This window comes from Salminus brasiliensis, chromosome 18, assembly GCF_030463535.1.
Source record: "Salminus brasiliensis chromosome 18, fSalBra1.hap2, whole genome shotgun sequence".
Taxonomy (NCBI): Eukaryota; Metazoa; Chordata; class Actinopteri; order Characiformes; family Bryconidae; genus Salminus; species Salminus brasiliensis.
Window position 1 is genome coordinate 34,143,385 of NC_132895.1, and position 144,179 is coordinate 34,287,563.

At 40.0% G+C, this 144,179-nt stretch overlaps 6 protein-coding genes and 1 pseudogene across 12 annotated transcripts in view; 4 read left to right on the forward strand and 3 right to left on the reverse strand.

Moving 5' to 3' along the window:
- Nucleotides 1-969: 969 nt before the first annotated feature.
- LOC140539125 (proteinase-activated receptor 2-like) lies at nucleotides 970-6,657 on the reverse strand. The gene is made up of 2 exons (XM_072661749.1): nucleotides 6,489-6,657; nucleotides 970-4,084 (listed from the first exon to the last, which is right to left on the reverse strand). The coding sequence occupies exons 1-2, from the start codon at nucleotides 6,553-6,555 to the stop codon at nucleotides 2,979-2,981; spliced, it is 1,173 nt and encodes a 390-aa protein (XP_072517850.1). The 5' UTR covers nucleotides 6,556-6,657; the 3' UTR covers nucleotides 970-2,978.
- A 1,466-nt stretch (nucleotides 6,658-8,123) lies between these two features.
- On the reverse strand, nucleotides 8,124-16,051 carry LOC140539395 (SUN domain-containing protein 2-like). Its single transcript, XM_072662102.1, has 17 exons — nucleotides 16,021-16,051; nucleotides 14,964-15,093; nucleotides 14,606-14,652; nucleotides 14,345-14,524; nucleotides 12,786-12,879; nucleotides 12,573-12,637; nucleotides 12,390-12,469; nucleotides 11,934-12,035; nucleotides 11,792-11,845; nucleotides 11,474-11,517; nucleotides 11,231-11,378; nucleotides 10,981-11,160; nucleotides 10,265-10,349; nucleotides 9,609-9,724; nucleotides 9,326-9,493; nucleotides 9,054-9,143; nucleotides 8,124-8,919 (listed from the first exon to the last, which is right to left on the reverse strand). The coding sequence occupies exons 2-17, from the start codon at nucleotides 15,089-15,091 to the stop codon at nucleotides 8,803-8,805; spliced, it is 1,698 nt and encodes a 565-aa protein (XP_072518203.1). The 5' UTR covers nucleotides 15,092-15,093; nucleotides 16,021-16,051; the 3' UTR covers nucleotides 8,124-8,802.
- Nucleotides 16,052-17,127: 1,076 nt separating this feature from the next.
- Nucleotides 17,128-22,343, reverse strand: LOC140538984 (proteinase-activated receptor 1-like). Its single transcript, XM_072661564.1, has 3 exons — nucleotides 22,156-22,343; nucleotides 20,390-21,084; nucleotides 17,128-19,532 (listed from the first exon to the last, which is right to left on the reverse strand). Exons 1-3 carry the CDS (start codon nucleotides 22,217-22,219, stop codon nucleotides 18,963-18,965), a joined length of 1,329 nt encoding a protein of 442 aa, XP_072517665.1. The 5' UTR covers nucleotides 22,220-22,343; the 3' UTR covers nucleotides 17,128-18,962.
- A 475-nt stretch (nucleotides 22,344-22,818) lies between these two features.
- LOC140538823 (proteinase-activated receptor 2 pseudogene) lies at nucleotides 22,819-25,660 on the forward strand (annotated as a pseudogene).
- Nucleotides 25,661-30,997: 5,337 nt separating this feature from the next.
- On the forward strand, nucleotides 30,998-34,111 carry LOC140538942 (proteinase-activated receptor 2-like). The gene is made up of 2 exons (XM_072661502.1): nucleotides 30,998-31,256; nucleotides 32,339-34,111. Exons 1-2 carry the CDS (start codon nucleotides 31,226-31,228, stop codon nucleotides 33,448-33,450), a joined length of 1,143 nt encoding a protein of 380 aa, XP_072517603.1. The 5' UTR covers nucleotides 30,998-31,225; the 3' UTR covers nucleotides 33,451-34,111.
- A 1,909-nt stretch (nucleotides 34,112-36,020) lies between these two features.
- LOC140538943 (uncharacterized) lies at nucleotides 36,021-101,081 on the forward strand. The gene is made up of 33 exons (XM_072661503.1): nucleotides 36,021-36,145; nucleotides 36,970-37,052; nucleotides 74,688-74,786; nucleotides 75,296-75,394; nucleotides 75,904-76,002; nucleotides 76,388-76,477; nucleotides 76,676-76,792; nucleotides 77,736-77,814; nucleotides 79,010-79,202; nucleotides 79,339-81,088; nucleotides 81,736-81,909; nucleotides 82,555-82,728; nucleotides 83,390-83,566; nucleotides 83,906-84,079; nucleotides 84,639-84,812; nucleotides 84,944-85,120; nucleotides 85,309-85,482; nucleotides 85,627-85,800; nucleotides 86,183-86,359; nucleotides 89,017-89,190; nucleotides 89,320-89,493; nucleotides 91,619-91,792; nucleotides 92,891-93,064; nucleotides 94,642-94,812; nucleotides 95,319-95,495; nucleotides 96,333-96,515; nucleotides 97,265-97,432; nucleotides 97,550-97,714; nucleotides 98,440-98,613; nucleotides 99,040-99,216; nucleotides 99,414-99,584; nucleotides 99,860-100,021; nucleotides 100,550-101,081. Exons 2-33 carry the CDS (start codon nucleotides 37,015-37,017, stop codon nucleotides 100,719-100,721), a joined length of 6,555 nt encoding a protein of 2,184 aa, XP_072517604.1. The 5' UTR covers nucleotides 36,021-36,145; nucleotides 36,970-37,014; the 3' UTR covers nucleotides 100,722-101,081.
- Nucleotides 101,082-124,294: 23,213 nt separating this feature from the next.
- LOC140538936 (uncharacterized) overlaps nucleotides 124,295-144,179 on the forward strand; it is an 81,615-nt gene continuing 61,730 nt past the window's right edge. For 4 of the 7 annotated variants that reach the window (XM_072661488.1, XM_072661493.1, XM_072661492.1 and 1 more), the window contains exons 1-9: nucleotides 124,295-124,422; nucleotides 126,434-126,577; nucleotides 127,075-127,185; nucleotides 129,399-129,509; nucleotides 130,424-130,534; nucleotides 131,413-131,479; nucleotides 134,488-134,680; nucleotides 136,075-137,845; nucleotides 138,217-138,390. In XM_072661488.1, the coding sequence (XP_072517589.1) occupies nucleotides 126,471-126,577; nucleotides 127,075-127,185; nucleotides 129,399-129,509; nucleotides 130,424-130,534; nucleotides 131,413-131,479; nucleotides 134,488-134,680; nucleotides 136,075-137,845; nucleotides 138,217-138,390 (2,645 nt within the window). In that variant the 5' untranslated portion in view covers nucleotides 124,295-124,422; nucleotides 126,434-126,470. Of the gene's footprint in view, nucleotides 124,423-126,009; nucleotides 126,093-126,433; nucleotides 126,578-127,074; nucleotides 127,186-129,398; nucleotides 129,510-130,423; nucleotides 130,535-131,412; nucleotides 131,480-134,487; nucleotides 134,681-136,074; nucleotides 137,846-138,216; nucleotides 138,391-144,179 lie in introns of all 7 variants that reach the window. The other 3 variants (XM_072661489.1, XM_072661490.1, XM_072661491.1) reach the window with 3 other exon arrangements.

Below are 144,179 nucleotides of genomic sequence, written 5' to 3' on the forward strand. Positions count from 1 at the left end.
CTGGCGGCAGAACAGCAGAAGAGTGACAGCCCTGTGGTTGAGTCACTTTAATTACAGGTAAATTAAAGATGTGGGTGTGTTTTGTCATTGGTTTAAATCTGCAGTCAGAGGGGTTGCAGTTCTTCAGTGTAGTGTAGCGGTGTAGATCTATGTGCTACAGCTGCTCCAGGCTTTCGTTCTTGTTGGATGCGCAGTGTTTTTTCCCACGAGTTAAGAGCACAGTTTGGGTTGGATTAGCTTTTGCTCATTGGATATCTGGCAACATCATTTCTCATGCTGTGAACCTCTGCTGAAAGAAACGTACCCAACAACCCAACCGCCACACCAGAACACGTAGAAATAAATGTAATTAATCAGTATACGTTTCTTTTAGGTTACATCGATTGAGATGCAGGAATGAAACTTTATAATAAAAAAGATCAAAAATCTTCATGTTCTAAACGTGGTACGTGGCCTTGCCTTCCTTGCCACCCTGATGTTTTGAAGATGTTCTGACCCAGTCATCTACTGACCCTTGCCAAAATATCTCAAAGCCTTACATTTAGGTGTTAATGTTATGGCGGATTGGTGTAAGCATCATTCGGATTCAAGCTAGACGCAGAATCCGGGTGTTGCTGCTCCCACCTCCCACATTTAATTAATGAATTCTTTATTATTTGGAAACTCTTTGATGAAGTGAGGATGTGTCACTAATGTACTAATATATATGTACATAAATCTTTACTCTTTCATTGACATTATTTATTTATTTATTTATTTATTTATTGATTTATTTATACGTATTGTAAGGGTAAGCCTCGTTGGCTTGCTTCTTGATTTCGTTGTACACTGTGCAATGACAATAAAAGTATCTTATCTTACCCAACTGACCCGCTGTACTCTGCGCCGAGAAATGAGAGACAGCTGACAAGTAGAAAATTCAGTTTTATTGTAAAAAATAAAATAAAATACAAAAATAAACAGTGCACGATTAAAAGAGTACAGTATGGATAGTGCTTACTGTGTGCTGTAATCAGTACAGGCCACGTATTGAGACAGTGTTGTTCATCAGTTCTTCAGCAGAAAAGTGCATTTTCTAAAGAGTGAGGAAAACTCCTCTACATGGGCTCTTTAAGAGGGTGGAGGCCCACGGACTGGTTTCCTGAGCAGTTAGAAACAAACATGTGCTATAAGAACAGTAATACTCAGAGATATGATCTGGAAGTTCACAGCAAAAGAGGCCAGAGCCAAAATAATAATAATAATTATAATAATAACCTTTCAGCCAATCACAACCATCTCTAGGTGCTTCATTCAGTAGCACTGTTAGACTAAGAGAGGTAAAAAGATCTTACTCATCTAATTTAACTCAAATGCATGAATTCATGTGTGGAAGACAAGTTAGCAGTACTTGCTAATGCTAATTTTAATGAGCCCAGTTTGTGAGTTAGGTAACTTTAGGGTGACCATACGTCCTCTTTTCCCCAGACAATAAAAACATCTAAGTTTTTTAAATTGAAGTCCCGCCCTCTCGCCTCCACTAGTGGTCTAAATTTACATTAATCCACACCAACCATTAGTCAGACTGTTTCCCCCATATATCCTATTTGACCAAGCAAACCAAATATTCTGAAAGATTTAAATATCACACACAGTTATAGCCTCTATACAGACCGTGAAACAGTGATGTTTGTATGGTGACGGCCTTTATTTAAGTACTGGATTGTTTTTGATATATAAAATATTCTGTAACAGGGTGGTAAAAGTAAAGTAAAAGTAAAGTAAAAGTATTTTTATACTTTTATAAAGTTTTTGGATGTGAGTTGAAATGAAAGGAGACTTTTTGTTTACATAGTTTTTTTATTATTATTAGTTTTAGTTAGTTCCATATACCGTCTATAATGTTTTAATCTCTATTAATGTATTAATGTGTATTAATACAGCTGCATTGCTTTAGAGAGATGGTTATCCTAGTTAACTTGTACTCACTAATAGTTAGCCTGAGAAATTACTCGGTTTAAAGGGGACTGTATAACACTTGCATTTCCATCAAAGCACTAATCAGAGGTGGCAAATCCAGTTAAAATCCAAAACAAAAGCAGATCCTGGGGTGGATTTGAACTTTCTGGACCTACATTGGTTCCCTCTGGTATTCAGTGTAAGCAGTGTAAGCACTCATGCATTTCATCATTCTGTAGTTTCTCTAAAGTTTCCTCAAAAACCTTCAGCTCAGGTCTTCCGTCGCTCTTCCACAGTTTCTCTGGCTAGCTCCAATGTTAGCTTAAGCATCGTCTCAGCTGTGGCTGGCGCAAAAACTTGCTGCTCTGACACCCAGTCACCTAAACTCACCAACCTTTACATTATTCTGCTATGAACTTCCTGTCGGAGCAGCTGTTTCTGAATAATTATGAGATTTTTCCTAATTCAGCATGATTCTGTTTGTTGAATTTGTTCCCTTTCCTCCCAATCTGCTTCTGCCAATTAACTCACGGGTTTATAGCTCCCCCTAGCACTAGCAATGTTCCTGACACTAGGAGGGTCTCCTGCGACTCTTATCTAACTGGCACCAATGCGGTATCGCCGGGCAGCTCTCAGACACTGTCGGAGGAAGGCGCAGATAGAGTCCCCAGCTCCACCCCACCAGCTCCCTTGGCAGATGCCTGCGCTGACCAACATTGCTTACGAGTGATGAGGGGAGAAAGAGAGCACGGCCAATGGCTGGGGAGTCAAACTGGCGACCAGCCAGCCATAGAGGCAACGCATTAGACCTTAGACGCTGACCTACTCGGAGCTTAACGTTTCACAAACTGGGAAAGGCAGGGAGTTATGCAAAAGGTCAACTGCCTGGTCCACATATAGGTGGCGCTGGCCCCTGAGAGCATCTGCCTCTGAATAAATAAAGAGACGTCCTTCACTAGACTAAAACCCAATCTCTGGTTCCCACTTGCTCTTTTGGGGAACCCATCTCCTCCAAACTCCTCCTAGACGATGTACTGCTTTTAGCAGGTGCTGCTCTGAGTGTGGGAGGAGTCAGAGGTGTAGGTGGTGCTCTGAGTGGGGGCGGAGTCAGACGTGGTGCTCTTCTTTGAGTATTTCAGAGCACTGAAGGAAACCTTCTTCCTCTCAGCAGATCGTTCACTGCGACACTTCAGCATGTTCTTCACATGCTCTCTGAACTCCTCAGAGATAAAGTAGTACACTAACGGGTCAAGACAGCTGTTCAGACTGCCCAGACACAGCGTGACGAGGTAGAAGCCGTAGCCGTTGTTCTGAATGTTGGCAGCCTGGAGAGAGTAGTGCAGCATCAGCATGATGTTACTGGGAGTGAAACACACCAGGAACATCACCAGCACAGTGACGATGAGGACAACAGCCTTCCTCCTCTTCTTGCTGACGCTGGCATCTGTCATGGAGCTCTTGAGAGAGTGAAACGTCCGCACGTAAGCTACCGTACACACCACACATGGGACTACATATCCCACAATGCCCATGGTGAAGAAATATCCGATAGGAAGACGAGACTGGCTTTTCTGGACGACATCGTGGCAGGTGGTGATGCCGAGATTGGTGACTTTGACAGTCTGGTCGTACAGATACAGAGGGATGGTGAGGAGCCAGACCACGAACCACACAGCCACCGATACGCCCACTGCCGCCCGGTTATTCCTTTTCTGCTGGGAAAGTGGGTGTGCGACTGCCCAGTAGCGCTGCAAGCTGATGCAGGCTATGAAGATGCTGGAGCAGTACATGTTCCCATAGAAAAAGCCCACCAGAACTTTACACAGCGGCTCCCCGAAGGTCCAGTGGTTGCCCTTGAAGTGGTAGGCGATCTTCAGCGGGAGCCAGATGATGAAGAGCAGGTCAGCCAGGGCGAGGTTGGCCAGCAGGATGGACGCTGGATGCTTCTTCTTCGTCCTGAAGAGGAACACCCAGACAGCCATGGCGTTGGTGGGCAGTCCGAGGATGAAGACGAGGATGTAGACGACGGGGAGGAAGACTGTGGTGAGACTGCTGGTCAAGACATCTTGGGCAGCAGCGTACACCTTCACGCCCTCTGGAGTCTCTTCACCAACGATCACTCTGGTTTCTATGGAAGCTTTGGGTGCTGGAGTGAAAAAGCAGAGGAACTCAGTCAGACAGAGTCTTATGCAAAAGTCTGTGCACCCTTCACCAGAATAGCAGAACAGCTTTAGTAAAGGCCAAAACCTGCAGAAGCCGTTCACAACAACAGTCTGTAATGTAATATGGACTAAAGTATTGGGACCACATGAACCACTTCTTCTGAAATCAAGGGTAATGTTGAAGTCTCTACTTTCCAGGGAAGAAGAGGAGGATTGCTGTGAGGATTTGATGCATTTTGCAACAGGAGCATTGATCACCACCCTACCTCATACCCATTGTATACCATTGGACCTACAGCCCTGAAGGTCACTATCATGAGCAGTCCAGAGCTGTTATCTATAACAGATCAAAGTGCTGTTACTTCACAGGCGTTCTACATCTACTGAGCTTCAGAAGTACTGTGCTTTGTCCACCCAGACCCTTTGAACTGTTCCGAAAACAAAGCCAAAATCAAAAGCAAAGTCTGGCCCCTTTGATTGGTGTGGTCCTGAAATCCGGAACGCCCTTCCTTTGAAAGCCAGACGGTTGGGCTCTCTGCATGTTTTAACAAGCATCTGAAACCAGGAGCGGGCACTTCCTGTCCTGGAGGGCCAGATTCCTGCAGAGTGTTGTGCTGGTAGTCCAGCTCACCTGATCCAGCTCACCTGTTCGTCTGTCGGTGGACTCAGACGGTGGACTCAGCAACAAGAGGGTTAGTGAGGTCAGGATGTAGGATGGTCACCACTCCCACCCCACCTCAAGATGCTCAGGGTCTGTCTGTGACTGTACTTGTAAGTCATGCCTGTGGGGTTTACGTATTGTTGGGGTACCCTTCCCATCCAACCGGTAAAGGACAGTGCCAACTGCGCTGGACTGCAGTGGAATGAGATACCAAAATACCACAAATTTACCAAAATCCGTCATATGAAGGCAGAGCTTCCTGTGAAGCAAGCTGACCGGACCCAGATGCTCTGGAATGTCGTAAATGTTCCATGAAGGTCAGAGACACTTGAGGACACACCCCCTGAGGCAGAACCTTGACATTCCTCTGTAAAAGTGTGTGTCGGGTTTCACACACCAGGCTCAGCTCTCACAGTCTCCTACCACGCCTCTCACGTACAGGTACACTGCATGTCCAAATGTTTGTGGACGCTCCTTTTAACAAATGCAGTAAGCTGCACCCTTTGCTGACACAGATGTGCAAATACACACACACACACACACACACACAGCTTGTCTAGTCTCTGTAGAGAAGAAGTACTGCCAATAGAATAGGACTCTCTGGAACAGATAAACCAGCCTATGACCCTATTGGCTCCATGCTGCCTAATAATGCCAGGCGTGGGATAGAGAGGGGGTGTAAAGCCCCCCAGCATTGAGCTGTGCAGCAGTGGAAGAGCTGTGTTCTATGGAATGATGAATGGTGGAGCTCCATCCAGTACTTGAGGTGGGGTGGTAATCAACGCTCTTATCGCCGAATGCAATCAAATCCTCACAGCAATGCTCCTCCAAAATCTAGCAGAAAGCCACCTTCCCTGAACAGTAGACAGTTTTTTTTATTCCCTTGTGGTGTCCTAATACTTTTGTACTTTTGTCCATACAAGACATAGTGTTTTGTTTAGTATACAGTCAGCCCGTGTTATGAGGGACCCCTCGTGGTCATTTGCTGTGTATACGATGCAGTGGACGTCCTGACGCTCTCGTCAGCTGTACGGAAGGCTGGAATGACTGACATGAGGGTTATGGAAATGATGAAAGCCGTTTGAGGCGGATGACTGAGGACGGACTGTTCCTGTGTCAGTTTCACTGACCTGGTGACTCAGTTAGAGGGAAATTCCACTGCTTCTCCAGATTTTCAGCATAACTCGGCTACTGGGTTTCTTCTTTACGGTGTTCAAACCAGCATTGGGTTATGACAGCCTTTTTGAGGCCTTATTATAATGAAGGTGTTATAAACATATGTTTCAGCACAGATCTATGAAAAAAGCATGTATCATCAGAATCCAGGCAGCGTATTGGTCCCCATGTAGTTCGAGTTAGAGTGGGAATCTATTTGATTCAGCCCTTGGTACGATCTGCTACACCTTTCTGCCTTTCTTCCTGTCATGATTTATATGCTGGCGGCTAAAGAACACCGTAGGACGGGTTCATCTTCAAATAAGAAAATAGAAAAATTGAGCAAACTGAGCTCAGGGCTTCTGAAATCAGCCGAACATCTTGTTATGTGGAAGAATTTGAGATAGAAAGATAATATGACATAAATTTAACAATGCTTTCCAGGTGTCTGAGGTTCCCAGTCCAGCTTCTCCACTTTAAACAACTGATTACATCTTGGCCATTTCATGAGCAGAAGGAGATACAGCTGGAAAAGCAGAGAGAGAGAGAGAGAATAGGGCGTGTACACTCACCTTGTAAAGACACATTAACCCCCAGTAACACAATGAGAGCGTGACTCCAGAGTGACCTGTGCTTCATTGTAGCCTAAACACCCTCCAGACCCGACGAGCAGCGAGTTCCTCGGCCTTTAGACCGTACCTGGTGGCGAGCTCTTTGCCGTAGCCTCTCTTGATGTCGCTAAGCCTCTGCTGCTGCACTGGAACAATTGGCTGTAAATAGCATCACCACACTCCCCAGGTGTCCTGCCGTCATCGTCACATGACCTCCCCCCACCCACCTGCCTGGGAGCCTGTCTGGATGTGCTTATGTAAACCGGCGGTCTGGAGGCATTGCTCTGAATTGCTCAATTGTTGAGTTTTTTATGACTCACTGGAGGAGAGGCCTGAAGGAGGTCCCCGGTGTTGATGAGGCTTCATTACAGAACATCTGAAAAACACCTGAATACTACCTGTACAGTACCTGCGTGAAACCTGGTGGAGGTAGAGTATGGAAGGAAATATCAGAGCGAGGGGCAGAGGAGCCCAGAGAAGCTCCAACCCCCCCTCTAGGATTCTATCTGCTGGGAGTTCTCGCTCACATCCTTTATCTACACCAGATTGTTATCTTATAGAGAAGCACTGGTCTAACCAGCCAATCCAAAGAGCCTATATGTTAACACCCCCCTCTACTCAAGCACCGCCCCACCCCCCACCATGCGCTATGCTGTAACCTGGTGGTTAAACTGAGGCAGAACGCAGAAGTCTATTAATGCATTATTCAGTAAAAATGACGAATGTGGTGTTCCTCTCTGCCTGGGTCTTTGGTGTAAAGTAGAGTAAAGTAAAGCAGCTCCTGGAGCGCCACCAATCAACCCAAACCCAGAAGAGCGAGCTCAGAACTGAACCTGTGGGACTAAAACACAGCTAAGGAAAAGCTAAAGTGTCGCTCCAAAAGCTCGAATCGCTCTCAGACCAATTTCATCCACAAGGGGGCGTCCTCCTAATTCTGCGGTATGGTGTTTTTTAACCTGTACCTATTAAACGAAGCTGCACACCACAGCACTGACCCTGCTATCAGGACTAAAACAGGTGCAAACAGATGTTTCCCATTATTATTATTATTCTATTTCAATGGGTCCTGTTGGTGAGACCCTGTATCGACACTCCCTGCTCTGGCTCCCTTGTCGGGGAAGTCTCTGAGGTCAGAGCCGTGTCTTGACCCTTTGTCTCATCGTGTAGTTAATGAGTACAGGCACGCTAGTGTTGCACCTGCCTACCTGTGCTTTGACTCCGGCCTGGTCTGTGGACTCCTCTCCTCTGACATTATATTAATGTTTATTTTGTCCTCACAAAAATAATCCATAACTGATCCATAACTGATCTCGCTTCAGTCCGACTTTGTAATGGTGGCAAAATTAGTCTGATTAGCCTGTTTACCACAGGGTCTGATAGCAGCCATTTTAGCCATTTCGAAGTCCCACAGCTGTAGAGGTCAACTGTCTGACCTTTTTTTATGACAAGTGGAAACAGTCGGCAGTTCTCGGAAATCAATACAATTTAATAAGCAGAAGTGATTTACAGAACTCTGAAATTATACATTATATATATATATATATATATATATATATATATATATATATATATATATATATAGCATATTTCCCACAGCACTTTAGATACGTTGCATAATCACACACATTTAACATCCACAGTTTATGACCAAAAGTATGTGGACACTCCACGGTCAAGGTCAGATGTTGCAGCCACACCTACGCCTTACATGTGTGAATAAAAAAAAAAAAAAGAAATCGAGCCAACAGCCCTGCAAACTTCATAGACAAACATCGGTGGTTTATGGATGCCACAGTCATTGAGCCCTCCCAGACGAGTGAAGTGGTGTTAGAGCTGCAAGAGGATCCATGGTTTTGGAACAGCATGTCCAGAAAGCTCATGTCCCGTAGGCGGGATGGTCAATATGGTGTCCACATACTTTTGGCCGTTTAGTATAACACAAGCTTTTGGCAGTGCTCGCTGCTCGCTATTGGTTTGTAAGCGATCCATCTCAGCTGCACACGTCATGTCACACTCCAGCAAGCACACAGCAGACAGACTTTTACTCCCTCCACAGCAGCACTTTCTTTAAGCCTCCCATGTTCTAGATCCTGACCAGCTCGCATGCGTGAGAGTACTAAATGAATGATTGTGAGGAATCCGACAGTCAGACCACATTATGCTGAACTACTCAAATGTCACCCTAAATCAAGTAATTGGTCATTTGTTCTGGCTCTGTATCTAGAACTTAAGAGCCTGGGCCTGGGAGGCGCTACCCTGCTTCACTCTGGTGCTCTCAGGTTGTCCAGGGCTGGCCATGAACCCTGAATCTGTACACACATGTGTACTCTGGGTTCCCCCAGTTACTCAGGATCCGCAACTCCACCAGCCGGTGCTCCTGGTTCGGAGGGTCCTGCAACACAACAGCCCACATCTTAATATCTCACCATGGTCTGGGGGAATATAGCGATAATGTTTGAATATTTTTACTATGTTCTAGTTACACACATGAGCTGCAGAGCTGTAATGGGAGGTAAATCCTCTCACCTGAATCTTGAAGATCTGGATAGGTTCTCCCTCTTGGTTGTAAGAGAACCTTCCAAGCAGTTTTCCTTCCTCACTCTCGTTGGTCATTCCCTGAAGGAACAGGTGAGCATTACAGAGTGACCAGGTGATGACCTGAGTACAGCGGGTCTGGAGTTTACAGATTGTTTACGAAGTTTTTATTTGACTATGCACAGAGTGTTTTTACGGATTGTTTACAGAGTGTTTACGGATTCTTTATGGAGCGTTTACAGAGTGTGTTTGTGTCAACTCACGTAAACAGCGAAGTCTTTGGGAGCGCTCTGGATGTGCCCTGTTGGTGAGAGGACTCTGGGCAGGTGCTCCAGGGTCACATGGGTTATTTTCACCAGGTCAGACAGGGAGATTGTCAGGAACCCTTCAGAACCACGGAAGGCCCAACACCTCCCAGGGTACAGCTCAGGCTAAAAGCACACACACACACACACACACACACACACACACATACAAACACACTTCATAAAGAATATAAGCTATATATTGTGTGTGTGTGTGTGTGTGTGTGTGTGTGTGTGTTACCTGTATAACAGTACGAGGGCTATTGGTGTAGTAATACAGGGGAATTCCAAAGAGACTAAAGCAGGCAGTCTGGACACTGTACGACTCCGAGCAACGGCTGTAGATCACACAGGCACCTACACACACACACACACAGACACACTCTCTCTTTCTAAATCGTAATACACTTTTTGGAGAAAAAAAGTATTGGGACACCTGCTCAGGGTATTAAAAGAGCTGATCCTGCTTCTGTTGGAGTAACTGTTTCTACTGTCCAGAGAAGAAGACTTTCTACTAGATTCTGGAGGAGCATTGCTGTGAGGATTTGATTGCTTTTAGCAACAAGAGTGTTAGTGAGGTCAGAATGTTGAATAGCTCCCCAACTCAGCTCCACCATCATTTCAGAGATCACAGCTCCTCCACTGCTGGGGGGCTTTATACCCTTCTAGCCCACGCCTGGCACTAGGCAGCATGGTGCCAATAGGTTCATGTGTATTATCTGCTGCAGAGAGTCCTATTCTATTGGCAATACTTCTCTACAGGGACTAGACAAGCTGTGTGTGTGTCAATAAAAGGGGTGTCCACAAACATTTGACTCAAAGTGGTGCAGGAGGATTCCTTTAGCCTGCACTGAATCACCCCCCCCCCCAAATATCCATCTGCTGACCACACTTTACCTGAAGACTCCAGTGCATAGTCCGGCATGCCAATCCCATCAGCCCTGAACACACTCAGAGCCTTGTGGACGATCTGCTCCACGTCCTGCAACAGAAAGCAGCAGAACCCCCCGTTACACCCTCGGCACGTACACCACACAGCTGAGGAGAGGCCCGTAAACACGACTCCGAGAGGGCCTGGGAACAACACACACTCATAAACATTGCATACGAGCAAGCGCGTCATTTACTGCACACACACACACACACACACACTCCCTGTACATATAAACACACTGCAGTGTTTTTATTAAGAGCTTTTTGGGTCAGGGTTGACAGGTCCATGAAAAATCCCTAGGCCCAACTTTTCTTTTTCTAACACTACAGGATTAGTGTTATCACTAATATGACTCTATGGGTTCTGCAGCATTACACAGCAGTTCTGGAGAGAGGTTCTCCTCCTGCAGTTCCACCACCAAAGCACCATAGTGCAGTAGCAGCAGCAGCCCGGAGTGGGAATGACGAAGACGCCCTTCTCCCTGTTACAGCCAGTGGAGCAACAGCATCAGATCCTGAAGCTGCTTGATTAAGATGGAGCACTTGTGGCGTGTGTTGGCCAGACGTCCACATACTTCTGGCTGCAAAGTGTATCCATCAGTACAGCTGAGAGAATGATTTATGACCGTTTGATAAGTCATAAGCTCAGTATGTCAGAACACACACACACACACACACACCTGTACAGTGAGTACTCCAGCTCCTTCATCCTTCTCTCTGTGTGTGTCCAGTCTCTCCAGGATCCTCTTTTCCAGGGTCTCTAGCTCCATCTGCAGCTCAGGCTGCATCACCACACCCTTCCCAGAGCTTGCTGACCCCGGCAGGTGCCGGCGCAGCCAATCAGAGAGCTCCGTCTTCAGCTACAGCAGAAAAGAGGCCGGTGTTATAATTACTCCAAGGCCCTACGTGTATGATGGGTGCAGGTCCTACCCTGGCACTGGGAGTGTTCTGGGCGTCCAGTCTGCCACTGAGGTGTTTGGAGGATGAGCGGAGGTCCGACACGTCTGATCTCAGGTCAGAAATCTGATGCTGGATTCCACGCAGGTCTTTATCCACGTCGCCATGCTGCGAGTGAACACTAGAGGGCGACAGAGACAGTGCTAATTACACTAGACTATAACTAAAAGTCCCGGGGTGGATTTTTACTTTCCGGACCACTGAAGACCCACTTACGCCCTCGCCCTCACTCGCAGCTCCGCCAGATCCGCTTTCAGCATCTACAAACAAACACACTTTAGCAGGTTAGAGGATTCAGCCATAACATTAGAACCACTGGTGATCTGGGTCCAGCGGCTCCTGGCTGTCGAGGGGTGGATCTACATATTAGGCAGCGAGTGAACAGTCAGGTCTTGAAGGTGATGAAGGTGATGAAGCAGGAAAGATGGACAAGTGTAAGAACCCGACACCAGACTGTGATGTTCTAGTTGATGACTGGGTCAGAACATCTCCAGAACATCAGCCGGCAGGTCAAGGAAGAGACAGCGTTCTCACCTCGTGCGTGAACTTCTGCTTCTGGCCTTCTTGTTTAAGCAGCCTGATCTCCATCTGAGGAGAGGAATGAAGAAAGATGGAGGAAACGCATTGAGACACTTCAGTACAGTCTCTCTCTCCCAGCCTCCACCCTCTCTCTCACCAGCACGTCCTCCATGCCCTGAGTCCACCTGGCCTGATGTCTGTAAAGATCAGCGTGCATCTCTGCCTTCAAATCCAGCAGAGTAGCAAAGGCTGTCCTGTCCTGTAGGGGGCGCCAAAGCAGCAGCTGAATTAATAAAAGTATGTGGACACCTGCTCATTAACCACTTCCTCTGAAATCAGGTGCCTTTTCTGTCCAGAGAAAAAGGCTTTCTACTAGATTTCGGAGAAGGAGCATTGCTGTGAGGATTTAATGGCATTCAGCGACAAAACTGCTAGGGAGGTCACCACCCCAACTCATCCCACCAAAAGTACTGGATGGAGCACCTCCACCACCATCATTCCAGAGAACACAGCTCTTCCACTGCTCCACAGCTCAATGCTGGGGGGCTTTACACTCCTCTAGCCCACACCTGGCGTTAGGTGCTGCTTACGGATCACGGTTGGTGATACTCACATCCAGGTGGGGTTGAACAAAGGCCTGTGTGTCGGTGACCAGAACCGGAGCAGTAACAGACGGGTAGCAGTGGAGTAGACCTGCACACAGCAGAAACACACACCTGTAATCTTTCCACAGATGAAACCAAAACTACAGACTGTGATGCGGCACAGAGAACCGGGACTGTCTCCGTAGACTCACCCAAAACCAGCAGCAGGAAGAGGAGGAAGAGGAGGAGGATTGCCTTCCTCACACCCACAGAGCAGCTACAGACCAAACAGAAGGAGAGCGAGGTCATACAACACCTACACGTTTCATTGAGCGCACACACACACACACACACGCACAGGACAGGTCCCAATGAAGTCATAAACACACAGTGCCCTCATTTACTGCACACACTGGTTTAGTTACCTGCTCAGCAGAGAAACATTGACCCAAGACAGACCAGCGGTCAGACTGTACCACGCTGGCCCCAGCCACCAATACAACACCAGAAGAGCACCTCCTAAACAAACACACACAGACACACACACACACACATATATATATATACATTACACACATAAATACACCCTACACCCCATAGCAACATATACACACGTGGACAAAATTGTTGGTACCCCTCGGTTAATGAAAGAAATCCCTCAATGGTCACAGAAATAACTTAATGATTAATAAATATTCTATGAAAATTAACAAATGAAAATCCAACACTGATTTTGAACCATTGCTTCAACAGAATTATTTAAAAATAAACTCATTAAACAGGCCTGGACAGAAATGATGGTACCCCTGAAGATAATGTGTCCAAACGGACATGTTAAATCAAGGTGTGTCCACTAATTAGCATCACAGGTGTCTACAATCTTGTAATCAGTCAGTGGGTCTATATATAGAGCTACAGGTAGTCACTGTGCTGTTTGGTGACATGGTGTGTACCACCCTCAACATGGACCAGAGGAAGCGAAGGAAAGAGTTGTCTCAGGAGATTAGAAAGAAAATTATAGACAAGCATGTTAAATTTGCCAAACTACATGTTGACAAGCCCCAAAGCTTCTGGGAGAATGTCCTATGGACAGATGAGACAAAAATGGAACCTTTTGCCAAGGCACATCAGCTCTATGTTCACAGATAGAAAAATTAAGCATATCAAGAAAAGAACACTGTCCCTACTGTGAAACATGGAGGAGGCTCTGTTATGTTCTGGGGCTGCTTTGCTGCATCTGACACAGGGTGTCTTAAATCAGTGCAGGGTACAATGAAATTTCAAGACTATCAAGGGATTCTAGAGAGAAATGTCTTGCCCACTGTCAGAAAGCTTGGTCTCAGTGGCAGGTCATGGGTCTTGCAACAGGATAATGACCCACAACACACAGCTAAAACACCCAAGAATGGATAAGGGGAAAACATTGGACTATTCTGAAGTGGCCTTCTATGAGCCCTGACCTTAATCCTATTGAGCATCTTTGGAAGGAGCTGAAACATGCTGTCTGGAAAAAGGCTCCCTTCAAACCTGAGACTGGAGCAGTTTGCTCATGAGGAGTGGGCCAAAATACCTGCTGAGAGGTGCAGAAGTCTCATTGACAGTTACAGGAATCGTTTGATTGCAGTGATCGCCTCAAAAGGTTGTGCAACAAAATATGAAGTTATGGGTACCATCATTTCTGTCCAGGCCTGTTTCATGAGTTTATTTTTTAAATAATTCTGTTGGAGCATGGTTGAAAAGACTTTCATTGGTTAACTTTCATAGCATTTTTATTTATTACGAAGGTGGTACCAACAATTTTGTCCACATGTGTACACTACACCCTACATCCCATAACAACCTATAAACTACTCCCTAATCCCCATAGCAACATATACACTACACCCTACACCCCATAGCAACATACACCATGCACCCCATAGCAATATAAACACTCCCTATGTTTGGACAAATCATCCACCCACTCCCACACATGTATACTCACGAGAGCTGGAGTTGGGGCGGGTCCTGTTGTGGTAGCCCTCCTCTGAGGAATATCCTGAGGAGAGCTTCAGCTCCCTCAGCAGATTAAAGGTGGAGGGGGTCAAAGGGGCCACTATGCTGCTTGGAGGCGACATAGCAACACTCACCTTCTGGCTAAGGCTGTGTAGGTCTGAGGTCACCCCTGGAAATCAGAACACCCAATGCTAATGTAATTAAGTGTAATTTGTCATTTGTGGGTGACAGTGATGTCATCAGCACCTACCCATGACATCAGCCACTCTGCGGGTTCGGCTCTTCCTCTTGAAGATCCTGGAGAGAGGGGGGGGGGTGAAATAGTTTCTAAGTGGTTTCTATGGTGTTGCTAAGTTGTTGCTATGAATTCTCAGGTGGCTGCTATGGTGTTTGTAAGGGGTGTCTATTGTGTTGCTAAGCAGTTCCTGTGGTATCTCAGGTGCTTGCTATGATGCTCCCATGGTGTTGCTATGTGGTTACTGTTGTGTTGTTAGGTGATTTGCTATGGTATCCTAACTGGCTGTAAGAGTTGTTGCTAGGTGGTTGCTATTGTATCCCATAATTAGTAATACATATTACCAGGTATTTTCAGAAACACACACACACACCGGACGGGGCTCTCCCTGTAGGATATCTTTGCAGGTGATCTGGTAGGGCTGGTGCTGTCAGTGCTGTCGGAGCCGTCGCTGGGGCTGTAGTAGCCCCTCAGTGTTAATCTGGGGCTGCGTCTCGACATTTCTGCAGGAGGAGACGGACGGACAGATGGACGGACAGACAGATGGACGGACAGACAGGCTATACTTTAAATAACGGACCCCAAAAAGAGCAGTTTAACCAGTTTATTAATTTATCTTCATCCTTATTCTTTTATTATTGTTAATAAATGCTTTCATTTCAATAATTATCCAGTTATTTGGTCAGACTTTTCTACCGTATTTAATAATAATTCATAATAATTAGTGAATAATAATCTAATAATATTTTGTCTTTCATACTCTCCACTCACTGCTCAGCACTAATTATTATACACGCATTATTCATATGAATATTCATATTCTGAATAATGAATCAATAATGACTGTTTATTAAAATAATGATTCATTATTATTATGACACCTAATGAGCAGTTAATAATTAATTTATCATTTAAACCAATTCATTAATCATATAAATGCAAATGTACAAACCCAGTCTCAGGCAAAAGTTTGGACACCTCTGTCCACACACACACACACACACACACACACACACACACACACTGCAGCATAGAGATACGAACAGATAAAGACAGTGGAAAGAGAGATAGAGAGAGAGAGTGTGCAAAATATGAGGCCCACACACACACACACACACACACACACACACCCAACTGATAAGCCCAAACACACCAAACCCATAACTGCTACTGTTCACTGTACACTCTCCACCCTCCCCCCTCTCTCTCTCTCTCACACACACACACACAGTTATTAAAGGCTATAGTGTAGCTCCAGACCCTCAGCTCGGGCTCTGTTCGGGCTCTGTTCGGGCTCTGTTCGGGCTCTGGTGTGTCTCTTACCCCCTGCTCTCCTCCTGAGTGAGGCTTTAGGACTGCCAGCTGTTGGAGAACCACAGAGACAGGAGCCCCAACTCCCTCCACACCTCCTCCCCCAGGAGCATACTAACCAGCGCTGCCCAGTAACAGCCCAGGATCACTCCCAGTATCACTCCCAGTAACAGCCCAGTATCACTCCCAGTAACAGCCCAGGATCACTCCCAGTAACAGCCCAGTATAGCTGTATAGCAGTATCACTGCAGTGCGGGTGTGGGAAGGTCAGTGACGGCTGGGCGCGGACTGCTCCTCTCCAACTGTTTGCGCTTGCTTTTAAACTCAGCAGCGGGACCCCATCGCGCCCCTCTGGCGGCGGACCGAGGGAACTACAGCAGCACACAGTGATCTCCCCCATACGCTCCTAATAGCAGCCAAACCCACAGTGTTTCATCAGAGAGTCAGAATTATGATCATACTAACACACTAACTATTATTATTATTATTATTATTATTATTATTATTATTATTATTATATTTAAGCATTTAAATGGAATGGTATATATAACGTGTATCATAAGGCAGTGGAGCTTCAATTTGCAACAGGCACACTGGGGGTTAATACACATACTGGGCACCCTGGGCAAAGTGATATATGTATCATGTGACCAGGATGATGAAAGTGGCTATTATTATCTTTCATCATCCAAAAAATAGTTATTATTATCTTTATTATCACTTCATTTATTCATTCATGAGATATCAGCACAGGAACCCAGGTGTGCTGGGTTCTATTCTCTGGACCTCGGGTCAATCTGGCGTAAAAGAAAAGGCTGCGGCTCCTAAGTGAAAGTGAGTGCGAGGGGTGTGAGCTACAGCCAATCAGAACAGCAGCTCAGACAACTCGCCACAATCCAACTAAAACAGGAAGAGGAAACAGGGAAGGACTGAAGAGCAAGTGAGGATCAAACACAAGTTAATGTGTTACTGGAAAATCCTAAAACCTCCTGTGATCAGACAGGCCTTCATTGCTTCATCCACACGGGGGCGATAACGAGGCATTCAGGTTTGTGGAACCAGTCCAGCAGTGTAGAGCTGAATAAAGCTTTAACTTAAATTCTGTCGTTTTGCTGTGCAGGTTCCAGCAGTAAATGTCCACTAGGTGGCAGTAATTATAATGTACCCACACCATTAATCTGCTGTCTGCACCTGTTCCTTCACCTCCCTCTAAACTGAAACAACCCTTTAATAACTGCAGTTTATTGAATATAGACATATACATACACAACAACAACAACAATAATAATAATCATTCTATTCTGTGGTATTTATGGCTATGTAGAGGTTCTGACATAGTGACTCAGGTTGCACTGGAGGTCACATTTACATTTACATTTACGGCATTTAGCAGACGCTCTTATCCAGAGCGACTTACAAAGTGCTTTGCTATTTACCCAAGAAAAAGCCTTAGCTAGTTAGAATAGACTAATAATACAAAAGATACCTCCAAGCTTAGACATTACTAAACACAATACAATAAGGCGACCATAGAACTATTCGTCCAAGAACTCTCTGAAGAGGTGGGTCTTCAGTCTGCGTTTGAAGACAGCGAGCGACTCGGCCGTTCTGACATCCAGGGGCAGCTCGTTCCACCACTTTGGTGCCAGGACAGAAAAAAGCCTGGACGCTTGTCGTCCGCGGATTTTGAGGGATGGTGGGTCGAGCCGAGCCGTACTTGAAGCTCGAAGGGCTCTTGGTGCGAATCGGCTTTTGACCATTGCCATCAGATACGGAGGGGCTGGTCCGTTCTTGGCTTTGTAGGCCAGCGTCAGGGTTTTAAATCTGATGCGGGCAGCAGCTACAGGAAGCCAGTGGAGAGAACGCAGCAGTGGAGTGACATTGCTAAATTTTGGAACAAAGAAGATGACCCGTGCCACTGCATTCTGGATGAGTTGCAGGGGCCTGATGGTGCGCAGAGGGAGACCAGCCAGAAGAGGTCACAGACTTCCTTTAACACTGAAGCTCTCCGCTGTCGCCGTATGCGGAGGCCTTGGCCTCGAACCTGTGCTGAAAGAATATTTACAAACAGAAAAAACAGGAAAGCCGAGTTTCAGCTTAAAGGGGAGGAGCTTAATGAGTTCTTCTTACACTGATTCTCTAAAAGGAGAAGTCCACCTTCAAACGTTCTTCATGATTTCATGGCTAGGAGGTGAAGAAAGTTCTCAGAGCGGACTAACACAAAAGTCCAGAGAGTCTGGATGGATGAAAGTGGTGGTGATGGTGTCTGGAACCAGACGTCTGAAGAGCTGAAGGCCTCTAAAAGCTCCCTGACTGAAAGTGGGACACCGTTTAGGGACGTGGTGGAGAACCAGGGACGACCAGTTTGAACCTATGACCTGATAATTAGATTAAAAAGGGGAAATTGGATTTCTGTGAAAGCTAGTTATTTGTTTAATTCTTAAACAACCCAAACTACGGAAATTATATTTGTAAAAAATGTTTGTTTAATCAGCAGTAAAATCTTTACATTTTATTAGTTTTTCATATACAGCTGCATTTTTATTTTTAAATTTAAAAAGAAATAAACTTAATTTTACTGTAAAAATGAAAGTGAAGTGTGCAGAATTTTATAAAAGCTCAGATTGGACTAATTTTGGTCAAAAAGGTGTTTCAATCAGCGGTGCTATAATTTTACTGATGTGAGTCAAAACATCCATCAAAAAACATTAGAAGCTTTAGACTACATTAGAAGTTTCAGATCAGGCGAATTTATAGCTGTAGTTCATCCTTATGACCAGTGGGTGTCAGTAATGTGCAAAGATTTATATAAGCGCAACGAGCCCTGTTCTGATAAAGTTCGTTAAAGGAAAGCATCACCTCTTAAGAGAGCTTCGTTTTGTCATAAGTCAATAAAATATGGACTATATCTGTGTTGTTGTCATGGTGACCGACGCCTGGTTCCATTTACCACCACTGTGAAGAAATCAGAGTGGGTAATATTCTCGACAGTGAAGAACAGTAAACTCTTCTCACGCACTGAGTAATAAGAACATTTTTAAAAATGAATGGAATCCCCTTCTCAGGACCCCACGACACCAGCCATTCTTCCCCACCGTGAGACGGCGCTGCACGACGAGCTGTACTGGCAGGTCTCCTGTGTTGAGCAGGAGTGAAAAGCCCCAGCTGCTTGCTTTCCCCTCCTCCACCACAGGGCAGCGCTGATCTGCAGTCGGCACTGCGACGAGCCGAAGTAGTAGAGCAGTGGGTCCAGGCAGGTGCTGATGCTGCCCAGGCACAGTGCCACCATGTATGCGGCGTACATTCCGTCCCCACCCGCGCTTTTCCCGTCCATCCCGAGCAGCAGGCAGTGCACCAGGAGGATGGCGTTGGTCGGCGCGAAGCACACCACGAACTCCACCATTACGGCGAACACCATGACCGTGGCTCTCCTCCTCCTCTTCCTCGATAACGATGACGACGCCAGCGCTTCTTGGAAGGAATTCTGGGGCCTGAGGGCACGGAGGATGACCACGTAGCAGACCATTGTGACGATGAGAGGCAGGAAGAAAAACAGGCAGCTGATGGAGGAGAAGAGGTCCAGGTAGCGCGAGTCCTCCGGGTCCAGCACATCATGGCAGGTAACTCCCACCTGGAAGAACAGCAGCAGGATAACGTCACGATCCCTGAAAACACTTTCAAGATACGCAAATAAAAAAGCCCATAGAAAAGTATGAAAACTAATCTCTTGGACTCTTGAAGGTCTCTTGAACCATCTAGGCATTCAAATGGTCCTTAGAGTTATTATGGTTCTATATAGAACCATTACCTGTAGAAAAGAGACCTTGCAGAACCCCTTTTATAGTACTGAACATCTTTGTATATAAAACGTTTTTTACGTTTTTGACTCTCCACCAATCCGAAGAACCTTTCAGCCATTTTAGCATCCGAATGGTTCTTTGAGGTCTCCAGGTTCTATATAGAACCATTAACTTACTAAAGAACCCTAGGGTAATCATTTTAATTATGTAGGGCTGCAGGAAATTACCTACAGCATAATTTATCATACCAGTTACATCCCTGCTGAAAAAAACAGCCTGGAAAGCTCCAACTGGTCAAGCTGGTTGACCAGTTTAGATTTTGACCAGCATAGCGTATGTTCCTATTTGAGTTTGATGGACCAACGCAACAGTTAGTCAAGGAGTACAGCCAGGCTTGTTGATGAGCATGACCAACAAGTCCACCAGTTTGATCAGTGTGGCGAGGGTGTGGTCAAGTTGTGGTCAAGTGTGGTCAAGTTGGTCATGCTGGTGAACCAGCTTAACCATCCAAATAAAAACATATGGCCATGCTGGACATAAGCAGGTTGACCACTACAGGCTGTGTTTTTATCTGAAAGAACTTTTCAACCACTTCCACCCTCAAAGACGAGCTCAGACCATCTGACGGCAGCTACCTTGATCTGGATTTTCCAGCAGGGATGTTTTCATATTGCATGCTTGCACCCACCTGGCTGATCTGCATAGTCTGCTGCATGGTCAGCAAGGGCATCGTGCCCACCAGTGCCAAGATCCAGGCCCCCGCACACACCAGCGCTGCGATCCACGGTTTTCGCCAATACAAGGACGCAAAAGGGTAAGCCACGGCCAGCATGCGGTCCACGCTCATGCACATTACCAGCAGCACGGAGCAGTTCACGTAGGCGTAAAAGGCTGTGGTGAGCACGCGGCACGCCGCCTCTCCGAACACCCAGTCAGAACCGCGGGCGTAGTAGTGCACCTTCAGTGGCAGGAGCAGGCCAAACAGCAGGTCGGCCAGGGCCAGCTGAGACATGTACACCACCACCGACTTCTTCTGCCGGACCCGGCAGGTGAACACCACGAGTGCCATGGCGTTGAGCGGCACACTGATGAGGAAAACGAGGGAATAGATGATGGGGAAGAAGCGTGTGGCCAGCGGCCCCGTGAGGAAGGTGTGCGCCAAATCCGAGACGTGGAGGGTCTCTACGGGTGCAGTTCTGTTGCAGTTCTGGGTGGAGCTGTTGCACGAAGGACCGGGTCGAGTCCGGCGGGTGCTGCTGTTCGCTTTGTCTGGGTGTTTGAGGCGGCTTGACCAGGTGTTCACCTCAGGAAGCGGGAAGTCGATAGGTTCGTAGGTGATGGCCTCTGTCTGCCTGAACACTGCAAAACTGCGAGGGTCGCTGCCTACAGAGAAAAGTAAAGAGACCTATGCATTAGTGAGCATGTAGGCGTGCAGTCTTTCCCTTTCCCCGCACCTTCATGCACATTGTGTAGGTAGTTTTCACTCCTAGTACACTTGTTAAAAAGGCTGACGTCCACCAAATCCCATGCATACATATGAGAGGATAAACGGGCATGTCTGAAAATGCTGAGCGGACCGATCGGATTTGGATTGTTGGATTGGGAAAACTGCTGTTAACTGCGTAGAAATACTTTTTGTTAAGTTCAGGCGCAGAAGGGACTTTTTCAGTGTACAGTACGGATGGGTGAGACTTCCTGGAGCTTCAGGAATTTTGCTGACCGCAAAACAACACTGCGTCCCACTGGCAGCCATTCGAAATCCACCAAAACAGATCTGAGATCAGGCCTTTTCTTAAAATAACTTTTGCTGAACCTCTGAACTCCTGGCATCTGACAGGATAAAAGCAATCTGACTGGATTAAACATTAATAACTAGGACTAGGTGCTTCACAACTTTAGGCAGACATCTTAAAAACTTGTCATATAAAACAACAGGATGGTTCTCATCCCACCTCAATTCAAGCTGGACTGAAGGACTGAGGACACATTTTGTACCAAATTGACCTGAGTTCTATAAAATGATGCCAGGCTTGGGCTATAGAGGGGTATAAAGCCCCCCATCATTGAGCTGTGGAGCAGTGGAGGAACTGTGTTCTCTGGAATGATGGTGGTGGAGCTCCATCCAATAATGTTTGGTTGGGGAGTTGGGGTTGGATGGTGATCATCCTTACAACGTCCTGACCTCACTGAATTACAATCAATCAAATCCTCACAGCAAAGCGAAAACGAATGAGCAGGTGTCCCAATACTTTTGTCCAAATAATCTGGATGAGTCTCATAAAAATGTCTCATGGGAAAATCTGTGAGATCATTTTGTTCCTTAATCTGATTGTCCAGAGATTCAAAGCTTTGGAAAACCTCTGACCTCCCTACAGCTCCAGTCCTCCCACTTTAACACCTTCTGTAATCGCTGCTGGTTCTGAGACTGAGACCAATACTCAAAGGCGCACGTACCGTTAGAGGAGGCAGCGACGACGTGAGCAGCAGTCATCAGAAGCAGGGCGGCTCGGACCTCCATGGTTGCGGATTGCTGGACAGAGCTGTAGCTCTCCTGTGAGGACACTGTACTGTACGAAGCTCAAAATAGAAGCTATTAAAGATGTGAGAGTGTGCGAGTGTGGTTATGGCTGAGGGTCGTGTGGTCCCGTCCAGTCTGTGGGAGTCGTGCACTAAAGGAAGTGCATTCCATTCCAATGATGTCAGACGGGGACCACTTAGCAGACTGGGCATTAACCCTTTCTGTGGTCAAGCTGAAGAAATCACTGGGATTATACTATCTAGACAAAAGTATTGGGACACCTGCTCAGTCACTGCTTCTTCTGAAATTATTGGTGTTAAAAAGAGCTTATCATGCTTTTGTTGGATTAACTGTCTCTACAGTCCAGAGAAGAAGACCTTCTACTAGATTTTGGATGAGAAGCATTGCTGTGAGGATTTTGACTGATTTCAGCAATAAGAGTGTTATGGAGCTCACAGCACTGCCAGGTCTGAGGCATTCAACAGGAAGTCGTGTTATGGAACTGAAGGAAATGCTAAGAATTCGGAGGGGCAGGAAGCAGAGATAATACTCTCCAGCCTAACCCCTTTGACCTGTCAGTGGGTCCAGACTTCCACATCATGCCGGACCATTCGAAGCAGTCCTCTGACAAAACGGCTGAACCGTCAGCCTGGCGTCTAGTGCTCCTTCTACAGCTCAGCTCAGCCTACCCAGCATCCCTCCTATCGTCTGCCCAGTATAAACATGCCTGGTCACAGAGAGAGAGACAGTTCCCAGAACTCCAGGACTACTGGCTACAGGGCTGTGTTGTGTTTGACGATGGGAGCCAGCTGCTGTTCAGGACTGCGAGCAGCGGACAGGCTGTTCATACTCCGGTTCCGTTCGGCTTCCACGTGAAAGGCCAGGTACCGATAAGCACTGCAGTTAAAACCACTGCAACTGAGCATCACGGCCTTCGCTGGGTTTAAGTTCAAGTTCACCAGTCCATCCATCCAATCTGCTTTTGCTGTTTAGGGTCTTGGTGGGTCCGAAGCCTACCCAGAGTAATTCCGTGCAGGGGGTGAATACGCCCTGAACAGGGCGCCAGTCCATTGCAGGGCACCACACAACTCAGCATAGACAGGTCACCTACAGCAGGAACCCGGAGTACCTGGAAAAAAAACACAGGTTCTTTTATCTACAACCCCCACACGTTCTCCTCATACAAACCTTGGCTTGTGCGCCTCTAGTGGTTAAAAGTTCAGTTCTGCTGCGTCTGTAACTCCGCCTTAAATGATATTGTTGGGCAAAGTTGGGCAGCAACCCGTTCTGAATGTTAACGCCCTCTGCTCGCCGCAGTGACATCTAAAGCAGAAAAAGCTTCTGATTGGCTGCCTTCTATCCTTCTCGCTCCTCACTAAGCCCCGCCCCACAGTTCTTTCAGTTTCAGTGTTCATCAGAACTAGATCAAAAGAACCATTTTCTGAACTGCAGAACTGAGAGGGTTCAGGAGCTGCCATGAAGGAATCAGTAGCATAGACAGGATTTCACTTTAGGGTGGGTTCTAGATTCGAATTTAAGGGAACATCTAGGAATAACTTGCTGTTCTTACCCACCAGCGAACTTCCTCCTGCCTTGTGCTCTCTCACTTTACTACAACTTGTCTAGTGCAGAGTCTGGTCTCCCAGAACCAGCAGGTTTCAACAGCCTTCAGCAGGGGGTCTGGCCAGCACAGTGGTAAAGCGGGTGGATCTGGATTAAAGACCTTCAGGTCCCAGAATCCCCAGTGGTAATCAGCTCTGACAGCCAACCTGTGTGGCAGATTTTATATATATATATTAATATATATATATTAATATATATATTTATGTTACCAGCGGTGACACACTGGACTGCCATCAGCAGGGTTGGGGGGTTATATATATATATATATACAAATGGTGATCCAACACTGGTAAAGCATACACAACCCTGGTCACATGACTCAGATTTAAGATGTAGATTAAGATCTTCTAACTGATAATACAGGAAACCTTAGTGGGGGTGGATGGAAGGCAGGGGGGTTGGTCTGACCGTACTGATATCAGAATGAACAGGAGCACGAGGCTCAGACAGCACGAATACTACGACAGCCTGTTATATAAGCAACCTTCTTCAATCTTACTTTCACCTGGATCACTATGGATCAGATAAATTCATCCGACTGTTTACAGGGTAGGTGATTTTGTTCTTTATAAACCTAATAAACCTAAAGTGTCCCAGATCCTGGACTGAGACTGGGCCTGATCCTACACTTAACTTAATGACTGTTAATCCATCAAGCAGAAGCAGTTGCTTGCTAATAGTTAATTAATAATAAAGGAGCCCACCTTAAAATTACATGCTCCCTAAAGGTTCTCTCCTTATTAAAATATGCACTGAGCTGAAATCTGCTCCCTCCCCCTCTCTGATCCAGGGCTGCTTTTTGGATTCAATGTATTGGAGGAGACTGAAGAGGGTGTGGTCATCACAGAAACTTCAATGAGTGTTCTGACCAGCAGTCTCACCACAGTCTTCCTCCCGGTCGTCTATATCCTCGTCTTCATCCTGGGACTGCCCACCAACACCATGGCCATCTGGGTGTTCCTCTTCAGGAAGCAAAAGAAAAATCCAACGTCCATCCTACTGGCCAATCTCGCCCTGGCTGACCTGCTCTTCATCGTCTGGCTCCCGCTGAAGATCACCTACCACTTCAAGGGCAACCACTGGACCTTCGGGGAGCCGCTGTGTAAAGTTCTGGTGGGCTTTTTCTATGGGAACATGTACTGCTCCAGTATCTTCATAGCCTGCATCAGCGTGCAGCGCTACTGGGCAGTCGCACACCCACTCTCTCACAGACTGGACAACCGGGTAGCGGTGTGTGTATCTGTGTGTGTGTGGCTCGTGGTCTGGCTCCTCACCACACCTCTCTACCTGTATGACCAGACTGTCAGAGTGACCAACCTCAACATCACCACCTGCCATGATGTCACTCTCCTCAACCAGTCCCACATCTCTGTTGGCTATTTCTTGACCATGGGCATTGTGGGATATGTAGTCCCCTGTGTGGTGTGTGTAGTAGCGTATCTGCTGACGTTCCGCTCTCTCAGGAGGTCTGTAAAAGATTCCAGCAGCAATAAAAAGAAGAAGGCGATCATCTTCATGGTGATTGTTCTGGTGATGTTCCTGGTGTGTTTCACTCCCAGTAACGTCATGCTGATGCTGCACTACTCTCTCCAGACTGCCAACATTCAGAATGACGGCTACGGCTTCTACATCGTCGCTCTGTGTCTGGGCAGTCTGAACAGCTGTCTGGACCCGTCAGTGTACTGCTTCATCTCTAAGGGGTTCAGAGATCAGGTGAAGAACACGCTGAAGTGTCGTAGTGAACGATCTGCTGAGAGGAAGAAGATTTCCTTCAGCTCTGGCAGAAGTACCTAAACCTCTGATTCTGCCCCACACCTCTAACACCTTCTACCTTGTTGGCTGTGCTGTTTGAAGCAAAATAATATTTTGCTCTATGTATAATATTTTACATCCTGATGCCCTGAGCTGTTGTTAGCATAGCTACACACATGGACAAAATTGTTAATGAAAGAAAAACCCACAATGGTCACAGAAATAACTTGAATCTGTCAAAAGTAATAATAAATAAAATGAAAATGAACAAATGAAAATCTGACATTGATTTTGAACCATGCTTCAACAGAATTATTTTTAAAAATAAACTCATTAAACAGGCCTGGACAGAAATGATGGTGCCCTTAACTTAATATTTTGTTGCACAACCTTTTGAGGTAATGACCTCTCAGCAGGTATTTTTTGCCCACTCCTCATGAGCAAACTGCTCCAGTTGTCTCAGGTTTGAAGGGAGCCTTTTCCAGATGACATGTTTCAGTTCCTTCCAAAGATGCTCAATAGGATTTAGGTCAAGGCTCAGAACAGTCCAATGTTTTCCTCTTAGCCATTCTTGGGTGTTTTTAACTGTGTTTTGGGTTATTATCCTGTTGCGACTGAGACCAAGCTTTCTGACACTGGGCAGCACATTTCTCTTTAGAATCTCTTGATAGTCTTGAGATTTCATTGTACCCTGCACGGATTCAAGACACCATGTGCCAGATGCAGCAAAGCAGCCCCAGAACATAACAGAGCCTCCTCCATGTTTCACAGTAGAGACAGTGTTCTTTTCTTGATATGCTTCATTTTTCTGTAAACATAGAGCTGATGTGCCTTGGCAAAAAGTTCCATTTTGTCTCATCTGTCCATAGGACATTCTCCCAGAAGCTTTGGGGCTTGTCAGCATGTAGTGGTCGTCTCCCATGAAGTCCACTTTGGCTCAAACAACGGCGGATGGTGCGATCTAATCTGTTTTTATGGGCTCTTTTGTTATCATTCGTATTATCCGTCTCTTTGATTTGTCATCAATTTTCCTCCTGCAGCCACATCCAGGGAGGTTGGCTACAGTCCCATAGATCTTAATAGTCACAGGAACATCAAGCTGCTTGGAGATGGTCTTATAACCTTTACCTTTAACATGCTTGTCTATAATTTTCTTTCTAATCTCCTGAGACAACTCTTTCCTTCGCTTCCTCTGGTCCATGTTAAGTGTGGTACACACCATGTCACCAAACAGCACAGTGACCACCTGTAGCCCTATATACAGACCCACTGATTGATTACAAGATTGTAGACACATTATTTTCAGGGGTGCCATCATTTTAGTCCAGGCCTGTTTAATGAGTTTACTCTAAAATAATTCTGTTCAAGCATGGTTCAAAATAAATGTCAGATTCTCATTTGTTCATTTTCATATTTCGAATTTTTATTTATTATTACTTTTGTCAGGTTCAAGTTATTTCTGTGACCAGTCTGGGTTTGTCTTTCATTAACTGAGGGGTACCAACAATTTTGTCCATGAGTGTATATGAGAAGCTGGTGAGGTATGCATGAATGCTTTACTATATATGATGCAGGGTTCTGTAAAGTCACTTCAACAGGAGAGGTTAATGTTCAGGAGGAAGGTGGAGAGCAGAGATCTCTGACTGTGTGACATGCACTAAAGAGCCAGAACAGCGCCCTCTACAGGCCTCTGAAGGTGGTATCTGTGGTATTTGGCAGTAAGATGTTCCAACAGATCCTGTAAATCTATAAATCGTGGTGTAGATGGAGGCTGGCCGATTCATGTCAAAGATAACGGGACTTATCAAACCAGGCCGTCACCTTCTATCACTTCTTTTTCATGCCCATCCAGACCATCCGAATCCATGTCATCCTAAATCACACCATCCTAATCCCAAAACATCCTTATCTTTAATGCCATGGTACGCTGTTTTACGAAATTAGCGGACGGGCCATGCTAACATTAACTTAAGGCCTGTAGACGACTCAGGTATGCTAATCTTTATGATGCTACAGTGCACTAAAGCGTACTCGTCTTCACGCCGGAGAACCGGACCAGCTACTCTTGTACTTATTAAAAACAGCTCATATAAAGACCCGGATGTTTGGGCACAAAGGTGATGCAATCAGCGGATCTCTTCGCAATTAAGGCCTCAGGTATGGTTAGCTTGAGAAAACTGGACCCAGCCAAACTGTGTCCGTGTGGAAAAGCCACCAGAACAACTCAGAACTGTTCAGCCCTGCCTTGGAACAGAGGCCCATGGAAGCCCATTGGGTTAATACAGGCCCGAGAGCATGCACTGGTTTACAGGACTGGGTAAGTGAGTCAGTGCTAAACAGGAGACAGAGGTATTGCTCTGCTCCATTTGGTTTCGTTGCGGATATGTTCTGAGGCATGTCTTGCTGAACAGGAAGCCATGCTGTGCTAAGACTTCTGAGGACAGGAAGTCGTTAAAACTTTCACCTTACAGTGCTGTTCTGAGAGAAACGGTTCTCGGCTTTCAAACACACTATCTGGACAAAAGTATTGGGACACCTGCTCATTCACTGTTTCTTCTGAAATCAAGGGTATTAAAAGAGCTGATCCTGCTTTTGTTGGAGTAACTGTCTCTACTGTCCAGAGAAGAAGACTTTCTACTAGACTTAGGAGGAGCATTGCTGTGAGGATTTGATTGCATTCAGGGACAAAAGTGTTAGCGAGTTCACCTCATCATCCCCAACTCATTATCTCTACAGCTCAATGCTGGGGGGCCTTATACCCCTCTAGCCCACGCCTGGCATTAGGCAGTATGGTGCCAATAGCTTCATGATGTTGATCTGCTCCAGAGAGTCCTATTCAATTGGCATTACTTATCTAGACAAGTTGTGTGTGTGTGCATTTGCACATCTGTGTCAGCAATGGGTGCAACTTAAAGCAGCTGAATGCATTCATTAGAAGGGGTGTCCACAAACATTTGGACTCACAGTGTGCTACCTTTGTGCCTCTACTGATGTTAGTAGGTTGAGAAGGTCTGTGGTAAATGCATCTTCTTGGACCCTGAAGAATGAGCAGCCATGGAACCAGACCTCAGGTCCCTGGTCTGGTTCTTCCTGGTCTGTCTCAAAACTAAGTTCATAACCAGTCTGAAGGACACAAAGGAAACCTGGAGATCCTACCTGGCCTTGACCTGACCTCTAGGGCTGTTAGATGGTATAGATGGCTACAGACCCCTGCTAGAACTAAGAACCTGCATCTACATCATCCTTTTTAATAAGTGAAACATTAACTACAGTAAAATATGAAATACTGCCATCTGGTGGCGAACGTAAAACGTGGCATGCAGGCACTGCTGTTCTTATTAATGAGGTGCTTTTAAACACAATAAACATGAAGGAATAAATGAGTGGAACATATCTGAATGATTATGGAAACCATTGTGTAAATATTTGGAAACCTCCTAGGACAAGAACGTCAACATAGAGAAATTAATTTTAAGGCAAAGGCTCTATATAGAACCACTCTCTAAGCAGAAATGGTTCTGTAGCACTAAAAATGGTTCCATTTGTTGCTATGCAGAACAATTTCAACATTCAGTGTGGAATCATCTGCAAAAGCTCTTCCACCAAGACATTTAACCAGGCAAGAAACCATTGTAAGCATCTTATTGGCTGTTTGGGTTGCAATGGTTCTATTTAGAACAGCACCATTTGAAGAACCCTTCTCAAAACCTGCCTAGTTAAATGATTCTACATGGACAAAGAAACATTATGATTCTTCAAAGAACCATTAAAGCCCCAAAAAGGGCTCCACTACTGCTATGAGTCAAATGTTTGTGGACACCCCTACTAAGGAATGCATTTAGCTACTTTAAGTTGCACCCATTAATGACACAACTTATCTAGTCTACTTCTAGAGAAGTATTGCCAAAAAAATAAGACTCTCTGGAGCACACAGAGACTGCCATTCTACCAGCGAAGCCAATGCTGATGTAAATAAGCACTCGGGACCCCAGTGCCCGTGTTAGTGCTGCACTAGTGCTGCATTTCTATCCCAGTTCTACAGACAACTTCAAGGCCTAGCATGAAGTCACATGGTCCCTGAGTGATGTGAGTATTGATGGCAGTGTAACTGACTCACCTTACCGGCAAGTGCTGACGCTGAAGCACCGTGAACTCTTCTTGATAGTTCTGAGCCATCGCTGAACTGTGTTACACAACCCCTCAGCATGCTGACTAGCCTGCGGTCTCCTCTCCCTGCAATGTCACAACAAATCCTACAACTGAAAATAGCCATTCTTCTGTTCATCAGACCAACCTGCGAGACACATCTACTTCTTCAAACCAGCCCCGGTCCACCTTCTACAGAACGCAACTGTCCCAAAAGGACTCTCTACTATTTTCCCTTCATCTTCATCATCATCATCAACATCATCATTATCCTCATTCCATATACAACGCAGAAGACTATAGAAGGTTATATCTGTGTTGTAGTCATGGTGACCGGCGCCTTGTTTCATTATTAACCGCTGAACTACGTGGAAAATGTGAGAATAACTGAGGAAATTCCCTTTTTAAGGCTTGTACAGCATTTCTGAACACCTTTAGAAGCACGGTCATCAGTGCAGTATGCGTAGAACAATGGGATGTGGTTTAACCCCATGACCACATGATCACATGACCACATGTTTTAAGCTGTGGTCCAGTTAGAGGGAGATTTTGACTCATTGGAGATTTTCTTTATTAAAGTTTATTCATGAATAAAGTCATACACACACACACACATGAATACCATGTTATTATCTTCATATTTACACAGATTTACTGTAAAGGTAAAGGTGCACGTATTTGTCACTGTACAGTGTACAGCGAAATGTGTCCTCCGCATTTAACCCATCTGGTAGTGAACACACACTCACACACACACACACACGTGTTAGGGGCAGTGAGTACACACACACACCCAGAGCGGTGGGCAGCCAACTCCAGCGCCCGGGGAGCAGATAAACGGAAGGTTTATTGTGTCCGGTGCAGCAGCTCCACCGCATCTAAACGGAAGGTCCTCCAGCAGGTGGTGGAAACTGTCCAGTTCATCACAGGTGGCCAACTTCTAAGAACCCGAGGAAGTGCTGAATAAAGAATAGAGGTTCCTGCCCCAACCATGGACCACTCTCACTTCTGCCTTCAGGGAAGAAGGTCATCCTCCCCCCAGATCCACTGCTGGTCTGCACTGTGAGGTCTGATCTAGGGACTAGATCAGATCCAGATTCTACACTGTATACAACGCTTTAAAGAACCCTGGTTCTACTATAGATATAGACTATATAATGAAACTGGTTCTAAGCCCTGATCTCACCAGCAGCTCTACTGAAGCTCACAGCAGAGGAACTCGGAGGAGCTCCTGAAGGCAGCATCGCAGCGTAGCAGTACAACCATGTCTTAACAGGACAGGTACCTAGAATAAGGAACGCGACACGAGGGGGGTGTGCGCCCGCGCGCCTAAACCACTGAGTAATGGGGCCATGAGACGAGAACCAGGAAATCCCGTCAGACAGGGCTCTTCTACTCGACTCGACAATGTAGAGCAGGTACAGAATCAGCTGCCGTGGGAACCCTCTCGCCTCGCTCCGCAGGACGCCCTGGACTCCGAGGCTAATGGATTCCAGCCGCAGCAGCAGGTCTGAAGGTATGTCACCTTAGCTCTTTAACCCTACCTAACGCGTGTTCCTCAGCCAGGTCCGGAACCTGAAACCGAGCCAACAGTCCAGACTGCGGCGCTGGAGGATGTTCCTCCTGCCTGCAAAGCCGGTTTCATGCTCGCGTGTTTTCCCTCCAGAGCTTTTCCAGCTGCTGGAAACTTGATTTTCGTCAGAAATCGATGCTTGTTAACGTGTTTACGAGGCAAGACTCAGGCTCAGTCTCAAACGACCCATGTCCCCTACATAGTGTAGTGTCCTATATAGTGTCCTAGGAGTTCATGATATAAGGGCTATGTATGTATGTTTACTTCAGTTTACTAATATATATATATATAAATATTATATATTAGGTCACCCCCCCCCCCCAGATCCACTGCTGGTCTGCACTGTGAGGTCTGATCTAGGGACTAGATCAGATCCAGATTCTACACATTTAAAGGTAAATATTATTAAAGTGAGGTAAATATTATTAAAGTGAAGGAACGGATTAGTAAACTGAGGTAAATATTATTAAACTGAAGGAAAGGATTAGTAAACTGAAGTAAATATTATTAAAGTGAAGGAACGGATTAGTAAACTGAGGAAAATATTATTAAAGTGAAGGAACGGATTAGTAAACTGAGGTAAATATTATTAAACTGAAGGAACGGATTAGTAAACTGAAGTAAGATTATTAAACTGAAGGAACGGATTAGTAAACTGAGGTAAATATTATTAAACTGAAGGAAAGGATTAGTAAACTGAGGTAAATATTATTAAACTGAAGGAACGGATTAGTAAACTGAGGCAAATATTATTAAACTGAAGGAACGGATTAGTAAACTGAAGTAAATATTATTAAACTGAAGGAACGGATTAGTAAACTGAAGTAAAAGATTATTAAAGTGAAGGAACGGATTATGAAGGAATGGATTCATGCAAAGTAGGGCTGAGCGATATGTTAAAAAAATACTAGATCACAATATTTGAAGGTAGTTATGAACTTCTGTGTTATCTGGGTTTACTGTTCTGAAGGACAGTGGATATGTTTGTATTGCTGTGTGAAACCTGTTTCTGCTCTCTGATCCAGGCCTGTTCTTTGGATTTAACGTAGAGGAGGAGAATGAACAGGGTGTGAATGTGACCAACGCTTCAGTGACCGCTCTGAAATGTGATCTCACCAATGTCTTCCTCCCGGTCGTCTACATCATCGTCTTCATCCTCGGACTGCCCACCAACGCCATGGCTGTCTGGGTGTTCCTCTTCAGGACGAAGAAGAAGCATCCAGGGTCCATCCTACTGACCAACCTCGCCCTGGCTGACCTGCTCTTCATCATCTGGCTCCCGCTGAAGATCGCCTACCACTTCAAGGGCAACCACTGGACCTTCGGGGAACCGCTGTGTAAAGTTCTGGTGGGCTTTTTCTATGGGAACATGTACTGCTCCAGCATCTTCATAGCCTGCATCAGCGTGCAGCGCTACTGGGCAGTCGCACACCCACTCTCTCACAGACTGGACAACCGGGTAGCGGTGTGTGTATCGGTGTGTGTGTGGCTCGTGGTCTGGGTCCTCACCACACCTCTCTACCTGTATGAGCAGACTGTGGAAGTGACCAACCTCAACATCACCACCTGCCATGATGTCACGCGTCCCACCCAATTACGCTTGCCTGTTGGCTATTTCTTGACCATGGGCACTGTGGGATATGTAGTCCCCTGTGTGGTGTGTGTAATAGCGTATCTGCTGACGTTCCGCTCTCTCAGGAGGTCTGTAAAAGATTCCAGCAGCAATAATAAGAAGAAAAAGGCGATGATCTTCATGGTGATTGTTCTGGTGATGTTCCTGGTGTGTTTCACTCCGAGTAACATCATGCTGATGCTGCACTACTCTCATGTGTCAACACCAGTTCTGAGTAATGGTTATTATATCTACATCATCACACTGTGTCTGGGCAGTCTGAACAGCTGTCTGGACCCATTAGTGTACTACTTTATCTCAGACGAGTTCAGAGAGCACGTGAAGAACACGCTGAAGTGCCGCAGTGAACGCTCCGCTAAAAGGATGAAGGTTTCCTTCAGTGCACTGAAATACTCAAAGAAGAGCACCATGTCTGACTCTGCCCCCACTCAGAGCACCACCTACACCTCTGACTCCTCCCACACTCAGAGCACCACCTACACCTCTGACTCTGCCCACACCTAGAATGCTAAGAGCATTTTGGCATATCATGTAACCATTACGTACTGAACTCTATATGGACAAAAGTATTGGGACATCTCCAACCAATTCCACCTACCTTCCTGACCTCCTATTTCTTTAGAACCTCCTGTTCTTTCACTGATGTGTGGAAGAAAGGCAGACTGCAGGGCTAGGGACTTTATCTTACACACCTGTGGTGGCAATGGACTGAATCAAATAGTGATTAAGATAGTGATTATTTGCATCACATGTGCTACTTGGGGTGGAGCGAAATTGTGATCTCAAGGTCCCAGTTACACTCATACACACGTGGACAAAATTGTTGGTACCCCTCAGTTAATGAAAGAAACAACCCACAATGGTCACAGAAATAACTTGAATCTGACAAAAGTAATAATAAATAAAAATTCTATGAAAATGAACAAATGAAAATTTGACATTGATTTTGAACCATGTTTCAACAGAATTATTTCAAAGACTAAACTCATTAAACAGGCCTGGACAGAAATGATGGTACCCTTAACTTAATATTTTCTTGCACAACCTTTTGAGGCAATCACTGCAATCAAATGATTCCTGTAACTGTCAATGAGACTTCTGCTCCTCTCAGCAGGTATGAGGCCCACTCCTCATGAGCAAACTGCTCCAGTTGTCTCAGGTTTGAAGGGAGCCTTTTCCAGATGGCATGTTTCAGCTCCTTCCAAGGATGCTTAATAGGATTTAGGTCAGGGCTCATAGAAGGCTACTTCAGAATAGTCCAATCTTTTCCTCTTATCCATTCTTGGGTGGTTTTAGCTGTGTGTTTTGGGTCATTATCCTGTTGCGAGACTGCGACTGAGACCAAGCTTTCTGACACTGGGCAGCATATTTCTCTCTAGAATCCCTTGATAGTCTTGAGATTTCATTGTACCCTGCACAGATTCAAGACACCCTGTGCCAGATGCAGCAAAGCAGCCCCAGAACATAACAGAGCCTCCTCCATGTTTCACGGTAGTGACAGTGTTCTTTTCTTGATATGCTTCATTTTTCCGTCTGGGAACATAGAGATGATGTGCCTTGGCAAAAGGTTCCATTTTCATCTCATCTGTCCATAGGACATTCTCCCAGAAGCTTTGGGGCTTGTCAACATGTAGTTCATGATGTAATTTCAGTCTGGCTTTTTTATGATTTATTTTCAACAATGGTGTCCTCCTTGGTCATCTCCCATGAAGTCCACTTTGGCTCAAACAACGACAGATGGTGCGATCTAATCTGTTTTTCTGGGCTCTTTTGTTACCATTCGTATTATTCATCTCTTTAATTTGTCATCCATTTTCCTCCTGTGGCCACGTCCAGGGAGGTTGGCTAAAGTCATATGGATCTTACATTTCTGAATAATATGTGTAACTGTAGTCACAGGAACATCAAGCTGCTTGGAGATGGTCTTATAACCTTTACCTTTAACATGCTTGTCTATAATTTTCTTTCTAATCTCCTGAGACAACTCTTTCCTTCACTTCCTCTGGTCCATGTTGAGTGTGGTACACACCACGTCACCAAACAGCACAGTGACTATGTGTGTAGAGCAGTTAATAAATGAATAAATAAAATAATAGAATAGAAAAGGGAAAACATAAATCTACAGTGGGAAAAGTTGGCCTGTCCCACTAATTATCGACTTATTGTACGATCATTTTTTTGCTGACCTCAGTGTCTGTGCCCGTTGTGTTTCCTTAGCGAGGTCATTAGCGTGAGTGAGACGACTTTGTTTAAAAACAATGTTTTTTCTAAAAATAATTACTTATGTAACTGTTTCTTTATAATCCAATGTTTAATAAATTATTAATGATTTTATTGTAATAATCTTAATAAATGTGCAGCACACTAAACAACTTCACTCTGAGAGCCCTTTCTAAACACTAAACTGTAACTCAGTGAAGTGGTGATGTGACTTTACTGTGCACTTTACTGGGTCCACAGTTCAGGCTTTATCTGTGCTCTTCAGTATCAGACGTAGTTACTGTATATCTCGGGGGATTTCCCCTACAACAGCCGTCGTTTCCTTTCGTCTTTCATTTTAACGGTTTTTAGTTAGTAGTTTGTCATTATTTTTAAACCTCATATTTGATCTGTCTAATATTCAAGGCTTAATGGTGGTGTGTTTTTTTACAGTCTGATTTGATGTGGCTTGTTTCCTTTACAGATCGCAGAAGAAGATGTTTTTGATTTTTGATTACTGATCTCACATTTATCAGACTATTATTATTATTATTATTATTATTATTATTATTGTTATTATTATTATTGATAAACCTAACCTTAATGTTCACCTCATATGAAATAAAAACCCTTTTTTTCTCAGAGTGAAGCCTGTTTCAGCTAGTATATAAAGAGTTCGGTGTCCAGATACTTTTAGCCTTATCCACACTTCATGTACAGCATTGCTTGGTCCTTCTGATAAGCCCAAATTTAAGTAGATAACGAGACCCCCCCCACCACCACCACCACTAAAAAAGAAATCACTCTCAAACAACGCAGACCACCTCAGTAGCGCCCCTCCCCTCCCTCTAAGCTCTGCAGCTGCTGGAGAGAAAGCGAAAGTAAAGGAGCTTCAGCCAGCGTTTAGAGGACACGATCCAGAAGAGCTTCAGAAGAGCTTCGGACAGCATGTAGCCTTCAGAAGACCTCCAGAACAGATTCCAGCCCATAGCAACAGAAGGTAAGACTGCTGATAAAGCTGCGGGTGCCTTCATCACGCCTGCGCTGTCATTAGAAAGCTGAAGCTGTCCATGTTCCTGTGCTTAGAGGCCGGGTACCACCTCCGCCTCCATCACTCCATCACTGCAGACCACGCTTCACCTTAGGGGTACGAATGTGGCCCGTTTGCCCATTAGAGCCCAGTTTTAATAACAGCACTGTTCTGCAGTATGGAAGTTCAGGGTATATACATCCCCAGGATGAGCTCCGGGTTAGAAATCAGAGTAGCTATTTGTAGCTCAGAAAGAAGGCCGAAGTCCACCGTTTTAACCGATGAAGGGTGAGGAACTTCCAGTCTGAGAGCGCCATCTAGCGGCAGCTTGGCAGAACTGGCAGCATCAGGGCTTTCGGGGCTGAGAGACAGGGTGGGGTTGCATCAGGACGTGCTGGAACTACTGTGGTTGGTTTATTTGGTGGAGGCTGAGTTACGTCTGTGTGATTTGGGTAGGAGATGTGACGGAGATCATGTATATGTATCTCCGTTTTCTCCATCAGTTGAACCTTGCGGCTGCTTCTGTACACAGTGTAAACAATTCTGGACCAGTGGACCAATAGAAATCTTTTCTTTTGACCTTTATTAAAAGCTAAGAAGATATTTTGTCTTCTCCTGTACAGCTCACATTTTGGAGATGCATGTTTTTCATTTGGCAGCGATGATATGTGCTAAATCAAACCCACCAGGCTTTGAAGGTGATGAGAAATGGCCTTCATAGACCTTCTTTTTCCTGCTTGTCTTTGTTTTTGTTTTTTTTGTTGAACCATGACCATCATGTTTTCTCCCATCAGATTGATTCCCGTCTGGCAGCAGACTGAGAGACTCATTCTGAAACCATGTCGACAGAAGACGATCAGAAGATGGACTCTCAGAGGTATGACTGAGTGCTCTGAGCGTCCAGAGTTTTCTCTGGGATTTCTATGGAACCTGTTTCTCAGGGCGTGGCTTAGTACTCTGGTACTGGTCTATGTCATACGGCACAACCGAGCCGAACAAACAGATCAGTGCCAGAATAAAAGTCACTAAAACAAACAAACAGATCAGTGCCAGAATAAAAGTCACTAAAACAAACAAACAGATCAGTGCCAGAATAAAAGTCACTAAAACAAACAAACAGATCAGTGCCGGAATAAAAGTCACTAATACAAACAGATCAGTGCCAGAATAAAAGTCACTAAAACAAACAAACAGCTTAGTGCCAGAATAAAAGTCGCTAAAACAAACAAACAGATCAGTGCCAGAATAAAAGTCACTAAAACAAACAAACAGCTTAGTGCCAGAATAAAAGTCGCTAAAACAAACAAACAGATCAGTGCCAGAATAAAAGTCACTAAAACAAACAAACAGATCAGTGCCAGAATAAAAGTCACTAATACAAACAGATCAGTGCCAGAATAAAAGTCACTAATACAAACAGATCAGTGCCAGAATAAAAGTCACTAATACAAACAAACAGATCAGTGCCAGAATAAAAGTCACTAAAACAAACAGCTCAGTGCCAGAATAAAAGTCACTAAAACAAACAGATCAGTGCCAGAATAAAAGTCACTAAAACAAACAGATCAGTGCCAGAATAAAAGTCACTAATACAAACAAACAGATCAGTGCCAGAATAAAAGTCACTAAAACAAACAGATCAGTGCCAGAATAAAAGTCACTATAACAAACAAACAGATCAGTGCCAGAATAAAAGTCACTAAAACAAACAAACAGATCAGTGCCAGAATAAAAGTCACTAATACAAACAAACAGATCAGTGCCAGAATAAAAGTCACTAAAACAAACAAACAGATCAGTGCCAGAATAAAAGTCACTAAAACAAACAAACAGATCAGTGCCAGAATAAAAGTCACTAAAACAAACAAACAGATCGGTGCCAGAATAAAAGTCACTAAATCAAACAGATCAGTGCCAGAATAAAAGTCACTAATACAAACAAACAGATCAGTGCCAGAATAAAAGTCACTAAAACAAACAAACAGATCAGTGCCAGAATAAAAGTCACTAAAACAAACAAACAGATCAGTGCAAGAATAAAAGTCACTAATACAAACAAACAGATCAGTGCCAGAATAAAAGTCACTAATACAAACAAACAGATCAGTGCCAGAATAAAAGTCACTAAAACAAACAAACAGATCAGAGCCAGAATAAAAGTCACTAATACAAACAAACAGATCAGTGCCAGAATAAAAGTCACTAATACAAACAGATCAGTGCCAGAATAAAAGTCACTAAAACAAACAAACAGATCAGTGCCAGAATAAAAGTCACTAAAACAAACAAACAGATCAGTGCCAGAATAAAAGTCACTAAAACAAACAAACAGATCAGTGCCAGAATAAAAGTCACTAATACAAACAAACAGATCAGTGCCAGAATAAAAGTCACTAATACAAACAAACAGATCAGTGCCAAAATAAAAGTCACTAAAACAAACAAACAGATCAGTGCCAGAATAAAAGTCACTAATACAAACAAACAGATCAGTGCCAGAATAAAAGTCACTAATACAAACAAACAGATCAGTGCCAGAATTAAAGTCACTAATACAAACAGATCAGTGCCAGAATAAGTCACTAAAACAAACAAACAGATCAGTGCCAGAATAAAAGTCACTAAAACAAACAAACAGATCAGTGCCAGAATAAAAGTCACTAATACAAACAGATCAGTGCCAGAATAAAAGTCACTAATACAAACAGATCAGTGCCAGAATAAAAGTCACTAATACAAACAGATCAGTGCCAGAATAAAAGTCACTAAAACAAACCGATCAGATCAGTGCCAGAATAAAAGTCACTAAAACAAACAAACAGATCAGTGCCAGAATAAAAGTCACTAAAACAAACCAACAGATCAGTGCCAGAATAAAAGTCACTAAAACAAACAAACAGATCAGTGCCAGAATAAAAGTCACTAAAACAAACTGATCAGTGCCAGAATAAAAGTCACTAATACAAACAGATCAGTGCCAGAATAAAAGTCACTAATACAAACAGATCAGTGCCAGAATAAAAGTCACTAAAACAAACAGATCAGATCAGTGCCAGAATAAAAGTCACTAAAACAAACAAACAGATCAGTGCCAGAATAAAAGTCACTAAAACAAACAGATCAGTGCCAGAATAAAAGTCACTAATACAAACAGATCAGTGCCAGAATAAAAGTCACTAATACAAACAGATCAGTGCCAGAATAAAAGTCACTAAAACAAACAGATCAGATCAGTGCCAGAATAAAATTCACTAATACAAACAAACAGATCAGTGCCAGAATAAAAGTCACTAATACAAACAAACAGATCAGTGCCAGAATAAAAGTCACTAATACAAACAAACAGATCAGTGCCAGAATAAAAGTCACTAATACAAACAAACAGATCAGTGCCAAAATAAAAGTCACTAAAACAAACAAACAGATCAGTGCCAGAATAAAAGTCACTAATACAAACAAACAGATCAGTGCCAGAATAAAAGTCACTAATACAAACAAACAGATCAGTGCCAGAATAAAAGTCACTAATACAAACAAACAGATCAGTGCCAGAATAAAAGTCACTAATACAAACAAACAGATCAGTGCCAGAATTAAAGTCACTAATACAAACAGATCAGTGCCAGAATAAGTCACTAAAACAAACAAACAGATCAGTGCCAGAATAAAAGTCACTAAAACAAACAAACAGATCAGTGCCAGAATAAAAGTCACTAATACAAACAGATCAGTGCCAGAATAAAAGTCACTAATACAAACAGATCAGTGCCAGAATAAAAGTCACTAATACAAACAGATCAGTGCCAGAATAAAAGTCACTAAAACAAACCGATCAGATCAGTGCCAGAATAAAAGTCACTAAAACAAACAAACAGATCAGTGCCAGAATAAAAGTCACTAAAACAAACAGATCAGTGCCAGAATAAAAGTCACTAATACAAACAAACAGATCAGTGCCAGAATAAAAGTCACTAAAACAAACAAACAGATCAGTGCCAGAATAAAAGTCACTAAAACAAACAAACAGATCAGTGCCAGAATAAAAGTCACTAAAACAAACAAACAGATCAGTGCCAGAATAAAAGTCACTAATACAAACAGATCAGTGCCAGAATAAAAGTCACTAATACAAACAGATCAGTGCCAGAATAAAAGTCACTAAAACAAACAGATCAGATCAGTGCCAGAATAAAAGTCACTAATACAAACAAACAGATCAGTGCCAGAATAAAAGTCACTAATACAAACAAACAGATCAGTGCCAGAATAAAAGTCACTAATACAAACAAACAGATCAGTGCCAGAATAAAAGTCACTAATACAAACAAACAGATCAGTGCCAGAATAAAAGTCACTAATACAAACAAACAGATCAGTGCCAAAATAAAAGTCACTAAAACAAACAAACAGATCAGTGCCAGAATAAAAGTCACTAATACAAACAAACAGATCAGTGCCAGAATAAAAGTCACTAATACAAACAAACAGATCAGTGCCAGAATAAAAGTCACTAATACAAACAAACAGATCAGTGCCAGAATAAAAGTCACTAATACAAACAGATCAGTGCCAGAATAAAAGTCACTAAAACAAACAAACAGATCAGTGCCAGAATAAAAGTCACTAATACAAACAGATCAGTGCCAGAATAAAAGTCACTAATACAAACAGATCAGTGCCAGAATAAAAGTCACTAAAACAAACTGATCAGTGCCAGAATAAAAGTCACTAATACAAACAGATCAGTGCCAGAATAAAAGTCACTAATACAAACAAACAGATCAGTGCCAGAATAAAAGTCACTAAAACAAACAGATCAGATCAGTGCCAGAATAAAAGTCACTAAAACAAACAAACAGATCAGTGCCAGAATAAAAGTCACTAAAACAAACAAACAGATCAGTGCCAGAATAAAAGTCACTAATACAAACAGATCAGTGCCAGAATAAAAGTCACTAAAACAAACTGATCAGTGCCAGAATAAAAGTCACTAATACAAACAGATCAGTGCCAGAATAAAAGTCACTAATACAAACAAACAGATCAGTGCCAGAATAAAAGTCACTAAAACAAACAGATCAGATCAGTGCCAGAATAAAAGTCACTAAAACAAACAAACAGATCAGTGCCAGAATAAAAGTCACTAAAACAAACAAACAGATCAGTGCCAGAATAAAAGTCACTAAAACAAACAAACAGATCAGTGCCAGAATAAAAGTCACTAATACAAACAGATCAGTGCCAGAATAAAAGTCACTAATACAAACAGATCAGTGCCAGAATAAAAGTCACTAAAACAAACAGATCAGATCAGTGCCAGAATAAAAGTCACTAAAACAAACAAACAGATCAGTGCCAGAATAAAAGTCACTAAAACAAACAAACAGATCAGTGCCAGAATAAAAGTCAATAATACAAACAGATCAGTGCCAGAATAAAAGTCACTAAAACAAACAGATCAGTGCCAGAATAAAAGTCACTAAAACAAACAAACAGATCAGTGCCAGAATAAAAGTCACTAAAACAAACAGATCAGTGTCAGAATAAAAGTCACTAATACAAACAAACGGATCAGTGCCAGAATAAAAGTCACTAAAACAAACAGATCAGTGCCAGAATAAAAGTCACTAAAACAAACAAACAGATCAGTGCCAGAATAAAAGTCACTAAAACAAACAGATCAGTGCCAGAATAAAAGACACTAATACAAACAAACAGATCAGTGCCAGAATAAAAGTCACTAAAACAAACAAACAGATCAGTGCCAGAATAAAAGTCACTAAAACAAACAGATCAGTGCCAGAATAAAAGTCACTAAAACAAACAAACAGATCAGTGCCAGAATAAAAGTCACTAAAACAAACAGTTCAGTGCCAGAATAAAAGTCACTAAAACAAACAAACAGATCAGTGCCAGAATAAAAGTCACTAATACAAACAGTTCAGTGCCAGAATAAAAGTCACTAAAACAAACAAACAGATCAGTGCCAGAATAAAAGTCACTAAAACAAACAGATCAGTGCCAGAATAAAAGTCACTAATACAAACAAACAGATCAGTGCCAGAATAAAAGTCACTAATACAAACAAACAGATCAGTGCCAGAAAAAGTCACTAAAACAAACAAACAGATCAGTGCCAGAATAAAAGTCACTAAAACAAACAGATCAGTGCCAGAATAAAAGTCACTAATACAAACAAACAGATCAGTGCCAGAATAAAAGTCACTAATACAAACAGATCAGTGCCAGAATAAAAGTCACTAAAACAAACAAACAGATCAGTGACAGAATAAAAGTCACTAATACAAACAAACAGATCAGTGCCAGAATAAAACTCACTAATACAAACAAACAGATCAGTGCCAGAATAAAAGTCACTAATACAAATAAACAGATCAGTGCCAGAATAAAAGTCACTAATACAAACAAACAGATCAGTGCCAGAATAAAAGTCACTAATACAAACAAACAGATCAGTGCCAGAATAAAACTCACTAATACAAACAAACAGATCAGTGCCAGAATAAAAGTCACTAATACAAATAAACAGATCAGTGCCAGAATAAAAGTCACTAATACAAACAAACAGATCAGTGCCAGAATAAAAGTCACTAATACAAACAAACAGATCAGTGCCAAAATAAAAGTCACTAAAACAAACAAACAGATCAGTGCCAGAATAAAAGTCACTAATACAAACAAACAGATCAGTGCCAGAATAAAAGTCACTAATACAAACAAACAGATCAGTGCCAGAATAAAAGTCACTAATACAAACAGATCAGTGCCAGAATAAGTCACTAAAACAAACAAACAGATCAGTGCCAGAATAAAAGTCACTAAAACAAACTGATCAGTGCCAGAATTTAAGTCACTAATACAAACAGATCAGTGCCAGAATAAAAGTCACTAATACAAACAGATCAGTGCCAGAATAAAAGTCACTAATACAAACAGATCAGTGCCAGAATAAAAGTCACTAATACAAACAGATCAGTGCCAGAATAAAAGTCACTAAAACAAACAGATCAGATCAGTGCCAGAATAAAAGTCACTAAAACAAACAAACAGATCAGTGCCAGAATAAAAGTCACTAAAACAAACAAACAGATCAGTGCCAGAATAAAAGTCACTAAAACAAACTGATCAGTGCCAGAATAAAAGTCACTAATACAAACAGATCAGTGCCAGAATAAAAGTCACTAATACAAACAGATCAGTGCCAGAATAAAAGTCACTAAAACAAACAGATCAGATCAGTGCCAGAATAAAAGTCACTAAAACAAACAAACAGATCAGTGCCAGAATAAAAGTCACTAAAACAAACAAACAGATCAGTGCCAGAATAAAAGTCACTAATACAAACAGATCAGTGCCAGAATAAAAGTCACTAATACAAACAGATCAGTGCCAGAATAAAAGTCACTAAAACAAACAGATCAGATCAGTGCCAGAATAAAAGTCACTAATACAAACAAACAGGTCAGTGCCAGAATAAAAGTCACTAATACAAACAAACAGATCAGTGCCAGAATAAAAGTCACTAATACAAACAAACAGATCAGTGCCAAAATAAAAGTCACTAAAACAAACAAACAGATCAGTGCCAGAATAAAAGTCACTAATACAAACAAACAGATCAGTGCCAGAATAAAAGTCACTAATACAGACAAACAGATCAGTGCCAGAATAAAAGTCACTAATACAAACAGATCAGTGCCAGAATAAGTCACTAAAACAAACAAACAGATCAGTGCCAGAATAAAAGTCACTAAAACAAACAAACAGATCAGTGCCAGAATAAAAGTCACTAATACAAACAGATCAGTGCCAGAATAAAAGTCACTAAAACAAACAGATCAGTGCCAGAATAAAAGTCACTAATACAAACAGATCAGTGCCAGAATAAAAGTCACTAAAACAAACTGATCAGTGCCAGAATAAAAGTCACTAATACAAACAGATCAGTGCCAGAATAAAAGTCACTAATACAAACAAACAGATCAGTGCCAGAATAAAAGTCACTAAAACAAACCGATCAGATCAGTGCCAGAATAAAAGTCACTAAAACAAACAAACAGATCAGTGCCAGAATAAAAGTCACTAAAACAAACAAACAGATCAGTGCCAGAATAAAAGTCACTAAAACAAACTGATCAGTGCCAGAATAAAAGTCACTAATACAAACAGATCAGTGCCAGAATAAAAGTCACTAAAACAAACAAACAGATCAGTGCCAGAATAAAAGTCACTAATACAAACAGATCAGTGCCAGAATAAAAGTCACTAAAACAAACTGATCAGTGCCAGAATAAAAGTCACTAATACAAACAGATCAGTGCCAGAATAAAAGTCACTAATACAAACAGATCAGTGCCAGAATAAAAGTCACTAATACAAACAGATCAGTGCCAGAATAAAAGTCACTAAAACAAACCGATCAGATCAGTGCCAGAATAAAAGTCACTAAAACAAACAAACAGATCAGTGCCAGAATAAAAGTCACTAAAACAAACAAACAGATCAGTGCCAGAATAAAAGTCACTAAAACAAACTTATCAGTGCCAGAATAAAAGTCACTAATACAAACAGATCAGTGCCAGAATAAAAGTCACTAATACAAACAGATCAGTGCCAGAATAAAAGTCACTAAAACAAACAGATCAGATCAGTGCCAGAATAAAAGTCACTAAAACAAACAAACAGATCAGTGCCAGAATAAAAGTCACTAAAACAAACAAACAGATCAGTGCCAGAATAAAAGTCACTAATACAAACAGATCAGTGCCAGAATAAAAGTCACTAATACAAACAGATCAGTGCCAGAATAAAAGTCACTAAAACAAACAGATCAGATCAGTGCCAGAATAAAAGTCACTAATACAAGCAAACAGATCAGTGCCAGAATAAAAGTCACTAATACAAACAAACAGATCAGTGCCAGAATAAAAGTCACTAATACAAACAAACAGATCAGTGCCAAAATAAAAGTCACTAAAACAAACAAACAGATCAGTGCCAGAATAAGTCACTAACACAAACAAACAGATCAGTGCCAGAATAAAAGTCACTAAAACAAACAAATAGATCAGTGCCAGAATAAAAGTCACTAATACAAACAGATCAGTGCCAGAATAAAAGTCACTAAAACAAACAGATCAGTGCCAGAATAAAAGTCACTAATACAAACAGATCAGTGCCAGAATAAAAGTCACTAAAACAAACTGATCAGTGCCAGAATAAAAGTCACTAATACAAACAGATCAGTGCCAGAATAAAAGTCACTAATACAAACAAACAGATCAGTGCCAGAATAAAAGTCACTAAAACAAACCGATCAGATCAGTGCCAGAATAAAAGTCACTAAAACAAACAAACAGATCAGTGCCAGAATAAAAGTCACTAAAACAAACAAACAGATCAGTGCCAGAATAAAAGTCACTAAAACAAACTGATCAGTGCCAGAATAAAAGTCACTAATACAAACAGATCAGTGCCAGAATAAAAGTCACTAATACAAACAGATCAGTGCCAGAATAAAAGTCACTAAAACAAACAGATCAGATCAGTGCCAGAATAAAAGTCACTAAAACAAACAAACAGATCAGTGCCAGAATAAAAGTCACTAAAACAAACAAACAGATCAGTGCCAGAATAAAAGTCACTAATACAAACAGATCAGTGCCAGAATAAAAGTCACTAATACAAACAGATCAGTGCCAGAATAAAAGTCACTAATACAAACAGATCAGTGCCAGAATAAAAGTCACTAAAACAAACAGATCAGATCAGTGCCAGAATAAAAGTCACTAAAACAAACAAACAGATCAGTGCCAGAATAAAAGTCACTAAAACAAACAAACAGATCAGTGCCAGAATAAAAGTCAATAATACAAACAGATCAGTGCCAGAATAAAAGTCACTAAAACAAACAGATCAGTGCCAGAATAAAAGTCACTAAAACAAACAAACAGATCAGTGCCAGAATAAAAGTCACTAAAACAAACAGATCAGTGTCAGAATAAAAGTCACTAATACAAACAAACGGATCAGTGCCAGAATAAAAGTCACTAAAACAAACAGATCAGTGCCAGAATAAAAGTCACTAAAACAAACAGATCAGTGCCAGAATAAAAGTCACTAAAACAAACAAACAGATCAGTGCCAGAATAAAAGTCACTAAAACAAACAGATCAGTGCCAGAATAAAAGACACTAATACAAACAAACAGATCAGTGCCAGAATAAAAGTCACTAAAACAAACAAACAGATCAGTGCCAGAATAAAAGTCACTAAAACAAACAGATCAGTGCCAGAATAAAAGTCACTAAAACAAACAGATCAGTGCCAGAATAAAAGTCACTAAAACAAACAAACAGATCAGTGCCAGAATAAAAGTCACTAAAACAAACAGTTCAGTGCCAGAATAAAAGTCACTAAAACAAACAAACAGATCAGTGCCAGAATAAAAGTCACTAATACAAACAGTTCAGTGCCAGAATAAAAGTCACTAAAACAAACAAACAGATCAGTGCCAGAATAAAAGTCACTAAAACAAACAGATCAGTGCCAGAATAAAAGTCACTAATACAAACAAACAGATCAGTGCCAGAATAAAAGTCACTAATACAAACAAACAGATCAGTGCCAGAAAAAGTCACTAAAACAAACAAACAGATCAGTGCCAGAATAAAAGTCACTAAAACAAACAGATCAGTGCCAGAATAAAAGTCACTAATACAAACAAACAGATCAGTGCCAGAATAAAAGTCACTAATACAAACAGATCAGTGCCAGAATAAAAGTCACTAAAACAAACAAACAGATCAGTGACAGAATAAAAGTCACTAATACAAACAAACAGATCAGTGCCAGAATAAAACTCACTAATACAAACAAACAGATCAGTGCCAGAATAAAAGTCACTAATACAAATAAACAGATCAGTGCCAGAATAAAAGTCACTAATACAAACAAACAGATCAGTGCCAGAATAAAAGTCACTAATACAAACAAACAGATCAGTGCCAGAATAAAAGTCACTAATACAAACAAACAGATCAGTGCCAGAATAAAAGTCACTAAAACAAACAAACAGATCAGTGCCAGAATAAAATTCACTAATACAAACAAACAGATCAGTGCCAGAATAAAAGTCACTAATACAAACAGATCAGTGCCAGAATAAGTCACTAAAACAAACAGATCGGTGCCAGAATAAAAGTCACTAACACAAACAAACAGATCAGTGCCAGAATAAAAGTCACTAATATAAACAGATCAGTGCCAGAATAAAAGTCACTAAAACAAACAAACAGATCAGTGCCAGAATAAAAGTCACTAATACAAACAGATCAGTGCCAGAATAAAAGTCACTAAAACAAACAAACAGATCAGTGCCAGAATAAAAGTCACTAATACAAACAGATCAGTGCCAGAATAAAAGTCACTAAAACAAACAAACAGATCAGTGCCAGAATAAAAGTCACTAAAACAAACAAACAGATCAGTGCCAGAATAAAAGTCACTAAAACAAACAAACAGATCAGTGCCAGAATAAAAGTCACTAAAACAAACAGTTCAGTGCCAGAATAAAAGTCACTAAAACAAACAGATCGGTGCCAGAATAAAAGTCACTAAAACAAACAAACAGATCAGTGCCAGAATAAAAGTCACTAAAACAAACAGCTTAGTGCCAGAATAAAAGTCACTAAAACAAACAGCTTAGTGCCAGAATAAAAGTCACTAAAACAAACAGATCAGTGCCAGAATAAAAGTCACTAAAACAAACAGCTTAGTGCCAGAATAAAAGTCACTAAAACAAACAAACAGATCAGTGCCAGAATAAAAGTCACTAAAACAAACAGTTCAGTGCCAGAATAAAAGTCACTAAAACAAACAAACAGATCAGTGCCAGAATAAAAGTCACTAATACAAACAGTTCAGTGCCAGAATAAAAGTCACTAAAACAAACAAACAGATCAGTGCCAGAATAAAAGTCACTAAAACAAACAGATCAGTGCCAGAATAAAAGTCACTAAAACAAACAGATCAGTGCCAGAATAAAAGTCACTAAAACAAACAAACAGATCAGTGCCAGAATAAAAGTCACTAAAACAAACAGATCAGTGCCAGAATAAAAGACACTAATACAAACAAACAGATCAGTGCCAGAATAAAAGTCACTAAAACAAACAAACAGATCAGTGCCAGAATAAAAGTCACTAAAACAAACAGATCAGTGCCAGAATAAAAGTCACTAAAACAAACAAACAGATCAGTGCCAGAATAAAAGTCACTAAAACAAACAGATCAGTGCCAGAATAAAAGTCACTAATACAAACAAACAGATCAGTGCCAGAATAAAAGTCACTAATACAAACAGATCAGTGCCAGAATAAAAGTCACTAAAACAAACAAACAGATCAGTGACAGAATAAAAGTCACTAATACAAACAAACAGATCAGTGCCAGAATAAAACTCACTAATACAAACAAACAGATCAGTGCCAGAATAAAAGTCACTAATACAAACAAACAGATCAGTGCCAGAATAAAAGTCACTAATACAAACAAACAGATCAGTGCCAGAATAAAAGTCACTAATACAAACAAACAGATCAGTGCCAGAATAAAAGTCACTAAAACAAACAGATCAGTGCCAGAATAAAAGTCACTAAAACAAACAAACAGATCAGTGACAGAATAAAAGTCACTAATACAAACAAACAGATCAGTGCCAGAATAAAACTCACTAATACAAACAAACAGATCAGTGCCAGAATAAAAGTCACTAATACAAACAAACAGATCAGTGCCAGAATAAAAGTCACTAATACAAACAAACAGATCAGTGCCAGAATAAAAGTCACTAATACAAACAAACAGATCAGTGCCAGAATAAAAGTCACTAATACAAACAAACAGATCAGTGCCAGAATAAAAGTCACTAAAACAAACAGATCAGTGCCAGAATAAAAGTCACTAATACAAACAAACGGATCAGTGCCAGAATAAAACTCACTAATACAAACAAACAGATCAGTGCCAGAATAAAAGTCACTAATACAAATAAACAGATCAGTGCCAGAATAAAAGTCACTAATACAAACAAACAGATCAGTGCCAGAATAAAAGTCACTAATACAAACAAACAGATCAGTGCCAAAATAAAAGTCACTAAAACAAACAAACAGATCAGTGCCAGAATAAAAGTCACTAATACAAACAAACAGATCAGTGCCAGAATAAAAGTCACTAATACAAACAAACAGATCAGTGCCAGAATAAAAGTCACTAATACAAACAAACAGATCAGTGCCAGAATAAAAGTCACTAATACAAACAGATCAGTGCCAGAATAAGTCACTAAAACAAACAAACAGATCAGTGCCAGAATAAAAGTCACTAAAACAAACTGATCAGTGCCAGAATAAAAGTCACTAATACAAACAGATCAGTGCCAGAATAAAAGTCACTAATACAAACAGATCAGTGCCAGAATAAAAGTCACTAAAACAAACAGATCAGATCAGTGCCAGAATAAAAGTCACTAAAACAAACAAACAGATCAGTGCCAGAATAAAAGTCACTAAAACAAACAAACAGATCAGTGCCAGAATAAAAGTCACTAAAACAAACTGATCAGTGCCAGAATAAAAGTCACTAATACAAACAGATCAGTGCCAGAATAAAAGTCACTAATACAAACAGATCAGTGCCAGAATAAAAGTCACTAAAACAAACAGATCAGATCAGTGCCAGAATAAAAGTCACTAAAAGAAACAAACAGATCAGTGCCAGAATAAAAGTCACTAAAACAAACAAACAGATCAGTGCCAGAATAAAAGTCACTAATACAAACAGATCAGTGCCAGAATAAAAGTCACTAATACAAACAGATCAGTGCCAGAATAAAAGTCACTAAAACAAACAGATCAGATCAGTGCCAGAATAAAAGTCACTAATACAAACAAACAGATCAGTGCCAGAATAAAAGTCACTAATACAAACAAACAGATCAGTGCCAGAATAAAAGTCACTAATACGAACAAACAGATCAGGGCCAAAATAAAAGTCACTAAAACAAACAAACAGATCAGTGCCAGAATAAAAGTCACTAATACAAACAAACAGATCAGTGCCAGAATAAAAGTCACTAATACAGACAAACAGATCAGTGCCAGAATAAAAGTCACTAATACAAACAGATCAGTGCCAGAATAAGTCACTAAAACAAACAAACAGATCAGTGCCAGAATAAAAGTCACTAAAACAAACAAACAGATCAGTGCCAGAATAAAAGTCACTAATACAAACAGATCAGTGCCAGAATAAAAGTCACTAAAACAAACAGATCAGTGCCAGAATAAAAGTCACTAATACAAACAGATCAGTGCCAGAATAAAAGTCACTAAAACAAACTGATCAGTGCCAGAATAAAAGTCACTAATACAAACAGATCAGTGCCAGAATAAAAGTCACTAATACAAACAAACAGATCAGTGCCAGAATAAAAGTCACTAAAACAAACCGATCAGATCAGTGCCAGAATAAAAGTCACTAAAACAAACAAACAGATCAGTGCCAGAATAAAAGTCACTAAAACAAACAAACAGATCAGTGCCAGAATAAAAGTCACTAAAACAAACTGATCAGTGCCAGAATAAAAGTCACTAATACAAACAGATCAGTGCCAGAATAAAAGTCACTAAAACAAACAAACAGATCAGTGCCAGAATAAAAGTCACTAATACAAACAGATCAGTGCCAGAATAAAAGTCACTAAAACAAACTGATCAGTGCCAGAATAAAAGTCACTAATACAAACAGATCAGTGCCAGAATAAAAGTCACTAATACAAACAGATCAGTGCCAGAATAAAAGTCACTAATACAAACAGATCAGTGCCAGAATAAAAGTCACTAAAACAAACCGATCAGATCAGTGCCAGAATAAAAGTCACTAAAACAAACAAACAGATCAGTGCCAGAATAAAAGTCACTAAAACAAACAAACAGATCAGTGCCAGAATAAAAGTCACTAAAACAAACAGATCAGTGCCAGAATAAAAGACACTAATACAAACAAACAGATCAGTGCCAGAATAAAAGTCACTAAAACAAACAAACAGATCAGTGCCAGAATAAAAGTCACTAAAACAAACAGATCAGTGCCAGAATAAAAGTCACTAAAACAAACAAACAGATCAGTGCCAGAATAAAAGTCACTAAAACAAACAGTTCAGTGCCAGAATAAAAGTCACTAAAACAAACAAACAGATCAGTGCCAGAATAAAAGTCACTAATACAAACAGTTCAGTGCCAGAATAAAAGTCACTAAAACAAACAAACAGATCAGTGCCAGAATAAAAGTCACTAAAACAAACAGATCAGTGCCAGAATAAAAGTCACTAATACAAACAAACAGATCAGTGCCAGAATAAAAGTCACTAATACAAACAAACAGATCAGTGCCAGAAAAAGTCACTAAAACAAACAAACAGATCAGTGCCAGAATAAAAGTCACTAAAACAAACAGATCAGTGCCAGAATAAAAGTCACTAATACAAACAAACAGATCAGTGCCAGAATAAAAGTCACTAATACAAACAGATCAGTGCCAGAATAAAAGTCACTAAAACAAACAAACAGATCAGTGACAGAATAAAAGTCACTAATACAAACAAACAGATCAGTGCCAGAATAAAACTCACTAATACAAACAAACAGATCAGTGCCAGAATAAAAGTCACTAATACAAACAAACAGATCAGTGCCAGAATAAAAGTCACTAATACAAACAAACAGATCAGTGCCAGAATAAAAGTCACTAATACAAACAAACAGATCAGTGCCAGAATAAAAGTCACTAATACAAACAAACAGATCAGTGCCAGAATAAAAGTCACTAAAACAAACAGATCAGTGCCAGAATAAAAGTCACTAATACAAACAAACAGATCAGTGCCAGAATAAAACTCACTAATACAAACAAACAGATCAGTGCCAGAATAAAAGTCACTAATACAAATAAACAGATCAGTGCCAGAATAAAAGTCACTAATACAAACAAACAGATCAGTGCCAGAATAAAAGTCACTAATACAAACAAACAGATCAGTGCCAAAATAAAAGTCACTAAAACAAACAAACAGATCAGTGCCAGAATAAAAGTCACTAATACAAACAAACAGATCAGTGCCAGAATAAAAGTCACTAATACAAACAAACAGATCAGTGCCAGAATAAAAGTCACTAATACAAACAAACAGATCAGTGCCAGAATAAAAGTCACTAATACAAACAGATCAGTGCCAGAATAAGTCACTAAAACAAACAAACAGATCAGTGCCAGAATAAAAGTCACTAAAACAAACTGATCAGTGCCAGAATAAAAGTCACTAATACAAACAGATCAGTGCCAGAATAAAAGTCACTAATACAAACAGATCAGTGCCAGAATAAAAGTCACTAAAACAAACAGATCAGATCAGTGCCAGAATAAAAGTCACTAAAACAAACAAACAGATCAGTGCCAGAATAAAAGTCACTAAAACAAACAAACAGATCAGTGCCAGAATAAAAGTCACTAAAACAAACTGATCAGTGCCAGAATAAAAGTCACTAATACAAACAGATCAGTGCCAGAATAAAAGTCACTAATACAAACAGATCAGTGCCAGAATAAAAGTCACTAAAACAAACAGATCAGATCAGTGCCAGAATAAAAGTCACTAAAAGAAACAAACAGATCAGTGCCAGAATAAAAGTCACTAAAACAAACAAACAGATCAGTGCCAGAATAAAAGTCACTAATACAAACAGATCAGTGCCAGAATAAAAGTCACTAATACAAACAGATCAGTGCCAGAATAAAAGTCACTAAAACAAACAGATCAGATCAGTGCCAGAATAAAAGTCACTAATACAAACAAACAGATCAGTGCCAGAATAAAAGTCACTAATACAAACAAACAGATCAGTGCCAGAATAAAAGTCACTAATACAAACAAACAGATCAGGGCCAAAATAAAAGTCACTAAAACAAACAAACAGATCAGTGCCAGAATAAAAGTCACTAATACAAACAAACAGATCAGTGCCAGAATAAAAGTCACTAATACAGACAAACAGATCAGTGCCAGAATAAAAGTCACTAATACAAACAGATCAGTGCCAGAATAAGTCACTAAAACAAACAAACAGATCAGTGCCAGAATAAAAGTCACTAAAACAAACAAACAGATCAGTGCCAGAATAAAAGTCACTAATACAAACAGATCAGTGCCAGAATAAAAGTCACTAAAACAAACAGATCAGTGCCAGAATAAAAGTCACTAATACAAACAGATCAGTGCCAGAATAAAAGTCACTAAAACAAACTGATCAGTGCCAGAATAAAAGTCACTAATACAAACAGATCAGTGCCAGAATAAAAGTCACTAATACAAACAAACAGATCAGTGCCAGAATAAAAGTCACTAAAACAAACCGATCAGATCAGTGCCAGAATAAAAGTCACTAAAACAAACAAACAGATCAGTGCCAGAATAAAAGTCACTAAAACAAACAAACAGATCAGTGCCAGAATAAAAGTCACTAAAACAAACTGATCAGTGCCAGAATAAAAGTCACTAATACAAACAGATCAGTGCCAGAATAAAAGTCACTAAAACAAACAAACAGATCAGTGCCAGAATAAAAGTCACTAATACAAACAGATCAGTGCCAGAATAAAAGTCACTAAAACAAACTGATCAGTGCCAGAATAAAAGTCACTAATACAAACAGATCAGTGCCAGAATAAAAGTCACTAATACAAACAGATCAGTGCCAGATTAAAGTCACTAATACAAACAGATCAGTGCCAGAATAAAAGTCACTAAAACAAACCGATCAGATCAGTGCCAGAATAAAAGTCACTAAAACAAACAAACAGATCAGTGCCAGAATAAAAGTCACTAAAACAAACAAACAGATCAGTGCCAGAATAAAAGTCACTAAAACAAACTGATCAGTGCCAGAATAAAAGTCACTAATACAAACAGATCAGTGCCAGAATAAAAGTCACTAATACAAACAGATCAGTGCCAGAATAAAAGTCACTAAAACAAACAGATCAGATCAGTGCCAGAATAAAAGTCACTAAAACAAACAAACAGATCAGTGCCAGAATAAAAGTCACTAAAACAAACAAACAGATCAGTGCCAGAATAAAAGTCACTAATACAAACAGATCAGTGCCAGAATAAAAGTCACTAATACAAACAGATCAGTGCCAGAATAAAAGTCACTAAAACAAACAGATCAGATCAGTGCCAGAATAAAAGTCACTAATACAAGCAAACAGATCAGTGCCAGAATAAAAGTCACTAATACAAACAAACAGATCAGTGCCAGAATAAAAGTCACTAATACAAACAAACAGATCAGTGCCAAAATAAAAGTCACTAAAACAAACAAACAGATCAGTGCCAGAATAAGTCACTAACACAAACAAACAGATCAGTGCCAGAATAAAAGTCACTAAAACAAACAAACAGATCAGTGCCAGAATAAAAGTCACTAATACAAACAGATCAGTGCCAGAATAAAAGTCACTAAAACAAACAGATCAGTGCCAGAATAAAAGTCACTAATACAAACAGATCAGTGCCAGAATAAAAGTCACTAAAACAAACTGATCAGTGCCAGAATAAAAGTCACTAATACAAACAGATCAGTGCCAGAATAAAAGTCACTAATACAAACAAACAGATCAGTGCCAGAATAAAAGTCACTAAAACAAACCGATCAGATCAGTGCCAGAATAAAAGTCACTAAAACAAACAAACAGATCAGTGCCAGAATAAAAGTCACTAAAACAAACAAACAGATCAGTGCCAGAATAAAAGTCACTAAAACAAACTGATCAGTGCCAGAATAAAAGTCACTAATACAAACAGATCAGTGCCAGAATAAAAGTCACTAATACAAACAGATCAGTGCCAGAATAAAAGTCACTAAAACAAACAGATCAGATCAGTGCCAGAATAAAAGTCACTAAAACAAACAAACAGATCAGTGCCAGAATAAAAGTCACTAAAACAAACAAACAGATCAGTGCCAGAATAAAAGTCACTAATACAAACAGATCAGTGCCAGAATAAAAGTCACTAATACAAACAGATCAGTGCCAGAATAAAAGTCACTAAAACAAACAGATCAGATCAGTGCCAGAATAAAAGTCACTAAAACAAACAAACAGATCAGTGCCAGAATAAAAGTCACTAAAACAAACAAACAGATCAGTGCCAGAATAAAAGTCAATAATACAAACAGATCAGTGCCAGAATAAAAGTCACTAAAACAAACAGATCAGTGCCAGAATAAAAGTCACTAAAACAAACAAACAGATCAGTGCCAGAATAAAAGTCACTAAAACAAACAGATCAGTGTCAGAATAAAAGTCACTAATACAAACAAACGGATCAGTGCCAGAATAAAAGTCACTAAAACAAACAGATCAGTGCCAGAATAAAAGTCACTAAAACAAACAGATCAGTGCCAGAATAAAAGTCACTAAAACAAACAAACAGATCAGTGCCAGAATAAAAGTCACTAAAACAAACAGATCAGTGCCAGAATAAAAGACACTAATACAAACAAACAGATCAGTGCCAGAATAAAAGTCACTAAAACAAACAAACAGATCAGTGCCAGAATAAAAGTCACTAAAACAAACAGATCAGTGCCAGAATAAAAGTCACTAAAACAAACAGATCAGTGCCAGAATAAAAGTCACTAAAACAAACAAACAGATCAGTGCCAGAATAAAAGTCACTAAAACAAACAGTTCAGTGCCAGAATAAAAGTCACTAAAACAAACAAACAGATCAGTGCCAGAATAAAAGTCACTAATACAAACAGTTCAGTGCCAGAATAAAAGTCACTAAAACAAACAAACAGATCAGTGCCAGAATAAAAGTCACTAAAACAAACAGATCAGTGCCAGAATAAAAGTCACTAATACAAACAAACAGATCAGTGCCAGAATAAAAGTCACTAATACAAACAAACAGATCGTGCCAGAAAAAGTCACTAAAACAAACAAACAGATCAGTGCCAGAATAAAAGTCACTAAAACAAACAGATCAGTGCCAGAATAAAAGTCACTAATACAAACAAACAGATCAGTGCCAGAATAAAAGTCACTAATACAAACAGATCAGTGCCAGAATAAAAGTCACTAAAACAAACAAACAGATCAGTGACAGAATAAAAGTCACTAATACAAACAAACAGATCAGTGCCAGAATAAAACTCACTAATTCAAACAAACAGATCAGTGCCAGAATAAAAGTCACTAATACAAATAAACAGATCAGTGCCAGAATAAAAGTCACTAATACAAACAAACAGATCAGTGCCAGAATAAAAGTCACTAATACAAACAAACAGATCAGTGCCAGAATAAAAGTCACTAAAACAAACAAACAGATCAGTGCCAGAATAAAATTCACTAATACAAACAAACAGATCAGTGCCAGAATAAAAGTCACTAATACAAACAGATCAGTGCCAGAATAAGTCACTAAAACAAACAGATCGGTGCCAGAATAAAAGTCACTAACACAAACAAACAGATCAGTGCCAGAATAAAAGTCACTAATATAAACAGATCAGTGCCAGAATAAAAGTCACTAAAACAAACAAACACATCAGTGCCAGAATAAAAGTCACTAATACAAACAGATCAGTGCCAGAATAAAAGTCACTAAAACAAACAAACAGATCAGTGCCAGAATAAAAGTCACTAATACAAACAGATCAGTGCCAGAATAAAAGTCACTAAAACAAACAAACAGATCAGTGCCAGAATAAAAGTCACTAAAACAAACAAACAGATCAGTGCCAGAATAAAAGTCACTAAAACAAACAAACAGATCAGTGCCAGAATAAAAGTCACTAAAACAAACAGTTCAGTGCCAGAATAAAAGTCACTAAAACAAACAGATCGGTGCCAGAATAAAAGTCACTAAAACAAACAAACAGATCAGTGCCAGAATAAAAGTCACTAAAACAAACAGCTTAGTGCCAGAATAAAAGTCACTAAAACAAACAGATCAGTGCCAGAATAAAAGTCACTAAAACAAACAGCTTAGTGCCAGAATAAAAGTCACTAAAACAAACAAACAGATCAGTGCCAGAATAAAAGTCACTAAAACAAACAAACAGATCAGTGCCAGAATAAAAGTCACTAATACAAACAGTTCAGTGCCAGAATAAAAGTCACTAAAACAAACAAACAGATCAGTGCCAGAATAAAAGTCACTAAAACAAACAGATCAGTGCCAGAATAAAAGTCACTAAAACAAACAGATCAGTGCCAGAATAAAAGTCACTAAAACAAACAGTTCAGTGCCAGAATAAAAGTCACTAAAACAAACAGATCGGTGCCAGAATAAAAGTCACTAAAACAAACAAACAGATCAGTGCCAGAATAAAAGTCACTAAAACAAACAGCTTAGTGCCAGAATAAAAGTCACTAAAACAAACAGATCAGTGCCAGAATAAAAGTCACTAAAACAAACAGCTTAGTGCCAGAATAAAAGTCACTAAAACAAACAAACAGATCAGTGCCAGAATAAAAGTCACTAAAACAAACAAACAGATCAGTGCCAGAATAAAAGTCACTAATACAAACAGTTCAGTGCCAGAATAAAAGTCACTAAAACAAACAAACAGATCAGTGCCAGAATAAAAGTCACTAAAACAAACAGATCAGTGCCAGAATAAAAGTCACTAAAACAAACAGATCAGTGCCAGAATAAAAGTCACTAAAACAAACAAACAGATCAGTGCCAGAATAAAAGTCACTAAAACAAACAGATCAGTGCCAGAATAAAAGTCACTAAAACAAACAAACAGATCAGTGCCAGAATAAAAGTCACTAAAACAAACAGTTCAGTGCCAGAATAAAAGTCACTAAAACAAACAAACAGATCAGTGCCAGAATAAAAGTCACTAATACAAACAGTTCAGTGCCAGAATAAAAGTCACTAAAACAAACAAACAGATCAGTGCCAGAATAAAAGTCACTAAAACAAACAGATCAGTGCCAGAATAAAAGTCACTAATACAAACAAACAGATCAGTGCCAGAAAAAGTCACTAAAACAAACAGATCAGTGCCAGAATAAAAGTCACTAAAACAAACAGATCAGTGCCAGAATAAAAGTCACTAATACAAACAAACAGATCAGTGCCAGAATAAAAGTCACTAATACAAACAGATCAGTGCCAGAATAAAAGTCACTAAAACAAACACACAGATCAGTGCCAGAATAAAAGTCACTAATACAAACACACAGATCAGTGCCAGAATAAAAGTCACTAATACAAATAAACAGATCAGTGCCAGAATAAAAGTCACTAATACAAACAAACAGATCAGTGCCAGAATAAAAGTCACTAATACAAACAAACAGATCAGTGCCAGAATAAAAGTCACTAATACAAACAAACAGATCAGTGCCAGAATAAAAGTCACTAAAACAAACAAACAGATCAGTGCCAGAATAAAAGTCACTAATACAAACAAACAGATCAGTGCCAGAATAAAATTCACTAATACAAACAAACAGATCAGTGCCAGAATAAAAGTCACTAATACAAACAGATCAGTGCCAGAATAAGTCACTAAAACAAACAGATCGGTGCCAGAATAAAAGTCACTAACACAAACAAACAGATCAGTGCCAGAATAAAAGTCACTAATATAAACAGATCAGTGCCAGAATAAAAGTCACTAAAACAAACAAACAGATCAGTGCCAGAATAAAAGTCACTAATACAAACAGATCAGTGCCAGAATAAAAGTCACTAAAACAAACAAACAGATCAGTGCCAGAATAAAAGTCACTAATACAAACAGATCAGTGCCAGAATAAAAGTCACTAAAACAAACAGATCAGTGCCAGAATAAAAGTCACTAATACAAACAGATCAGTGCCAGAATAAAAGTCACTAAAACAAACAGATCAGATCAGTGCCAGAATAAAAGTCACTAAAACAAACAAACAGATCAGTGCCAGAATAAAAGTCACTAAAACAAAAAAAAGATCAGTGCCAGATTAAAAGTCACTAATACAAACAGATCAGTGCCAGAATAAAAGTCACTAAAACAAACAGATCAGTGCCAGAATAAAAGTAACTAATACAAACAAACAGATCAGTGCCAGAATAAAAGTCACTAATACAAACAGATCAGTGCCAGAATAAAAGTCACTAAAACAAACAAACAGATCAGTGCCAGAATAAAAGTCACTAAAACAAACAGCTTAGTGCCAGAATAAGTCACTAAAACAAACAAACAGATCAGTGCCAGAATAAAAGTCACTAATACAAACAGATCAGTGCCAGAATAAAAGTCACTAATACAAACAAACAGATCAGTGCCAGAATAAAAGTCACTAATACAAACAAACAGATCAGTGCCAGAATAAAAGTCACTAATACAAACAAACAGATCAGATCAGTGCCAGAATAAAAGTCACTAAAACAAATAAACAGATCAGTGCCAGAATAAAAGTCACTAATACAAACAAACAGATCAGTGCCAGAATAAAACTCACTAATACAAACAAACAGATCAGTGCCAGAATAAAAGTCACTAAAACAAACAGATCAGTGCCAGACTAAAAGTCACTAATACAAACAGATCAGTGCCAGAATAAAAGTCACTAATACAAACAAACAGATCAGATCAGTGCCAGAATAAAAGTCACTAAAACAAATAAACAGATCAGTTTCAGAATAAAAGTCACTAAAACAAACTGATCAGTGCCAGAATAAAAGTCACTAAAACAAACAAACAGATCAGTGCCAGAATAAAAGTCACTAATACAAACAAACAGATCAGTGCCAGAATAAAAGTCACTAAAACAAACAAACAGATCAGTGCCAGAATAAAAGTCACTAAAACAAACAAACAGATCAGTGCCAGAATAAAAGTCACTAAAACAAACAAACAGATCAGTGCCAGAATAAAAGTCACTAAAACAAACAGTTCAGTGCCAGAATAAAAGTCACTAAAACAAACAGATCGGTGCCAGAATAAAAGTCACTAAAACAAACAAACAGATCAGTGCCAGAATAAAAGTCACTAAAACAAACAAACAGATCAGTGCCAGAATAAAAGTCACTAAAACAAACAGCTTAGTGCCAGAATAAAAGTCACTAAAACAAACAGATCAGTGCCAGAATAAAAGTCACTAAAACAAACAGCTTAGTGCCAGAATAAGTCACTAAAACAAACAAACAGATCAGTGCCAGAATAAAAGTCACTAATACAAACAGATCAGTGCCAGAATAAAAGTCACTAATACAAACAAACAGATCAGTGCCAGAATAAAAGTCACTAATACAAACAGATCAGTGCCAGAATAAAAGTCACTAATACAAACAAACAGATCAGATCAGTGCCAGAATAAAAGTCACTAAAACAAATAAACAGATCAGTTTCAGAATAAAAGTCACTAAAACAAACAAACAGATCAGTGCCAGAATAAAAGTCACTAAAACAAACAAACAGATCAGTGCCAGAATAAAAGTCACTAATTCAAACAGATCAGTGCCAGAGTAAAAGTCACTAATACAAACAGATCAGTGCCAGAATAAAAGTCACTAAAACAAATAAACAGATCAGTTTCAGAATAAAAGTCACTAAAACAAACAAACAGATCAGTGCCAGAATAAAAGTCACTAAAACAAACAAACAGATCAGTGCCAGAATAAAAGTCACTAATTCAAAAAGATCAGTGCCAGAGTAAAAGTCACTAATACAAACAGATCAGTGCCAGAATAAAAGTCACTAAAACAAATAAACAGATCAGTTTCAGAATAAAAGTCACTAATACAAACAGATCAGTGCCAGAATAAAAGTCACTAAAACAAACAAACAGATCAGTGCCAGAATAAAAGTCACTAATTCAAACAGATCAGTGCCAGAGTAAAAGTCACTAATACAAACAGATCAGTGCCAGAATAAAAGTCACTAAAACGAACAAACAGATCCGTGCCAGAATAAGTCACTAAAACGAACAAACAGATCCGTGCCAGAATAAAAGTCACTAAAACAAACAAACAGATCCGTGCCAGAATAAGTCACTAAAACAAACAAACAGATCCGTGCCAGAATAAAAGTCACTAAAACAAACAAACAGATCCGTGCCAGAATAAAAGTCACTAAAACAAACAAACAGATCCGTGCCAGAATAAAAGTCACTAATACAAACAAACAGATCAGTGCCAGAATAAAAGTCACTAAAACAAACAAACAGATCAGTGCCAGAATAAAAGTCACTAAAACAAACAAACAGATCAGAGCCAGAATAAAAGTCACCAATACAAACAAACAGATCAGTGCCAGAATAAAAGTCAATAAAACAAACAAATAAATCAGTGCCAGAATAAAAGTCAGTAATACAAACAGATCCGTGCCAGAATAAAAGTCACTAAAACAAACAAAATGATCAGTGCCAGAATAAGTCACTAAAACAAACAACCAGATCAGTGCCAGTATAAAAGTCACTAAAACAAATAGATCTGTGCCAGAATAAAAGTCACTAAAACAAACAAACAGATCAGTGCCAGAATAAAAGTCACTAAAACAAACAGATCCGTGCCAGAATAAAAGTCACTAATACAAACAAACAGATCAGTGCCAGAATAAAAGTCACTAAAACAAACAAACAGATCAGTGCCAGAATAAAAGTCACTAATACAAACAAACAGATCAGATCAGTGCCAGAATAAAAGTCACTAAAACAAATAAACAGATCAGTTTCAGAATAAAAGTCACTAAAACAAACAGATCAGTGCCAGAATAAAAGTCACTAAAACAAACAAACAGATCAGTGCCAGAATAAAGGTCACTAATACAAACAAAAATATCAGTGCCAGAATAAAAGTCACTAATACAAACAAACAGATCAGTGCCAGAATAAAAGTCACTAAAACAAACAAACAGATCAGTGCCAGAATAAAAGTCACTAATACAAACAGATCAGTGCCAGAATAAAAGTCACTAAAACAAACTGATCAGTGCCAGAATAAAAGTCACTAATACAAACAGATCAGTGCCAGAATAAAAGTCACTAAAACAAACAAACAGATCAGTGCCAGAATAAAAGTCACTAATACAAACAGATCAGTGCCAGAATAAAAGTCACTAAAACAAACAGATCAGATCAGTGCCAGAATAAAAGTCACTAAAACAAACAAACAGATCAGTGCCAGAATAAAAGTCACTAAAACAAAAAAAAGATCAGTGCCAGATTAAAAGTCACTAATACAAACAGATCAGTGCCAGAATAAAAGTCACTAAAACAAACAGATCAGTGCCAGAATAAAAGTAACTAATACAAACAAACAGATCAGTGCCAGAATAAAAGTCACTAAAACAAACAAACAGATCAGTGCCAGAATAAAAGTCACTAATACAAACAGATCAGTGCCAGAATAAAAGTCACTAAAACAAACAAACAGATCAGTGCCAGAATAAAAGTCACTAAAACAAACAGCTTAGTGCCAGAATAAGTCACTAAAACAAACAAACAGATCAGTGCCAGAATAAAAGTCACTAATACAAACAGATCAGTGCCAGAATAAAAGTCACTAATACAAACAAACAGATCAGTGCCAGAATAAAAGTCACTAATACAAACAAACAGATCAGTGCCAGAATAAAAGTCACTAATACAAACAAACAGATCAGATCAGTGCCAGAATAAAAGTCACTAAAACAAATAAACAGATCAGTGGCAGAATAAAAGTCACTAATACAAACAAACAGATCAGTGCCAGAATAAAACTCACTAATACAAACAAACAGATCAGTGCCAGAATAAAAGTCACTAAAACAAACAGATCAGTGCCAGACTAAAAGTCACTAATACAAACAGATCAGTGCCAGAATAAAAGTCACTAATACAAACAAACAGATCAGATCAGTTTCAGAATAAAAGTCACTAAAACAAACAGATCAGTGCCAGAATAAAAGTCACTAAAACAAACAAACAGATCAGTGCCAGAATAAAAGTCACTAATACAAACAAAAACATCAGTGCCAGAATAAAAGTCACTAATACAAACAAACAGATCAGTGCCAGAATAAAAGTCACTAAAACAAACAAACAGATCAGTGCCAGAATAAAAGTCACTAAAACAAACAAACAGATCAGTGCCAGAATAAAAGTCACTAAAACAAACAGATCAGTGCCAGAATAAAAGTTACTAAAACAAACAAACAGATCAGTGCCAGAATAAAAGTCACTAAAACAAACAAACAGATCAGTGCCAGAATAAAAGTCACTAAAACAAACAGTTCAGTGCCAGAATAAAAGTCACTAAAACAAACAGATCGGTGCCAGAATAAAAGTCACTAAAACAAACAAACAGATCAGTGCCAGAATAAAAGTCACTAAAACAAACAGCTTAGTGCCAGAATAAAAGTCACTAAAACAAACAGATCAGTGCCAGAATAAAAGTCACTAAAACAAACAGCTTAGTGCCAGAATAAGTCACTAAAACAAACAAACAGATCAGTGCCAGAATAAAAGTCACTAATACAAACAGATCAGTGCCAGAATAAAAGTCACTAATACAAACAAACAGATCAGTGCCAGAATAAAAGTCACTAATACAAACAGATCAGTGCCAGAATAAAAGTCACTAATACAAACAAACAGATCAGATCAGTGCCAGAATAAAAGTCACTAAAACAAATAAACAGATCAGTTTCAGAATAAAAGTCACTAAAACAAACAAACAGATCAGTGCCAGAATAAAAGTCACTAAAATAAACAAACAGATCAGTGCCAGCATAAAAGTCACTAATTCAAACAGATCAGTGCCAGAGTAAAAGTCACTAATACAAACAGATCAGTGCCAGAATAAAAGTCACTAATACAAACAAACAGATCAGTGCCAGAATAAAAGTCACTAAAACGAACAAACAGATCCGTGCCAGAATAAGTCACTAAAACGAACAAACAGATCCGTGCCAGAATAAAAGTCACTAAAACAAACAAACAGATCCGTGCCAGAATAAAAGTCACTAAAACAAACAAACAGATCCATGCCAGAATAAGTCACTAATACAAACAAACAGATCAGTGCCAGAATAAAAGTCACTAATACAAACAAACAGATCAGTGCCAGAATAAACGTCACTAAAACAAACAAACAGATCAGTGCCAGAATAAAAGTCACTAAAACAAACAGATCAGTGCCAGAATAAAAGTCACTAATACAAACAAACAGATCAGTGCCAGAATAAAAGTCACTAAAACAAACAGATCAGTGCCAGAATAAAAGTCACTAAAACAAACAGATCAGTGCCAGAATAAAAGTCACTAATACAAACAAACAGATCAGTGCCAGAATAAAAGTCACTAAAACAAACAGATCAGTGCCAGAATAAAAGTCACTAAAACAAACAAACAGATCAGTGCCAGAATAAAAGTCACTAATACAAACAAATAGATCAGTGCCAGAATAAAAGTCACTAATACAAACAAACAGATCAGTGCCAGAATAAGTCACTAAAACAAACAGATCAGTGCCAGAATAAAAGTCACTAAAACAAACAGATCAGTGCCAGAATAAAAGTCACTAAAACAAACAGATCAGTGCCAGAATAAAAGGCACTAAAACAATCAAACAGATCAGTGCCAGAATAAAAGTCACTAATACAAACAAACAGATCAGAGCCAGAATAAAAGTCACCAATACAAACAAACAGATCAGTGCCAGAATAAAAGTCACTAATACAAACAAAAAGATCAGTGCCAGAATAAAAGTCACCAATACAAACAAACAGATCAGTGCCAGAATAAAAGTCACTAATACAAACAAACAGATCAGTGCCAGAATAAAAGTCACTAATACAAACAGATCAGTGCCAGAATAAAAGTCACTAATACAAACAGATCAGTGCCAGAATAAAAGTCACTAAAACAAACAGCTCAGTGCCAGAATAAAAGTCACTAAAACGAACAAACAGATCTGTGCCAGAATAAAAGTCACTAAAACGAACAAACAGATCCGTGCCAGAATAAAAGTCACTAAAACGAACAAACAGATCCGTGCCAGAATAAAAGTCACTAAAACGAACAAACAAATCCGTGCCAGAATAAAAGTCACTAAAACGAACAAACAGATCCGTGCCAGAATAAAAGTCACTAAAACAAACAGATCCGTGCCAGAATAAAAGTCACTAAAACGAACAAACAGATCCGTGCCAGAATAAAAGTCACTAAAACAAACAGATCCGTGCCAAAATAAAAGTCACTAATACAAACAGATCAGTGCCAGAATAAAAGTCACTAAAACAAACAGATCAGTGCCAGAATAAAAGTCACTAAAACAAACAAACAGATCAGTGCCAGAATAAAAGTCACTAAAACAAGCAGATCAGTGCCAGAATAAAAGTCACTAAAACGAACAAACAGATCCGTGCCAGAATAAAAGTCACTAAAACAAACAAACAGATCCGTGCCAGAATAAAAGTCACTAAAACAAACAAACAGATGAGTGGCAGAATAAAAGTCACTAAAACAAACAGATCAGTGTCAGAATAAAAGTCACTAAAACAAACAGATCAGTGCCAGAATAAAAGTCACTAAAACAAACAAACAGATCAGTGCCAGAATAAAAGTCACTAAAACAAACAAACAGATCACTGCCAGAATAAAAGTCACTAAAACAAACAGATCAGTGCCAGAATAAAAGTCACTAATACAAATAAACAGATCAGTGCCAGAATAAAAGTCACTAATACAAACAGATCAGTGCCAGAATAAAAGTCACTAAAACAAACAAACAGATCAGTGCCAGAATAAGTCACTAAAACAAACAAATCAGTGCCAGAATAAAAGTCACTAAAAAAAAATCAGTGCTAGAATAAAAGTCACTAAAACAAACAAACAGATCAGTGCCAGAATAAAAGTCACTAATACAAACAGATCAGTGCCAGAATAAAAGTCACTAATACAAACAAACAGATCAGATCAGTGCCAGAATAAAAGTCACTAAAACAAATAAACAGATCAGTTTCAGAATAAAAGTCACTAAAACAAACAAACAGATCAGTGCCAGAATAAAAGTCACTAAAATAAACAAACAGATCAGTGCCAGAATAAAAGTCACTAATTCAAACAGATCAGTGCCAGAGTAAAAGTCACTAATACAAACAGATCAGTGCCAGAATAAAAGTCACTAATACAAACAAACAGATCAGTGCCAGAATAAAAGTCACTAAAACGAACAAACAGATCCGTGCCAGAATAAGTCACTAAAACGAACAAACAGATCCGTGCCAGAATAAAAGTCACTAAAACAAACAAACAGATCCGTGCCAGAATAAAAGTCACTAAAACAAACAAACAGATCCGTGCCAGAATAAGTCACTAAAACAAACAAACAGATCCGTGCCAGAATAAAAGTCACTAAAACAAACAAACAGATCCGTGCCAGAATAAAAGTCACTAAAACAAACAAACAGATCCGTGCCAGAATAAAAGTCACTAATACAAACAAACAGATCAGTGCCAGAATAAAAGTCACTAATACAAACAAACAGATCAGTGCCAGAATAAACGTCACTAAAACAAACAAACAGATCAGTGCCAGAATAAAAGTCACTAAAACAAACAGATCAGTGCCAGAATAAAAGTCACTAATACAAACAAACAGATCAGTGCCAGAATAAAAGTCACTAAAACAAACAGATCAGTGCCAGAATAAAAGTCACTAAAACAAACAGATCAGTGCCAGAATAAAAGTCACTAATACAAACAAACAGATCAGTGCCAGAATAAAAGTCACTAAAACAAACAGATCAGTGCCAGAATAAAAGTCACTAAAACAAACAAACAGATCAGTGCCAGAATAAAAGTCACTAATACAAACAAACAGATCAGTGCCAGAATAAAAGTCACTAATACAAACAAACAGATCAGTGCCAGAATAAGTCACTAAAACAAACAAACAGATCAGTGCCAGAATAAGTCACTAAAACAAACAGATCAGTGCCAGAATAAAAGTCACTAAAACAAACAGATCAGTGCCAGAATAAAAGTCACTAAAACAAACAGATCACTGCCAGAATAAAAGGCACTAAAACAATCAAACAGATCAGTGCCAGAATAAAAGTCACTAATACAAACAAACAGATCAGAGCCAGAATAAAAGTCACCAATACAAACAAACAGATCAGTGCCAGAATAAAAGTCACTAATACAAACAAAAAGATCAGTGCCAGAATAAGTCACTAATACAAACAAACAGATCAGTGCCAGAATAAAAGTCACTAATACAAACAGATCAGTGCCAGAATAAAAGTCACTAATACAAACAGATCAGTGCCAGAATAAAAGTCACTAAAACAAACAGCTCAGTGCCAGAATAAAAGTCACTAAAACGAACAAACAGATCTGTGCCAGAATAAAAGTCACTAAAACGAACAAACAGATCCGTGCCAGAATAAAAGTCACTAAAACGAACAAACAGATCCGTGCCAGAATAAAAGTCACTAAAACGAACAAACAAATCCGTGCCAGAATAAAAGTCACTAAAACGAACAAACAGATCCGTGCCAGAATAAAAGTCACTAAAACAAACAGATCCGTGCCAGAATAAAAGTCACTAAAACGAACAAACAGATCCGTGCCAGAATAAAAGTCACTAAAACAAACAGATCCGTGCCAAAATAAAAGTCACTAATACAAACAGATCAGTGCCAGAATAAAAGTCACTAAAACAAACAGATCAGTGCCAGAATAAAAGTCACTAAAACAAACAAACAGATCAGTGCCAGAATAAAAGTCACTAAAACAAGCAGATCAGTGCCAGAATAAAAGTCACTAAAACGAACAAACAGATCCGTGCCAGAATAAAAGTCACTAAAACAAACAAACAGATCCGTGCCAGAATAAAAGTCACTAAAACAAACAAACAGATGAGTGGCAGAATAAAAGTCACTAAAACAAACAGATCAGTGTCAGAATAAAAGTCACTAAAACAAACAGATCAGTGCCAGAATAAAAGTCACTAAAACAAACAAACAGATCAGTGCCAGAATAAAAGTCACTAAAACAAACAAACAGATCACTGCCAGAATAAAAGTCACTAAAACAAACAGATCAGTGCCAGAATAAAAGTCACTAATACAAATAAACAGATCAGTGCCAGAATAAAAGTCACTAATACAAACAGATCAGTGCCAGAATAAAAGTCACTAAAACAAACAAACAGATCAGTGCCAGAATAAGTCACTAAAACAAACAAATCAGTGCCAGAATAAAAGTCACTAAAAAAAAAAGATCAGTGCTAGAATAAAAGTCACTAAAACAAACAAACAGATCAGTGCCAGAATAAAAGTCACTAATACAAACAAACAGATCAGTGCCAGAATAAAAGTCACTAAAACAAACAGCTTAGTGCCAGAATAAGTCACTAAAACAAACAGATCAGTGCCAGAATAAAAGTCACTAATACAAACAGATCAGTGCCAGAATAAAAGTCACTAATACAAACAAACAGATCAGTGCCAGAATAAAAGTCACTAATACAAACAAACAGATCAGTGCCAGAATAAAAGTCACTAATACAAACAAACAGATCAGATCAGTGCCAGAATAAAAGTCACTAAAACCAACAGATCAGTGCCAGAATAAAAGTCACTAAAACAAACAGATCAGTGCCAGAATAAAAGTCACTAATACAAACAAACAGATCAGTGCCAGAATAAAAGTCACCAATACAAACAAACAGATCAGTGCCAGAATAAAAGTCACTAATACAAACAGATCAGTGCCAGAATAAAAGTCACTAAAACAAACAGATCAGTGCCAGAATAAAAGTCACTAATACAAACAGATCAGATCAGTGCCAGAATAAAAGTCACTAAAACAAACAGATCAGTGCCAGAATAAAAGTCACTAAAACAAACAGATCAGTGCCAGAATAAAAGTCACTAATACAAACAAACAGATCAGATCAGTGCCAGAATAAAAGTCACTAAAACAAACAGATCAGTGCCAGAATAAAAGTCACTAATACAAACAAAAAGATCAGATCAGTGCCAGAATAAAAGTCACTAAAACCAACAGATCAGTGCCAGAATAAAAGTCACTAAAACCAACAGATCAGTGCCAGAATAAAAGTCACTAAAACAAACAGATCAGTGCCAGAATAAAAGTCACTAAAACCAACAGATCAGTGCCAGAATAAAAGTCACTAAAACAAACAGATCAGTGCCAGAATAAAAGTCACTAATACAAACAAACAGATCAGTGCCAGAATAAAAGTCACCAATACAAACAAACAGATCAGTGCCAGAATAAAAGTCACCAATACAAACAAACAGATCAGTGCCAGAATAAAAGTCACTAATACAAACAGATCAGTGCCAGAATAAAAGTCACTAAAACAAACAGATCAGTGCCAGAATAAAAGTCACTAATACAAACAGATCAGATCAGTGCCAGAATAAAAGTCACTAAAACAAACAGATCAGTGCCAGAATAAAAGTCACTAAAACAAACAGATCAGTGCCAGAATAAAAGTCACTAATACAAACAGATCAGATCAGTGCCAGAATAAAAGTCACTAAAACAAACAGATCAGTGCCAGAATAAAAGTCACTAATACAAACAAACAGATCAGTGCCAGAATAAAAGTCACTAAAACAAACAGATCAGTGCCAGAATAAAAGTCACTAATACAAACAAACAGATCAGTGCCAGAATAAAAGTCGCTAATACAAACAAACAAACAGATCCGTGCCAGAATAAAAGTCACTAAAACAAACAAACAGATCAGTGCCAGAATAAAAGTCACTAAAACAAACAGATCAGTGCCAGAATAAAAGTCACTAATACAAACAGATCAGTGCCAGAATAAAAGTAACTAATACAAACAAACTGATCAGTGCCAGAATAAAAGTCATTAATACAAACAGATCAGTGCCAGAATAAAAGTCACTAATACAAACAAACAGATCAGTGCCAGAATAAAAGTCACTAAAACAAACAAACAGATCCGTGCCAGAATAAAAGTCACCAATACAAACAAACAGATCAGTGCCATTTTAAAAGTCACCAATACAAACAAACAGATCAGTGCCATTTTAAAAGTCACTAATACAAACAGATCAGTGCCAGAATAAAAGTCACTAATATAAACAAACAGATCAGTGCCAGAATAAAAGTCACCGATACAAACAGATCAGATCAGTGCCAGAATAAAAGTCACTAAAACAAACAGATCAGTGCCAGAATAAAAGTCACTAATACAAACAAACAGATCAGTGCCAGAATAAAAGTCACTAAAACAAACAGATCAGTGCCAGAATAAAAGTAACTAATACAAACAAACAGATCAGTGCCAGAATAAAAGTCGCTAATACAAACAAACAAACAGATCCGTGCCAGAATAAAAGTCACTAAAACAAACAAACAGATCAGTGCCAGAATAAAAGTCACTAAAACAAACAAACAGATCAGTGCCAGAATAAAAGTCACTAAAACAAACAGATCAGTGCCAGAATAAAAGTCACTAATACAAACAGATCAGTGCCAGAATAAAAGTCACTAATACAAACAAACAGATCAGAGCCAGAATAAAAGTCACCAATACAAACAAACAGATCAGTGCCAGAATAAAAGTCACTAAAACAAACAGATCAGTGCCAGAATAAAAGTCACTAATACAAACAGATCAGTGCCAGAATAAAAGTCACTAAAACAAACAAACAGATCAGTGCCAGTATAAAAGTCACTAAAACAAACAGATCCGTGCCAGAATAAAAGTCACTAAAACAAACAAACAGATCCGTGCCAGAATAAAAGTCACTAAAACAAACAGTTCCGTGCCAGAATAAAAGTCACTAATACAAACAAACAGATCAGTGCCAGAATAAAAGTCACTAATACAAACAAACAGATCAGTGCCAGAATAAAAGTCACTAATACAAACAGATCAGTGCCAGAATAAAAGTCACTAAAACAAACAGATCAGTGCCAGAATAAAAGTCACTAAAACAAACAAACAGATCAGTGCCAGAATAAAAGTCACTAAAACAAACAAACAGATCAGTGCCAGAATAAAAGTCACTAAAACAAACAGATCAGTGCCAGAATAAAAGTCACTAATACAAACAGATCAGATCAGTGCCAGAATAAAAGTCACTAAAACAAACAGATCAGTGCCAGAATAAAAGTCACTAAAACAAACAGATCAGTGCCAGAATAAAAGTCACTAATACAAACAAACAGATCAGATCAGTGCCAGAATAAAAGTCACTAATACAAACAAAAAGATCAGATCAGTGCCAGAATAAAAGTCACTAAAACCAACAGATCAGTGCCAGAATAAAAGTCACTAAAACAAACAGATCAGTGCCAGAATAAAAGTCACTAATACAAACAAACAGATCAGTGCCAGAATAAAAGTCACTAAAACAAACAGATCAGTGCCAGAATAAAAGTCACTAATACAAACAAACAGATCAGTGCCAGAATAAAAGTCGCTAATACAAACAAACAAACAGATCCGTGCCAGAATAAAAGTCACTAAAACAAACAAACAGATCAGTGCCAGAATAAAAGTCACTAAAACAAACAGATCAGTGCCAGAATAAAAGTCACTAATACAAACAGATCAGTGCCAGAATAAAAGTCACTAATAGAAACAAACAGATCAGTGCCAGAATAAAAGTCACTAATACAAACAGATTAGTGCCAGAATAAAAGTCACTAATACAAACAAACAGATCAGTGCCAGAATAAAAGTCACTAAAACAAACAAACAGATCCGTGCCAGAATAAAAGTCACCAATACAAACAAACAGATCAGTGCCATTTTAAAAGTCACCAATACAAACAAACAGATCAGTGCCATTTTAAAAGTCACTAATACAAACAGATCAGTGCCAGAATAAAAGTCACTAATATAAACAAACAGATCAGTGCCAGAATAAAAGTCACTAATATAAACAAACAGATCAGTGCCAGAATAAAAGTCACTGATACAAACAGATCAGATCAGTGCCAGAATAAAAGTCACTAAAACAAACAGATCAGTGCCAGAATAAAAGTCACTAATACAAACAAACAGATCAGTGCCAGAATAAAAGTCACTAAAACAAACAGATCAGTGCCAGAATAAAAGTAACTAATACAAACAAACAGATCAGTGCCAGAATAAAAGTCGCTAATACAAACAAACAAACAGATCCGTGCCAGAATAAAAGTCACTAAAACAAACAAACAGATCAGTGCCAGAATAAAAGTCACTAAAACAAACAAACAGATCAGTGCCAGAATAAAAGTCACTAAAACAAACAGATCAGTGCCAGAATAAAAGTCACTAATACAAACAGATCAGTGCCAGAATAAAAGTCACTAATACAAACAAACAGATCAGTGCCAGAATAAAACTCACTAAAACAAACAAACAGATCCGTGCCAGAATAAAAGTCACCAATACAAACAAACAGATCAGTGCCATTTTAAAAGTCACCAATACAAACAAACAGATCAGTGCCATTTTAAAAGTCACTAATACAAACAGACCAGTGCCAGAATAAAAGTCACTAATATAAACAAACAGATCAGTGCCAGAATAAAAGTCACTAATATAAACAAACAGATCAGTGCCAGAATAAAAGTCACTGATACAAACAGATCAGTGCCAGAATAAAAGTCACTAATACAAACAAACATATCAGTGCCAGAATAAAAGTCACTAAAACAAACAAACAGATCAGTGCCAGAATAAAAGTCACCAATACAAACAAACAGATCAGTGCCAGAATAAAAGTCACTAATACAAACAAACAGATCAGATCAGTGCCAGAATAAAAGTCACTAAAACAAACAGATCAGTGCCAGAATAAAAGTCACTAATACAAACAGATCAGATCAGTGCCAGAATAAAAGTCACTCAAACAAACAGATCAGTGCCAGAATAAGTCACTAATACAAACAAACAGATCAGATCAGTGCCAGAATAAAAGTCACTAAAACAAACAGATCAGATCAGTGCCAGAATAAAAGTCACTAAAACAAACAAACAGATCAGTGCCAGAATAAAAATCACTAAAACAAACAGATCAGTGCCAGAATAAAAGTCACTAATACAAACAAACAGATCAGTGCCAGAATAAAAATCACTAAAACAAACAAATCAGTGCCAGAATAAAAGTCACTAAAACAAACAAACAGATCAGTGCCAGAATAAAAGTCACTAAAACAAACAAACAGATCAGTGCCACAATAAAAGTCACTAATACAAACAAACAGATCAGTGCCACAATAAAAGTCACTAAAACAAACAAACAGATCAGTGCCAGAATAAAAGTCACTAATACAAACAGATCAGTGCCACAATAAAAGTCACTAAAACAAACAAACAGATCAGTGCCAGAATAAAAGTCACTAATACAAACAAACAGATCAGTGCCAGAATAAAAGTCACTAATACAAACAAACAGATTAGTGCCAGAATAAAAGTCACTAATACAAACAAACAAACAGATCAGTGCCAGAATAAAAGTCACTAATACAAACAAAAAGATCAGTGCCAGAATAAAAGTCACTAATACAAACAGATCAGTGCCAGAATAAAAGTCATTAATACAAACAGATCAGTGCCAGAATAAAAGTCACTAATACAAACAGATCAGATCAGTGCCAGAATAAAAGTCACTAATACAAACAAAAAGATCAGTGCCAGAATAAAAGTCACTAATACAAACAGATCAGTGCCAGAATAAAAGTCACTAAAACAAATGAAACAGTAACACAAAATACTTTTAAACCTTTATGTGTTACATAATACACAGTGAGACCACTGTTTTTACTTTTTCGTTGTTTATTTGTTGCAGTATTTCACCAAACAATACTTCTGTTTCTTTGATCCGTGGCTCTGATTCTATGACTATTGGTCCATTTTGACAATCATACCGGTAGAGCGCTGGTTATTAATATGCGTATCTTCTTAAATTAGCTACTTAAATACTTTTACATGTTTTGCCCGTCATAGCAAATAGAGTTTTATGAATCTGGCCATTTCTCGTCTGAACGTTTTTGTATTCATTTCTGGAACACAGTCAAGCTTATCCTTACCTGTGTGTAATGGCATAGTGGACTGTTCCTTAACAAGATATCCTGTACATCTTTGATCTGGAAATGTGGAAATCAGGACTGTCCCGTAGCATTTTAGCGAAGTTTGTAATGATATTTGTTCTATATTTTTGGACATTGACAATGCAAGTTTTGAACGGCAACCCTAAACATTGATACAGCTCAGAGTAGCTGGATTTCCTTCAGCTTTCTGCACACTTTCTGCTTTACGTAATTGCTTGATGTCCTGCAAGAAATGTTGTATTTGCTTCGCATGATCAAATAAAGAACGTGGTGTGACACATTTCAATTTTCAAATTTCATGTTTATTGTAAAACAGATCAAAATTACCTGAACCCAGCTGTGTGTCCATGAAGAGTGACCAGTCTAAAGACCCGCCTCAGAACTTCAGAGAGGAGGGATCCCCAGGTCCAGAAAGGTAGTGTTTTACCTTACTATTGCACTCTTCTCACCACACTCCGTTACGTGCCTGTAAGTTATTTAGTTTCTTTAGAAATAAAAGTAACCTTTGATGAATAGTTTATTCTTGGTGATTTTCTTTCTTTCCTCCTCTTTCTTTTCAGTTTCCACTTCCGTTTGTTTTTCTTCTTCCATGGTTTCACTCTTCTCTTACTTCTCTTCTTTTGTTTCTTTATGTTTTTCTCATTATTTTCTTCCTTATTTTCTTTTCTCGTTCTTTACTTCCTACAGATGATCCATTTATTTGCCCCTGATTCTCTTAACCGATACCGGTCTGATCTTTGTGTTTTTATAAATAATCCAGCCCCACAGTTTAGAGCAAATGAGCTGCTGATGAATTGGTTCAGTAAAATCCCTTAATTCTTACTATTGGTTTCTATAATCAGACATTCTGGACTGATTGATTTTAAATGTTAAATGTTAACTGATGGAGCCTTCACGTCATATTTCGTGTTTATTGTAAAACAGTTCAAAATTACCTGAACCCAGCTGTGTGTCCATGAAGAGTGACCAGTCTAAAGACCCGCCTCAGAACTTCAGAGAGGAGGGATCCCCAGGTCCAGAAAGGTAGTGTTTTACCTTACTATTGCACTCTTCTCACCACACTCCGTTACGTGCCTGTAAGTTATTTAGTTTCTTTAGAAATAAAAGTAACCTTTGATGAATAGTTTATTCTTGGTGATTTTCTTTCTTTCCTCCTCTTTCTTTTCAGTTTCCACTTCCGTTTGTTTTTCTTCTTCCATGGTTTCACTCTTCTCTTACTTCTCTTCTTTTGTTTCTTTATGTTTTTCTCATTATTTTCTTCCTTATTTTCTTTTCTCGTTCTTTACTTCCTACAGATGATCCATTTATTTGCCCCTGATTCTCTTAACCGATACCGGTCTGATCTTTGTGTTTTTATAAATAATCCAGCCCCACAGTTTAGAGCAAATGAGCTGCTGATGAATTGGTTCAGTAAAATCCCTTAATTCTTACTATTGGTTTCTATAATCAGACATTCTGGACTGATTGATTTTAAATGTTAAATGTCAACTGATGGAGCCTTCACGTCATATTTCGTGTTTATTGTAAAACAGTTCAAAATCACCTGGACCCAGCTGTGTGTCCATGAAGAGTGACCAGTCTAAAGACCCGCCTCAGAACTTCAGAAAGGAGGAATCACTCACAGGGAAAAGGTAAAAGCTGATGATCAGATTGCAAAAACAGAAATAAAGTGAAACAAAGATTGGTCTAACATTGGTAAACATAGATTTTTGCGTGCTGACGCAGGCTCCAAACCAGTGCAGAGCAACAGCAATATGAGCAGGGGCAGAGTGAATACAGCAGGAGGGGTTAGGTGTGCTGCACCAACAGCCAATCAAATAAGCATCTCTCAGACCTTCAACAGCCATGTGTTCACTGACAGCATAGGATAGTAAAGTTTTCCTATTGGGCAGGACAAATTAGGCGTGTTCCATTTTCTTCATGAATTGAGAGCAAAAGTTTTTGTGCACACACGGGTTGTTGTTGTTGTGAGTGTTTATGTGACAATAATAAGTGTATGTCATTTACACTACATAGACCCAAACCCAGCTGTGTGTCCATGAAAAGTGACCAGTCTAAAGACCCCCCTTACAACTTCAGTCATAAAGTATTGGCCAGAGTGAAAAGGTACTGTAACAGGTTTTTTAATCTATCTCTGATTTGCATAATACTCATAGATAGATAAAGTGTGGTAGTGGATTCAAGCTCTGTGTTTGGATTAGTTTGATTGGCCTGTTCTGTTTCTTAATGCATGTTTAATGTATGTCCTACATGACTGACTCTATTAATACAGTAAGCTGAAGCACTCTCCTCTCTGTCTCTCAGTGACACTGGACAGACCACGGACTCCTCTGTATCCAGTCAGGAGCTCCTGAAGGAGAACAAGAGACAAAAGCCTGCTCTCAAGAAATCACTCTCAAAAGATTGTTCTTCACAGCAGAGGTATTCCCAGACTTCCTCAGATAAGCCCAAGCCTTTATGGGGCCCTAAGCAGAATATGTTTTATTTTTTTATTTGGGGTAACCCTCATACCACCACCATACCACTGGATGCTTCATCATTTCAAAACGCCGAAGCACCCAGACCTTTATCGATCACCCAAGTGGTGCATATCGGCATTTGCACCATTCGGTGTGCCAGATATGAAAATAAATGAATAAAAAATCACTTTCACCTGTGTAATACCATTTAATTTTATTATTCAATGTTATTTATTAAGATATACATTTTTGTCACAATATCTCGGTGCTCTTGGGGGGCCCCTGGTGGCCCTAAGCGGCTGTGTGATTCAAGCGTGACATTGTTCTGTTGGCTTCTTCATGCGGGGTTAGGTGCAAATGCTGCAGTAATGCAGTCGCTGTACTGGAACACAGTGGTGAGCTGAGTCATTATTATTATGAGGCAGAATTCTCCATGTACTAGTTGACCCAGGTGGTAGTAACTTCAGGCTCCAGCAGATGGCACTGCACATGGATAATAGGGCTATGAATACCTGCGGGGTGTGAGTGTCAGGATTCATAGATTGAGAAAAGGAGGTGCAGTGCAGTGAGGGTCTCATTGAGAGTGTCAAAGTAGATGCAGTTAATGATTGGCTAAAAGGAGTGGCTGCATTTGGGGAGTGGCCAAAGACCATAGTGTAAAGGGAGGATCTGCAGGTGGATGGAAGCAGACGGTCATACGGGTCTACCAGCAGTGACCAAACTTTATGCAAACAAGGAAGTTTTTAACTGTAATGATGAAGCACAGCGGTCACAGATGACCCGAATAAGTGTGCAAGGTTAATACAGATGTAAAAAATGATAAACCATTCAAATAAACACCATGCTTAATACTCTCATTTAGAAAAAGACTGCATTATAACCGTCTGAATTTATTTTAATTGCAGTGGTCACGTGGGGTCACAGTCAGATGCCGAAGTTGGCAAGTCTCAACGGAATCCTAAAGATTTCTTTGAAATCTTCAATGTAAGACAGTATTTTTTTTACATGACATTAGGAGATTAGGAGATTATAGAGAGATATTTTTTTGACATAAGTATTAAGACGCTCTACCCAGTACTCTGTTGGAATACCTTTGGCAGTATTTACAGCCTCCAGTCTTCTTGGGTACGATGCCACAAGGTGTGCACACCTGGATTTGGGATTTGGAATGGATTTCTGCCATTCTTCTCCAGCTCTGTCAGGTTGGAAGAGAACAGTCAGTGGACAGCGCTTTTCAGGTCTCTTCAGAGATGTACAATTGGGTTCAAGTCAGGGCTCTGGATGAGCCACTCAAGGACCTTCACAGAGTCGTCCCTAAGCCTCTTGCCTGGTTGTTCTAAACATCTGGATGGATGCCACTGTGCTCTTGGGAACTTTCAGTGCAGATATTTTATTGTAGCTTTCTCCAGATCTGTGCCTCCACACAATCCTGTCTCAGAGCTCCACATGCATTCTTTCCTCCTCATGGTTTAGTTTTTGCTCTGATATGTATTGCAGGTGTGAGACCTTATATAGACAGGTCTGGGTCTTTTCAAATCAGGTCCAATCAACTGAATTTACTACATGTTGACATACAGTGTATCACAAAAGTAAGTACACCCCTCACATTTCATCAGATATTTAAGTATATTTTTCATGGGACAACACTGACAGTCGTCTGTGTGCAGCTTATATAACAGTGTAAATTTATTCTTCCCTCAAAATAATTAAATATACAGCCATTAATGTCTAAACCACCGGCAACAAAAGTGAGTACATCCGTTAGTGAAAGTTTCTGAAGTATCAATATTTTGTGTGGCCGCCATTATTTTCCAGAACTGCCTTAACTCTCCTGGGCATGGAGTTTACCAGAGCTGGTAAACCCTGCTCTTTTAAAACGCTGGATGATCTTGGCCACTGTGCTGCAGCTCAGTTTCAGGGTGTTGGCAATCTTCTTTTGGCCTTTCCATGGATGTAATTCTTTGAAATATAAGCCTGCATTTAAGCTCCCCGCACTACAAATAGCACCTTGCATGTTTAAGGTGGTAGTAACATCTGGCTCCTGCAGATGGCACTTCATGAGGATGTTAGAGTGTGTGACAGGGTTCATAGCCGAAATATATTTGTTGTTGTTGTTGTTTCTAATAGTTATTTTTTGTTATTATTTCATTCATTTCTTATCTCTGCATTCTTTCCAAAGGATCTCGAGGACAAAATGATTGTGTTTATAAAGCATGAGCTGGAAATGTATAAAAAACTTTTGAGAAAGGAAAACACAGATTACTACAGAAAAGTCAAGCAAATTAAGTGGAATTTAAAACAGACTGTGCTCAACATGACCCTGAATTTCCTAAACCTGTTGAATCATAAAGACGTTGCTACTGCACTGCAAAGTAAGAGATTAACAGTCATCAAAATAAGATAATTACATATGCAATAGTAAAAATATGTAAAAATACAAGACTGTACGTGTTTCTGTAACTATTTTACCTTCTTTTTCTCTGCTGTGTTTAATTATTTATTCATTAGATGAGCTGATTGGAATTATACAGCGTCCACTTAAAGAAGGACTGATAAGTAAGTTTGATCATGTTTGTGAAGGAATTGCAAAGCAAGGAGAGTCCACCTATCTAAATAAGATCTACACAGATCTGTACATCACTGAAGGTGGAGCTGGACAGGTCAACAAAGAACATGAAGTGAGACGTATTGAGAAAAATCAGATGCAGCAGGATGTACAAATAAAATGCAAAAACATGTTTGAACCTTTACCTGGACAAGACAGACCAATCAGAACTGTGCTGACACAGGGGGTTGCAGGTGTTGGGAAATCAATCTGTGTGCAGAAGTTCATTTTGGACTGGGCTGAAGGTGAAGATCATCAGGACATCCAGTTCATATTTCCACTTCCTTTCCGGGAACTGAACTTGAAGAAGGGACGTCACAGTCTGATGGACATCATCTGTTTTTCTTTCCCAAAGACAAAAGGACTAATATTAACAGATCAGAACAGAATCATGTTTATTCTTGATGGACTGGATGAATGTAAACTTTCTTTGATGTTCCAGAAAAATAAGAGTCTGAACGATGTCCGTAAATCAGCCTCACTGGATGTTGTGCTGACAAACCTCATCAAGGGAAATCTGCTTCCCTCAGCTCTGATCTGGATAACCACTAGACCAGCAGCAGCCAGTAGGATCCCTGCTGAGTGTGTTGACCGGGTGACTGAGGTGCGTGGCTTCAATGATCAGCAGAAGGAGGAATACTTCAGGAAGAGAATCAGTGACGAGAACCTGGCTACAAAAATAATTGAGCACATTAAAGAATCGAGGAGCCTCTTCATCATGTGTCATATCCCAGTCTTCTGTTGGATCTCAGCCACTGTGCTTCAGAGAATTCTGGAAGAAACAGAGAGTGGAGAAACACCGAAGACACTGACAGAAATGTACACATGCTTTCTGATCTTCCAGGCCAAACAGGCGAACAAGAAGTACTCTGGAAAGAATGTCTTGGACATACCGTGGGATAAAAAAGCCATTAACTCGCTGGGAAAGTTGTCTTTTCAGCACTTGGAAGAAAACAGCCTGATATTCTATACAGAAGATCTAGAAGAATGTGGGATTGACCCCAGTAAGATATCCGTATACTCAGGACTGTGCACTCAGGAGACCTTGCAATTTCTCGGCACAGTTTTCAGCTTTGTCCATCTGAGCATTCAGGAGTTCCTCGCTGCAGTATTTGCATACATATCTCTCAGAAATGACCACAAGAATGTTTTTGACCAACAGTCCACATCAGTGGAGAGCAAAACCACAGAGCTCACTGAATTTCTCAAGACTGCAGTAGACAAGGCTTTGAAGAGTGACCATGGCCACCTGGACCTCTTCCTTCGCTTCCTCCTGGGCCTCTCACTGGAGTCTAATGAGAAGCTTATCCGAGGTCTGTTGACCCAGTCTGGAAGCAGGTCTGACTGCAGAAAGGAGATAGTCGAGTACATCAAGCTAAAGTTTAAGGACAACCCGTCTCCAGAGAGGTCCATCAATCTGTTCTACTGTCTGAATGAGTTAAACGACGACTCTCTAGAGAAAGACATCCAGAGTTACATGAGTTCAGGAAGTCTCTCTGAAGCTGAACTCTCACCTGCTCAGTGGTCAGCGCTGGTCTTTGTGCTGCTGACATCAAAAGAGAAGCTGGAAGTGTTTGACTTACAGAAGTTCATCAGATCAGAGGAGTGTCTTAACAGACTGCTGCCGGTGGTCCAGGAAGCCACAACGGCTCTGTAAGTAACTCCTGTTTCTCCTGATCAGTAATACAGGTAAACCTCTCAAGCCCCGTCTCATTTTTTACATCCTGAGTTTTACTGTTCAATAATTCACAATATCAGCGTCACAGTCTGTGCAAGCCAAGACTGAAATCTTCAGATTTTTAACAGTTCATTTACATTCTAGAATTTATGCTTACATTTAGAGACATGTCTATATAACATATACATCATAAATTTACTTACACCAGATAATTATGATGACTGGAGAGCGCTGCAATTCCAACAAGACTCACATGATTTTATTGGAAATCTGTCTGTGATTGAAATTTGTTTGGCATCAGGCCAGAATAAATCAGTTTCATTCTAACCATTAGTCCCAGTAATGTCTGTGTACCGATCTCTGTTTTGCCTTTTTTCCTCTTTCAGTTTGTTTGATGCAGTGTTTGCTCTGTGTCCATCCCTTTTCTCAGATGTTACACACAGATCATGCTGATAAAGAACAAGCATGGCAGCATACTGTAGCAATATAGCCATATAGTCATACGAATGTGCTGATTGTAAAAGTTCTGAGGTTTAGAATGAACTCATGAAAAATTTGTGAAACAATATTAGGATAAAAATGAGAGATTGTTGGTGCTCTGTTGTGTTACGTTTATTTTCAGGCTCAGTGAGTGTAACCTGACTGAGAGAAGCTGTTCAGGGCTGCGCAACATTCTTAGCTCAGTGTCCTCTACACTGATTCTGCTGGATCTGAGCAAAAATCCCATACAGGACTTAGGAGTAGAACTGTTCTCTGAAGGACTGAAGAGTCCAACCTGTAAACTGGAGACACTGAGGTGAGCAATTGCCATTATAATGCTGTGGTATATTTTACACAGAAGGTGAAAGTAGAAGTAAAAAAAGGACTGCTCTAAATCAAGTCCTCCACAGCGGTGTCAGGAAAGTACAGCTTGTATTTTAAACGCTTGTGTTCAAACCTGGCTATATGGCTAATGAATATAAACACTAAGAAACTAAATGATACAATATTACACACTAAATATGATTTATTCATGATTTAATTACAACATGTGGAACCAATGTCTTGCACACAAAATGCAATGTTATTTTTGTGGATTTTGCACACAGTATGGACTCTCTCCACCATTCATGGTTCACTGGTGTTGGCATGTTGACAGCCAACATTTACAACACATTATAACACTATTGCATACAGAGCAATGATACATTGCCTTTTTTTTGGATTCACAAAGATTCGCAATTTTTAGTGCCTCCTGGGTTCATAAAGTCCTGATATTACATCAATAAAAAACAAAAACATAACTACAAAATGTACAAAATGTACGTTACTGTCACACTCTGCACTAGTTTAATTGATCAATTAAAACAATAACTTATTGACTAATTAATGACATATTAATTTTTAAATTTATACAAGATTTGAGATTTGAGCACTTTTTCTGTCTCACGTTTACTTTCAGGCTCAGTGAGTGTAACCTGACTGAGAGAAGCTGTTCAGCTCTGCTCCAAGTTCTCAGCTCAGAATCCTCTAATCTGACTCTGCTGGATCTGAGCAACAATCCCATACAGGACTTTGGAGTAGAGCTGCTCTCTGAAGGACTAAGGAGTCCAGCCTGTAAACTGGAGACACTGAGGTGAGCTTATCTATATCTACAGTATATATGTTATAATGTTGTATAATCTATATAACGGGCCTGTTCAGCACACAGAGGGTAAAAGAAGGACTTTTAAAGCACTAAACTAAAAGTATAAGTGACAGTCTGTTCCCTCCACAGTGGTGTCTGGCAGCTTGTACTTTTAAACATTTGTGTTTAAACCCAAAATTTTGAACTAAAGGTTGTTACTCACTGAATGTGGTTTATGGGTGCTTATTGTTCAGCATTAGTGTTAACTGGTCTCTTTCCATGTACAATGTAAAATAAAATCTCAATTTTCAAAGATTTTAAAGATTTGTTTACATTTTATACATAATTGTTATATTTGAATATTATTGTCATTTACTGTCTAATTATTAAGAGCCTATAATAAAATGATTGTCTTCTAGCTGATATTAATGTATTTAGGATATTTCTTAAGATGTTTCGTAACAGGCTTAATTACTCATGGGTATGGGATGTATGCATCACAGTAAGCTACTTTATGGCAGCCTGTTTTTTTGGTGCCACTGTTTTGAGAATCCTGCAGACATTGACAATAAGCATATGCAGAGGATTCATTTTAGGCCTACAGACATAGAAATATATGTGGTGATTAGGTTATTCTGCCAAGCATAACTATGTTTTGTCCTCTGTTTAGTCTTTCATCTTGCAGTATAACAGGGAAAGGATATACATATTTGTCTTCAGCTCTGGAGTCAAACTCCTCATCACCGCTGACAGAGCTGGATCTCAGAGGGAACGATCCTGGAGACACCGGAGTGAAGAAACTCACTGATTTAGTTAAGAATCCAAAGTGGAAACTGAACAAACTGGGGTAGATATTTGAATTATTGGCATAAAAATGCTTGTTCCAGAGATGTTAAATCAATCAGTCACCTACTGTTAAAACCAGCTTATAAACTTCCCTCGTTCCTTTGATTTATTTTACAAAATACCTTCACTCATCTTTTAAAATGGGTTTTAATGTAATTAATTGCATATGAATAAAATTCATAGCAGTGTTTGCCCTTTTCTCCAGAGTGTTGAATAGCTCTGCTGCAGAGAAAGTCTGTTGCACAGTCTATACAGTGAAATATCAGAATAAGAAGACTATGGACGGGATAGTCAGTAAAATATAACATTGTAAGGAAATCCTTTATGATTTGTCTTTCAGGCTGTTGAAAAGCTCTGCTGCAAAGGAGTTCTGTGATCATCTGACTAAAACTCTAGGAATAAACCCCTTACTGCAGACAGAGCTGGATCTGAGTGGGAGAATACAAGGAGACTCAGAAATGAAGAAACTCTCTGATCTACTGGAGGATTTACACTGCAGGACTCAGATACTGAAGTATGGAGTGTTTCTGTTAAATAATTATAATAATTATTATTGTTTAAGATTCAAAGGGCACAACTTTGAATGAACATCTGTTCATTTGTTGAAGTCCATGAACAATTAAGGTGTTAACTGGTATATTTCATGGTTAAAAACTGACAAATATTTTAAAAGTTGGTAACAGCAGGACAATGACGTTTGCATCTTTGTGCTACAGATTTAAAAATAGATATAAATCTAAACAAATCAAAGCAGTTTAGCATAACAATTTAGGAAGAAATCAGGAGGGTTTCCCATTTGATATCTTAAACAGAGCAGGATACACTGAGTTTTGATGGATGCTACATGATAAGTGCCTTATTTATTAAATGTGAGTCAAGCTGAGGTCACAGAGCTAAAGGGGTCCTGGGGGCATGACTCAAAGTTTGATATAGTGCCCTCTTGAAGTCAGTCAGGCTCATCCTGTGTTTCTGAGTAGTGCAAGTGGAAAGCTACCTTTCATGACTGTTTCATGTCAGTATTTGTTAAGCAAAGTAACGGAATGATCTTTTCTTTATCATCTATTTGTTTACAGGCTGAATAACAGCAGCATTACAGAAAAAGACTGTTGTTCCCTATCAGAAGCTCTTTGTTTAAATCCTACACACCTGCAACAGCTGGATCTGAGTATGAATAGACTAGGAAACCCTGGAGTGCAACATGTTTGTGCTCTACTGACCAATCAGTATTGTAACCTAAAGAGACTGGGGTGAGTTCTGTTAAATAAAAACAGTAAACAGTAAACTGAACGATGCCGTTACATTATGCAGGTCATTTTATCATTTAATACACAAACTCCAAACATGTTGTTTTTGTAAAGCCAGCATGTTTTGTGTCTAGCCTTTCAGACTGCAGTGTAACAGAAGAAGGATATGCTGCTCTGGCTTCAGCTCTGAAATCCAACCCTTCATCACATCTAGTAGAGATGGATCTCAGAGGGAACGATCCAGGAAGTAAAGGAGTGGAGCTGATTACTGATTTACAAAAGTGTCCAAACAGTAAACTGAAGAAACTGAGGTGACCTGCTTTATACCATTATAAAAATATTCAAGAATTAGTATGACCATGTAGTGTCTGTAGTTAGCAATGATACTACATATAAATTCATCATTTTAATCTATATAATTTATATATTTTATATAATCAGTGTTTAAAAGCATGTATGCGCTATTACATCTAAAATTGTGACAATCTTTTTTGTCCAGGTTGTTGAAAAGCTCTGCTGCAGAGGAAATCTGTGCTTCTCTTACTGAAGCTCTAGGAATAAACCCCTTACTGCAGACAGAGCTGGATCTGAGTGGGAGAATACAAGGAGACTCAGAAATGAAGCAGCTGTCTGATCTAATAAAGGATTCACACTGCAGGACTCAGATACTGAAGTATGGAGTGTTTCTGTTCAATAATTATTGTTGTAGAACAAAGAAGTTTGAAGATTTAAGAAACTATTGTTTCACTTTACTTGTTTCAAGACAAATAAGCAATATGTTTCAGTAATTCTCTCCTCCACTGACCTCTGATTACAGGGTGAATTCCAGCAGTATTGCAGTGGAAGGTTGTGCAGCTCTGTCTTCAGCTCTGAATTCTAATCCTTCACACCTGGTAGAGCTGCATCTGAGTGGGAATAAACTATCGAATGTGGGAGTGGAGCAGTTCTGTGCTGTACTGAAGAATCCTCAGTGTGAACTACAGAAACTGGAGTAAGATGCATACAAATAACACACACAGCTTCATATAGACTGAATCTTCATGAAATCCACTGTAGAATATACCTGCACCCAGAAATCTCCTCCTCACATCATTTTACATATTGTTGTAGGTATTTTAAGAACAATGCTTATCACTTTTTTTCCTAAATAAACAAAATGTGTTGTATGAGTCGAAAAATAGACAATAAAAGGAGTTTAATAGAGACCCAAATCCAAGCCCCAGTGAAGTCCGGTGTGACACTGGCAAGAAAAAATATTTCAGAGCAAGGAGAAGAAAGCTTTAGCAGATAAACAGACAGCACACAAAAGCACAAGGAGTTAAGCAGAGTTTCTGTGTTGATGCTAAAGAATGTTTCTTTCTTTTGTATGATAGTCTTTCAGACTGTAGTGTAACAGGGGAAGGATATGCTGCTCTGGCTTCAGCTCTGAAATTGAATCCCTCATCACACCTGATCGAGCTAGATCTCAGAGGGAACGATCCTGGAGATGCAGGAGTTAAGAGCCTTCATCGCTTGCTAGAGCATCCACAGCATAAATTGAAGACACTGAAGTAGGTGTATTTGGGAAATGTGTATATTTTGAACGTATACAAATCTAAGCTAAAGTGTAACAACTCCTCCCATCAGAAGAGAGCTAAACATAACATGGACCTTTCTCCCACATGAGAGGATATGTGTATAATATTAGAATGTATAATGTTGTATAAAGTATGATGTACATAAGGTTGTTTTTATTTTGGGATTAGTTCCTGCCATTTTCTTAGTTATTAGTCACAGGAGTGTAAATCCACCGGTCATCTGTGCTTCTTCAAGGTCAAGAGTGTCCTATGTTCACATGTAAAACTACTGGCCAGTCTTTTATTTTGTGAAGTACACACATTCATATATTCTCTCAGGTTTTCCTCTCTGTCTTTCCACTTCCTGACCTAGCCCTTATATAAAAATACATCAGTGTTTATGCTCAATATCTATTTTATTTTCTTATGTGTATTTAATCAGAATCAGAATCAGAATCAGAATCTCTTTATTTCACCAAGTATGTTACCCATACAAGGAATTTGTCTTGGTGAGAGCAACACGCATGACAAGTAACAAAGAAACACAGAACACAGTCTTAAACTAAAGGAAAATGACACTAAACAATAAATAGGGTAGGGGATAAATTAAAAAAAGTAGAAAGTACTAAAGGTAATAAAGGTAATAAAGAGCTGAAAAATATATTTACAGAAAAGAAAAGGACATCTGTACAGGTGTGCAAATAGTCATAGTGCAAAATAGGCAGAGTGCAAATAACTGTTCAGTCCGGTTTGGTACAGTTCAGTTGTAAGTTTAGAGGTTTACAGTGGGAGGTGACCACTGTGATTGAGGAGCGCTACAGCTCTGGGGAAGAAGCTGTTAGCATGACGTGTTGTGCTGGTTTTGATGGACCGCAGTCTTCTACCCGAGGGGAGTGTCTGGAAGAGGAGGTGTCCAGGATGTGAGGGGTCAGATGTAATCTTGCCAGCCCGCTTCCTCATCCTGCTGGAGTAGATCTGCTGAAGTGATGGCAGGTTACATCCTATGATCCTCTCTGCTGTCCTGATGATGCGCTGGAGTTTGGTTCTTTCTTGTGAGGTGGAGGAACCAAACCAGATAGTTATGGAGGCTGTGATAATGGACTCGATGATCGCTGTGTAGAACTGGATCATCAGGGTCTGTGGCAGGTTGAATTTCTTGAGCTGTCTCAAGAAGTACATTCTTTGTTGAGCTTTCTTGATGATGGAGATGGTGTTTTTCTCCCATTTCAAGTCTCTGGAAATGGTGGTGCCCAGGAACTTGAGTGACTCCACCATTGATACTGCAGTGTTGTTGATGTGGAGGGGGGGAAGGGTGGGTGGATTGCGTCGGAAGTCCACCACCATCTCTACAGTCTTTTCTGTGTTTAGCAGCAGGTGGTTGTTGCTGCACCAGGACACCAGCTGCTCAATTTCCTTTCTGTAAGCAGACTCATCACCGTTGGCTATGAGGCCCACCAGAGTGGAGTCATCTGCAAATTTCAGGATCTTTACAGCTGGATCTTTGGAGACACAATCATTAGTGTAGAGGCTGAAGAGAAGGGGTGAAAGAACACAACCCTGAGGGACTCCAGTACTGAGTGTCCGGAGGTCTGAATTGTGCTTCCCCAGCCGCACCTGCTGTCTCCTGTCTGTCAGAAAATCCACGATCCACCGACACATGGAGTCTGGCACTGACAGCTGGGAGAGCTTGGCCTGAAGAAGCTGCGGCACAACAGTGTTAAAGGCCGAGCTAAAGTCCACAAACAAAACCCTAGCATAGTTTCCATGGCTGTCGAGATGTTGCAGGATAAAGTGCAGGGTCAGGTTGACCACATCATCGACAGACCTGTTTGCTCGGTACGCAAACTGCAGGGGGTCCAGCAGGGGATCTGTGATGGACTTCAGGTGGGCTAGGATCAGGCGTTCAAAGACCTTCATGACTACAGAGGTCAGGGCGACAGGCCTGTAATCATTCAGTCCGGTGATGGTGGATTTCTTGGGAACTGGAATGATGGTGGAGGTTTTGAAGCAGGCTGGAACAGAGCAGAGTTCCAGTGATCTGTTAAAAATGTCTGTAAACACTGGAGCTAGTTGGTCACAGCAGTGTTTTAGGGTGGATGGAGAGACTGAGTCGGGCCCGGGGGCTTTCCTCACCTTCTGTCTGCTGAAGAGCCTGTGAACATCCTGCCGGTTGATGCAGAGATGAGCAGGAGGCAGAGGTGAGAGGGCCAGTGTGGGGGTGGAGGTGGAGGGGGGTGATGGGTGGTAGACGGTCCGATTGTCTTTTGTGAGTTCAAATCTGCAGTAGAACTCATTCAGGTCGTTGGTGAGGTGTCGGTCGTTCAGGAGGAGGGGGGTCTTTCTCACCTTGTGACCAGTGAGAAGCTGTAGGCCTTTCCAGGCTGAAGATGGGTCGTTAGCAGTGATGTGTCTGTTCAGCTGCTCTGAGTACTTGCTCTTCGCAGCTCTAATCCCTTTCTCCAGTCTGTATTTGGCCTCCTTAAAGACAGTTCTATCTCCAATATTTAAGTATTAGTATGACCATGTAGTGTCTGTAATGAACAATGAGACTTTCCAAATAAATTCATGATTTTAGACTTTATCAAACCAATGTTTAAAAGCATGTATGCACTATTGTATCTGAAATTGTGATGATCTTTTTGTCTCTTTAGACTGTTAAAAAGCTCTGCTGCAGAGAAGTTCTGTGATCATCTGACTAAAACTCTAGGAATAAACCCCTTACTGCAGACAGAGCTGGATCTGAGTGGAAGAATACAAGGAGACTCAGAAATGAAGAAGCTCTCTGATCTACTGAAGGATTCACACTGCAGGACTCAGAAACTGAAGTAATGACTTTTGATTAATCTCATCATTAATGTCTTTAATTGTAAAATGGGAAGTGAATGTAGTTATTTCCTAATTTGGAATTTTGTTCATTTTATGGACATTTCTCCACCATAATTCTCTGTATGCAGGCTGAAGGACAGTGGTATCGCAGAGCAAAGCAGCGCTACTCTATTATCAGCTCTTTGTTTAAATCCATCACACCTGAGAGAGCTGGATCTGAGTGGGAATAAGATAAGAGACTCTGGACTGAAGAAGATTTGTGCTCTACTAAAAAATCCATCCTGTAAACTGCAAATGCTGAGGTGAGTTCTTATTATTGTTTATAGATGAAAATTTAATATATCAACACCTTCGTAATAATGGTCACATGGAATATATATAAAAAAAAAACATGTTAAAAGCACTTCGACATGTTAACAGCACATTAAAATGTATTTGTGTTTTTAATAGCAAATAAATTAATTAGCAACAAGCTAAGTGAAATCAGTACAATTCAGTAAAATCACCTTTTTATAAGGATCGGTGTCTATAATGAGACATTCTGGACTGCTTGGTTTAGTTTAGTAGTGACTGTTTACATAAAGTAACTGTTTTATAGTGTTTAATATCTAATAATCCAGTCAATCCTCCCTGACCAATCAGCTCTCAGCTCCTTTACAACACTGCAGGCCACTTCCTGTGTGTGTGTAGTGGTACACACTCTGGATTGATATCTGTTGTTGTTGTTGTTGTTGTTGTTGTGGTTCTCCCGCCAGTAAAACAGAGAGTTTCAGTGAGAGTTTTATAAAGGGTCAGATATTATGGTCTGTTTTATATTATGTTCTACTGTAAAATAGCTCCACACTGCAGACTCTAGGGCTATAATGTCCCTTAATGCCACCTTGAGGCCACCAGATGGCGCTCTGAACGCAACAAAGACTCAGAACTGGACTGTAATTAAAATAGCCAATACCCAATATATTCAAATATGCTTGAATCGACCCTGATTCTGATCTTCTGGGTAGCAACGATATGAGATTACCGTCTCAGAAATATCACTTTTAATGATATTGCTATACATCATTTGACAATTCATCCTCTAGACGTTCTTGTTCTTCCTCTTTTTATTATTATTATTATTATTATTATTATTATTATTATAAACTCACCCTTAAAGGAATGAAAACAGGGTTTTGGTTGAACAAAACAAAATTACTGTAGTTTAAACAATGTATTAATGAATGAATGTTTAAGTATTTTTTTATGTAAAAATCATTTGATCTTTTGATTATTTTCTCCATTAATTGATCGATTGATTATTTTTTTTAAACTCTAAAAAAGTCATTGTTGGGATTCTTTTGCATTTTGAATTCAGTTGCATTTTGTCCAATACCTGCTTTAAGCAATTATACACTTTTGGTGTGAGAAATCTGATTATATTATATGGAATATAAGTAGGTTTGGTTGTGTTTCTCTCTCATCTACTTAAGTGATGCTGCCACACTTGGCAAAGGTGCTATAGCAGCAGCATTTCTTTGTTTTTTGAGGAAGCTATTAGCAAATTGTAAGCAGTAATGACCTCCATAATAAAAGGTTAATATTTGTGAGATAACTTTTCATTATTGAAATTCTCTTCATTTCTTCCAGTGTCAGTGACAATGACCTCACACAGAAAGGATATGCTGCTCTGGCTTCAGCTCTGAAATCAAATCGCTCATCACACCTGATAGAACTGGATCTCAGAGGGAACGACCCTGGAGACACAGGAGTGAAGCTGCTCAGTGATTTACAAACGGATTTAAACTGTAAACTGAACAAACTGAGGTGAGAGCATATTACGGAAGCAGTACAAATGTTTGATCAGCAAAAAAAGGAGAGCAGTAAACCAAGCCTCCGGCTCATTAAAAGTACAGTGTCTAGTTTTTCAGTTTAGTGGAATGACAAAGACTGTGGTGTGAATGTCTCTCTGAATGCCTCTCATTGCTATATATGTTTATCCAGGGTCAGAATGTAAGCCTCTGTGATTTGCTTCACACTGAAAATATTCTTTCTCTCTCTCCAGGCTGTTGAAAAGCCCTGCAGCAGAGGAAATCTGTGCTTCTCTTACTAAAGCTCTAAGAATAAACCCCTTACTGCTGACAGAGCTGGATCTGAGTGGGAGAATACAAGGAGACTCAGAAATGAAGAAGCTCTCTGCCGTGCTGGAGGATTCACACTGCAGACCTGTGAAATTAAAGTCAGTTTTTATTATTTAAAATAAACTCAGTTAAATTAAAACACACAGAGCTCTGTGTTGGCAATAGCTTGTGCTTTTTTGTAACATACCCATTGAGAAAGGAAGGGCATGACATGATATAAAAGTTAAAAATGTATGAGATGTGACAAACATGTGATATACAAGGTTTTGTTACCCAATAACTGAAGCCTTTCTGCTCTCACTCTCTGCAGGCTGAATAGCTGCAGGATTACAGAGATAGGCTGTGAGGCTCTATCATCAGCTCTTTGTTCAAATCCTTCATACCTGATGGAGCTGGATCTGAGTCAGAATAAACTGGAAAACTCTGGAGTGAAGCACCTGTGTGATCTGCTGGAGAATACACAGTTCAAACTCTCAAACCTGCAGTATGTTGTGATTTAAAGTTACATCAATTGTTTAAAAAAGTCTGGAGTCCTAATATGAATGATTTTGTGCAGTTCTGTGCAGTTGAATGTTTAACATTAGATAAAAGTATGACGTGGCAGTGTTCAGAAGATGTTAATTCTCTCTGAGAAGGTAAATTATTCAATAGAGATTTTACAGAAACTGTTGTTTCTCTCTACAGGCTGTGTGACTGTAATATTACAGAAGAAGGCAGCACTTATTTGGTTTCAGCTCTGAAATCAAACCCCTCACATCTGAAAAAGCTGGGGCTTAGTAAAAATAGTGTGGGAGACTCCGGTGTGAAGCAGCTCATTGATCTTCTATCAAACTGCAAACTAGAAAAAGTGAAGTGAGTGAAGTTTTTCTACTTAATATGTTTTTATTTTTACTACTTTATTAATATTTAGTATTATCCAAGAGTATGAAGAATAAAGGTAAAGGATTCTCTCTTATAAGATCTTAGTTTTTGTTCTTTAACAGTGCATAAAGAAGCAAAATCGTAAAATACTTTACATACGAAGGTGAGCTTCTCCTCTCAATATAAGATGAAAGCTTTAGGTACTGTTTACCTACCAGTACCATTACCATTCAAGTCATTTAATCACTTTTTAACATTTTTGTACTTTTTACATTAATACATGAACTGGAGAGCATATAGTTTATGCGGCTGTGGTGGGGTTGGTCAACTTTACAGATTGCTGGTTTCTTATTTCTCAGTTTTAATAGTACTAGAAGTAGTGGACTAACAAGGCATAACATACAGGAGAAGCTCATAACATTTTCTGTTAAGTTTTATTTTCTGATTTTATCTCTGTACTTTCAGTCTTAGTGTTTGCAGCATCTCTGAAGAAGGCTATGAGGCTCTGGCTTCAGCTCTGAAATTTACCTTTGAATGGAAGTTTTTAAACATTTGAATTGAAGTTTTAACTGTAACATTTCTCTTTTCTCCAGTCTCTCAGACTGCAGTGTAACAGGGGAAGGCTATGAGGCTCTGGCTTCAGCTCTGAAATTTACCTTTGAATGGAAGTTTTTAAACATTTGAATTGAAGTTTTAACTGTAACATTTCTCTTTTCTCCAGTCTCTCAGACTGCAGTGTAACAGGGGAAGGCTATGAGGCTCTGGCTTCAGCTCTGAAATCAAACTCATCACACCTGATCGAGCTAAATCTCAGAGGAAACAACCCTGGAGAAAAAGGAGTGGAGCTTCTGACTGTTCTACTAGAGGAACCAAACCATAGATTAAAGACACTGAGGTGATGCACTACTAGTATACAGATCTATACAAGAAATATTTTAGACATGTGGTTTTTCATTATATAAACTTAAAGTGAATAGTTTGAGTTCACTCATGGGCATACATTACATGCTGATATTTGACTTTCAGGGATTTCTTTAAATTGTTTTTTGGAGGAGCAGAATGAGTTACAGCATTAATATTTAAAAGAAACCATTAAAGATGCATAAAACACAAAAGCATTAAAACAACACAGGTTCAAAATTATACATACCAGATATCCATATGCCTATTTAGATTATTATTTCAGTGGTGCAGAATGTACCTAAATGTCTTTTACTTTGCCAAGACCAAGACTTCTTCCTTTTAGTGATCATGATTCACTACAACTGGTAGCTGTGCCACATAAAAAAGGTTTGATCGACAGCACTTAAAACAGTGTCCCTGTCATCACTCAAGTCAATTTTACATCACCATGGACTGAACGGCTGCCATCCAAGAAAAAAGCTCCTGCTCCAAAATCAACACTGTCAACCTTAACTAAAGGGTGCAGCTGAACCACATGGACAAAGAAAAAGCCTTTTGAGGGAAAGTTTTTTGGCCAGATGAGAAAAAGATACTTTTGCTTGGCCACAATGACCAGAGCTATGTTTGAGGAGTAAAGGTGCTACCAGCATGCTTACCAGTTGGTACAGTGTTCGTAGAGTTGAAGACCTCATTCAATTTTAATAATACTGAACCAACTGTTAAGCATGGTGGTGGGAGCATCATGCTCTGGTGCCGTCCTGAATTCTGGGGCCGTCCAAATTCAACCAGAATTCTGCCAGAAGCATGTTGATGGCTCCCAAAGTGTCTGGTCAAGTTGCAACTTGCTAAGAGACATTTACACAAATATTAGGTGTGATGTTTTTTTTTTTTTTATGTTGACCCTGTGTTGATTTCAGACCCCAAAAATAATTCAGACTTGTTACCGAATTCTTGTTTGTTTCTGTTAAAGATGTATAATATCACTCATTCTGCTCTAGAAAATAAAACAGTTAAAAGAAAATCACTGAAGGTCCATCATTGCCATAACCTTCATTGTCCATGATGGCATACTCAATATATACTTCTGATCACAATCGTACATCTTCAGTGTGAAATAACTGGGGAACATTAACAATGCCACCATGTTTATGAATATAGTTGTTAATTATTAACCCATTTTTATTAAATGCAAAGCAACTCAAGAACCATATCACAAGAAGTGTGATATGGCCTGCAAAGCAAAACATTTCTGCCCCATGAATCCGAAACACGTTAAGGGTATTTTGTGCATGCATGAAACAATAATCGTAATATTCAGGAAGTTTTATGTAATAGAAAGAGAATAAAGAAAAAAATAAAAACCCTTGCTTTTCACACAGGAGCACTAATAGCCACTGTACCTTTAATATGCTGCCAAAATACCAAATACAAGACACCTGTCTTATGCCTTCACACTTGAAACAAGCTGTATTCATACTGCTGTATACATCCTTTCCAGCCACAGAAGTAAAACTGGGAAGTGAGCTGTCTAGTGTTGATAATAATGATTTATTACTATTCTTTTTCCAGCCTGTTAAGCGCTGATGCAGAAAAAGTCTGTGATTATCTGAATAAAGCTTTAGGAAGGAATCCATTACTTCTGAAAGAGCTGGATCTCAATGGGAAAATGAACGGAGACGTGGAAATTCAACAGCTCTCTGTTCTACTGAAGGATTCACATTGCAGGACTGAGAAGCTGAAGTTAGTGTGTATTTCAGAATACAGTGTATGAAGTTTACTGCATGTTAACAATAGGACTGACATGAGATTTTATGTACAACTTTAGGGCTTTGGCTCATCATGACATGTTAAAATTAAACTGTAGTAAATTAAACTTTATTATGTTTTACAAACAAAGTTATCATAATCTGTGGTGTTTACTTTTATTACTATAAATCTAGTGGTAACAGCTATGCATATATAAAAATACCTTGTGCTTTTGTCCTTTGCAGGCTGAATAACAGCAGTATTACAGAGAAAGGCTGTGCTGCTCTGTCAGCAGCTCTTTCCTCTAATCCCTCACACCTGAAAGAGCTGGATCTGAGTGAGAATAAACTAGGAAACCCTGGAGTGAAAAAGATCTGTAACCTACTGAAGATTTTGGACTGCAGACTTGCTAAACTAAAGTTAGTGTGTTACTCAGTCTCAGAAGGATACATTAAACATTTGAATTGAAGTTTTAACTGTAACATTTCTCTTTTCTCCAGTCTCTCAGACTGCAGTGTAACACAGGAAGGATATGAGGATCTGGCTTCAGCTCTGAAATCAAACCCCTCATCACACCTGACAGAGCTGGATCTCAGAGGGAACGACCCTGGAGACTCAGGAGTGAAGAAGCTCACTGATTTAGTAGAGAATTCGACCTATAAACTGAAGACACTGAGGTGAGCTAAACACATTCCTACATAAGCTGTTGACCCAGGTTTTATTTATCACTTTATCAACAATTGATTTGGTCTTAGATTTTAGAAAGACAAAGAAACAAAGACAAAGTTATAGAGTTCAACTTTGATGCATTTTTCTGGATATATATTAAAAATATAATCTTACATTACTGTGTTTTACCTGGTTACATGGTACATTTCTTGAATAACACAGGTTATCTAGTCCTTTACCAAAGCTGGAGCCATACAAATGAACAAGTTTCTCTTTGTTTAAATACTGCCTGCATTTGAATATATTTAAATCAGGAGACAGGAGTGTCTTGCATCATTGTGCTGTTTTCAGTCTTGTACAGGAGTACAACATGGCTTTTACACATTTTATATTTAATCACATCCATTGCTAAATGTGCAAGTAGGTGGTTAGTTTTGTTGTAATAAGTGTTTTCCGGTCTGATGTGAGTTTAGCTTCAGATTGATTCAGCTGAGGGAGCCCAGTTTCTGAGTGAGCAAATGATGGAGAAAAGAGATGGTAAAAGCTAACATGGGCTAGCATTAGATTTTAGCCTAGCACGGATCCCTGTTTCCTCCCCCGCTTTCGCTTAATGGTGTGCCAAGTTTAAGCAACCCTTCTGCAAACACTGACAAAGAAAGAGAAATTTAATTTTTTATTAAGATGATTAATGATAGCATTTTTGTTTAGAGATTAATAAGCTTCAAACTCACAGTAATATCTTCAAAAAAGATATTCTGATTTGTCCTCATAGTTATCTGGGAATAGATTTAAGAGCAAATGAGGTATAAAGTTGTTCAAATGAATGTGTTCTCCTGGCTTTGCAGGCTGTTGAAGACGGCAGCTGCAGAGGAAGCCTGGACTTCTCTTTCTTCAGCTCTGAGAATAAATATCCTGCTGCAGACAGAGCTGAAACTGAGCAGGAATCCAGCAGGACCTTCAGGAGATTCCAGAGTGAAACTACTGTGTGCTGTACTGCAGGATACACACTGTAAACTGAGGAGACTCCGGTCAGTATTCTGATCTGTTCCTGCAATAATAAATACGGTTTTCTTTAAAAGGTGCATGTAGTGGAAAACCTAAGAGAAAATATTGGATATAGAAAGTTGGATGTACTGTGTCATTGTTGACATTCCTCACTGTAATGTTCACTCTAGTCAATATATGGAAACCAGACTGCAAAAACTGCTTGTTTTTAATGACCTTTTGTTTTATTCACGTTTTTGTGATGAAAATGAATACCAGCAGCTCAGCTCCTCACATTCATGATGAAGTTAAAAGGAATGTTTCAGAGATGCTTTGGGCTTTTTAAGAACAGAGGTTGTGTATATATAGATATATTCATCATAAATGTACAGAAACAAGGGGATATTGCTTTTATCTCTGCAGATTAATATCATTATCAACACCCATTCACACCATTAGTTTATAGTTCAACTAAAATGACAGATTGATGGTAAGTCCCTCAGTGTTCTTTGTCCTGAAGTGATCAACTGTTGTGTTGAGCCACTCTGCTTAATGCAGCTGTTCATTCAAACGTACCTGCACCTTACATTTGATATAAATGGTACCAAATGTTGGTTGTAGCAGTTACAGAAACAAGCAGAATAAAAACATTTTATATTATCATATTCTCAAAAGAAATAATCGATTTTACTGAATTATTTTCAGTTTAGTAAATATTAGCGAAGCTGAATGGGTTTCATGTTTTTATCTTTTTATATCTATTTAAATGTGAAATGTCATCATTTGCTTTTAGGATCAACGATGATGATCTAACAGAAGAAAGCTGTTCAGCTTTAGCCACAGTTCTCACCTTGTCCACTCTGAGAGAACTGGACCTGAGCTCCAACAACCTGCAGGATTCAGGAGTGAAGGAGCTCTGCAGTGGACTGAAGGATCCTCTCTGTAAACTGAAGAAGCTGAGGTAAGATCTACTGAGATGCATTACTCTCATCACACAAAAATCTCACAACTTCTCAAAAGAAGGAGAATTGTTGTCACAATTAGAAATAAATGTTCTGGTCTTTTGTTCTGTGTTTAGTCTTTCATTCTGCAGAATAACAGAGGGAGGATATGCAGCTCTGGCTTCAGCTCTGAAAAGCCCCTCATCAGCCCTGACTGAGCTGGATCTTAGAGGGAACGACCCCGGAGACACAGGAGTGAAGCAGCTTACGGGTTTATTTGTGAATACAAAGAAAAAACTGAGGTGATTAATTTATGAACTTATAATCAATTTAATCCTGAGTTATTTACATTTAGACCTGTTCTGTCTATTAGTTAAAAACTACATTCCTTACTTATATTTAGAAACATTGTTTTTATTAAATGCAGTAATTTACAACTCAAGACTCAGAAATGTAACTTAATTATATACACACACACACACACACACATATATATATATATATATATATATATATATATATATATATATATACATCTTCAGTAAGAGAAATTGAGAGATATTCAATAATAATATAATTCTAATATGATTAACACTATGGTGTGTTGATCATATTGTACTGTAAAGATATATGAGAGCAAAGCATACAGAACCACCCAAAACCTTTCTTTCTCTTTTACTCATTTTAATCGCACAGCAGAGAATGTGGACATTGTGGACATGTCTTATTGTAGGATGTTTCATTGTTGTTAAATAAGTAAAGAGACGGTGGAATATGTTGTGTGTTGTTGTTCATCTGAGGTTGTATTTATATAAACAAACATTTCCATTTGGTTCATACATGACATTGTAGTATTGTTAGTATTGTACACTAGACCCAGACCCAGGAGTCTTCTCAATCAGGGTGTGGGGAACTGGGGGCAGATCAAAACCCCAGAACTGGGTTGAGAAACGTCTCTAGAGTACGTATTTAACCGTTATTGAGTTATTGAGTAGTTCATTAGACTGTTCTGATGTTCTCTCTCCAGACTGCTGAAAAGTGATGCTGCAAAAGAAGCCTACACTTATTTTAAACAAAAGCTGGGTAAAGACCCCTTACTGCAGACGGAGCTGGATCTGAGTCAGACTAAACCAAAGGAGATCAGAGTGGATCAGCTGTCTGCTCTCCTGGAGGATCCACACTGCAGACTGCAGAAACTCACGTAAGGAGCTGGATTAATGAAGTAGACTATAAGCTGGTTATATAGACAAGATTTTTCTATGCATATTAGATTTGAACTGAAACACCCTACAAAGACACTGATTGATACACCAAGAACTGCCACCAGATAAAGGAAAAGTTAAAAATAACATTGTAGAAGTACAGCAATAATAATATCATTAGCAGACCTTCCCATGAAGAAGAGGTCAGCTGATAACCGTGAGAAATAAAACAGGGCTAAACGGAAGAAGCATTTGCTGAATGCAGGTGACCATATTAGTTCTGCTCTTTATCAGTTTTATTGATCAAACTTCATGGAACACAAGTCCCAGACGTCAACAGCTCTTGGATTAGAGAGGATTGTTGGAGTAATAGTTTGTTTGTTAAACACAAATAACGGGACTGTTGCTACTTTTTCACTCCTCAGGCTGTATCAAACAAAAAGTATTACACGTGAAGACTGTGCTGATCTGATATCTGCTCTGATTGTAAACCCCTCATGCCTGAAGGAACTGGATCTAAACAAGAATAAACTAGAAGAATCCGGAATGCGAAAGCTCAGCAGTCTTCTGCAGAATCATCAGTGTAAAATGGAGAAACTGAGGTGAGTTTTACTGTCTTATAAAGGGAAAAAAAGCAGAAGTCGGCTAAAGGTGTTGTGCCACTGATACTGATTAATTCATGTATGTACAATGTCTGCAAATGTATTATTAGCTTGTGATATTTGTAATCACACTTGTAATATTTACAATATTTATTGCATTCTAATAATATTCTTCACTTCCCCCTCACTCTCTGTAGGCTAGTTATGAGTTTAACAAACATAGGCTGTGCAGATCTGACTTCAGCTCTAAACTCAAACCCCTCACACCTGAAAGAGCTGGATCTGTGTGGGAATAAACTGGGAGACTCAGGAATGATAGACCTCTGTGTTCTACTAAAGAATCAGAAGTGTAAACTACAGAAACTACTGTAAGTGACTAGTTTTTATTATGAATAGACATGTGATGAAACTTACTGAATAGAGCTTTATTTGAACTGCAGTGTTTTGAGATCACAAATGTAGAGTTTGTAGTGTTGTGAATTGTTATTGTTATAATAATGAAATAAAGTTTCATTTATTACATATTTTATTAATTAATAAAATGTTAAATAAATAATAATGTTTATCTGCTGTAGCATGAACTGCACATTGTTTCATTATTGCATGTTATGAATAACAAAATAAAGAACTTGTCTGTCTGTAGGCTTAAAGACTGCAGTATAGAAGAGAAAGGCTGTGCTGCTCTGACTTCAGCTCTTAGCTCAAACCACTCACACTTGAAAGAGCTGGATCTGTGTGGGAATAAACTGGGAGACTCAGTGAAAGAGCTCGCTGAAGTACTGAAGGATTCAGGATGCATTCTGAGGTAAGAAAACTCGGACAACAATAAAAAATTAAGCTATGCCAAATATGTAATCATTAACACACAATGAGGTGAAAGAGAAAATTGTAATGCATTTTTTGCTAAATCAAATCTCATTTATTTGTATATTGCTTGTTACAACCGGATGCTGTACAGCAAAAGAGCAGTAAAACAAATAAAACCTGTAACCCTAAGTGAACAAGCCACAGGCCACAGTGGCAAGGAAAAACTCTACGTAGGGTTCTACGTAGTACAATATAGTCAAGTACATAAAGAAAAAGGGTTCCTCAGATCTATATAAAACCATCCCCATGAGGTTTATTCAGGTGTTAGTGAGTAATGTATCTGATATGATGTAATTCATCCTCCAGATAAACAGAAAGGTCATCCTAATGCCTTCTAACTTCATTAGCTTTTTAGCTCCGCCTCCTGACATTTGCACTGTGTGAATGATGAATGCATTAATAGACATGGGTGATCTTTTTTTTTATCAACAACATTCATTATTTTGCTCTGATTTCTCAATTACAGAATGGATGAATCCTTACTAAAGAAGTTTGGAAAATTGTTCTCTGGGTTCTCCTCGCTTTGGTCTTGGAGAAGCAAAGACACAACACAAGACACGCCCCACAATGTGGGGGATAAAAAAGCTCGTCAGGGTGCTGAGGAACATAGTGGAGTGAGTCAAGATGTCCAGAAATGAGTTCAGAATGCCAAGGGTCATGGTAAAGTGAGTCAGAGTGGCCGGCCATAGTTCAAAAGTGAGGACTGAAAGATCCAGGGCCTTAAGAAAAGCACAAACACCAAGTATCAGATTTACGATGAAGAATGCAGGTAAAATAACAGAAGAAGAGTCAGTAAGGACACTAGCCCAGAGATCCCTCCCAGGGATCCTCTGTTCTCTGTAATACTCCATGTCTGATTCCTCTGATTGTGTATTGTGCATAGTCATATATATATATATATATATATATATATATATATATATATATATATATATATATATATATATATTGCCATTAGAAACACAGATGGTGTTGAAATGTCAATAAATTGTGTGTTGATTTGATGTTAAAATAAATCTTTGTTTTGTTAATTCCCTGCTAATTGGAGGTAGGGTGTAATAGAAGCATTAAATTAGATTAGATTAAACTTTATTGTCATTGTTAGAGTGCAGGTACAAAGCTAGTGAAATGCAGTTGCATCCCACAAGAAGTGCAAAATACAGTATAATTTACATTAAGTGTAAAATAGAAATGACTATAACAATTTGCAGGTTATTGTGCATGTGGTGGTATTTAAAAAAATATGTAGAATGTATACATATACAGAATGAGGGATAAAGGGGTGGTATGTAAAAATATAATTTAAATGACTATACAACAGCACTAGAGTTTTCCCACCCAGAATCTTATCAGTGTTCCTCCTCTTTTCCTCCACACAAAACACAAGCTGACAGCAGCTCTAGCTCTCCAGTTTTCAGAGGTTACTAATGAAACTAATCTGATGCTTGAATAACGTAGTAACACAGAAGCTACACTAGAGGTCGTTCTGTGCAGACTCCAGGGACTGGGAGTGGGCATCCATTTTAGGCCGGGAGTTACATGATGTAGACCAAAAGGGTGGCCACAAACATTTGGACTAGTGACTGTAAATCCTCAACTGTTGATGTAGCATCGACATTTCAAATCAGCTAAGTGTACGGATGCAACATTAACGAACTAACAAGCTTAATTGTAAAAATCTAATCTTAAAGGTTGTGGAGGATAAATAAGAGGGAGAATAACACAAAAACACCAGATTATTTGTGTAATTGAACAGTTTAGATGATCAGACTCAGAGTGGGGATTTGTTGGGTTTGCTGTGAAACACTTGGTTCTAGATTACCTCACCTAATGGTGATTAATTATCTGAGCTCTTCAGTGTCAGTAATAGTTACTGTATACTGTATAAAGGGGTTTCCCCCACGCTTTCATCTTTTTCCTGGTTTGTGTATAGTAGTAAAAGTCGTTTAAGAGATAAAGTCATGTGTTTAGGTCATATCTTTTTGTCAAGCTAATATTTTACTGTTAAAATATTCATTTAATATTTATATATATATTATTTTTTTTAATACTTAATACCTTTTACCTTGCGTTTCCTTTCCGTGCTTTGTGTTTTACACATTTATTGTATCATTGAGAATATATGAGCTACTATCAGCGTTATGTGAATGTAATACATATATGTTTAATAATAATACATACATACATATATATATATATATATATATATATATACATATATATATATATGTCTACAGAGCATAATCACACTCTGCCTGGCGGCACCGAGAGTACATTTGTCTTTGCTGCGGTGTCTGTTTAAATTGATAGAGGGAATTTAAGTCATTTTAGATACAGGTAGGACACAAACAATAAAAGACATGTCTTCTCTCGACCCAATAGCCACATTTAAAGAATATATATATATATGTGTATGTATATATGTATATGTATATATGTATATATATATATGTATATATGTTATTAGAAGTTAATTATGTATCAGTTAATTAGAAGTAACTTCTCTTAGGGACCCAGCCCACACAGCCCTCTGAGTAAAGGTTTAGTCCCCATTCATCTGCATTACGACCTTCTCACAGCTACAGTCATGCCCGAAAGTATTCATACCCCTGGCAAAGTTTGACTTAAATTTACTTTTATTTAACCAGAAGTTATATTTTTTCCTTGAAACGACACAGGCATCTCCCAGGAGATAACACGATGATGTACAAGAGGCATCATTGTGGGAAAAAGTATTTCTCAGCTTTTATACACATTTGAACAAAAAGTGGCATGTCCAAAATTATTCATACCCTTTGAAAACTGTCACAGTATATGGGAAAATCCAAAGTTCTATACCATTCCAAATAGTCCAAGCTGTTTTAAAGCATCCTAATTACCCTGATTCATTGGGAACAGCTGTTTTAATCAACTCAACAGGAGAAAAACAGCAGCTCTCTGCAGTTGGTTTGTGGACAGTCATGGCTAAGACAAAGGAGCTCACTAAGGACCTGCGGCTGTGCATTGTGGCCGCTCACAAGTCAGGAAAGGGCTATAAAGCCATATCAAAATGTTTTCAAGTTCCAGTGGCTACAGTGCAAAGTATTATTAAAAAATACAAGAAGTTCCGCACTGTGGAAAATCTCAGAAGATGTGGTCGGAAGCCAAAAGTGACACCTGTGCTGGCCAGGAGAATAGTGAGAGAGGTGAAGAAAAATCCAAGGATCACCACCAAGGCCACCCTGGTGAATCTGGACTCTGCTGGTGGCGACATCTCAAGGCAGACAGTTCAACGGACACTGCACACTGCTGGGTTCCACGGACGCAGGCCAAGGAGGACACCACTTCTCCAGAAAAGGCACACAAAAGCCCGCTTGACCTTTGCAAATGCTCATCTGGACAAAGAAGAAGACTTCTGGTGTTCTGTTTTATGGTCAGATGAAACAAAAATTGAATTGTTTGGCCACAATGATGTGTGCACCATTTGGCGTAAAAAAGGAGAAGCCTTCAACCCTAAGAACACCATCCCCACTGTCAAACATGGTGGTGGGAACCTAATGTTTTGGGGGTGTTTTTCAGCCAATGGACCAGGGAACTTGATCGCAGTAAATGGCACCATGAAAAAAGAGCAATACATCAAGATTCTCAACAACAACATCAGGCAGTCTGCAGAGAAACTTGGCCTTGGGAACCGGTGGACATTTCAGCACGACAACGACCCAAAACACACAGCCAAAGTGGTGAAGAAATGGTTAGCAGACAAAAACATTAATGTTTTGCAGTGGCCCAGCCAGAGTCCTGACTTGAATCCAATTGAGAATCTGTGGAGGGAGCTAAAGATCAGGGTGATGGCAAGGAGACCCTCGAACCTCAAAGAGTTGGAGCTCATCACTAAAGATGAATGGGCAAAAATACCAGTGGAGACATGCAAAAAGCTGGTCAGCGATTACAGGAAGCGTTTGATTGCTGTAATAGCCAATAAAGGCTTTTCTATTAATTATTGAGAAGGGTATGAATAATTTTGGACATGCCACTTTTTGTTCAAATGTGTATAAAAGCTGAGAAATATTTTTTCCCACAATGATGCCTCTTGTACATCATCGTGTTATCTCCTGGGAGATGCCTGTGTCATTTCCAGGCAAAAATATAACTTCTGGTTAAATAAAAGTAAATTTAAGTCAAACTTTGACAGGGGTATGAATACTTTCGGGCATGACTGTACATACACACGAGCCATCTCCTATACATATTATAATCTCATTTATTCCACACACACCACAAACACCTGGAGACCTGAACATGTGGAACAGGCAGTCGTTTGAAGCTCAATAATGAAGGAGAAGGTAGGAATGGTAAAATGCAGCTGTAATAAGTGTCTAAATCTGATCTACAAAGTCATGGTCTGAGGGAAGCCAGAATATTACTGTAGAGTTCTGGTTTTACATGCTTAAATGACCAGTTAATGATCAGATTATTACCAGTTAATGATGAGTTACTTACACTACCAATCAAATGTTTTAGAACACCCTTTAATTTTTCAGGAGTCCACTGTCCGTGTTGACTCAAGCCTATTTTGCTTGTTTTGAAGCATTGACTTTCTTCCTGCCACTACAGGAGGGAGCAGATAACATGCACTATATGGACAAGAGTATTGGGTCACCCACCCATTCATTGCTTCTTCTGAAATCAAGGGATTATCCTGCTTTTGTTGGGGTAACTGTCTTTACTGTCCAGGCAAGACGACTTTCTATTAGATTTAGGAGTGACTGGTCTAATACAGCCCTATACTGGGTTCACAGTTCAGGCTTAATTAGTGCTCTTCAGTGTCAGTTACTGTATGTCTAAGGGGATTTTTTCCCCACGCTGTCAACTTGGCTTTAGAGGCAGTAACGATTTTTTTCTGTATATTGTGAACCCCAGTAAAAAAGGGAAGCAGACCGTTGCAGTCAGTCATAATTATTAACACTCTGTAGAGATGGATGAAAATATATCATCAGATATATGCAGATGCTGCAGATGGGTGCAGTGTGGGAGGAGCTTACCACACCTCCTGCAGTTTTGGTCACTGCTTCTACCTGTCTTACCTTGATGCTTCAGGCTTTGTCACATTTTCCAATCAGGAACTGACCAAAGGTCACCATCAGAGTGAACCTTAGTTGTAAATGTCTTATCTGTTATATAACATACAGAACTTTATAAATCTGGGCTGGGAATGTTTTTTCCTTCTTCTCCACTCAGTGTGGGTGGGTTTGGAGTGAACCCAATACTGGCATGCTGCAAGCCCTGCCTCCTGTGGGTGGGGCTAGAGTTATAATATCTCTGCTGACATGCCATGTTCTCCACTCTCTGAAAGAGGTGGGGCATGTTGGCTAACCCTTACTCATTCTCTGCCCCTTGGTGGGTGGGGCCACAGGGAGCCACTGATCCACTGTGGGTCAGCAAATTCCCCAGGCCCTAAAGAGAATGAGATGTTGGCATGTGCTGGGGGCACTACACTGTCACCTGGTGTATGAGCGCAATAGAACAGTTCATAAACCAAATTAAGGAAAAGAAATTAAAACCCACCATTTTTTGGAACCAGTTAAACTGGAGGTTCTGGTTCCGATGCTGCTACTTACTCTGCAGTACCAGTCTTCTCAATCATGGTGGAAAGATCTCAGATTTTCCTCTTTTTTTAATCCTCACCGTCATCGAGAACACTGCTCACTGCTCACCCTCCTGAATCTGACCCCCAAACGGTCAAATATAGGTCACTTCTTCTCCCGTCCATCTTAGCTTGATGCTCCATGCTTCACGTTGATGGTAACTCAGTTAATTAGCATATTCCCACATTATGCAATCAGGAACTGACCAAAGGTCACCATCAGTGTGAACCCCAGTTGTAAATGCCTTATCTGTCATGTGCCATACAGAACTTTATAAATCTGTTAGTTAAAATGGAGGTTCTGGTTCCGGTGCTGCTACTTGGTCTGCAATACCAATCGTCTTAATCGCGGTGGAAAGATCTCAGATTTTCCTCTTTTTTTAATCCTCACCGTCATCGAGAACACCGCTCACATCACAGGCCTTTTAAACAACCGTCTTAATTAGCTCTTCTGATTGGCTACACTCTCGCAAATATATACGCAAATATGTTCAGAAAGGGTGTGTCATGTGGTAAAATAGTGGATGAAGCTGTGGAAGCTTTGCATTGTGGGAAGTAATCACAGAGGCAGGAGGTCAGATAAACGAGGGCTCAGGCTGATCTTCTAGACTGGACTCTTCAGCACAGATGAGGAACCAGGCAGTTTTCAGGACGGGGTGAAGATCCAGAAATCAGGTTCCTGAAACAGAACAGCAGCTTTAGGATCATCAGAACATCTGGAAAGAGTGAAGAACTCAAACACCACACCCTCTCTGGAATGCATTTATCTAGAACCTATCTAGTGCAGTTAGTACACAGTTCCCCCACTTCTCTTACTGTCACTCAGCAGGTCACTGAGCTGAAGACGTTCTCAGAGCAATGTTCTCATTCCAGCATCATCAACTCAGAACAAGAGCAGAACCTGAACCTGCAGATCAGAACATTAAACTCAGATTATATGGAGAACCCTGCAATGTGTAGCGTTAGCACTGCAGTAGCAAAGCAGAATGCTCATGACATCACTTCCCTTTTACACACCTACAAACACATCTACTTGTGTAGCAGATAATGCTATCTTCTGAACTGCTAACAATCCTGCTAAAGACCCTCAGGCAGTCAGCATGCACCCTGCTTCACTATTAGCTAGTTAGCCACTATTAGCTACTAGCCTTAATTAAACTTGTTAATTAACTTGTCTTAGCCTGAGCTAAACCTGTTGAATAAGGTTAGCCTGTCTTAGCCTGAGCTAAACCTGTTAAATAAGGTTAGCCTGTCTTAGCCTGAGTTAAACCTGTTAAATAAGGTTAGCCTGTCTTAGCCTGAGCTGAACCTGTTAAATAAGGTTAGCCTGTCTTAGCCTGAGTTAAACCTGTTAAATAAGGTTAGCCTGTCTTAGCCTGAGTTAAACCTGTTAAATAAGGTTAGCCTGTCTTAGCCTGAGCTGAACCTGTTAAATAAGGTTAGCCTGTCTTAGCCTGAGCTGAACCTGTTAAATAAGGTTAGCCTGTCTTAGCCTGAGCTAAACCTGTTAAATAAGGTTAGTCTGTCTTAGCCTGAGTTAAATCTGTTGAATAAGGTTAGCCTGTTTTAGCCTGAGTTAAATCTGTTGAATAAGGTTAGCCTGTCTTAGCCTGAGTTAAACCTGTTAAATAAGGTTAGCCTGTCTTAGCCTGAGCTAAACCTGTTGAATAAGGTTAGCCTGTCTTAGCCTGAGATAAATCTGTTGAATAAGGTTAGCCTGTCTTAGCCTGAGCTGAACCTGTTAAATAAGGTTAGCCTGTCTTAGCCTGAGTTAAACCTGTTAAATAAGGTTAGCCTGTCTTAGCCTGAGCTGAACCTGTTAAATAAGGTTAGCCTGTCTTAGCCTGAGCTGAACCTGTTAAATAAGGTTAGCCTGTCTTAGCCTGAGCTAAACCTGTTAAATAAGGTTAGTCTGTCTTAGCCTGAGTTAAATCTGTTGAATAAGGTTAGCCTGTTTTAGCCTGAGTTAAATCTGTTGAATAAGGTTAGCCTGTCTTAGCCTGAGTTAAACCTGTTAAATAAGGTTAGCCTGTCTTAGCCTGAGCTAAACCTGTTGAATAAGGTTAGCCTGTCTTAGCCTGAGATAAATCTGTTGAATAAGGTTAGCCTGTCTTAGCCTGAGCTGAACCTGTTAAATAAGGTTAGCCTGTCTTAGCCTGAGTTAAACCTGTTAAATAAGGTTAGCCTGTCTTAGCCTGAGCTAAACCTGTTAAATAAGGTTAGCCTGTCTTAGCCTGAGTTAAATCTGTTGAATAAGGTTAGCCTGTTTTAGCCTGAGTTAAATCTGTTGAATAAGGTTAGCCTGTCTTAGCCTGAGTTAAACCTGTTAAATAAGGTTAGCCTGTCTTAGCCTGAGCTAAACCTGTTGAATAAGGTTAGCCTGTCTTAGCCTGAGATAAATCTGTTGAATAAGGTTAGCCTGTCTTAGCCTGAGCTGAACCTGTTAAATAAGGTTAGCCTGTCTTAGCCTGAGCTGATCCTGTTGGCTAGGGTTAGCCTGTCTTAGCCTAAGCTATTCCGCTCATTAATAAATCCCTTTTAGAGTTGCAGTGTGGTAAAGAGAAAGTTCACTAAAATGAGCCAAGAAGTGCGCCCCCAGAAACACTGTTCCTAATAGCTGTAAATAACATTAAATAGCCTGTAGAAATGTTGGGTTAGCGCAGCTAGCCACGTTCTGGTCCTTTAAGATCAGTAGCCTGCCTCAGACTACATTCGCTTTTAACTGGACCACCAAAACAAGATATATAGTATTTAAAGAAAGGCTGGTCTTCAACCCCAGGCCACCAGGGGGCAGCAATGGATGATTTGGAGGGATCTGAACATTTGCGCTACAAATCAGAAGTTTCTTGTTGATCTCAGAGAGCTAAAAAGCTAATGCTAGCAGCTACAGTGTTGTTTTGCTCATAGTTTCCCCGGTAACCTTTAATTTAGTGCTAATCTTCTTGTGTCTTTATATTTTCCCATGGTTTCATATTAGCTGATTAGCTAGTTAGCTCACATGATTGGCTGTTTGGCCAATTACTTGTGTTGCACAGCTGTTTTGGGTGGAGTTTGGATGGTGTTGGTGTTGAATGGGTTTGGAATCCAGAGTGGAGAAACACTACAGGTATTAGAGCTTTAATTTTCATGGTGAATCATTTGATTAAGGAATCAAAGATGAGGACACTGAGCTGTCTGCTTGCAGTCAGGAATGATTAAAGCTTACACTGCTGGACCCACGCTGAAGATAAATTAGCACTACATGTGAAAAAGATTGTGGAAACACCTACCTTGAGCTTTATTAGAAACATGTACCTTTATTTGGGTTATTTAGAGCCTAAAAAGCTGTCAGAATAGGGAAGGAACAGTTCATGGAGATAGATGTGGGCAAAAGTGTCTTTCTCACTAAAAGGTTTATTAGTTAAAGATTTTGACTTAAATGGTGCAGCAGTTTCAAACAAAACTACCCCCCCCCTGATAATTAGAAGTTGGAGAAAGCACTTGTTATATTTGCTGATACACCTATCAACCTAAATAGCAATAGGGGTGGGATACTTTCCCCTGCAACTGTATAGGTGGCAGAATGAAACAGCTGCACCATTTAAGGTGGAACAGGTCAATTCAGAAGAGAAACCAATTTCAGCAGTGCATCCATCTCAGCATGCTTCTCTAACTTTCATCCAGTAAAACACACACCTGGAAATCGGGACTCGCCACGAGAAGGACACAACACCTCCAGGTAAGTTCCAACGGCGTAGTAACTACTACTACACCACCCCCATTAGTTCATATTACATTAGTTAAGAAGGAAAGGGAAAGCAGACACTGTGAAATATCATACTAAATCAGTTAATTCACTTATTTCTGTATCATTTATAAGTGCCATGTGGGGGTTATATTTTTTTTTGGCCATTTTTTTTTTCTCAATCTCTTCTTTAAATATACGATAAACTAAATAAAAAAAAAATCATAAATAAGCAGGGGTTCTCTACCTCCATATCTATTGTCTTATATAGAGTTCACCAAATTATATTTGGGAAATTTAAATATATCTTTAGATATGTTAAAACAACATCAAATTGCAGAAGTGCAGATGATGAATTAATGAATAAATTGATCATAATTACTAGGAATAAATGTTCAGATGAAAAGCTGAAAATACACATGATTAAACTAAATGAAATGATAAAAACTACAAAGGTTATATACATCAAATGATTCATTCACAAATGATAATCAATTGTAGAGTAAGCAAAAATATCTTGGGCTTAAATATCTGACTTTCAGAATACATTTGTTTGTGTTAAAGGGGCTCTACAAGAAGTGGAGGCACCGCGACAGAAAACGTGACATTTGGGCTGATCAAGCCATGGAGAAAGCAGAAGCGTTCGCGGCAGCGAGACGAGCGGAATGAGGCTTCAGGTTTGGCGACATCAGCAAACCAAGTTGAGCCTGGTAAGATTGGGGAAGGAATGGGTAGTGATCCTAAGCCGCAGTTTAGCAGAGCACCCACACAGGGGCGCTGGTGTAACACAAATGCAAGAGGCAGGACTGCTCAGAGCAGTAGCCAGTAGTCCAGTAGGCTGTGACAGCTGTGAGTGTACCCAATGGCTTTACCATTTTACAATGTAGGTACCCTTACCCACCAGTAGGTGACAGCACCACCAGAAATGCCCAAAACGTTTAACATCAGAAGAAGAAAAGGGGTGTGGCTACACAGGTGATAAAAACAGTACTAGTAAAGAATCTTTCTCGCTAGCTCAGATCATCTTTACACACTTTAGAATTTAAGCCAGACGTCTGATCAACGTTTTCCACACAGGTTGCAACGGGTGGTCACGACCTAAACGAGAGTCAAGCGAACGTTTCCTTTACTTGTAACTGTGAACAAATTTACCTGGATGCTACGTCATAAGTCTCCAGGAGTGGTGAATCTTCCCTCAGTGGATGAGGCGACAACCACTGGATATTTCAGAAAATATCCATCACCTGAGACTGAACTTTAACATTTGGGCAAAGTTTAGATGAAGAAGCATTTGTCTCAAAATGTAAAGCTTTTTAAAATGATTCTGTTTGTGTTTTTCTTTCTGAAATAGCCAGCAAACAACTGTTAGACCCTTCAGACTCTGGTCTCTCTCTCTCTCTCTCTCTCTCTCTCCCCCCCCCCCTCTCTCTCTCTCTCCCCCCCCCTCTCTCTCTCTCTCTCCCCCCCCCTCTCTCTCTCTCTCTCCCCCTCTCTGTCTCTCTCTCTCTCCCTCTGTCTCTCTCTCCCCCTCTCTCTCCCCCCCCCTCTCTCTCTTTTATACAGTAGTATTTAGGATAAATTAATGAAAGAAATGATGTTGATCGGATTAATATTTTTGAATCAGGCTGTTCTGTGACCTAAATGTTTTATTAACATGGAATGATCTTTCACTTATGACTTAGGATATTTCATTTCAACTCAGTCAAGCTTAGAAAACACTGAGACAACTCACAAATGTAAGTAAACTCAACACTATATGTAGTGTGGAATTACTGGTTTTAATTTGTGTAGACTTAGAATTTCAGTCAGTTTACCCACAAATAGCTTTATTTAACATGTCAGGAAATGTACTTTGTTGCCTTTACTTTTAATACTTTTAATTAATACTTGTGTTGATTTAACTGAAGTTAATATTCTGTGTAAATTTGTCTAGTATAACAACTTGAGAGTACAACATAATGTAGCAAAACGCATTACCCCATTTATTTGAATGCAGAACAGGTTATAGCTACACTGGTCCAACAGAATAATGGCCACTAGTCCTACTGAGGTCCTGAAGTTTTATATATCTCTCTCTTTCTCTCTCCCCATCTCTCTCTCTCTCTCTCTCTCTCTCTCTCTTTGTCAGACACAGTGAAAAACAGAAAAATTTTGTTCAAGACATGCATTGTATAACACACAATTATACCATGTTTAGGATGAGATTGTTTTGCGGGTTGCACGTCTCTGCTGCCACATTAGTTCCGACCCACAATTCCATGCCCAACAAACTGTTAGATGAGCCAATACGGTCCCATAAAATAATGTTGCACAAAATCCTATCAGAGTTTCTTTTCAGTCTATATTTTAAACTCCCTTTTAGTAAATGTGAATGTGTAAGGCATCTTTTCTTTTTTTTTATTTCTAGTATTTAAAGATTTGTTGTTTCTTATTTTTGTCTTAAGTAAAAAAGAAAAGTTAATAGATATTAAGTTCAATAAGCTTTTTTTGTAAAATTAATTTAGGTGCCTAATGTTTGGTGACGTCACGTCCGGTTTGCACTTAAGCGGCTCCAGGGGTTCTGCGGCCAAACAAAACAAGTTTACAGTTCATAAATTAGCAGTTGTGATATTAAAACGATTTTTGTTAAGTTCAGAAAAGAGAATAAACTTTTTCAGTTGTGTATCGGCTAATATATATATATTAGCAGCCATGGTAACTTCTACCTACTGTTCAGAACAGCAAATGTTTACAACTAAGCACAATGTATAATTTAGAACTCGGATGCTGAACAAGTTTTGCGTTGTTTATTTACAGTTTTCACCTGCATGCTAATGAGGAAGTGTGACAGTAAATGGTCAACCTTACTACGTCTTCATTGGATTTGGTTTAGCTTGTTGTTTAGTCTTAGCTTGTTAGTTTCCACACACTGCGCGAGAACACTACAGTAACTGTATGAACTGAAACTACTTTTAATTGATAACACCAAATATATAGAATTTCGAGTTTTACACCTCTACAAGAGAAGCAAAGAAAATACATAGCTACATATCTAGAACTGGTTAGCCAATTAACAGAGACCAACAGTGACATGGAGGCACTTAACTAATGACTATTGTGGAAACAAAAAAAATCAACGTATGTGAGTTAATTGAAAATTCACCTTTAGCTTAAGCATTAAAAACACAAAATTATCTGTTCAAAGAAATTTACGTTATAATAAGTCCTAATAAAAAGAATTCCCATTTACCAAATCCATCCGAACTCAAATGATTGACATAGCCTTCTCCAGTTAGAAATTAGTGATCGAGACATTATTGATTTAACGGGTCTTCTGAGATTTTTTTGAGGCTTGGTATCAAACCCTACATTTTATGATACCTTTGCAAAACGTGCCCATTCCCGAAAATGCTATTGTCTTCAACTGCAATCTGGCGAGGGACACAGTGTACTGGAAAATTAAAACATGTCTACTTCTGTGATCTTGCCTCTTGCGGGACTTTCGGTAGGAATGGCTGAGCTTTCTTCTGGGTTATCTCTCGGGAGAGATAAAGGTTTAAGCTTTCAATTTAGGGTTGATGGATTTTTATTTAGGGATAATTTATCAAGAGTACTTACTTGCCGGTAATGCATATGGAGAGAAATGACATGTCTGTATGAAGACGTCGATCATATTGTGTGAGGATTTTAAATTTACCGCCCTGACCATGGCATCACCGCAGCAGAGCTACAGTGCACCACCAGACTAGACTAGAGCGTACCGGCGAAAGCAGAAAAAGCGTGTAAAAAGTGAGTTTGTTGTGTCAGTTATTATGATTATTTTTTTATTAAAATGTGTTTTCGACCAAAGGTTGAAAAGAACCAACTGCAATAGCTCAATTTTAGATGTTGTTTTTATTTACGTCTTGACCTTCTTCTCCAGCTCCCTCTTTAATGTGTTATTCTTTGATTCCTTCTCTATGAGTTTACCGCTAATTCTGCATGATGTGTGTGTATATATATATATATATATTCATTTTTATACCACAATTACACATCACATCTAGAATATCAAGTTTCACACTAGTAAATACGACCTCACTCGCTGATCGAATGCAGTTTACAATGTTTAAAACGAAATGATCCAATTTTTATAACGTTCGAACCGTAACGAGAGGAGTTTAACGAAACGACGCAAAGACACACCTGCTAAACCCTTGATTCATCTATAATTCCGAGTTATCCCCGTGTAAATACGACATCACTGACTGATGGAGTGTAATTTAACAATTCTTACAAAGGTATATTTCCCTTCTTTGAACTGCCAAGCAACGTGCCATGACCCGACGGAGCGGAAAAGTGTATGAAAGGTGTGATTGTTGCCAGTTAATATTATGATTATTATTATTATTATTATTAGAAAGTGTTTTCGACCACAGGTGAAACTGTAAGTACTCCAACAGTTCGGTTTTGGCTGTTTTTTTTTTCTATTTACATCTTGTTCTTCTCCTCCAGCTTCCTGATTATTTTATTCATTTCTACCTTCTAGCAGAGTTCCCGCATCATTCTGCTTCATATATGCATATTTTCTCATCTTTATACCACACTCCAGCGAACTTCCCAGCGTGAGTTCAGAGACTGCTGTGCTTTAGTCTTTGTGGAATCGTGGCTCAGCGACAACATTCCAGACAGCGCCCTTCAGCTAGACGGGCTAGCCTCGTTCAGTCCGGGAAGACCCGCGGTGGAGGCGTGTGTGTTTACATCAACGCTGTGACTGTCGCTAAGCACTGCTCTCCGCTGGTGGAGTTCATCATAGTCAAGTGCAGACCTTTTTATTTAGTACGGGAGTTCTCCGCCGTGCTGATAGCCGCCGTGTACATACCACCTAGCGCTAGTGCTAATGCTAAGGAGGCACGGTGGGAACTGCACGGGGGCATCAGCGATCTGCAGACCAAACATCCAGACGGACTGTTCATTGTCGCCGCAGATTTCAACCACGCTAATCTCCAGTCAGTTCCATCAACATGTGGACTTTGTGTAAACAAGGTCCAGCGCGTTCGCTGCTCTCGTTGCAAACATCCCCAGCGTGTACCGGACGGAGCCCCGCCCCCACCTCGCGTTCTCGGTACACATGTCTGTGTGGCTGACTCCAGCTTACACACCTCTCATCAGACGCTCCAGACTAGTTCAGAAGCAGGTGAAAACCTGGCCGGCAGGAGCCATCTCTGCCCTTCAGGACTGTTTTGAGTGCACTGCATGGGACAGGTTCAGGGAGGCTGCGACTGAAGGCGACTCTGTTAACTTGGAGGAGTACACAGCATCAGTCACTGGCTACATCAGCAAGTGTATTGATGTCACTGTCTCCAAGACCATCACCACACGCCCAAACCAGAAGCCGTGGATGACTTCTAAGGTGCGTGCGCTACTGAGGACCCCCGACTCGGCCTTCAGAGTGGGTGACAAGGCGGCCCTGAGGAAAGCAAGAGCCAATTTGTCACGAGCCATCCGAGAGGCAAAGCGCACACACGCCCAGAGAATCCACAGCCACTTCAAGGACACGGGTGACACGTGGCGCATGTGGCAGGACATCCAGGCAATCACAAACTACAGGACAATGCCGCCGTCCTGTGACCGTGATGCCTTCCTCCCTGATGCCCTGAACGACTTTTATGCACGGTTTGAGGCACAAAACAACATGTCTGTGCAGAGTCAACCCACGGAAAGCTGCAGGACCAGACAACATCCCCGGCAGAGTGCTCAGAGAGTTGACAGATGTTCTCACCCACATCTTCGACGTCTCCCTGTGCAGCTCCACTGTCCCAACGTGCCTCAAAACCACCACCATCGTCCCCGTGACGATGAAGTCCACGGTGTCCTGCCTCAATGACTACCGTCCCGTTGCTCACATGCCCATCATCATGAAGTACTTCGAGAGGCTAGTAATGAACATCAAGACCCAACTGCCCTCTTCATTGGACCCCCTGCAATTTGCATATCGTCCCAAGCGCTCCACTGAAGATGCCATCACCACCACCCTTCATCTCTCCCTTACCCACCTGGAGAAGGAGGACACCTATGTTAGAACGCTGTTCATAGACTTCAGTTCAGCATTCAACACCATCATCCCACAGAATCTCACCAGGAAGTTAAGCTTGCTGGGCCTCAACACCCCCCTCTGCAATTGGATCCTGGACTTCCTGACGGGGAGGCCCCGTTTAGTCCGGTTCGGGGACGGCATCTCCAGCACCATCACAATGAACACTGGGGCACCCCAAGGCAGTGTTCTGAGTCCTCTGCTGTTTACCCTGCTGACTCATGACTGTGTTGCGAAACAGTTCTAACAGCATCATAAAGTTTGCTGATGAATCAGAATCTCTTTATTTCACCAAGTATGTTACACATACAATGAATTTGTCTTGGTGAGAGCAACACGTATGACAAGTAACAAAAACACAGAACACAGATTATTTACAGTATTAGACTAAAGGAAAATTACACTAAACAATAAATAGGATAGGGGATCAATTTAAAAAGTATACAACTGATACAACTGTATACACAGTGATACAACTGTGCTGGGTCTCATCAGCAAAGGCGACGAGTCAGCATACAGAGAGGAGGTGCAGCAGCTGACAGACTGGTGTACAGTCAACAACCTTCCCTGTAATGTAGACAAGACCAAGGAAATGGTTGTTGACTTCAGGAAAACAAGACACTCAGCATCAACGGCTCCTCTGTGGAGATGGTAAAGAGCACCAAGTTCCTTGGTGTCCACTTAGCGGAGAATCTCACCTGGTCCCTGAACACCAGCTCTACAGCCAAGAAAGCCCAGCAGCGTCTCTACTTCCTCCGGAAGCTGAGAAAGGCCTGTCTCCCTCCACCCATCCTCACCCTCTTCTATAAACGGACTATAGAGAGCATCCTGAGCCTCTGACCGCAAGACCCTCCAACGCATTGTGAGGACAGCTGAGAGGATCATCGGAGTCTCTCTCCCCTCCGTCATGGACATTTACACTGCCCGCTGCATCCGCAAAGCAACCAGCATTGTGGATGACTCCACCCACCCTTCACACAGACTGTTCTCCCCCCTGCCATCAGGAAGAAGGAACCGCAGCATCCGGTCCAACACGACCAGACTCTGCAATAGACTTCTCAACTCAACTTCTGAACTGATGTCTTTTCTGTTACATGCACACACACACACACACACACTCTCTCACTCTCTCTCTCTCTCTCTCTCTCTCTCACTCTCCATCCATTTACCCCAGATAAAATGGGGAGCATTTTTGCACAAAGCATTTGCACAAATAACTTTACTACCTCCCTGGACTCAATATTTATTACACATTGCAAAATCTGCACACTACAGCCAATTATTTTTTATTCTCTGTCTGTACTGTGTTGTGTTGTCTGTCCGCACTTGTGTTGCCCTTGTGTTATGTATGCACGGTGTCTATGTTGCACCATGGTCCTGGAGGAACGTTGTTTCGTTTCACTGTGTACTCTGTATGTAGTTGAAATGACAATAAAACACACTTGACTTGAATTACACATTACATCTGGTAAAGAGTTTCCCACTTGTAACTACGACCTTATTGGTTGATCGAATATTATTTACAATTGTTTTAAACGACATATTTCCCCTTTTTAAACATCCTAGCCACGTAACATGACCCGATGGAGCGGAAAAGTGTATGAAAGGTGTGATTGTTGCCAGTTAATAGTATGATTATTATTAGAAAGTGTTTTCAACCACAGGTGAAACTGTAAGTACTCCAACTGTTCGGTTTTGGCTGTTTTTCTATTTACAACTTGTCCTTCTCCTCCAGCTTCCTGATTATTCCTGATTATTTTTTTATTCATTTCTACCTTCTCGCTGAGTTCCCGCGTCATTCTGCTTCATATATGCATATTTTCTCATTTTTATACCACAATTACACATTACATCTGGTAGAGTCGTGTTTCATCTTTAATCCAGGGTTTCCCACTTGTAACTAGGACCTTATTGGTTGATCGAATATTATTTACAATTGTTTTAAACGACATATTTCCCCTTTTTAAACATCCTAGCCACGTCCCATGACCCAACGGAGCGAAACAGCGTGTAAAAGGTGAGATTGTTTTCAGTTCTTATTATAAATATTTTTATTATTATTAAAATGTGTTTTCGACCACAGGTTGAAATGAACCAACTGCAATAGCTAAGTTTTAGGTGTTATTTATTTCCGTCTTAACCTTCTCCTCCAGCTCCCTCTTTATTGTGTTATTCTTTGATTCCTTCTCTTTGAGTTTACCGCTAATTCTGCATGATGTATGTGTATAATTTGTTCAAGTACCTTCAGTTTGTGCGGAGATCCTCACCACAGCCGCGCTGACCGCGCTCGGCCTCGCCAGGAGACTGTGGAGAAGCCGGCGGCGGGGCAGACGAGCCGGCGCGCTCGTGCGGCTGAGGCGGCGCGGGGCTCGCACACCTCTACCGTCATTATTCCTCTCCAACCTCCGATCTCTCAGCAACAAAACTGAGGAACTACTTCTGCTCAACCAAACCAACAAGGACTTCTCCGCTGCTTCTGCGCTCTGCTTCACGGAGACCTGGCTGACCGAGCTGACCCCGGACAGCGCGCTGCACCTCCCGGGCTTCCAGCTGCACAGAGCGGACAGAGACGCGGAGCGCAGCGGCAAGAGCAGAGGAGGAGGAATCTGCTTCTACATCAACGAGCGCTGGTGTAGAGACACTACGGTACTGTTAAAATCCTGCTCCCCTCATCTGGAATCTCTGTTCATAACCTGTAGACCGTTCTACTCGCCCAGAGAGTTCAGCTCGTTCATCCTAGCCGGCACCTACATTGCGCCGAGCGCGTGCACGAGCGACGCGCTGAAACAGCTGGCGGAACAGATCACGAAGGTGGAGCGGGAGTTCCCGGACTCACTCCTCATCATTCTGGGGGATTTTAACAGTGTGAACCTCACGAAGGAGATGCCCAAATACAGACAACACATCGCGTGTCCAACACGAGAAGGCAACACACTGGACAAGTGCTACACCTGTATCAAGAATGCCTATCGCGCGGTTACGCGCGCAGCTGTCGGGCTCTCCGATCACAGCCTCGTTCACCTCATTCCAACCTACCGGCAGAAACTCAAAACCAACAAGCCGGTCATCACAACAGTGAAGAGGTGGACCAGTGGAGACATTGAGAAGCTGCAGGGCTGCTTCGAATCCACAGACTGTGACGTCATACATCAGTTTCTGTGAAGACAACTGTATCTCAACTAAATCACAGGTGAGATACAGTAAGATAAGATAAGATAGTCCTTTATTAGTCCCGCAGTGGGGAAATTCTCAGTGTAACAGCAGAAAGGGATAGCAAGACACTCAGTTACAAAAATTTAGATAAATAAATAATTTACACTATATACACAATATAAATAAGAATTAAAAAAGCAATAAACAATATTATTTACATTAAAAGACTCTTAATTGCACATGGAGGGGATATTGCACATAGTATTCCTGAACATGAACATGTGTGTGTAGTTAAGTGTGTGTGTATGTGGTCCGCTGGGAGCAGTGCTGGTTGTGCAGTCTGACGGCAGCAGGAAGGAAGGACCTGCGATACCCCTCCTTCACACACTTGGGGTGAAGCAGCCGGTCACTAAAGGAGCTGCCCAGTGCTGCCAGAGTCTCATGCATGGGGTGGGAGCTGTTCTCCAGCATGGATGCCAGCTTGGTTGTCATCCTCCTGTCTCCCACCACCTGCACTGGGTCCACCTGCCTTCTCTGAGTTTACCGCTAATTCTGCACGATGTCAAGTCAAGTCAAATTTATTTGTATAGCGCTTTTTACAACTGTTGTCGTCACAAAGCAGCTTTACATAATTATTACTTAATAAAGAACAGAGACAGAGAAGAAAGAAGAAATAACATGAAGGATCAAAGACCTCCGTGAGCAAGCCAACGCCGACAGTGGCAAGGAAAAACTCCCTCAGAGCTGGAGGAAGAAACCTTGGGAGGAACCAAGACTCACAAGGGGGACCCATCCTCCTCTGGCCAGACTGTTTTAAACATTAATGATAATAATTACCAAACCAGGTACAACAGAAAATTAATAGTTGTGATATTAATAGTGTCAGACAGGCACGAGTCCATCTAGGTTTCAGCACGGCCACCAAACAGGCAGCAGCGGCTGGCGGGTGAGCCATGGGTGGTGGCGGGTTGGGGGGGGGACCCGCTGGCTGGACTGGTAGGTGGCAGCTGGTTAGATGCAGGTAGAGGGGACCTCAGCGGGCAATCTTCCTGCAGATCAGGCTGGGTGGCCATTTACTCGGGGAAGGTAAAGAGAGAGAAGTTAGTTCTAAGAGGAATTTTATGGAGTGCAGAGAATGTTGAGAATCAGCATCTGGGTATGTCTGATGACTCCGGCAGGTCTGATTATCACAGCATAATTAAAAGGAGAGAGCCAGAAGGTAACACGGACACGGGCGTACCCTAAAAAACACCAGCATCTATCTGCTCCACCGTCAACAAACCTGAGTGATGGCGTGTAAGCAGCGAGACGACAGCTCCAGCATCTCAGAGTACTACAATTCCCTGGGTCCGCGAACCCCTGGACCTGCAGCCCTTATCTAAGAAACATTAATTACCAAAAGCTGAACTAAACATACAAGTTTTCAGCTTAGATTTAAAGATTGAGACTGTGTCTGAGTCCCGAACATTATCTGGAAGGTTATTCCAGAGCTGGGGGGCTTTATAGGAAAAGGCTCTTCCCCCTGCTGAGGTTTTCTGAATTTTGGGAACGCGTAAGAGGCCAGCACCCTGAGATCTAAGTAGTCTTGATGGTTCGTAATATACTATAAGATCCTGCAGGTACTCAGGAGCGAGGCCATGTAGGGCTTTATATGTTAATAAAAGAATTTTGTATTCAATACGGAATTTAACTGGGAGCCAATGAAGTGCTGATAGACCAATGAAGTGCTGATAGAAGACCAATGAAGTGCTGATAGTGCTGTATGTGTATATATTCATTTTTATACCACAATTACACATCACATTTAGAATTTCGAGTTTCCCACTAGTACATACGACCTCACTCGCTGATCGACTGCAGTTTACAATGTTTAAAATGAAATTATCCAGTTTTTATAACGTTCGAAACTTAACGAGTTCGATTTTGGCTGTTTTTTCTTTTTACGTCTTGTCCTTCTTGTCAGGTCCGCATCGCCGTGCCCGACCCGCGCTCCACAGGCTTCAAGTTCAAGTACTTTTATGTTCACAGCCATTTATGTACAACGCCATGTTTGTTCAAGTGTGTCATTTACGTTCATTTCATGTTTTGAGTTAGGTCACTTGAGAGCTGGGTTCTAAAGGGAGCTAACACGGACATTCTCGTTGCCGAGAATTGTACTTGTTACTCCAAGTTGTATGTTGGCTTCGCTGTTCCAGAGATTCTAGGTCTGTTTATGGTGTTCTCTAGAGTACGCTCTGTAAGAGCCGATTCACCTTCAGGAGGAGTTCGCTTTTTGGTTGACAGGTTGGTTGCCTGGAGGATTCGGCGACCGATTCCCTAGTGTTCGAGTCAAGTAAGTTTAGTTGCGCCTGACGAGCGCGGTGTCCCGTTTTAGTTTCAATGGCCCTGCCGGTGACATTTGGGTCTAGCATTATCTTCCCTATCTCGCCTGGCTACCAACCAGCCTCGGGTGGCTTTCAAGTTTGCCCATGTTGCGTTGTCACGTTTGTTCTGCTTAGTCAGTACCCCATGCGTTATTGCTGCACTCTTGTGTTTTCCCCTGTTTTGTTTGAATAAATCTTGCATCGCAACGTCCCTGTGAGTGTTCACCCGTCATTGTCTAGCCTAGCCAGCATGACACTTCTCCTCCAGCTTCCTGATTATTCTTTTATTCATTCTCACTGAGTTCCCGCATCATTCTGCTTCATATATGCATATTTTCTCATTTTTATACCACAATTACACATTACATTTGGTAAAGTCGTGTTTCATCTTTAATCCAGGGTTTCCCACTTGTTACTAGGACCTTATTGGTTGATCGAATATTATTTACAATTGTTTTAAACGACACATTTCCCCTTTTTAAACATCCTAGCTACGTCCCATGAACCGATGGGGCGGAAAAGTGTAAGAAAGGTGTGATTGTTGCCTGTTAATATTATGATTATTTTTATTATTACTAAAATGTGTTTTCGATCACAGGTTGAAATGAACCAACTGCAATAGCTTAATTTTAGGTGTTATTTATTTACATCTTGACCTTCTCCTCCAGCTCCCTCTTTAATGTGTTATTCTTTGATGCCTTCTCTATGAGTGTACCGCTAATTCTGCATGATGTATGTGTATATATATGTATATATTCATTTTTATACCACAATCACACATCACATCTAGAATTTCGAGTTTCCCACTATTACATACGAACTCACTCGCAGATCGAAAGCAGTTTACAATGGTTTAAAACGAAATGATCCAGTTTTTATAACGTTATAACCTTGATTCATCTATAATTCCGAGTTATCCCCGTGTAAATACGACATCACTGACTGATGGAGTGTAATTTAACAATTCCTACAAAGGTATATTTCCCTTCTTTGAACTGCCAAGCAACGTGCCATGACCCGATGGAGCGGAAAAGTGTATGAAAGGTGTGCTTGTTGTCAGTTATTATGATGATTATTTTCATTATTGTTAAAATGTGTTTTTGACCATGGGATGAACTGATCCTACTCCAATAGTTTAGTTTTAGGTGTTTTGTATTTACACTTTGAACTTCTTCTCCATCTCCCTCTTATGTGGGTTATTCTTTGATACCTGCTCAATGAGTTAACCGCTCATTCTGCTTGATATATGTATATTTTATGATTAGCTAACAGAAATAAGCTCACCTGTCTGGCACACAGAGTCGTGTAACACCGTTAGCTAAGGTTTAGCGGCCCTAGCTTTCAGCTAAACTGGCTAACTGTAGCTAAGAGCAGCAGTGTGAGCAGCAGCAGTGTGAGCAGTAGTGAAAGCTTCAGTGTGAGCAGCAGTAGTGTGAGCAGCAGTAGTGTGAGCAGCAGCAGTGTGAGCAGCAGCAGTGTGAGCAGCAGTAGTGTGAGCAGTAGTGTGAGGTGCAGTGAGAGCAGCAGTGTTAGTAGTGAGAGCAGCAGTGTTAGTAGTGAGAGCAGCATTGTGAGGTGCAGTGTGAGCAGCAGTAGCGTGAGCAGTAGTGTGAGCAGCAGCAGTGTGAGCAGTAGTGTGAGCAGCAGTAGTGTGAGGTGCAGTGAGAGCAGCAGTGTTAGTAGTGAGAGCAGCATTGTGAGGTGCAGTGTGAGCAGCAGTAGTGTGAGGTGCAGTGAGAGCAGTAGTGTGAGGTGCAGTGAGAGCAGTAGTGTGAGGTGCAGCGAGAGCAGTAGTGAAAGCTTCAGTGTGAGCAGTAGTGTGAGCAGCAGCAGCGTGAGCAGTAGTGTGAGCAGCAGCAGTAGTGTGAGCAGCTGTAGTGTGAGGTGCAGTGAAAGCAGCAGAGTTAGTAGTGAGAGCAGCAGTGTTAGTAGTGAGAGCAGTAGTGTGAGGTGCAGTGTGAGCAGCAGTGAGAGCAGTTGCAGTGTGAGGTGCAGTGTGAGCAGCAGTAGTGAGAGCAGCAGTGTGATCAGTAGTGTGAGGTGCAGTGTGAGCAGCAGTAGTGAGCGCAGCAGTGTGATCAGTAGTGTGAGCAGCAGTAGTGAGAGCAGCAGTGTGATCAGCAGTAGTGTGAGGTGCAGTGTGATCAGCAGTAGTGTTAGTAGTGAGAGCAGCAGTGTTAGTAGTGAGAGCAGCCGTGTGAGCAGCAGTGAGAGCAGCAGCAGTGTGATCAGTAGTGTGAGCAGCAGTAGTGTGAGCAGCAGTAAGAGCAGCAGTAGTGTGAGCAGCAGTAGTGTGAGGTGCAGTGAGAGCAGCAGTGTGAGCAGCAATGAGAGCAGCAGCAGTAGTGAGTATGTGTAACTCAGTAAAGTGGTGATGTAAGAGGACAAGGTCCACAGTTCAGGCTTTATTCAGTGTCACATAGTTACTGTATACCTAAGATGATATTCCCCCACACTTTATTTTTTTCTTTCGTTCTCTTGGTTTGTTTATAGTAGTGAAAGAGATCATTTGTATTCTTGAGTCTCATATTTTCTGTTGGAATATTTATGGATTCATTTTATGGATTCCATGATTCTTTAACATATCTGTGAGCTGCTGTTAGGATTGTGGTATAAGTATCAGGTTCACTTAAAATATTTTTGATTATTATATTATTCAGAATAAACATTCTTTATTCTTTAAAACATGTTTATGCTGTCAAATGTTACTAAGATTTTATCAAGGTTATTAAGCACATGTACAGAGCATAATCACACTCTCTGGCAGCACCGGCAGAGGTTGTACCTATCTGTTCTGCATATGTAAATAAAATCTACAGGAACTGAAATCTTTCTACAAGAAAAGAGAGACAGACGTACATTTGCATTTGTGCATGGAGGGCACTTAAGACAAATCAATCAGTTTTTTAGAAGTAACTTCATTTAGAAGTTAGGCCCACAAGACCCTCTCAGTAAAGATTTAGTCCCCTTTCATCTCAAATGGAGCTCAACGCATCTTTTATTGCAATCAAGCTTAAACTGTGTAATATATATTATTATTTATATATAAATGATCAACTAAATTACAAAGCATCTATTACATAAAACTGCTACAATCAGCTTTATCTCACACAGCAATAAACTACTGAACATGCCCTTAGGGGCACTCTGAGTCTGTCTCTGGGCTGAATGTTGCGGGCCTGGGGTTTCAGTACAGGAAAGTGAGGGGCGGGAGGAGACAGGAAGAAGAGGTTTTCTTTACAAGGAAAGTGAAACTGAATAAGAATCTGCACGTTACGACCTTCTCACAGGGACATACACATACGCACGAGCCATCTCCTATAGTATTATAATCTCATTTATTCCACACAGCAGAAACACCTGAAGACGTGATGTAGTCCATCTGGAACAGGCAGTCGTTTGAAGCTCAATAATAAAGGAGAAGGTAGGAATGGTAAAATGCAGCTGTAATAAGTGTCTAAATATGATATACAAAGACATATACCAAGTGAAGCCTGAATATTACTGTGGAGCTGTGGTGAACTTACAAGCCACACGAGCTACACTGAGAAAACAGTGTAGTGCAGTGATATTTAATCAGAATGATGAAAATGATTAAGGCAGGTGTTGTATACAGATATTGTGTGTAATAAATTATATTTCAGCTAAAGAAGAAAATAACTGCAAAAATAAAAGCAAAAGTAAAACGAGAGAAGCCGGTTTCCGGTGTTAGGCGCACTGGCTTCTCAATGTTCCCCTTTTAAAGAAGCCTAACAATAAGAAATCCATACATTTATGATCTTTTAATTTAACAGATGTGTGCAGACATGGGTTTGATGCACAGTTTTCTACATATGAAACCATCAGGAAGCTCAGACATTCTCCTCACCACAGACAGAACAGCGAAGCTAAATGCCAGAGCTTTAGTGCGCGCACAGTAAACCGTGTGCGTCATTAGTGTGTTTATAGATGATGAATCATAATATGTGATATTTCTGTGCTGTTCAGCTCTTTAACAGCAGCAGAGCATTGTGGGAGTAACTGGTGTTTAGTGTAACACGGTATAACACAGTGTTGAAGTGTAGTATTCAGATACTGGCTAATATAAGTATTTCCCCCCAGAAATGATGAAATTTACATTTCATTTAATGGATTACAAATGACCGCATGGTCCAGCTGGGTCAGGTTGACCAAAGCTGCTACAATTTCTGACCAAATTAAAATGAAATCCATTTTTGCTTAATAGCAGGTGGGTGTGAATGGGCTTGCATCCAACCACATTAATAATCTCCTATAGTATATGAGCTATTAGCTGTCCAAGCACAGTGTTTATTAACTTATTTGAATATGTTAATAAGGCAGAAGATAAGTGACTGTTAAAGCTTCCATGTGTTTATTTTAGATGAAGTAAAGCACTGCACTGATGGTGTAGGACAGACCCTGTATGACCGTCTGTATTAATATCCATAGAAAAGGTTTTCTCAGCGGACCAAATTGACCTGTAGAAATTGGAGGTCTGCTTTTCATGGGACACGGGAGTATGTCGAGGTGTGGTACTCATTTTAATAATGATGCTGGAGCAGGCAGTTAACCAGCCCAGTACAGGAGGGAGCAGGTAACATACACTTTATGAACAAAAGTATTGGGACACCTGCTCATTTATTTATGTTTCTTCTGAAATCAAGGATATTAAAAAAAGAGTTGGTCCTGCTTTTGTTGGAGTAACTGTCTCTACTGTCCAGATAAAGCTTTTTTACTAAATTTAAGAGTGGCTGGTCTAATACAGCACTTTACAGGGTCCACAGTTCAGGCTTTCTTTGTACCTTTCAGTGTCAGACATTAGCAACTGTATCTATCTAAGGGGATTTTTCCCCATGCTGGCACTTTTTTCTTACATCATTGACTTCAATACATAATTTGATCTATTATTTATTTATATTCAATGACGTTTATTATTTTTAAAGCCTATATTTGATATGAAATATTTGTTGCTTAATACTGATGCATTTAGCTTTTCTGCTTTCATCTAAAGGATAAGTACATTGAAATGTTACCAGGCTGTGGAGTGCAAGCATGCTGTATAAATTTCTTCAATTATCAAGAAAACATTTTATGGTAAATGGTATAATTAAAAAAATACAATAGATAAATAACTAGATCAAGTAAAATAAATCAATGTAGTTTAAAGTTTCCTGCCTGAGTCAACTTGGCTTCAGCTTTTTTTTTCATATTGTAAGCCACACCCATATTTAAGAGTTTCTAACATTAAGGAAGTTCTAACAAAAGGTAAACAAAGATGCCCCCCAGCATATTATGAATATAAACTCTGTATGGAAGAGTATTCAAATAGCAGTTTTTAACCATCTGACACTACTGATGGAGTTTGCCTGTGAAATGTCTTTAAATATTATTATTTAATGCGTTTACCATATCTCTCCCCCCTGCTTTCCCACCAGATGGAGCTGAAAGGATTAACCAATCCTGGCAGGGCTGATGTTTGATGTTCTACATGTTAACCTTCCTGAAAGGATGGCAGTGGAGTGTGGGAAAAATATATCCTCTGAAATGAGTCTCCAGGAGGACCAAGATGAGATTCAAAGGTAACCATTATTAAAAGCCCTTGTGAATTTCCCCATTGTGGGACTAAAGAAGGATTATCTTCATATTCATTCATTTAGATTAGCTGTTTTATATTCTGTTACTTATAATTAGGAATCCAGTAAACTGAACATTTTAATCTAGCTTATGTTCTTACTTTATAAGCTGGAGTGCAACATTTTCTTTTTACAGTGTGTCCTAAAGAGTGATAGGAAACAGTGATTCTGAGTGGGTTTGTACATGTCATTACTGGGACCCAGTTGGACTGTGTTTCTAATTCCATTGTGTCACCCACTGGTTTCTTCCTCTTACTGAAAGAATTATTCTGCAGCTGTTGCCATCAGCTTGTCCTTCATTTGTCCACATCTGGACTCTCCTTTATCTTAGGTAATGGATAAAGGTGCAGTATCATTGTTTTAGATGGTGTGTTGTGGTGGAAATAACTTTTAACTAAGTTTTTTCTGATTGATTTCTTATACCTCTTTCTTTCTGATCTTAGTGGACCTGCAGAAAGGCCAAACTCCCCTCGATCCAGCTGTGTGTCCTTCAAGAGTGACCAGTCAATGGTAGAACCTCTCACCCTCAAAGAGGGATCAGCTCCTCCAGAAAGGTAATATTCTCTTTTCTACTTGCTGATCCTGAGCTCCTCACATACATATTTACAGTCAGCCTCCCAGTAGTACTGTTTTAGTTTTTAGGGTTTTGTAGTTTTCTTTTTCTCCTGTATATCCCTACTCTCTGTCAGGGGGACAGGGGGCAGTGAAATTTGAGAAATTTGAGGTTTATTGGCCAAGTATGTTCACACACACAAGGAATTTGTTCCGACTGTTGGTCACTCTAGTGTTAACAATATACAGCTACTCTACATATCATTTACAGACAATAATTTTATCCAAAATGCCGCCGTGGAGGTGGCAGCCTGTTGCAGCAGCTCCTGCTCAGTTTTTCCTAACCTTTTTCCACAACCAGCACTTCTCCCAGCGGACCACATACACACACACTTAAACTACACACACATGTTCAGGGAACAGAGGTCCCTCAAATTGCAATACAATCTGCAATACCACCCCCCCTCCCCCACATGTGCAATTAAGAGTATTTGCACTTATCTGTAAATAATCTGTAAATAATATTGTTATTGCTTTTTTACTTCTATTATTTATATTGTGTGTGTATATAGTGGTAATTTATCTACATTTTTGCATCGTTTTGAGTGTTTTGCTATCCCTTTTCTGCTGTGAGAATTTCCCCACTGTGGGACTAATAAAGGACTATCTTATCGCTCTTATCTTACACAATATACAGAGAACAGTAGTACACACAGTACACACAGACTACACCAGGACATTTCTATACAGTGTGCTTTACAGTGTTATTCACAGAACAGCAGTATGCAGCACTCTACAGATTAAATATTGTGTTACACAGCAGTGAACACACGTGTGAGGTGACCCAGGCAGACCCAGCTTCCTCAGCTGAAGCAGAAAGTACGTCCTCTGTACTGAGCAATGGTGGTACCTTGGAACCTGAAGGTCTCTGCAGCTAAAACAGGGTTGTTAAAGATAGTGAGGGGCAGCAGAGCTAGCAGGTGTTTCCTAAAGTCCACTCTCATCCATCCATGTCATTGATGTTATCTGACTCCATAAACATTACAATACAAGGGTAATGTCTAAATAACTCCAAACATGAATACAAAGGACATTATTAAGAGTCAGCACAGCGTTAAGGTCTTAATTACAGTTTGCTGCTTTATCGTTTACTGACCCTGCTTTGTTCTCTTGTTCTCTGATTTCTGGTTTTTGGCCTTTGAGTTTGTTTGCTTGGCTGGTTGTCTCTCTAATTTTGATCTTTAAATTTGAATTGTTTTCTGGTTTCTGACTTCATCTTTCCCATGTCTGCTCAGTTTTCCCTTTATTGTGCTTTGGTTAGACTTCTGCACTGTTAGCACATGCATTTTTTTCTCACTGTCTAACTGAAATCAGATTAAACTTTTTTAGTAAAGCCAGCAGCTTCACCAGGTCTTCTGCTTTTGTTCTTGGGTTGATTTGGGCACATTTCGGACCAAAGGACATGTTAATCTCTGGGACACAGAACCTCTCTACTTCCGGAGTGGTACGATGTCTGGACATTCCCATCTTGTTTGTACTTGCGTATAATTTTTTGCACAGATGAACGAGGCACCGTCAGGCATCTGAAAATTGCACCCAAGGATAAGCCGGACTTGTGCAAGTCCACAATTCTCTTCCTGATCTCTCTGCTGATTTCTTCCCACTTTCCCATGATGTTACACAGAGAAGCCGTGTATTTCAGGCGTGCCTTAAAATACATCCACAGGTGTCTCCAATAAACCTATCAGAAGCTTCCAAGAACATGACCTCATCATATGGGCTGTCCCAAATTGTTTAAAGTAATCTTAGTGTATTTCAACTTTTGATTTTGATGAAAGTAATACAACTTGCCTAAAAAGTCCCTCAAATATAAATAATTTTGGTGATCCTAAATGAAATAAAATGGAAAAAAGTGGATCATAAATTCATGTCGGACAGTGAGAAAAAATGCATATGTGTCTTTTTGTATAGTGTATGTAAACTACTGGTTTCAACCGTGTATATCTCGGCCAATCTAAAGTGCCCAACCCCTGACTGAGTCACCACCCCCTTTATGGAATGCTGACCCTATTAAGGTGGGGGTTAGACAGAGCACAGTATAGTTTGACCAGGAAATAGACCATTCATGTCACATATTCAAGTAATTTAAACTCTGTTCTGGTGAGAATAATTTCATTTCATCTGATTTTTAACACACCTTTCTTTTTGATCTTAGTGGACATGCAGAAATGCCAAACCCCCCTGGATCCAGCTGTATGTCCTACAAGAGTGACCACTCAATGGGAGAACCTCTTAATCTCAAAGAGGAATCAGCTCCTCCAGAAAGGTATTTTTTTTACTTGCTGATCCTGAATTGTTTTTTCACATGTTCATCTGTTTTAAACTTTTTTGTGACAGGAATACACGCTCCCTTCACCTACCCACTCTCTTCAAGGTCACTTCAAGGGCTTTTGCTAGATTGCTGAGTACTATTGACAGTACTAAACCAACAGCATATGCACACCACAGCCTATATCGCCAACTATACTACGCCTTTAGTCACACCCTGCCCTTCTACACCTCAGCCCTTCTCATCCACAACCACTGACTTGATCTCTCAGCTACTTCTGACAATTCCTTCAAGTCTGCTCTCAGCATGTATTCTCTAAACCCCTAACACAGGCTCCCCAGCGCTAATCAACGCGGACCAGACCCACCTGTGTGGCACGGTACAAATACACCCAGCCAGACACACCTGTCGCACCTTTGTAGAGGGGCGAACGGTAACAGTGGGTCTTAGTTGTTAAAAATAAAGAAAAGTTTGTTGTAATCAGTGGCGAAAAGGAAAACTAGAAAAAGAAAATACTTGAGTTGGAAAAGCTTTAGCTTGTCCTTTGCTTTTGTGTAAACATCACTCCTGGTGTTTCCTTTGTTCGTTTTCCCGCCCTTTTTTCTATATAGCTTTTGAACAGTTTATATACACTGCTACCTCTCACAGCTGTGGTAGTGCAGTGGAAAAGCCCTGGGCTGTCATTACCAGGGTTGGGAGTTTGAGCCCCACCACAGTCACAATCTCACCAAGCACCAATCTTGACTTAAGATGTTTACCATCTGTTACATACATCATAAAATAATACCCCCAAGAAAGGGGTAGTTTCATTAAATAAATAAATGAACTGCAGTTGCTTCAAACACCATTAAAGACCATGCCTGCATTGTTTTTTAAATTAAATTTCTCACACATCTCTTTCTGACTTTAAGTAGAACCAAGGCAAGGTCGTCTTCCCGTGGATCCAGCTTTGTGTCCTTCAAGAGTGACCAGTCAATAAAAGAACCTCCCACCTTTCAAGAAGGATTAGCTTCTCAAGAAAGGTGATCTTTTGTTTTTGTTTGGGCTCAGAACACATTTCCATGTTCTTGCACCACAGTGCACTACATAGGGAACAGTGGAGTATTTGAGATGCAGCTTCTGCTCTGTATAGCTGCTTTTGTCAGTATTACATGTGCATACTTTGCATAGTCTTATTTAAAGGAAATGAAGCTACAACAGATATTACAGTTTTTCCACTAGTGCAAGAGTTCCATAGTAGTGCTGATCGATATGAGATGTGTGTGATGGCTGGAGGGTAGAAGCTGTCTCTGAACTGGCTGGTTCTGGTTTTCATACTTCATACTGTACCTCCTGCTGCTGAGCAGCTATGAGATCAGGCAGTGGCTTGGGTGGGTGGAGTCCATGATAATCTTCCTTGACTTTCTTAGACAGCGGCTGGTGTATAAACCCAGGTTTGGCAGCCGAACCCCAATGGTGTGCTGGGCTGTGCGCACCACCCTCTGCACAGCCCGTCAGAATGCTCTCCACAGTGCAGGTTTAGAACGTCCTGAGTATGTGGGGGTTTATGCCAAACCTCATTGATGGAGATGGGGGTGTGCACTCCCTCCTGTTTCCTGAAGTCCACTACCAGCTCTTTGGTCTTGCTGACGTTAAGAGAAAGGTTGTTTTCCTGACACCTGTGTGACAGGAAGCTGACCTCCTCTCTGTAGGCTGTCTCATCATCATTGGAGATCAGCCCCACAATTGTTGTCATCAGTAAATTTAATGATGTAATTGTAAGCCATAATACATATGTCTTGATATAGCCAATGCTCTAACCATTGAAATCTCTATATTTTAAAGTCAGTATTTTATTGTCTAATTGGACCTGTTCATGTAAAAAGACTGTACTAAAACTGTCAGTTTAATTTGACTGCAGGGAGTCAGCTGCGACAAGTGCCAAGCTCCAAAAGAAGATTAAAGACCAGCTAAAGGACATTTTTCATGTAAGACTTGTTATTGTCTTTCATTCTTCTTATTAATGACTGTTTATAATGCACAACTCGTTATGCACACTGCATAAAACATCTTAACATTTGCTTAACAACTGCTTGTTAAATATAGTGTGTGTGTGTGTGTGTGTGTGTGTGTGTGTATTTATAGATAAATATATCTGTAATCACTGAAATCCTATGTACTCAAAGATGAGTTAACCCAACATGATCCTCCTCCTTCACTGTACAGCGAAATGTGTCCTCCGCATTTAACCCATCTGTGGTAGTGAACACACACTCTCACACACACTAGTGAGCTAGTGGCAGTGAGTACACACACACCCAGAGCGGTGGGCAGCCAACTCCAGCGCCCGGGGAGCAGAGAGGGTAAAGGGCCTTGCTCAAGGACCCAACAGTGGCAGCCACCACTGTCCCTAAGGACTCAGCAGGCTTTAGTTTTTTCAATCTGTGCAGCGCCTACAATCTTATCTGGGTTAGAGAAGGTGATGAATTGAAGACGGCCTTCATCCCTCCATCAGGCCACTGCTAGTACCTTGTAATGCCTTTTGCATTGATGAATGCACCAGCCGTCTTCCAACGATACATCAGTGAGGTCTTGAGGGAGGCCTTAGACCCCTTTGCTTTTGTCTACCTGTATTATATCCTCATGTACATTAATTCCATGGAAGAACATGTGCATCATGTAAGAAGGATTTTTCTAGCTCCTTCTGGAAAACCATCTCTATGTACAATTGGAGAAGTCCCTTGGGGCCAGGTGGGCTCTGTTCTTTGCTCTGTTTGATTTTGCTTTGCCATAGCATCGGGCTTAGCATTTTATTGAACCTGGTTGATTGCTCCAGGCAGTGGGACCCTCCATCCCCTGAGCAACCGCCAAAACCCATTGTCCCTGAGACTCGGATTGTGGCTCCTCTATACTGGGGATTGGAAACTGCAATACAGAATGCACTTTGGAGTGAACCTGGCCCAGGACTTGAGATCTGACAGAAGTAGACACATAAAGATTCCCCACCTTTGTGTGTCTACTTCTGTCAGATCTCAAGTCCTCCAGAGGGGTCATGCATACAGCTCATCCAGGAATCACCCAAACCATGGAGTTTTTGCAAAGGCGTTTTTGTTGGCTCAACATGGACAGAGATGTCAGGGCCTATATAGCTGCCTGCTAGGTCTGCTCAGAACAAGGGGCCCAGGACCCCTTGCCCTTTCCTTCCTGCCCATGGTCCCATCTCTCCTTGGACTTTGTCACAGGTTCTCCAAAGCCTGCAACTTTATCGCACTGCCCAAACTCCAATTAGCCATGGAGACACGGAGCTACACTGCTGCTACAGCATGTGATCAGGGTCCATGGGCTGCCAGTGGATTTGGTCTCCGATTGAGGCCCACAGTTTGCCAGTAGGTTCTGGAAAGCATTTTGCCAGCTACTGGGTGCCTCAGTGAGCCTATCATCAGGCTTTCATTCACAATCCAATGGGCGAACTGAGATGGTCAACAAAGGATGACCTAGGACGGACCATTTGCTGTCTGGCCTCTTCTAATACCTTCACTTGGGCTGATCACCTGCTCTGGGCGGAGTGTGCCACTAACACCATGCGACACTTGTTTGAGTGCCTGTTTGGGTAGGCCCCCCATATGTTTCCACAGCAAGAAGATGAAGAATAAGATGAATCCTACTCTTACTTAAGTTTCCTTTGCTCTGTGATTTTGAGCTGGTCAGGCATTCCCTGGCATCCTTAGTCCTCCTCCTTGGTCTTAATATTTCATGGAGCTGCTCCAGTGGTGCAGTGGGTTTGGAATTCAACAACATGCACTCAAATCTGAACTGTAAAAAGTGTCGTCATGTATGTGGAGGAATTGCACAGCAAGGAGTCCACCTTTCTGAACAAGATCTACACCGATCTGTACATCACTGAGGGTGGAGCTGGACAGGTCAACAAAGAACATGAAGTGAGGCTTATCCAAAAAAAGAATGTAAACAGAGATGCAAGTCAGCTGCAGCAAGAGGCACAAATTGAATGCAAGAACATGTTTGACCTTTTGCCTGGACAGGAGAAGAACATCAGAACTGTGCTGACACAGGGGGTTGCAGGTATTGGGAAATCAATCTGTGTGCAGAAGTTCATTTTGGACTGGGCTGCAGGTGAAGATCATCAGGACATCCAGTTCATATTCCCACTTCCTTTCCGGGAACTGAACTTGAAGAAGGGACGTCAGAGTCTGATGGACATCATCTGTTTGTTTGTTTTTTCCAGAGACAGAAGGACTAAACTTAATAGATCAAAGCAGAGGCTGTTCTGTGAACAGAGGGTTCAAATCCTCTGTAAAGCAAGTTTTTATTGTAAATGCATATTTCCTCCGTATCTGAGTATCCTTGTCCTTCCTAGTACTTTCTGTTGTCTTTAGGTATGTTTACTTTGTTCTTTGATTCTACCCAACTTTGCACTTGGGTCCCACTACAAATTTCTCAGTTGGTAGCTCACTCAGTTCACTCTGGTCTCCCACCCACGAGGTTGGTGGTTCTAATCCATGTCCAGGTGTGCTACCACATGACATGGGATTTGGAAATAAAAAAAAACATTGTTTATGTCTGTTTAGTAGAACATAGATCAGACTAAAAGAAGAAAAGACCGAAGTGTGTCCGATACAACTTGTGTAAGCCTGTAATTACAGTATAATATTGTTTTTATATTGCAGTACATTTATAGTCATTCCTGGTCTAATTAAATCAATCTAATCAAGTGATTAAGTAGCCTGTGTTCAACTAAATTAATTAAACAAACAAACAAAAAATTTACCACTAACTAAAGGCCTAGATCCTAAATTACAGATTTCCAAAAGATTAAATATTTTTGCCAAACTGCCATACTTTATACTTTTTCATACATCCCATAGAAAGTAAGAGTGACTTTAACAAAAGACTTGAAAAGTAAAAGTTAAGAGTATACATACCATTTTTAATGATTAATGTATGGTTCTATTGCTCTTCTTTACCTTTTTATATTAAGGAACTTGAGAAAAGAATATGTGAGTTCATAAAGCAAGAGCTTGAAATATACAGGAAACATCTAACAGAAAGAACCACAAAAACCCATGACAATGTGAAAAAAGACACCTGGACTTTGAAGCAGGGAGCACTTAATATGACACAGTACTTCCTGAAGAAAATGGAACATGATGATCTTGCTGAGGCTCTGCAAGGTAAGATATAACTTCACTCGCATTCATAAACTGTAACATATACAGTTATATAATCTGTTTTTTTTTTTCTTTCCTGGACTTTGTAGTTAAAACAAAAAAACTTGTATAATCTAAAACTGCTAATATCTCTCAAGTTGATTGATTTGTGTACATGTATCAATTGTGTAAATTAATTCATTCAGTTCTCTGTTTTTCTTTATTTAAAATATTTTTGAAAATCAAAAATCCAGAAAAATTGGTTCCCAACCAAATGTGAACCACATCTTTATCATAGTTTTGTATCAGTCCCTCTCAAAGTCAAAGTGAACTTTGTCATTTAGACCAAAGAGCAGGAGTGTTTAGCTAAACAAGATCGCATTTCTCCAGGCTTCAATGTGCAAATCTAACACAAATCATGTGCATATCAGATTTATGTTAAGCACTCATTGAAGCTTTTTATGGTCAGAGACAAAATTGTTTTAGGTGGTCTGTTTTTTTTTTTTTTATAAATGCATGTGTCCCACTGCTATAGAGGTATATAGAATTGTCTTTCTTTTAGCTAATATTTAGTCTAATGAATCTAATTCTAATAATATTTTCACCAAAAGAAATTACATTACATTTACATTTAAGGCATTTAGCAGACGTTCTTCTCCAGAGCGACTTACAAAAGTGCTTCATTGTTTCCTGAAGAAGAAGCTCAGCTAGTTTGGTCTTCAGTCTAGGTTTGAAGACAGCGAGCGACTCTGCTGTTCAGAAACTCCTTTTAATGGAATGCTTAATTAAATAAAACAAAACAAATCAAACTCTATCAAATCAGCTCTGTCACAACACCGTCAGTCCTATCATAAAGGATGTTATATATATTTTTTTACATTTTAAATCGTAATGTATTTTTTAAATTGACCAAATTGTTGCTTCCTTATTTTTCATTAAACAATGGGGGCATCTTTGCTTGTTTTGTGTAGTGTAGATCCCAGTATAAAGACGGATCTGTTGATATAGACTATAACCACAGGGAAATAAAAATACGGTGAGTAGTGTAATATGTGAGTCACAGTATCAAGAAGAAGAGGAAAACTTTACTGAACAGCATCAGAGATGGGAGTGCTGTGGAGCTCCATATGACTTAGGTCCTCTTCTTTGAAAGATGGTGGATATGTGTCTGTAGTTGAAGGAGCTAAATAAAACCCATGTTCAGAACCAAAAATAAGCTACTTATTCCCCATAACATTTAAAAAAACATTTAAAAATGTACATTTCTGGTAGAGTGTCTCTTATACTGCAATGTATACTTATTTTTAAACAGGGTCACATATTAAAGTATTGTAATTTGTTTCTTTATTATTTGGTAAAGATTTATGTATTTCTAATGATGTATAACTTCTACTGTGTTTTTATAAATATTGAATTAGATGAGATGACTGGAATTCAACAACATGCACTCAAATCTAAACTGAGTGAAAAGTGTCGTCATGTATGTGAAGGAATTGCACAGCAAGGAGAGTCCACCCTTCTGAACAAGATCTACACCGATCTGTACATCACTGAGGGTGGAGCTGGACAGGTCAACAAAGAACATGAAGTGAGACTTATCCAAAAAAATAATGTAAACAGAGATGCAAGTCAGCTGCAGCAAGAGGCACAAATCGAATGCAAGAACATGTTTGACCTTTTGCCTGGACAGGAGAAGAACATCAGAACTGTGCTGACACAGGGGGTTGCAGGTATTGGGAAATCAATCTGTGTGCAGAAGTTCATTTTGGACTGGGCTGCAGGTGAAGGTCATCAGGACATCCAGTTCATATTCCCACTTCCTTTCCGGGAACTGAACTTGAAGAAGGGACGTCAGAGTCTGATGGACATCATCTGTTTTTTTTTTCCGGAGACCGAAGGACTGAGATTAACAGATCAGAACAGAATCATGTTTATTCTTGATGGACTGGATGAATGTCAACATCCTTTGGTGTTCCAGAAAAATGAGAGTCTGAATGATGTCTGTAAATCAGCCCCACTAGATGTTGTGCTAACAAACCTCATCAAGGGAAATCTGCTTCCCTCAGCTCTGATCTGGATAACCACTAGACCAGCAGCAGCCAGTAGGATCCCTGCTGAACATGTTCACCGAATGACAGAGTTGCGTGGCTTCAACAATCAGCAGAAGGAGGAGTACTTCAGGAAGAGAATCAGTGACGAGAACCTGGCTACAAAAATAATTGAGCACATTAAAGAATCGAGGAGCCTCTTCATCATGTGTCATATCCCAGTCTTCTGTTGGATCTCAGCCAAAGTACTTCTGAGAATTCTGGAAGAAACAGAGAGTGGAGAAACACCGAAGACACTGACAGAAATGTACACATGCTTTCTGATCTTCCAGGCCGTACAGGGGAACCTGAAGTACTCTGGAAAGAATGTCTTGGACGTACCGTGGGATAAAGAAGCCATTCTGTCACTGGGGAAATTGTCTTTTCAGCACTTGGAAGAAAGCAATCTGATCTTCAATATAGAAGATCTAGAAGCATGTGGGGTTGACCCCAGTAAGATATCCGTATACTCAGGACTGTGCACTCAGGAGACCGTCCGATTTCTCGGCACAGTTTTCAGCTTTGTCCATCTGAGCATTCAGGAGTTCCTCACTGCCGTATTTGCATACTTATCTCTCAGAAATGACCTCAAGAATGTTTTTGACCAACAGTCCACATCAGTGGAGAGCAAAACCACAGAGCTCACTGAATTTCTCAAGACTGCAGTAGACAAGGCTTTGAAGAGTGACCATGGCCACCTGGACCTCTTCCTTCGCTTCCTCCTGGGCCTCTCACTGGAGTCTAATGAGAAGCTCATCCGAGGTCTGTTGACCCAGTCTGGAAGCAGGTCTGACTGCAGAAAGGAGATAGTCGAGTACATCAAGCTAAAGTTTAAGGACAACCTGTCTCCAGAGAGGTCCATCAATCTGTTCTACTGTCTGAATGAGTTAAACGACGACTCTCTAGTGAAAGACATCCAGAGTCACATGAGTTCAGGAAGTCTCTCTGAAGCTAAACTCTCACCTGCTCAGTGGTCAGCGCTGGTCTTTGTGCTGCTGACATCAAAAGAGAAGCTGGAAGTGTTTGACTTACAGAAGTTCATCAGATCAGAGGAGTGTCTTAACAGACTGCTGCCGGTGGTCCAGGAAGCCACAACAGCTCTGTAAGTAACTCATTGTCACGGACATTGTAGCTTCTGTTCCAACACAAGACAAATAGGAACCACCTGACAACACGTGTGTTACTTCCATTATGAAAGAGAAAAGGTTCCATGCCATCATTCATGCATGCACCTGACCTTGCACACGGCTGCAGAAACGCTGGTGATTGGTCTATCTTTGTATGACAGTGGTAATACATTGAGCATGGTCAGATCTGAGGTGATGATCCAAATAAAATGATAACAGAGCAATATAGTAATTCTCATCAATGTGCTGATGTGATCAAAAAGTTTCATAATTTACAATCAATTATGTCAATTCTAGGAAATATAAGGATTAAATAAATACTCTGTTGTCTCATGTTTACTTTCAGGCTCAGTGAGTGTAACCTGACTGAGAGAAGCTGTTCAGCTCTGCTCCAAGTTCTCAGCTCAGAATCCTCTAATCTGACTCTGTTGGATCTGAGCAACAATCCCATACAGGACTTAGGAGTAGAGCTGCTCTCTGAAGGACTAAGGAGTCCAGCCTGTAAACTGGAGACACTGAGGTAATTTGTTCTCTCATTATAATTCTGTGGCATCAAGTCCTCCACAGTGGTGTCTGGAAAATACAGTTAGTATTTTTAAATGCTTGTGTTCAAACCTAAAATCTTGGGGAAATGGCTAATGCATGTAAACACTGAGAAATTATAAATGATACAATATTACACACTGAATATGATTTATTCATGATTTATTTACGATTACACCAATCATGGTTCACTAATGTTGGCATGTTGACAGCCAACATTTATAATACATTATAAAAACAGTATTCACAGAAGTGTTGTCGGCTCTTTTTCACTATAAATCCCCCAATCAGCTAATAAGCATTTAGAAATGGTGCATAAAAGAATCCAGCTCCGTAGTCAATAGAAAGGCAGAGTGCAACCTTTATTTCTGTATAAAGTATACAAAACAGGTAAAGACTAAGGCACTACATGTAATGCGTTAGCCTGAAAAGCAGTCTAAACAGTGGGGCTCCTCTTGGGCCTTATATACAGTCCTTATCTAGCTGTGGCTACCCCCACGCATATTTTTTTATTGTAATATTTTATGGTTGGATCCGCTTATAATACTATGGGAAGCCCCTTACCCCTTAATCTTGTCACTATTGTATTCGCTTATATCCGTCGTTTGTAAGACTTTGTTTTTTAAAAAGAGCGCTAACACCTGCAAGGCCATTTGTGCTGACGATCGCACTACTGCAGAATTTTGGGTGTTTTCCACTGAGTTTAACTCAGATTCACCCCAAGTGGGCTCTGCCAAGCCCCCCAAGGGCATTTACACTAATCTTGAGTACAGAAATGCTGACTGGCTCAGACTTGGTCATTATAGCAGAATACACATACAATCATGTTTATGAGTACATAATGTGTTCTTACACACAAATAATCCATCATTTCCCCCCTTTCGTAACTTTATGTTACGAATAATATAGCAGGGTAGGAATATCAATACATGTGAATACAACAGGATATATGCTTATATGTGTACAAGGTTATGGAAAACATACCAGGTGGATATATGTATCAAGTGGACATAATAAGTGAAACAAAAAGACATGTTGTAAGAAGTAAAAAATCAAAAGTAAAAATCACCCCAAAAGGTTGTGACTGCTAAAGCTTATTCATCCCCGGTTGATAACTTCCCAGAGAGGCTCCATGCACGTAGCTTAACTAGTTTCGTGCTACATGATTATATCAAATTGTGATTATACTGTTGTTGATATGATTGATATTGGTATGATGTTGATATTATTGTTAGGATATCATGAGGAAACTATCATGGACACAACACTAACATTTAATACTGGAACAAAAAACAAAATCACACAAAACAAAAACAAAATCACACAAAACAACTAACAAAACAAAAAACAAAACAGAACAAAACAACTACAACTATCATTTATAAACAAAACAAAACAAAACAACTAGCTTTTATCATTTCTACAACTAACATATTATCATTTCCCCCCTAGGAACTAACAGACTAAGGATAACAACAAACAATCAGGTGGGGGAGTTAGGACTTATGAATAGATGACATGGGAACATAGTCGGAGTAATCAGGTGGCTGAAAATCATCCACAAAGAGATCGTCAGAGGATGATATGGTCTGGAGGATAGGTCTTGACAAATAATAATTGGGGCTGGGACGCAGATTGTAAAAGCCTGCATACATTTCTTTGGACACAGATTTGTCTACTGCCCTGACTATAAGGCCTCGAATACAGGGGATGACACAACAGCCACACAAAGCCAACAATGAGATGCCCACAATCAGACTAGACAGAATGGCGATGGCAAAGGCCTTCCATCTGCCAAACATAGATTCCAGCCAACCAGTTAAACTGGAGTCGACGCCAGAATTCTCTGCTAGTTCGTTGCGGAGACTCTTCAGATATGATAGGGCTCTGGTGATGCTCCCATCACTGGCAGTATGATTTGGAATGATTGTACAACACGAGTCTCCAAACATAGCACATACTCCACCTCTTTCAGCTAACAACATGTCAAGAGCAACACGATTTTGCCATGACATTAAAGAGGAAGCATGGAGTTGTTCAGCAATGGCGGACAGGGCATCATGAGTGTAGTTGACAAAACGCTGTTGATTATAATAGATATAATTTATCCAATCAACATTCTTGTTGAGAGTAACCCACCATAAGATGGATTCAAAGCCTGCAGCGATTGGATTTCTGGCCTTAAACTCATCAGGGACCCCCCTTGGGACACCTATAGCGTCAATATAAACTTTGTCATCAAAGCTGGAGAGAGGGGTATCACGTCGAACTCTATGTTTATGGGGAGTGGATGCTGGGTTCAAAATGCCTTTGTCCAGTTCTTCTTGTGAAACTGGAACTAGAGTGAAAGGGACAATTAACATTACTCTAACACATAGACCTGTCCAGCCATCATCTAGGGTAACATACAGCCAAGGATCTCCACATACCCAGTATACGTCTGGAACAGAGACTGTATTGTCTTTAAGGGCAAATAAGGGGTGATTTGGTTGCACAAAGTCAACAAATGTGTTGGAGTGCGTCTCAAACATACGAGATCCAGTCTTTGAAGTTGAGACAGTCCTGTCTACCATCCAAATTCTTTCACATTGTCCTGTGAAGTTTTGCAGCTCGGGACCTGTGCCAGTTGGTGCATAAAAACAATCAGGGAAAACAGTAGTGTTAAGCCAAGATGCCAGTACATTGGTTTGATTACCAGTAACAACTGGTGTGGGCATGGGAGAGAAGATTGTCATGTTGTGATATTTAGAACAAAGGGCCTCACTCTGAAAATTATGGTACCCATAATTATGGAGTTACCCTTATACATCAGACACCAGAATGGACACAGGTCGCTGGATGAGACATCAAGATTATTATTACATTCCGTCGAGTTAAATGGGACAGGCCAAATTAAAGGGTGTGTGCGTCCTTTTGCACACACCACACAATTGTCTTTTGTGAGAGAACGGGCTGTAAAGGACATATAAGACATCCAAACATTTGTGACTTGAACAAAGGTTTCTTCATGAGGCTGTGTCTTGAGTGTGTTCAATAATGTATAAAGACTATTTGTCACACTTCTGGGCAACCGGAATGATATGAGTTTGAGAGAAACGTTGGTGAAATTTTGGTGCGGCTGGTAGGGATAATTTGTCAAATCTTTCCTTTCGGTTGACAAAATGATAGGCAGGACAACAAGAATTGAAATGACAGTTAAAATCAACAATGTCCACCTTAGGCCACAAAGCCCAGGCCACCGAAAAGGGTGCCATGGGCGTCTACATGGGGTTACCATGATGCTGGAAAGAGGTTGAGGATTCACAGGCTGCAGATGCTCCTGGAGGGGACTGGTAGGATGACGTGGACGGATCAGAATATGGGTGATAATTCAGATCAAACAAGGCTTCGGTCTGCTGAATAGGGATTCTTGAATGTTTGCAACTCACAGGGCGGGTGTTGCGATATAGAACCAGTCCACACTCCGGCATCCACGCACACGAAACCCAGGTGTAAAGGACAGCTCCACTGCTTTTGGTGACAGTGCAATTCAACCAGATAGATTTACCTGGGAGCCTGGTATGGATCTCGAACCCTTCTTTAGTAGGCTGATCACCCAGGATCAGCCTTATTCTCTTCAGCAGGCGGGCAGCAGTACTTGGTTTGGCGAAGGTTCTGATATAGCTAGGGAAGTCGTGTGATGCTGGACCAAAGCTATGAGGTTGTGGCCACTGGACAGGCAAACCCCCTTCCGTGGGTCTACCCTGGGTGGATATGGGAGAGACTGCTGAACAGTCTACTCCTTCAAATACGTTAAAATCACACTTGAACTCCAGGGTCACGTAGGTGGTGGAGGGGGTATTCAACCGCCTCCTTGTTATACAGGGTGTGTTCAGCTTATTGTTCTTTGGTGTGGCTCACTTCCGGCCTTGACGGCTGTACCTTAAATACAAGAAAACAAACACTGTCCAGACATAAATGAAAAAGAAAATATGGTGATTGAAAATAGGGCTACACCTCAGTATATTGCATGACAATGCACTGACCAGGATACGTTAATCTAGCTTTCTCATAGAAATGCTTAACAGTAGGAACAATACAACTAAGCAGTACGAGAATAGTGACAATTGTGACGAGAATTTGAGGCAGCATTGTTTGCCAATGCTGCGATTTCATCCATGTCCACCAAGAGCTATCCTGTGGATCAATACTGGCTAGGTATTGATCACGACGCTTCGTCAATATATTCAGTATACTTGTGAGGTTATCTACTATCCCCCTCGGGTGGATGTAGGTACAACAATGGTTGCCAAACATTACACAGGTACCTGCATTATTGGCCTTGGATACATCACTAGTAAATCGTTTTGAGAGTTCAAGCTTCTCAAGGTCACTCAGCTGTCCGTTTTCCTGCAATGAGTCAATGGTGTAGTTTAAGAAATGCTGTTGATTATACCATAGATAATGCAACAAGGAATCATTTTTGACTTGTGCCCATGAAAATTGTTCTGGTGATACAAGTGGGTTACCGGCAAAAACTAACTCCAAAAATTTGACAGAATCTACAGGTGTGTTCTGAGGAATGTTGATGGTTGGGCTAACTGTTGGGGCAATATCATGATCAATTAAGAAGTCAGAGTTAAACAGGGTAACACTCCCTGTTAGTACTACCGGGGCGCAACAACCATACCAATTGGGTGGAATGGCTTGTATTAGTCCTGTGTTGTCACAGACCCAGAAGATATCTGCGACAGGTAAAGTACCTTTAGTGAAATCTAACATTAAAACTAGTGTCAGCTACTAAAGTGCGGTTTGCTTTGACAATGATCTTTCTACCTACTGCATCATACCTTGTTTTACAAAGTTTGGTCATGCCAGTGCTACCCAAGGTAGAACAGAAACAAAGTGGGTAAGATTGATCAGGTGCTACAATATTACTTGGCAGTGTTGTAGCTGGTCTTGTTAATAGAAATGGATCACACTTGTGTAAATTGTCATCCATTTGACGAGGATCCATGTAATGTAACAGACAACGTAGGATACACTTTTTCTCCAAGTGTCTCCGATCTCTACACATACTAATGCTACTTAGTGGTGCTATTTGAGGTTTTAGTCCTACATTATGACAAGCTATACAAGGTTGGTTAGTAAATGATTTGGCAGAAAATAGAAGGTATTGATATAACATATTGTATTGTCCTCCATGTTTGGTGACAACTTCGGTTCTGTTTAACCAGATTTCTTGGCCAGGGAACCAGTCAGGTTCCTGGTTTGAGTTGTTATGGTCATCGTGGAGTGTCGTGATTGATATGTCAGCAAAATCTCCCGCTAGTAAGTACAGCAAGACAATCCATATAGACATGTTTGTTCTGTTTACTACTCAACTCTCAACCCTCCTAATCTCAAAAATTTGGATGCTGCCCAATTGCTTCACCTGGTAAGCGACGAGGGCCCCTATTAATGGCCCGACCCCGCTTTAATCAGGACTGATGAGAGGGGGACTTCTTAGAGAATTGTGAGTAGATGTAAGTGCACAATTACTTAACTGCTGTCTGAGTCTTCAGATTGTGACTGCTGTCTGGTCATGCTTCTAGTGACCGGTCTGGACACACCACTTGGTCCTGCTTTCTCACTTCCGTCAGTTGGTGAGGGTGTCTTCGTAGGAGTGTCACCTGGTTGTGCTTCGGCTTGTGGTGAGGCAGGCTCAGCTGGCTGGTCCGATTTGGTCAATTCAGGTGCTCTGGAACAATGATTCATGTGATACCAGTGAGGACGTCCTTCTACTTT

What these genes read in the sequence shown, in the direction of transcription:
- LOC140538984 (XM_072661564.1), bottom strand. Translation starts at nt 22,219, where the DNA reads ATGGAGGTCCGAGCCGCCCTGCTTCTGATGACTGCTGCTCACGTCGTC. An exon ending in CGTCGCTGCCTCCTCTAACG is followed by an intron (nt 21,085 to 22,155) that starts GTACGTGCGCCT and finishes TTTTCTCTGTAG; the next exon opens with GCAGCGACCCTCGCAGTTTT. An exon ending in AGACTATGCAGATCAGCCAG is followed by an intron (nt 19,533 to 20,389) that starts GTGGGTGCAAGC and finishes CTGTTCTTCCAG; the next exon opens with GTGGGAGTTACCTGCCATGA.
- LOC140539395 (XM_072662102.1), bottom strand. Translation starts at nt 15,091, where the DNA reads ATGTCGAGACGCAGCCCCAGATTAACACTGAGGGGCTACTACAGCCCC. An exon ending in AGCAGAAGTTCACGCACGAG is followed by an intron (nt 11,518 to 11,791) that starts GTGAGAACGCTG and finishes GTTTGTTTGTAG; the next exon opens with ATGCTGAAAGCGGATCTGGC. An exon ending in GCCCTCGTACTGTTATACAG is followed by an intron (nt 9,494 to 9,608) that starts GTAACACACACA and finishes GTGTGCTTTTAG; the next exon opens with CCTGAGCTGTACCCTGGGAG.
- LOC140538943 (XM_072661503.1), top strand. Translation starts at nt 37,015, where the DNA reads ATGTCGACAGAAGACGATCAGAAGATGGACTCTCAGAG. An exon ending in TGTAAACTGCAAATGCTGAG is followed by an intron (nt 89,494 to 91,618) that starts GTGAGTTCTTAT and finishes CACTCTCTGCAG; the next exon opens with GCTGAATAGCTGCAGGATTA. An exon ending in GATTCAGGATGCATTCTGAG is followed by an intron (nt 100,022 to 100,549) that starts GTAAGAAAACTC and finishes TCTCAATTACAG; the next exon opens with AATGGATGAATCCTTACTAA.
- LOC140538942 (XM_072661502.1), top strand. Translation starts at nt 31,226, where the DNA reads ATGGATTCCAGCCGCAGCAGCAGGTCTGAAG. An exon ending in CCGCAGCAGCAGGTCTGAAG is followed by an intron (nt 31,257 to 32,338) that starts GTATGTCACCTT and finishes TCTCTGATCCAG; the next exon opens with GCCTGTTCTTTGGATTTAAC.
- LOC140539125 (XM_072661749.1), bottom strand. Translation starts at nt 6,555, where the DNA reads ATGAAGCACAGGTCACTCTGGAGTCACGCTCTCATTGTGTTACTGGGG. An exon ending in GGTTAATGTGTCTTTACAAG is followed by an intron (nt 4,085 to 6,488) that starts GTGAGTGTACAC and finishes TTTTCACTCCAG; the next exon opens with CACCCAAAGCTTCCATAGAA.